Source organism: Balaenoptera acutorostrata, chromosome 3 (assembly GCF_949987535.1).
Source record: "Balaenoptera acutorostrata chromosome 3, mBalAcu1.1, whole genome shotgun sequence".
NCBI classification, from domain to species: domain Eukaryota; kingdom Metazoa; phylum Chordata; class Mammalia; order Artiodactyla; family Balaenopteridae; genus Balaenoptera; species Balaenoptera acutorostrata.
In genome coordinates, this window is record NC_080066.1 from 179782708 (window position 1) to 179926886 (window position 144179).

At 43.9% G+C, this 144179-nt stretch overlaps 1 long non-coding RNA gene and 1 other non-coding gene across 3 annotated transcripts; both read right to left on the reverse strand.

The window, feature by feature from the left end:
• Positions 1-3788: 3788 nt before the first annotated feature.
• LOC103007671 (uncharacterized) lies at positions 3789-101600 on the reverse strand. 2 transcript variants are annotated; one of them, XR_009007651.1, is made up of 6 exons: positions 101167-101600; positions 65214-65379; positions 64903-65065; positions 10923-11020; positions 6174-6314; positions 3789-4861 (listed from the first exon to the last, which is right to left on the reverse strand). It is a non-coding gene; the product is annotated as an uncharacterized LOC103007671 (long non-coding RNA). The 2 variants fall into 2 exon arrangements; XR_009007652.1 differs by lacking the exon at positions 64903-65065.
• Positions 19834-19940, reverse strand: LOC114237331 (U6 spliceosomal RNA). Its single transcript, XR_003623021.1, has one exon. It is a non-coding gene; the product is annotated as a U6 spliceosomal RNA (small nuclear RNA).
• Positions 101601-144179: the final 42579 nt, after the last annotated feature.

Genomic DNA, 144179 nt, shown 5'->3' on the forward strand with positions numbered 1-144179 from the left:
GCTTGAAATAAAGTCAGCCATTCCTCCAACTAACGTGTGGATGGTGGGATCAATCGGGTACACAGAAACAGATTACCAAGCAGGTGGCTTCGGGCTAAAGATAAATTGTGTCCTCATGTAACTTAGCAGAGTGGGATGCAGACAGCTCCTAATATGCAAAGCAAGACTGTGTAATTACTTATTGCTGCGGGAAGCCCAGGCTGTGGCTCTCTCTTGGCTGCAGAAACCCCAGAAGACCCTTCCCTGGCGGAAATGTTACTTCTGGAAGTGCCACGCTGTGCTCCAACTGAGATCGGGGCTTGGTTCTCCGGGCGGGGTGGGGGGGTGCCAGGGGGATGACACAAGCCCTTGCCTGCCCCCTCGCAGGAGAGAGCAAAGAGGCCAGGGGACACACTCACTCCGGGCTGAGAGTCACATCGTTCCCAGCAGGACAGTTCTTGGAGGCATGCCCCTTCCTCCTTGCCTGAGTTAACCTCCCCAGAAGTCTGACCTGGCAAATCGGCCTCCAAAGTTGGAACAAACCTGCTTGCCACACGTTTCTCCAACTTCTCACATCCCTGCTATACTTGGCCTTTGTCCACAATGTCAGCCCTTTGGGCATCTGTCCTCTCCCTTACTTCTTTTTTGGAAATAATTAGAGATTCACAGAAACTTGCAAAGATGGTACGGAATCTCACGCACCCTTTACCCAGCTTCCCCCAGTGATAACAACTTGCATAACTGTAGTTCAATATCAAAAGCAGGAAACTGACCTCAGTGTAACCCACAGACCTTATTCAGATTTCACCAGTTTTACATGCTGTCTTAGTCTGCTTGGGCTGCCGGAACAAAATACCACAGACTGGGTTATTTAAACAACAGACATTTATTGCTTCTCGTTCTGGAGGCTGGGAAGTCCAAGATCACGTGGCTGGCCTATTCAGTTCCTGGTAAGGACTCTCTTCTTGGTTTGCAGACAGCAGCCTTCTTGCTGTGTCCTCACATAGGGGAGAGAGATTACCTCTCTGGGTTCCCTTTTATTAGGGCACTAATCCTAACATGAGGGCTCCACCCTTATGACCTAATCACCTCTCAAAGGCCCCACCTCTAATACATCACACTGGGCGTTAGGCTTCAACATATGAATTCGGGGTGGGCACAGCAGTCCATAGCATGTGCATCATTACGTGCGTATTTAGTTCTACACAATTTTATCACACGGGTACATTCATGTAACTACCACCACAATCAAGATGCAGAACCATTCCATCACCTGGAGGATCCCCCTCGCTACATACTTACTGTTACACTCCCTCCCTCTCGCCATCTCTAGCCCCTGGCAACCACTAATCTGTTCTCTAATTTTATCATTTTGAGAATGTTATATGTAACGTTTTGAGATCAGTTTTTTTCACTCAGCCTGATGTCCCTGAGTTCCATCCTCACTGTGTGTACCCACAGCCTGCTCCTTTTTGTTCCCGGGTAGTGGTCCACAGACCAAGGTACTGTGGTTTGACTAGCTATTCATCCATTGAATGGCATTTGAGTCTCCAGTTTCTGGCTATTGAAGCTGCTATGAGCACCATGCACAGGTTTTTGTGCAAACAGAAGTTCTCATTTCCCTGGGATAAATGCCCAGGAATGTAATTTCTGGCTTCTAAGGTAAGTGTTATGTTTAGTAGTTTTTTTTGTTTGTATGTTTGTTTTAAACTGCCATACTTTCTCAGAGTGGCCATTTTACATTCCCAGTTAATGTATGAGAAATTTCATTTCTCTGCATCTTCACCAGCATTTGGTGTTATCACTATTTACTTTTCTGAGTATTTTGTAGAATGTCCTTCAGTTGGGAGACACGGATGTTTTTCTCATGGTTGTCACTATTCTTTATTTTGGCTGTTCTGATAGGCATGTAGTGATATCTCACTGTGGTTCCTGTTTTGTGCCCATTTCCTAATTGGATTGTTTGTATACTGTTGAGTTTTGAGAATTCTTTATATATTCTAGATACAAGTCCTTTGTCAAATATATGCTTTGTCAGATACAAGCTACCGAGTCTGTAGCTTGCTTTTTCTCTCTCTGAATGGAGTTCTTCATAGCTCAAAATCTCTTAATTTCAATGAAGGCCGACCTATCATTTTTCCTTCCATAGATTGTGCTTTTGATGTCGTTTCTGAAAACTCTTCACCAAGCCCTCAGATCCCAAAGTTTTTCTCCTATGTGTTTTTCTGTAAGTTTTACATTTTTACATGTTTACATTTGAATCTTTGATCCATTTTGAGTTGATTTCCATATACAATGTGAGGTTTAGATTTTATTTTTAGGCCAGTGGGTGTTCAATCACTCTGGCACCCTGTGCTGAAATATCCCCTCCTTTTAATACACGGAAGTTCTCATCTTCCACATGCCCCACTCCGGACCCATCGTGCCTCACCTGATCCCTGGAACCTCCAGACTCCTCTCCATTCCTCCTTGGGCTCCCAGCTGAGCCTCCCTTTTCACCCTCCAAGTACACCCTGCCTTCTCCCACCCCTCAGATGTCTGGGGAGACAGGCAGAGCCCCGCCCACCATCGCTCTGTTCCCGGAGGCGTCCACCAGCCTCACTGTTCTCTCCCCAAGCCATCATTCCTCACGCACTTGGCCAGCCTGGAGGGGGACAGCACTCGTTCCTTGGCTCTGCCTCCTTGACCCCTCACCACTCACAACTGAGAATGTCGTCCCAGGTCCCCACCTGCACCCCTTCATCCCTGCATGTCCTCCCCTGAGCCCACCCCCCAGACCCACCCCCAGCTTCCAGCCACAACATCCGGTCCCTCCAGCCTTGTCATCAGCCTTCCCCAAACCCCAAACCTCAGCCTTCCCAGGACCTCTCCTGGGTGAGCCTTGTGTCCTCTCCTAACTGCCTGTGGCCTCTTCACGTCTTCCTATAGACTCAGTGACCATCGTTGAAGGACGATGTGAACTCTGTCCTCTGAGCTCCAGATCCGTATTCCAGAGCCTGGTGGGCATGTCACAGGCCTGCCAACATCACCACGTCCGAATCTTAACTCATCACCTCCCTCTCGTCCCACCCCACTCATCCTCCTGTGTTCCCTGGGTGTGAACAGCAATGGCAGTGACCCTGCCACTCAGAGCGGGCACCACCCCCAGTCCCTCTTCTCCCACCCTCTGGACGTCCCATCTATCACCCCCCACCCTTGACTCGGGCCACTGTTTCCATCTCTTCTGCCCCTCCACCCCCAGCTTCTTCCTGTTCAGACAACTCCATCTCGCTGCCCTCTAATCCATTCTCCTCACTGCAGTGAGACATGCACACCTGAACGTCTCACCTGTGATGAGAACCTGCCTGGGTTAAAGCCCACACTCCTCATCCTGCTACACGATGCGTTGTGGACACGGCCCCCACTGCCTCCCCAGGATCCCCGCCCTCAGGTCCCCCCACGTTCCTGGAGACCCATTCCTCAGCCATTCCTGGTCTCTTGTTTCCAGGTGTTCGCCCATTCTGTTCCTCTGCTTGGCATGCTATTCCACCCTTTTCATTGGTCAGTTCTGATCCGGTCTTCCGGTCTCCACGGAAGCATCGTGTTTTCTGAGAAGCTTTTCCTGAGCCCTCTGCTTCGCACACCTGCCCTGACCCCAAGAGACCCTGGTCCCCATCAATAATTGCTTATCAATGTCTGTCTCATGACCTAGAGTGTAGGATACATGAGAACAGACCTCCTCCCGCTCTGGGCCGCCGTTTCCCCATCTGTAAGGGGGCAGAATTAGACTCCAAGATGTCAAAGACCTATATCCTCTTAGAGGTCCAGCTCTGAGTTTTATTTCACTCTGTCTCCCTGTGTGACAGAGAAGGGGCTTGGGGAGTGTGTGTCAAGTGGAAGAGAGAATGATGGGGAGAAAAATGCAAGAAAAGGAACAGGAGGAAGAGGAAAGCAAACACAAGACAATTCGGTTAAAACAAGTCCAGCTCAAGAACAGTGGGAACCCTGGAGTCACAGGGAGGGACCAAACCAGCCGGCAGACACCCCAGATGAGGGCAGATGAGGGTTGTCAGGGCTGGAGAGACGAGTCCTCGGTGAAATTCCGCGGGGGGACACTGGGCCAGAGGGGTGGCTGGTGCTGACACTGTCATGGCCAGTCTGGCCGTCCCCGGTAGAAGGAGCTGGGGAACCGCAGCCCCACCAGAATGACCACTACAACTTGCAGGACACCCACCTCCCCGCCCCCAAAGTCCGTCACAAAGCTTCTGCCCAAGCTCCCTCCCTGGAGCCAAAGATGCCACCTCTGGTAGCTCATGCTCCCCAGCCTGGCCTTTCCTAGCGACCGTATTACCTCGAATGCTTGCCAGAGACAGTTATGGGCCAGCTGTACCCGCAGTGCCTGTGGGCAGCAAGGGTGGTCACTTAAGAGCCAGACCCTGGCCAGCCAGGTGCACCTGGCCATGCCCTTGGCTGTGGTCTGCGGGGGGAGCCCGTCCTTCACTGCCCGGGGCTCACAGCCCAGCAGGGACCCAACGCCCAGCCGAGGCCCCTGCCATTCGGCCGTGGAGAATTTGTATGAGTTTTCACGTTTGGGCTCAGCTTGGGCGTGAACCACCCAAACGAACCTTGCGTCTCTGGTGGGGCGAGGACGACACAGAAGGGACCACTCACTGCCCACGGCTGTCACGGTCCACGAGCAGGAGGCCGTGGGGAATGTTCCCAGCCCAGGCCAGGATGCAGCGCGCCAGAGTCTGGGTCCTTCCATCAGAGAGAGATAGTGGCCTGGGCCAAGATCAGCAGCGTGTGGTTGGCACAGCTTGGGAGGCATGACCGTGGACCCCAGTTCTCCTCTGCCGTGTGGCCCCGAGCTTGGGGCAGGGCTGGCCACGTGATCTGTGAGTCCCTGTGCAAAAGGAAAATGTGGGGCTCCCTGTGAGGAGTTTCTAAGCAGTGTGGCCCTTCTGAGAATGGGTCCCCAAAGCCAGCCCAGCTTGGGAGCCCCAAACATAGATTGGCCTCCGTGCCTGAAGAGATGGATGGCAAGCTATAAGAATGGCCTCCTTTTGCTGTTTTATCCCCTCATGCATCCCCCAAATGCTCTTTCTCTACCACAGCCTCCTGCTGACTTTAAACTGTGGAGTGCCTCGCACAATGGAATCTTCCAGATTCTTCTGTGGGTTTCCACTCGGGAAATGTCATCAGCTCTGTGCCTCAGCTTTCCTATCTGTGAAGAGAGGGTGCTGGGCCCGACGGGGGCTGGTCTGGTCTACTTGGAACATGCCAGCGAGTCCCTCATGCCGCCCTGGCTCGGTTCTGAAGGCAGGGTCTTGCGGGGTCGTGGAGAGCTGGCGTCCCTGATGCTCTGGCCACACCCTGACACTGTCCGCCCGTCCCTCTGGTCCTCACCCCGAACTCTGTCTTACTTTCCTCTCCTGGTGTTTTTAACAAGGATCCCACATACTTGGACCAAACCCAGCTGTTACCCTGGAGGCCACCAATAAATTTTGTAGGCAAATAAAATTGACTGAAAATTAGCATAAGAAGCCTTAAATTAACAGGATGTAATTTTATGAGTATCTCACAAACTAGTCAAAGATGTATGTCAGCCCGGGGTGAGTCAAGCCTTTCAAGTGTCTTTCATTATATAATGCTGCTAATTTTTCTCAAATGTAAGCAATGTGTTCTCTTCCTAAACATTATGTTCTTTGTCCTGCAATTTGGAAAAATAAATTCCCCTTAAAGCCCAGCTTTGCTCAACCACAAAACAAGGCAAGGAGGCGGGATCAGAGGTGCCCCGGCCGCCCCCTGGGTCTAGGAAGCCCCCAGCCACGCGTTGGAGGCGCTTGCTTGGAGCAGCGGAGACTCCAAGTTCAGGGTCACGGAGGCTGGGAGCCAGGAGGCCTCCAAACAGAGGCTGGGAGGGAGACAGAGGTGCCGACCCCTTGCGCCGATGACGTTAATTAGGAAAGACCACCCTTCCCCTTCCTGCAGGGCACGGTGGCCTGCACCACGGGCTTGGCTGAGGGCACGGAGCAGGCAGTGAAACCCAGACCCAACATGTACCAGGGGCTGGGCACACAGACAGGGGCACCCTGGCCTGCCCCCAGGATGCTCACAGTGTAGTGTGACCAGAGCCGCCTGGGGGCACTTGTAGGAGGTGCACCCCCCGCCCAAGGGCTGAGAAGGCTGCAGGGGGAGTTTGAAGGAAGACTTACCGAGTGAGCGAGGGTGTGCTGGAGCCGGGGAAGGCGTTACAGAGGCAAGAGGGAGCAGAGGGCCTTAGAGTTCACGGTGAGAGAGCTTCAAGTTCATCATTCCAGGGAAACACAGGACCCACAAGAGTCTTGTCCTACAGGCTGTAGGTTGGGAGAATAAATGACCCAGGAAACAGGGCTGACACTGATTCAAAGCTGTGTTCTCCCTGACTGCCCCCCACGTGTCAAGAAGACGGGCGCTGGCAAAGCCAGGCTGAGGCCATCATCGGTGCCCAGGCTCCTGAGTGACACTTATGAGAGGGAGCTGGAAGTTTTCCCCTCCGTTCTGGAGTGCCCTGTCTAGTTTGCCACGGAGGCAGACCCATGCAGAAAGGTTAGAGGCAGATCTGGTCTGGATGGGGTGGGGGACCCTCAGCATTCAGAGGCTGGTGACGTTATGGGACCAGGTGAGACCAGCCAGGGGGTGCAGAGGTGCAGGTGGGAAGCTGGAAAGGTGTGGCCACCTGGCAGGGAAAGACAAGAACCCGGCCATCACACCCAGAAAATAAGAGCAGATATAAGATAACAGAAAACACATATGTTGGTCTCTTCCCCCAAACCCTCAGAATTTCCAAAGTGATGAGAGCGCCAGGAAGATCTCTTGTTCTAATATTTAGTCTCTGCCCCCAGTTCTGACACAGGGCTGCTAAATCCTTTGGAATTTCCTGGGTGATAGGAGCGTCTTTTGTTCTAATTGGGTGACTCCAGATGGGCTCCTGGATGGGGGCTGGTCACCAGAAAGACGGAGCCATGATTAGAAGCCTGGAATTTTCAGCCCCGTCCCTGCACCTCCAGAGAGAGGAGAGGGGCTGGAGATGGAGTTCATGACTGATCATTCCCCGTGAGGAAGCCTGCGTGGAATCCCAATAGCAGGGGATTCAGGGAGCCTCCAGGTGGGTGAACATCCACATATGGTGGGGGGGTGATGCACCCCCCAAGTCCCCAGGGGCAGAAGCACCTGTGCTCAGGACCCTTCCAAACCTTGCCCACGTATCTCTCCATCTGGGTGTACATCTGTGTCCTTTTTCATATCCTTTCAGACGCTGGTAAATATGTGTTTCCCTGAATTCTGTGAGCCGCTCAAGCAAATTAATTGCCAGTGGGACAGAAGTGATAGCTGCCCTCGCTCTCGTCACTGAAAAGAGCTGTCGCCCTCTCACCGTGACACTCAGGCCTGTCCCCTCCGTCCTCACTGTCACGATCAGTGCCCAGGAGGCCCTTCGGAAGGGCAGTGGGCGGAGTGGCGGACTTGACCGCAACCTTAGTGGTATTCTCTTTGCTCTGCAGAGGAGCCCAGAAGGAGAGGAAGGGTGGGCAGAACTCAAACTCAGTTTGTCCCAGACCTTCCCAGCTGCGACTTCCTTGGGCTCCTGCTGTGCACTCACGTGATTTCAGCTGCTTCCCAGCCCCCAGGACCCCTGGGACAAAGGCACAGCTGTCTGCACTTGGCAGACAGGAAGCCGCTGAGCTGTCCCACGTGCGCGGAGAGACCTGGGCGCAGAGCCTCCTGGATGTCTTGCTCCTAATCCGCCCTCTTGGCCCCTGAGCTCTGGGCATGAGGAAAGCTTCCTCCCAAGCACAGAAATAAGGACGACAGATCTGCCTTCTGAGCATGTCCTGTGAGTCCTGTGCAGGAAGGCTTGCAGGTCAGAGATGCAGGTCACGTTAGGGATGCAGTTGGCTCCCCGGGGGCCACACCTTGGCTCCAGTGGAGCTGAAGGACCATATGATCACAGCGAGCCCATCCCCACCCCAGGGGGCTCTGAGCCGATGGATTTCTGGGGTGTGAGGTCAACATGAAAGGTCTCTGGTAACTCCCATCATGCTCCGGGAACGGATGCTGTGGGACGGCCATTGGGTAAACAGTCACTTGGTCCAGCTTGCCACCTCTGCCCTGATTCTGTGCCAGCTCTACGCTTGGTCCTGACTCACCTTCCGTGGACGTCCGGCTGCAAAAAGAGAATGCCCTGGTGATGCCCACACACGTCCAGGCCACGTGGCAGGCTGTTTCTCACTGAGCGCTGGCATGTTGGCACCTGGTTTTGTGAACTTGGCTCTAGAAAATCCACCCCCAGAGCCTGAATTCAGAAAATCCTCCAAGGCCATGAGAGACAACCCGTTAGCCTCCAGGTTCACCACGGGCCCAAGAAGCACATCCCTTAGCTGTTTTACTGCAAGCCCACCCTGCTACTTCCTGTACCCTTTTCCTTCTTATTCCTATTTTGGGTAGTTCCGTCACAAGCCCCCGTCACTTTCAGCTTTCTCCTTGGAGGTGACACAGAACAAAGGGGTGTGACATGTGCAGGGAACACCTCAGGGTTGGGGGGAACACACCCCACACCCAGCACACAGGCCATCAAATGGGTGTCTTGTGCAGAGGGGGGACGGGTTGCCTCCAGGAGAAAGGAGCACCCATATTTTTTGGACCTGTGATTAGAAAACAGACAGCTCCTTGGAAAGATGCAGGATTTGAGGGTAGGGATGGGAATAGACAAAATATGCCCCCAAAGGCCAGTATGGGCAGGTTGGAGGGTGTGGAATTTACCAGAGATGCTAAATAGGGGATGGGTCAGTCTGCACCAGTTGCCATGACAAAATACCACAGACGGGGCAGCTCCGACAACAGACACTTATTTTCTCACAATTCTAGAGCCTGGCAAGTCAGGGATCAAGGTACCGGCAGGATTAGTTTCTTCTTAAGCCTCTCTCCTCGGCTTGTAGATGGCCATCTTCTTCTCTTCTCTGTGTCTTCACATCATCGTCCCTCTGTCAGGGTCTGTGTCCTAATTTCCCCTTATCTTAGAAGGACACCAGTCCGATTAGATTAAGACCCACCCTAAGCACCTCACTGTCACTTATTACATCACAAGGACCCTATCTCCAAAGACAGTCACATTTTAGGTACTGGGGGTTAGGACTTCAACATATGAACTTTGGTGGGGGGACACACTTTTGTCCATACCAGGGAATGAAGGTTGCATCTGAAGAATCTGAAAAGGAACAAGGAACATAAAGTGTGAATCTCATCAAACCCGCAGTTCCTTTGGTCTGGGGAGAAATTGACACGGCAGGATAGCCAGACCTGGCTGGTTAATTAGCAAGCTTCCGGTTAAGCTCATCAAGGGATAAGTGGGAATTAATGCACTTCTTATCAAGTGCATTCATCTGCCCTGGAATCAGCCAAGTATTCATCTTGATGATGCTGATTTTCCAGGAAAATTGAATAATTGCAGCCCAGGTGGGTGGACCTTAGTCACCACCTCATTTTCCTGTCTTTCATGCCATCCCCAAGGGCTCAGCTCTATCCGCTGGGATGATGGAGTCCAATATTACAGACACTCGAGAAGGCTCTTGTGCATGTCAAAACCGCAGGACGCCGACAGCTACTTCCTGAGAGACGGGGGCAGCCGTCACAGGTCCACACTCTCTGGACATGAGCCGTCTAAGGGCCAGTAGTAATGACCACTCCAGCAGAGTGTGGGCTGGTTGGAAAGTTGATCAGAATCTTCTTGTCTCTCCAGACCGTGGTCAAGTCTTAAAACTTTCCGGATTACAGAGAAGAAGAAAACTGGGATGGGAGCCCCTAAGGGAAGCCCTTTGTCAGGTAGGTTAGGTGAGGTTATGCTCTAGAAACAAGCAGCCCCCATGTTTCAGTGGCATCTAAGTCCGCTCACCCTTACACATCCATCTTTGGCGGCCTCGTTCTCTCCTTGTTCTCTCTGCTCTGCACCCCGGGCAGTCAGCTCAGCCCCCATCCCGGGCATTGCTGGCCTTGGGGTCACGAAGAAACAGCCTCTAGCTCTTAAATCTGTTCCTGCTGGCCTTCACGGATGGAGAAGGCAATCCTGCAGCCGAGAGGGACAAGTGGTGGGAATAGTGTAACAGTGTGACATAGCCCACCTCACCCACCTCCCCTCGACCCCCAGAAAAGTCCCTCTCCGGAGAAAGCACTAGGACAGCCGACAGGCTCCCGCATAAAAGAATGTCCAAGCAGAGGAAGACAGGGCTTTCTGGGAGTGTCACCGAGAACTTTGGAGCTGGGAGCACCTTGGAGATCAGGCTCCACATCTCACGGTGTGTATCTTTTTTAATCTGCGTCTTAGCTTCAGACAATTGAGTTCATCACAGCACACAGTTATTAACTGTTTATTATCTTTCATGTTATTAATCTTCACCTTTTGTCCCCAATTTTCATCTTTATTTCCGCCTTGCCTCTGAAGACGCTCACTGGAATTATTTCATGTACATTCTTGAATTCAGACAGACCTTGGAGATATTGCAGGTTGGGTTTCAGACCACCGCAATAAAGCCACTATCCCAGTAAACAGATCACACGAGTTTTTTGGTTTCCCAGTGCATATAAAAGTTATGTTTACATTATACTGTTAAGGAACTAACATAGTGTTATGTCAGTTATAATCCAAAAGCAAACAAACTCATGGAAAAAGAGATCAGATTTGTGGCTACCAGAAGCGGGGGTTTGGGGAGGGGGAATTGGATGAAGGCCGTCAAAAGGTACAAACTTCCAGTTATAAAATAAACAGGTGATAGGGATGTAATGTACAACATAATAAATATCAATATAATTAACACTACTGTATGTTATATATGAACGTTAAGAGGATAAATCCTAAGAGTTCTTACCACAAGGAAAAAAAGTTTTTTTCTATTTAATTTTGAATCTATAGGAGATGATGGATGTTTACTAACCTTATTGTGGTCATCATGTCATGATGTATGTAAGTCAAATCATGATGCTGTAGCCCTTCAGTTATACAGTGCTCTATGTCAGTTACATCTCAATAAAACTGGAAGAAAAAGAAAGTGCTGTTTACATCATACTGTTAAGTATATTAAGTGTGCAATAGCATTATATCTAAAACACAATGTACACACCTTAATTAAAAAATATTTATTGCTCAAAAATGCTAACCATCACCTGAGCCTTCAGCGAGTGGTAATCTTCTTGCAATAGTAACATCAAAGATCACTGATCACAGATCATCATAATAAATATAATAATAATTAAAAAGTTTGGAATGATGCGAGAATTACCAAAATGTGACACAGAGACACAAAGCGAGCAAGTGCTGTTGGAAAAATAGCACCGATCCACTTGCTTGACGCTGGGTCACCACAAACCCTTAATTTGTAAAAAGGCAGTATCTGCGAAGCGCAATAAAATGAGGTCTGCCTGTAAGTATTTAACTTTGAAAAACACGTTTCACTGTTATGTTTTTTTGGTAAGTGTTGTTTCAGTCGTAAGTACATTTTGTTGTGCTATAAAGCTCCTGTTTCTTACTTTTTTGCATTCAACAATATGCCTTAAAAATCTGTCCGTGCTGCTTGTTGCTGTGTACGCTACTCCTTCAGAGACTTAAATGATGCTACAGAATTCCGCACCCTGCGCCCTCATCTTCCCCGCTCCTTCCCCTGCGGTGGAACGTGGGCTGTCCTCTCCACATCGAGGGCTGCAACGAAGGTCCCTTTGTGTGTCCCCTGGTTCTGGCCCCGTCGTGGACTAAGGAGGGGGGTGATCGAGTTACAACCCACACAGCACAATGTGAAACGTGCTACCAGACTGTCCGCCAGCAAGGCTCAGAGCATTAGGGTCCCCAGTTCCCCTCATTTCCACCAACATTTGTACTACCCAACGCATCTTTTTTACAAAATCGGCACCTTATCATTATTTTTGCATTTCCCCCCAAATTACTAGTGAAATTGAGTGTCTCTTCACAGACTCATTCACTTTTCAGGTTTTTCCTTCTTCGAATTGTCCATTGTTCTCTGCGGGTTGCCCATCCCTTATTGATTTGTCAGAGACCCTTGCATGTTCTAGATAGTAATCCTTTATCAATTCCAATATTGTAAACACCATATTATCAATACCATCTGTCCTCTGCCTGTTAACCCTATTTCCCACGGACCAACATCTTTAATTCTGATGTAGTCAAACCCATCAGCAAGTCATCCTCTGGGTTGTGATGTGTAAAGGACCATATTTCAGAAGTCCCACCCTATCTGAAGGTTGCAAGAGTATGCTGAACACTTTCTAATAATTCTATAGTTTTACTCCTCACCCACAGTATTTAATCCATTTATATTTAACCCATCTAGATTCACCATGTGTGTGGTATGAGATCGTAGGAAATCAATCTAATGTTTTCCTCTGTATAGTCAACTTTCCTTATGGTGGAAATCAGATAATTTATCCTTTCCTGTCTGGTTTGTGATTCCATCTCTCTTATATGCTATGTTTCCATATATAAAGGGTGGGGTTTTAAGCTCTCTATTCTGTTTTTTCTATCATGGTGTGGTAGATGGAATTCTAAGGTGGCCCCAAGAGGCCACCCTGGTGCATCTGCTGTGTATAATCCCTTCCCCTAGAGTCCTATGGTGGAGGCATCACTCCTGTAATTTCAAATGTGAGCAGGATTCAGTGTAAAGGAGCTCCTCTATTGCTGGTTCTAAAGATGCCGGGCCCACCTGGTAAGGAATGCAGGTGGCCCCTAGATGATGAGAGCAGCTCCAGGCTGACAGGCAGCAAGGAAATGGGGTCCTCAGTCCTACAACCACAAGGAACTGACTTTGGCCAACACCTTGAGTGAACCTGGAAGTGTATTCTTCCTTGGGCTCCTAGAGAGGAGAGAAGTAGCTGACACCCACATTGAGAGACCCCCCCCCCCCGAGCAGAGAACCCAGCCACACTACCCCAGACTTCTGACTCACCCAACTAGAAGATAACAAATTGTTTTGAGTCATGAGTTTGTACTAATTTGTTACACAGCAGTGAAAACGAATCCATTGTCTTTGTAGGATGTCTCCATTGTACGGCCAACCACCACCACCAACTCTGAGCCCTTCTCTTTCAAACCAGACTTGGCAATTTGGGGACATTCTGGCTTCTACGTGTTTTAGAATGAGTTGAAGCCCATCCAAAACTTCAGCTGGTAGTTTCACACAATTACATGGAATTTATAGATTAATGTGTGAAGATTTGCCATTTTTACAATTTTAAGCACCCATAAAAAGAGTCTCTCTTTCCATTTTATTCATGTTTTCCTTTAAGTCTGTTATGGAATGAATGTTTGGGTCCTCCCCAAATGCTTATGTTGAAGCCCTAACCCCCAATATGATGGTGCTTGGGATGGGGTTTTGGGGAGGTAATTAGGTTTAGATGAGGTCATAAAGGTGGGTCCGTATGAGGACATTAGTCCCCTAATAAGAAGAGACACCAGAGAACTTTCTCTCTTGCTTGCTCCGTCGTGTGAAGACCCAGCAAGAAGGCAGCCGTCTGCAAGCCAGGAAGTGGGCTCTCGCCAGAGCCTGACAATGCTGGCACTCTGATCTCAGACTCTCGGCTTCCAGAACTGGGAGAAGTACATTTCTCTTATTCAAGCTCCATGTCCCCATCCCCAGTCGATGGTATTTTGTGACGGCAGCCCAAGGGGACCAATACAATGTCCTTCAAATGTTTTCAATTTTCTTTCTCCATATTTTCATGTCTTCTTTTGCGGACTTTACATTTCTTAAATTTTAATTCTTTTCCTTTATAATGGTTTTCTGCATTCGTTTCTGGCTTAATTTCTAGATACTTCATAGTTTTTGTTCTTCTTGTGAGTGTATCTCTTTTTCTATTATATTTCTAATCGGTTAATACTGGTATAGCGGAAAGCCACTAATTTTAGTAAGTTGATCTTGTATTCAGCAATCTTGCTAAACTCTATTATTAGTTCTAATCAATTTTCTGTTCTTTCTGGTGGGTTTCTAGGAAGATGTATATAATCTGTGGGTAATGACAGAGGTGCCTCTTCCCACTTCCCTTCCGATCCCTTCATTTTCTCATGTTATGGAATTAGCCAGAGCCTCCTGTAATTAGCGTGTATAGCTGTGGTGTCTCTACTTGTTCTGTTTCCAGCATTAAAAGAAATGAATCTAAAGTTTGTCTACAGAGGAGTAGGTTTTCTGGAAACTTTTAATATGCAAAACCTTTATCACATTAAGAGTGTTTATTTCTACTCAGCGTTTCCTGAGGATTTTTTAAAATCACAAAAAAATGCTGAACTTTATCAAATACTTTGCTGCATCTGTTAAGAGTCATTTTGCTCCTTTGGTCCAATAATACGGTAAATAACCTTGAGAGAATTTCTGGTGTTCTTGCAGTCCTGGAATAAACTCAACTAGATCATTTTTCAAAATACTCTGTAGGGTTAATTAGCTAGCAGCTTACTTGGAATTTTGCCTCTATTTTTATTAGTGAAATAGACCTATTGTTTTCCTTGTATTGGCCATATCTGAACTTGGGATAAATGTTATTTTCACCTCATAAGTTGGCAGATTTCCCTTATATTCTATTTCGTTTTCTGGAACGACTTCTCTAAGAGTATTTATTTGATCCTTAACTGTTTCGTAGAACTCTCATCTAGAGCTCTCTGTCGCTGAGGATTTTTTGAGGGGAACGTCTTTGATTGTTATTTCAATTTCTTAAGAGCTCAAGTTTATTATGTTATTCCAATCTTCTGTCTCTTTATTTTATGTTTTTGACTGCTTGATCTATCAGTTTCTAAGAGGGGGATTTTAAATGACAGTTTTAATTGTTGATTTATCTAGTTTAATCCACAGTTTCATTGCCTGTGGCTTCGTGTATTCCAACATTATCTTTTTAGGAGAACATATGTTCGTGACTGCTATATTTTTTTTCCACAATACTTTTTTCATTGAGGCCTAATTTACACATAGTTAAATGCACAGATTAGAAGTATACAGTTTGATGATTTTGACAAATGTGTACACCGTGTACCCAACTCCCAAATCAAGATGTGGAACATTTCTTCACCCCAGATAAATTACCACATGGCCCATTCCACTCACTGTTCTTACTTTCCAACAATAACTAGTTTGCCTGTTGCAGGACTTCACGTAAATGGAATTGTACGGTAGGCATTCATTTGTTTTCAAGACTTATTCATGCCACATAATGCTTTGGATGTTCATTCACGGTCTTGCATGTATCAATCACACATTCCTTTTTTCTGCCAAGTAGTAAACCACAATTTATCCATTCTCCTGTTGTTGGTCATTTGGGCTATTTCTAGTTTTTAGTTATCATGAATAAAATTTCTATGAATAATTTTATACAAGTATTTTATGTTTTCATATCTCTTAGGTAAGTAGCTAAGAATAGAACTGCTTAATTATGAACTAAGTATATATTACTTGTATAAGTAATCATTAAAGGATTTTCCAAAGTGGTTGTAGCACTTGACATTTTCACAGTAAATTATGAGAAGCCTGATTGTTCTATATTCTCAGCCGCCCTTGATATTGTCAGTTTTTAATTTTAGTCATTCTGTGGGGATGAAATGGGCTAAATTCATTGTGGTGTTAAATTGCATTTCTCTGGTCACTAATAATGCTGAGTACCTTTGCACAAACATATTGGCCATTTGTATATCTTTTTTGGTGAAGTATCTGTGGTGTGCTCCAAGGACAAAGAACAAGATAAACTCAAAGGGCCAATATTGTTGGAACAAAGAGTTACAGGACTCCTATCACTCTGTCACAATGTGACCATTGCAATGTCCCAGAGCCCTCCCAAGCAGCATGCCCTGTCCCTTTCCCATCCCATATAAGGAAAGACATTTGCCCCATTTTTCTCCCGCTCAGCACACTGAAAGTATACATACTCTGCCCAGTCAGCAGATGACTTAACAGGTTCCCTGGCTATAAAAACAGGCAAGCAACCCATGCTCTTTGTCGGCTCTCCCCGGCTCCCAGGAAGTCGGCCAGCTGTTCTTGCAGCGACCCTTCTCTTTAATAAACGCTATCTTCCTTACATTCTGCCTTGTGTCTGGAAATTCTTTTCCAACCCGCGTGCGGACCACAACAGTATCTATGCAAATATTTTGCTCATATTTTATAGGGCTATCTTTTTCATTTTGATTTATAGTAGTTATGTATATATTTGGGCTATAAGTCCTTTTTCAAATATATGTACTGTAAATATTTTCTCCCAATCTGTTGCTTGCATTTTCACTTTACTAAAAGGAGTCTTTTAACGAGCAGAGCTGAAATCTTTAATTTTTATAAAATCCAGTTTATCATTCTTTTCCTTTATAGTTAGCATTTTTGGACCCTCTCTAAGAATCCATGCTCACACCAAGGTCTCATAGATATTTTCCAGTGATTTATCTTTTAAATTTAGGTCAATGATCCACATCAAAACAACTTTGTATGGTGTGACGATAGAGTCAAGATTCATTTTTTTCCCATATGGTTATCAAGTTGTTCCAGTATCATTTGTTGGAAAGAGCTTCCTTTCCCCATGGAATTACACTGGAGCTTTCATCACATTTCAATTGGCCATATATGTGTGAATCTATTTCTAGACTCTATATTCTGTTACATTATCTGTTTGTCTAACCACACGCCAATACCATGCTGAAATAATTACTGTAGCATTATGGCCATTCTTGAAATCAAGTGGTGCAGGTCCATCAACATTGTTTATCTACTACATTCTTGTGTTGGCTATTCTAGTTTCTTTATATCTCCATATAAATTTTTGAACAGCTTTACTGAGATATAATAACTGACATACAATTAACTGCATATATTTTAAGTGTACAATTTGATAGGATTTGAAATATATGTATATACCTGTGAAACCATCACCACTATCAGGAAAATGAATATATCCATCATCCCCTGAAGTTTCCTTTGGTCCCTTTGTAATCGTTATATTCCCTCCTCCCCCTCCCTCCAGACAACCACTTATATGCTTTCTGCACTCAGATTAGTATGAGTTTACTTATATGGAATCTACTATATGTACATTGTTTTTATCTGATATCTTTCACTCAATTTTTCTGAGAGCCATACATATTAAGTGTATCAATAATTCTTTTCTTTCATTGCTCAGTAGCATTTCATTGTATGAATTTACTAAAATTTATTTATCCATCTACTGATTGCTGGAGATTTGGGGTTGCTTCCCATTTGGAGGTATTAAAAACAGACCCACTATGAATATTCATGTACAAGTATTTTTGTCAACATATGCTTTCTTTTGTCTTGTGTAAATATCTGAGAGTGGAATGGCCAGAACATATGGTGGGGGTATGTTTAACTTTTTAAGGAACCGCCAAACTGTTTTTCAAAGTGGCTGTGCTGTTTTGCATCCACACCAGCAACATATGACAGTTTCAGTTGCTCCACATTTTTGTCAGCATTTGGTTTGGTCAGTCTTTTCATTTTAGCCATACTCTTTAGCATGCAGTGGTATTTCATTGTGGTTTTTTCATTTTTATTTTATATTGGAGTAGAGTTGATTTACAATGTTGTGTTAGTTTCAGGTGTACAGCAAAGTGATTCAATCATACATTTACATATATCTATTCTTTTTCAGATTCTTTTCCCATATAGGTTATTACAGAATATTGAGTAGAGTTCCCTGTGCTATACACTAGATCCTTGTTGGTTATCTATTTTATATACAGTAGTGTGTATATGTTAATCCAAAACTCCTAATTTATTCCTCCCCTGCTTTCCTCTTTGGTAACCATAAGTTTGATTTCCATGTCTGTGAGTCTGTTTCAGTTTTGTAAATAAGTTTTTTAGATTTTAGTTTTTTGTATCATTTTTTTAGATTTCACATATAAACGACATCACATGACATTTGTCTTTCTCTCACTTACTTCACTTAGTATGATCATCTCTAGGTCCATCGATGTTGCTGCAAATGGCATTATTTCATTCTTTTTTATGGCTGAGTAATATTCCATTTATATATATATATATATATATATACCACATCTTCTTTATCCAGTCAACTGTCAATGGACATTTAAGTTGCTTCCATGCCTTGGCTATTGTAAATAGTGCTACTATGAACATTGGGGTTTATGTATCTTTTCAAATTATGGTTTTCTCTGGACATAAGCTCAAGAGTGGGATTGCTGGATCATATGATAGCTCTATTTTTTGTTTTTTTAAGAAAACTTCATGCTGTGGTTTTAATCTGTAGTTCATATATGATACTAACGTTGAGCCTATTTTTCTGTTTATTTGCCATCTATATGTCTTCCTTGGTGAAGTGTATATTTAAGTATTTTGTGCACTTTAAAAATTCGGGTTTTTTTTTAACATCTTTATTGGAGTATAATTGCTTTACAATGGTGTGTTAGTTTCTGCTTTATAACAAAGTGAATCAGCTATACATATACATACATCCCCATATATCCTCCCTCGTGTGTCTCCCTCCCACCCTCCCTATCCCACCCCTCTAGGTGGTCACAAAGCACCGAGCTGATCTCCCTGTGCTATATGGCTGCTTCCCACTAGTGTTTTACATTTGGTAGTGTATATATAAGTCCATGCCAATCTCTCACTTCATCCCAGCTTACCCTTCCCCCTCCCTGTGTCCTCAAGTCCATTCTTTATGTCTGCATCTTTATTCCTGTCCTGTCCCTAGGTTCTTCAGAACCTTTTTTTTTTTTTTTTTTAGATTCCATATGTGTGTGTTAGCATACGGTATTTGTTTTTCTCTTTCTGGCTTACTTTACTCTGTATGACAGACTCTAACTCCATCCACCTCACTACAAATAACTCAATTTCGTTTCTCTTTATGGCTGAGTAATATTCCATTGTATATATGTGCCACATCTTCTTTATCCATTCATCTGTCGATGGACACTTAGGTTGCCTCCACGTCCTGGCCATTGTAAATAGAGCTGCAGTGGACATTGTGGTACATGACTCTTTTTGAATTATGGTTTTCTCAGGGTATATGCCCCATAGTGGGATTGCTGGGTCATATGGTAGTTCTATTTTTATTTTAAGGAACCTCTATACTGTTCTCCATAGTGGCTGTATCAATTTACGTTCCCACCAATAGTGCAAGAGGGTTCCCTTTTCTCCACACCCTCTCCAGCATTTATTGTTTGTGGATTTTTTGATGATGGCCATTCTGACTGGTGTGAGGTGATACCTCATTGTAGTTTTGATTTGCATTTCTCTAATGATTAGTGATGTTGAGCATTCTTTCATGTGTTTGTTAGCAATCTGTATATCTTCTTTGGAGAAATGTCTATTTAGGTCTTCTGCCCATTTTTGGATGGGGTTGTTTGTTCTTTTGCTATTGAGCTGCATGAGCTGTTTGTAAATTTTGGAGATTAATCCTTTGTCAGTTGCTTCATTTGCAAATATTTTCTCCCATTCTGAAGGTTGCCTTTTCGTCTTGTTTATGTATTCCTTTGCTGTGCAAAAGCTTTTAAGTTTCATTAGGTCCCATTTGTTTATTTTTGTTTTTATTTCCATTTCTCTAGGAGGTGGGTCAAAAAGGATCTTGCTGTGATTCATGTCATAGAGTGTTCTGCCTATGTTTTCCTCTAAGAGTTTTAAAATGTCTGGAGGCGGGTCAAAAAAGATCTTGCTGTGATTTATTTCATAGAGTGTTCTGCCTATGTTTTCCTCTAAGAGTTTTATAGTGTCTGGCCTTACATTTAGGTCTTTAATCCATTTTGAGTTTATTTTTGTGTATGGTGTTAGGGAGTGTTCTAATTTCATTCTTTTACATGTAGCTGTCCAGTTTTCCCAGCACCACTTATTGAAGAGGCTGTCTAAAAATATTGAACGCTTCACGAATTTGCATGTCATCCTTTCGCAAGGGCCATGCTAATCTTCTCTGTATCATTCCAATTTTAGTATATGTGCTGCCGAAGCAAGCACAGGTTTTGTTTTTTCACTATTGAGTTTTGAACATTTTTATATATTCTAGATACAAGTCCTTTATCAGATATATGCTGTGAAAATATTTTCTCCTAATCTGTAATTTGTCCTTTCATTCTCTTAAGAGTGTCTTTTGAAGAGCAGTTTTCAATTTGGTGAAGCATAATTTATCAATTTGTTCTTTCGTGAATCACACTGTTAATATCATATCCAAGAAATCTTTGCCTAACTCAAGGTCACAAAAATTTTCTCTTATATTTTCCTTTAGAAGATTTAAGGTTTTAGGTTTTGCATTTAGGTCTAAAACCTGTTTTGAGTTAATTTTTGTATATGGTGCAAGTTACAGATCAAAGTTCAACTTATGGGCTACTGGTACCCAATCGACCAAGCACCATTTGTTGAAAAGACCTCCATTTCCCCATTTTTGTACTCTTGTAAAAAATCAGTTTTGCGGTCCAATTTTAAACTCACTGTTCTGTTCCATTAAACTATTCGTCCATCTTTGGTCCATATCATACTATAGCTTTTTTTTTTTTTTTACATAGTTACAAAACATTATTTCTTGTGATGGGGACTTTGAATATCTACTATCTTAGCAGCTTTCCAATACGCAACACAGTATTATTAATTATAGTTACCATGCTCTACATTACATCCCATTGACTTATTAATTTTATAACTGAAGATTGTACCTTTTGACCCCTTCACCCACTTTACCCACTCCTCCACCCCCACCTCTGGCAACCACCAGTCTATTCTCTGTATCTGTGAGTTTGGTTTTTGCTGATGTTTGTGTCATTTGTTTGTTTTTAATTCCACATGTAAGGGAGATCATACAGTGTTTATATTTCTCTGTCTGATTTAATTCACTTAGCATAATGCCCTCAAGGTCCATCCATGTTGTTGTAAATGGCAAGATTTCATTCTTTTTTTATGGTTGAATAGTACTTCATTGTATATATACACCACATTTTTTCATCCATTCATCCAGCAATGGACACTTAGGTTGTTTCCACGTCTGGGCTATTGCAAATAATGCTGCAATGAACATGGGGTGGTGTATATATCTTTTCAAGTTAGTGTTTTTACATGATAGTTTTTTAATAAGTCTGGAAATCATAGTTAACTTCCTAACTTTACTTTTATTTTTTCAAAGTTATTTTGGCCATGTTAGGTCCTATGCATTTTTATGTAAATTTTAGAATCGGCTTTTCCATTTCTACCCAAAAAAAGGCTGTTGGGTTTTTTATTGTGATTACATTAAATCTATAGGTCAATTTGGGTCGATTTGCAATTTTAACAATACTTAGTTTTCTGATTCATGAACAAGAGACTTCTTCTTTTTCAGGTGCTCCAAGGGCATGTGTATTAGACTTGAAGGTGTCCTATAGCACACTGATGCTTTTTCTACTCAGTTTTTTCTCTGTATGTTTCATATTGGGTATGTTGTATTGCTACATCTGAAAATTCACTCTTCTTTTCTTTTGCAATGTCTGATATGCTGTTAATTCCATCCAGTAGATTTTTCATCACATTCATTGCAGTTTTCATGTCTAGATATTCAATTTGCATCTTTTTTATATTCTCCATGGCTCTACTTAACTTTTGAACATATGGTATACAGTTATCATAACTGCTTCGATGTCCTTGTCTGTTAGTTCAAACACAGTTTTGGGGTGGTTTTGATTGACTGATTATTCTCCTCATTACGGGACTTATGTTTCTGCTAATTTGCAGCCTGATAACCTTTGTTTGGATTCTAGACATTGTGATTTTTACCTTGTTGGGTGCTGGAAGAATAAACATAAATATTCTTGAGCTGTGTTCTGAGATGCAGTTAAATTGCTTGCAAACTGTTTGATCCTTTGGCTCTTGTCTCTGTGATTTGTTAGGTGAGATCACAGTGGTGTTTAATCTGGGGCTGTGGTACTGAGACAGAGAAAAGGAGGTGCCTGGACTGCAAAATTGAAGGAGGCACTTGTCTTGAGTCATCCTAGTGCAGGGTTTCCAATACTGTGCTGCAGGGTTTCACTTGCCTCACCCTAGTCACAGCCCTGATAAAGGCTGATCATTTCCCACTGCTCAGGCCAGATCTTTCCAAGTACTTTACTCAAAGCTCCATGAATTATGAGATTTTCCAGCCTGGCTGTTGGAAGAGACAATATTCCCAGTTCTGTGTGAGCACCAAGCACTCTTACCGCTAATCTGTTCAAGCCATTCTTTCCCCAGCCTTGGGTGGTTTCCTTACATGAATGTGCTAATGGACACTCAGTGAATACTCAAGGGGACCCTCTGCAGGTCCCAAGGGTTCTTTCTTTACACTGCTTTCTCCTCTCTGGCATTCTGTCCTGTGAGCTCTAGCCATCTTGGTCTCCCTGGACCCTCATCTGAGATCCTCAAATCAGGGACTCTGCCCCACTCTACCTGGGCTCCCCCGAATGCACCATAGCCTACAAGTTGTCTCAAGGCAAGAAGCTTGGACAGTGTAGGCATCACCTCAATTGTTTCCTGTCTCTCAGGGATCACTGTTCTTCTTTGCCTGATGTTGAGGGTCTTGAAAAACATTGTTTTATATGTTTGTCTTATTACTGTTGTATCAGAGGGAAGAGTGCATTTGATCCCTGTTACTCCATCTTAGCTGGAGGTGGAAGTCCATTTCTATATAAATTTTAGAATCAGTTTATCAAATTCTATTAGAAAGCCTGCTGAGATATTGACTGAGATTATGTTGAATCCGTAGACCAACATGGGGAGAATTGACATTTTAATAACATTGAGTCTCCGACTTATGACTATGGCATGGCTCCCCATGTATTTGCGTCTTCTTTAATTTATGAACACAATACATTTAATTTTCATTTTGTTTAATTTATCCCTAAGAAGTTAATGTTTTATGTTCTTTTAAATGGTATTATGTTTCAATTTCATTTTTCAGTTGTTCTTGCTAGCATTTAGAAATAAATTTGATTTTTGTATACTCACCTTTTATCCTGAAACTTTGCTAAATTAACTTATTACTTCTAGAATAAAGTTTTTTTTTGGTAGTTTTTTTTAGAGATTTTCATATACAGAATCATGTTATCTGAGAATAAAGAAAATTTACTTCTTTCTTTCTAATTTTTATATCTTTTACACTTTCCTTGCTTTATTGCAATTGCTATGACCTCCAGAACAATGTGGAATAGAAGTAGTAAGAGTGAAAATCTTTGCCTTATTTTTCATCTTGGGGGAGAAAGTTCAGGCTTTCACTATCAAGTGTGATATTAGCTATAGGGTTTTTTTTTTTTTTTGGTACATTTCCTTTTTTGTGGAAGTTTTCTTATATTACTAGTTCACTGAGAGTTTTTTTTTAATTTTTAAATCATAGGTAAACATTGAACATTATAAATGCTTTTTATGCATCTATCAGATAGGTGATCATATAATTTTTCTCCTTAATTTGTTAATGGGATGACTTACCCTGAACTATTTTTTAAATTGTTAACTGAAATTTGCATTCCAGACATAAATTTAACTTGGCCATTATGTATTATCATTTTATATACTGTTGGATTTGATTTGCTAATATTTTGAAAATTTTTGCCTCCAGTCCCTGAACAATATTGATCTGTAATTTTCTGTTTCTTATAATATGCTTTTCAGATTTTGGTATCAGATGGTCCTCATAAAATGCATTGGGAAATGTTCATTCCTATTTTCTGAAAAACTTTGCCTAACATTGGTATTATTTCTTCCTTAAAAGTCTGATAGAAATAAAAAATGAAGCCATCTGGGCCTGAAGTTTCGTGGGCCTTTAATTATAAATTCAAGTTCCATAATAAATAAATATAGGAATTTTCAGATTTTCTGTTTTTTCTTATCTTAGTTTTAGTAAGTTGAGTTTTTCAAGGGAATTTTCCATTTCATATAAGTTGTTGAATAAATTTGCATACATTTGCTCATGATATTCCCTTATTATCTTAGTAGTGTCTGTAAAATAGCAGTGATGGTCTCTCTTTCATTCCTGATATTGAAGGTTTGCTTTTCTCTATTTTAAAAAATCAGTCTTGCTAGATTTTTATCCATTTTATTAATGTTTTTAAAGAAGTGACTTTTGGGTTCCTTGATTTTTTGTATTGCTTGGCCATATTCTATGTAATCTACTTCCATGCTACCTTAACATAGAAGATATGTCATTGATTTCAAATTTGTATTCTTTTTTAATATAAACATTTTAACCTACAATGTTCCTTCAAAATTGATTTAGCTGAGTCCCACATATCTTTTAAAATATTAATTTTAAGAATACTTTTAGATTTATAAAAATTTTACAAAGACAGTACAAAGAGTTCCTGTATACTACATACCTAGCTTCCCTATTGTTAATATCTCACAGGTATGATGTAAGTATGCATACAGATATAAGACAGATTTGTCACAACTAATGAACAAATACCGATACATCATTATTAACTAAAGTCCATACTTTATGTGGATTTCCTAAGTTTTTGCCAAATGCCCTTTTTTTGTCCCAGGATCCCATCCAGGGCACACACAACATTTCATCATCATGTCTCTTAAGGTTCCTCTGTGACCATTTTTCAGACTTCCCTTGTTTTTGATGATCTTGACAGTTTTGAGGACTACTGGTTAGGTATTTTGTAAATGTGTGTACCCCACATATTTTGATATGCTGCATTTTCATCAAGTTTGAGAGTTTTTCTAATTTCTCTTGTCTTTTTTTCCCACCCATTGGTTATTTAGAAGTGCATTGCTTCATATCCCCAAATTCAAAAATTTCTAGTAATCTTTTCTGCATTGATTTCTACTTTAATTCCATTGCAGTCAGAGAACTTACTCTTCATTAATTCTTCTGAAATACTATACTAAAATTTGCTTTATAACACAACATATGTTCTGTCTTGATGAAGTTTCATGGGCAAGAGGAAAGAATGTGTATTCTGCATTTGTTGGCTGTAATAGTCTATAAATGTCAGTTACATCAATATGGTGGAGAGTGTTATTCAAATGTCCTATATCTTACAGATTTTTGGTCTACTTGTTCCACAAATTTATGAAAGAAGAACATTATAGTCTCCAACTATAATTTTGGACATGTTATCCCTCCCTTTATTTTGTCAATTTTTGCTTCGTGTATTTTGAAGCTCTGTTTTAAGGTGCAAATGCATTTAGGATTAGTAAGTCTCCTTAATGAATTGATACTTCTAGTATGAAATGTCCCTCTTTAACACCAGGAGAATACGTTTACACCTAATGTAACTATGGATATGGTCAGGTTTAAATAAACTATTTAGCTATTTGTTTTCTATTTGTCCCTTTTGTCCTTTTTTTTTGTTTCTCCTTTCCTGCCTTAATCAAGTATATTTAACAATCCATTCTATCTCCTATTTTGGATATTTAAGCATATTTCTTTGCATTATTCTTTTCATGGTTACTATAAGGATCACAACATGTAAGCACGTTTACCTTGAATGAATAATATACCCCTGAATATATAAGAATCTTATAACAGTATGTTATTTACCCCTCTCCCATTTTTTGTGCAATTGTATATATTTCATTTCTACATGTAAGAAACTCCACATTACATTGCTGTATTGTTATAACAGCAATCACTTGTTTTAAAGAAATTAAGAAAAAATAGTCTCTTTATTTACTACATATTTACTATTTTCATTGATCTTCATGTTCTCTCCTATAGTCTATCTAGTAATATATCCCTTCATCATAAGAATTTCCTTTAGCATTTCTTTTTCTTTCCTTCTTTTTTTTAACAATTTCTTATTTCAGCACTTCTTCATACTTTTTGTTTTTAAATAGCTTTATTGAAGTATAATTGATAGACAATAAGCTTCATACATTGATTATATAATGTGATGAGTTTATACACATGAATACACCTGTGAAACAATCACTATGACCAAGGTAATAGATCCATCACCTCGAAAAGTTTCCTTGTGCCCCTTTGTGTCCCTGTGTGTGTATGTGTGTGTGTGTTAAGAAATCTTAACCTGAGATTTTACAAAATTAAAATTTTAACAAACTTTAAAATTAAAAAATTTTAAGAGCATAGTAAATTATTGTCCACTATAGGCATTATTCTGTACAGGAGATCTCTTGAACTAATTCATCTTGCATAACTGAAACTTTACACCAATTGAGTAACAACTGCGCTTTCCCCACTCCTCCAAGCCTGAATTCTGAAAACAGAAAGAGAAAAGTGACTCATCACATACAAGGGTGCTCCCATGAGACTATTAGTATATTTCTCAGCAGAAGCCTTGCAGGCCAGAAATGAGTGAGGTGATATATTCCCATATGAAAGAAAAAACTGCCAACCAAGAATACTGTATTTGGCAAAATTATCCTTCAGAAATGAAGGAAAAAATAAAGACTTCCCCAGACAAACAAAAGCTGAGGTAGTTCATCTCCTAGACCTACCTTACAAGAAAACCCAAAGGGAATTCTTCAAGTTGAAATGAAAGGATGTTAATTAGTTACATGAAAACACATGAAAGTATAAAACTCAACTAGAAAGGTAAGTATATAGACAAGCATAGTTGAAATAAATGAAAAGTAGAAAGTTTTAGCAAATAAATAGAAAATATTAAAAAATTCCAAATGAAAATTATAGAATGGGAAAATACAATAACCAAAATAAAAATATCAGTGGATGTGCTCAACAGCAGAATGGGAAGGACAGAAAAAAGAATCACTGAACTTGAGAAGAGAAAATAGACTTTAAAAATGAAGAGAGTTTCAGGGACCTGTGTGACTATAACATGAATGTAACATTCATGTCACTGGAGTCCCAGAAGGAGAGGGGAAATAGGGTGAGGCTGGCTGAAAAATCCCCAAATTTGGCAAAAAAACCATAAACCTAAATATTTAAGAAACTAAATGAACTCCAAAGAGATATAAACCCAAATAAATCCATGGCAAGACATGTCATAGTAAAACTCCTGAACGATAAAGACTATATATATATATATACATATATATATATATATATATATATATAGGGTTTTTTTTCTAAACTTCCCTTGAAATAGTAAAATGATGGCATCAGTCGACTGTGATAAGTTATGTGTATAAACTAGATCAACCACTAAGAAAAGCTATACAAAGATATACTCAAAAAGAAGTGAGGAAATGGAGCAAAGGTTGCAGTAAGATTGCTATATTTTCTCAGAATTAAATTGTTATTAATCTGAAGTACATTGTGATAAATTAAAGATACATATTGTAATCCATAGAATGATTAAGAAAAAAATATATAGCTAAAAATATCAGAGGAATAAAAATTGCACCTTGAAAATTGCTTTAAACAATATAGGAGACAGGAAAAGAGGAAAAGAATAACAAAAACACATGAGTCATATAGAATACAAATTGCAAAATGGTGGACATAAACCCAACCACGTTGATAATTATATTAAATGTGAATGGATTAAATGCACCAATTGAAAGTTGGAGCTTGTAAAACTGCATGAAAAGCAAAATCCAACTAATTGGTGACTATGAAAGACACACTTTAGATTCAAAGATACAAATAGATTGAAAGTGAAAGGATGGGAAAAGGTAGTAATTTTAAAAGACCTGGAATAGCTATAATAATATGAGGCAAAATAGACTTTAAGACAAGAGACATTACTAGAGCCAAAGAGGAACATTTCATAATGATAAAGAATCGATACATCAGGGAGAAAGAATAGTTATGAATGTATATGCACCTAAAAACAGAGCCCTAAAATAATGAAACGAAGACTGACAGAATGGAGAAGAGTAATAGGTACTTCAACAATTTTATACTTATATTTAATATAGTTGATTTAAATAATCTTCTTTTGGTAAATGATAGAACAAATAGACAGAAAATCTATAAGAATATATAAGACTTAAAAACCACTAGCAAACATTTCCTAACTAATACATATAGAACAATCCACCCAACAGCAGAAAAACACACATTTTTTTTCAAGTACACCTGCAACATTCCCCAGGATAAATCATATACTAGGCATAAAAAGTAGTCAACAAATTTAAAATAATTGAAATAACATAAAGTATCTTTTCTGACCACAACAAGTTAAATTAGAAATCAACAACAGAAAGAAATCAGGGAAATACTCATATACCTGGAAATCAAACATCACACTTCTAAATAATGCATGAATCAAAGAAGAAATAAAAAGGAATTGTAAAAATATATCAAACAAAAGGAAAACATGACATTAAAATTTATGATGTAATCAAAGCCATGTTTAGAGGCAAATTTTATATTTAAAATATTATATTAGAAAAGAAGAAAGATTTAATAAAATCAAGATTGAAAGAGGAGACAACAATACAGAATTCTGGGAAGTAAAAGGATTTTAAGGAAAGGTTATGAACAATTTTTGTCAAAAACTTTAACAGTTTAGATAAGGAAAAGTTCCTGGAAAATCATAAAATATCAAACCTTAGTAAAGAAGAAAAAGAAAGGGCTTCCCTGGTGGCGCAGTGGTTGAGAATCTGCCTGCCAATGCAGGGGACACGGGTTCGAGCCCTGGTCTGGGAAGATCCCACGTGCCGCGGAGCGGCTGGGCCCGTGAGCCACAATTACTGAGCCTGTGCGACTGGAGCCTGTGCTCCGCAACAAGAGAGGCCGCGATGGTGAGAGGCCCGCGCACCGCGATGAAGAGTGGTCCCCACTTGCCGCAACTAGAGAAAGCCCTCGCACAGAAACGAAGACCCAACACAGTCATAAATAAATAAATAAATAAATAAATAAATAAATAAAAGAACGTGAATTTCAAAAAAAAAAAAAAAAAGAAGAAGAAAAAGAAAAAGGAAAATCTCTAAGCAAAGAAATGAGAATTAGTAATTTAAAACCTTCCCCAAAATAAAGCCCAGGCCAGGATGACTTCACTGGTGAGTTCTACCAAACATTTAAGGAAAAAATAACAGCAACCCTTCACTAAACTTTTCAAAATACAGAGGAGTATAAAATACTTCCCAGGAAGTATTTCAATTTATGAAGCCATATTCTCCTGATATCAAAGATTAACAAAGACATCACAAGAAAACAAAACTACGGACCAAGCTCCCTCATGAAAATTGATGCCACGATCTTAGCAAATTGATCCAAGTGATAAATGAGGATGATTTTACATGATAAGCAGGAAGGTTTATCCCAGAAATAGAAGGTTGGTTGACATCCAAAAGTCAAATGATGTAGTACACCATATTAAGAGAATAAAGGCAGGAAACAACCATATCAATAGATGCAATAAAATCACATGACAGAATCTAATACCCATTCATGATAAAAGTTCTCAAGAAACTAGGAATAGAAGGGATCTTTCTCAACCTGGTGAAGTGCATCTACAAAAAACCTATAGCTACCATCATACTTAATCGTGGAAAAAATAAATGTTTTCTCTGTAAGGTTGAGGAGAAGACAAGAATATCTGCTCTTACCACTTCCCTTCAATATGTGCTGGAGGTTCTAGTCAGTGCAATAAGGCAATAAAAGAAAATTAAAGGCATACAATTTGGACAAGAAGAAGCAAAATTGTCATTATTCTCAGATGACATGATCTTACAAATAGAAAATACTAAGGTATCTGTAAAGTTACTACCAGAACTAATAAGAAAGTTTAGCAAGGTCACAAGATATGAGCACAATATACAAAAAATCAATTCTATCTGTATATACTATCAACGAACAATCTGAAGAAAAAAATAAGAAAATAATCCCACTAATAAAAGCATCAAACATATTTAGGAATACATTTAACAAGAGAAAGGCAAAAATTTTATATTAAAAACTGTAAGAGAAATTAAAGCAGACAAATTAATCGAGAGATATACCATTTTCATGGATTGGAAGACTTAATATTTGTAAGAGTCCATTCCTTTCAGCTTTTCGCTGTTCAGTGTGATGCTATCTATGGGCTTGTCATATAAAGCCTTTATTATGCTGAGGTATCAATAATTTCCTGTACCTAATTTCTTGAGCGTTTTCATCATGAAAGGATGTTGAATTTTGTCAAATGCCTGTAATTGGCCTGTAATTTTCATTTCTTCTAGTGTCCTTATCTGGCTTTGGTATGAGAGTAATGTCGGCCTTGTAAAATTAGTTTGAAAGTGTTTGCTTTAACTTTTTTGGAAGAGTTTGAAAAGGATTGGCATTCATTCTTCTTTAAATGTTTGGTAGAATTTACCTATGAAGACTGGGCTTTTCTTTTGGGGGAGGTTTTTGATTACTATTTCAATCTCCTTACTCATTATTTGCCTGTTCAGATTTTCTATTTCTGGGTATATATCCAAAGGAAACAAAATCAGGATCTCAAAGAGATATCTGCACTATTATTCACAGTAACCAAAATATGGAAACAACCTATGCATCTGTCAATGTATGAATGGATTAAAACATGTGGTACATATATACAACAAAATATCATTCATCCATAAAAAAATAAGAAAAACCTGCCATTTGGGACAACATTGATGAACCCAGAGGACATTATGCTAAATGAAATAAGCTAGACACAGAAAGACAAATACCATATGATCTCAATTATATGTGAAATCTAAAAAAATAGAACTCATAACCAGAGAGTAGACTGGTTGTCACAAGGGGTTAGGGAGTGGGAGAAACAAGGAGATGTTGGTCAAAGGCTACAAACTTCCAGTTATAAGATGCATAAGTTCTGGGGATCTAATGTACAGCATGGTGACTATAGTTAATAATAATATATTGTAAACTTGACATTTGCTAAGAGAGAAGATCTTAAGTATTCTCACCACACCCCCCCCCCCAAAAAATAGTGAGGTGATGGATTAACTTGATTGTGGAAATCACTTCACAATGCATACATATATTGAATAATCACATTGCACACTTTAAATATATACAATTTTTACTTGTCAATTCTACGTCAATGAAGCTGGAAAAAAATAAAAGTCAAAAAAGCCCAAATAGGGACTTCCCTGGTGGCACAGTGGTTAAGAATCTGCCTGCCAATGCAGGGGACAGGGGTTCGAGCCCTGGTCCAGGAAGATGCCACATGCCACAGAGCAACTAAGCCCGTGTGCCAAAACTACTGAGCCTGTGTGCCACAACTACTGAAGCCCATGCACCTAGAGCCTGTGCTCTGCAACAAGAGAAGCCACCACAATGAGAAGTCCATGCACCTCAACGCAAAGCAGCCCTTGCTCGCCACAACTAGAGAAAGCCCGCGCACAGCAGCGAAGACCAAACGCAGCCAAAAAAAATTTTTTTTAATTTGTTTTTTTAAAAACTTATTTAAAAAGCCCCAATAATACAACCCAAAAAAGACAATAATAATAGAATGTGACAGAATTGTTGTGGAGGTGAAGTCAAGGGCAGGAGACAGTCAGCTGACACAGAGAGTGGGAGACACTCAGCGTAAGGTGAGAGGTGGTAGCTCAGCCGAGTCTTAAAGGATGAAGAGTGACCCAAGGGAGAGAAGAGGGGGCATTCTGGGCAGAGATGGACAATCTGCTAAAGGTGTGGAAGGTTATGTTATGTGATGACCAGAACTACCATTCTGCCAAAGTAGGAAGAGTAATAAAGGGCAGAGGAACATCCTCAAAAGGTCTACAAATAAAAAATACTGGAGGGCTTCCCTGGTGGCGCAGTGGTTGAGAGTCTGCCTGCCAATGCAGGGGACGCGGGTTCGAGCCCTGGTCTGGGAGGATCCCACATGCCGCGGAGCAACTGGGCCCGTGAGCCACAACTGCTGAGCCTGCGCGTCTGGAGCCTGTGCTCCGCAACAAGAGAGGCCGCGATAGTGAGAGGCCCGCGCACGGGGATGAAGAGTGGCCCCCGCTCGCCGCAACTAAAGAAAGCCCTCGCACATAAACGAGGACCCAACGCAGCCAAAATTAAATAAATAAGTAAATAAATAAATAAATTAAAAAAAAAATGCTGGAGAGGGTGTGAAGAAAAGGGAACCATCCCACTGTTGGTGGGAATGTAAATTGGTAAAGCCACTATGAGAGCAGTATGGAGGTTCCTCAGAAAACTAAAAATAGAGTTACCATATGATCCAGCAATCCCATTCCTGGGCATGTATCCAGAAAACTATAATTCAGAAAGATACATGCACCCCTACGTTTATAGCAGCACTATTTACAATAGCCAAGACATGTAAACAAAGTAAATGTCCGTTAACAGATGAATGGATAGAGATGCAGTACATATACACAATGGAATACTTCTCAGCCATAAAAAAGTGAAGTAAGTCAGACAGAGAAAGACAAATATTATATGATATCACTTATAAGTGGAATCTAAAAAAAATGATACAAATGAAGTTATTTACAAAACAGAGATAGACTCACAGACATAGAAAACAAACTTATGGTTACCAAAGGGGAAAGGGGGTGGGGAGGGATAAATTAGGAGTTTGGGATTAAAATACACTCACTGGTATATATAAAATAGAACCAACAAGGACCTCCTGTATAGCACAGGGAACCATACTCAATATCCTGTGATAACCTACAATGGAAAAGAATCTAAATATATATATACACACATATAAATAATGGAACCACTTTGCTGTACACCTGAAACTAACACAACACTGTAAATCAACTATATTTCAATAAAAATTTTAAAAAAATAAAGTGCAGAGGGAGATGAGCCTGGACAGCTCAGGGAGCAGGCAGGGGTGGGGCTTTAACTTGTAGGCGGTTGGGAGCCAAGGTGCAGTTCTGGGGAGAGAAGCGCTCAGATCTGCGGGGTGTTTCTGAAAGCCATCTCTTGCACGTGAGTGGGTAGGAGGCCCATGGGGGGCCATGGTTTTGAGCTCTGCCATTTTGGTGTAGAGGGAGCACCGATGCTTTTCTAATGGAATGAAGAGTGATGCACTGTTTGTCTGAGTCCCAGTCTCCCATCTGTAAAAGGAGGGGGTTGAATGACTTCTGGTCAGTCCAAGGTGGTAGCACAGTGGTGAATGAATGTGGGTTGTCAGCTCTGCGCCCTGAACCAAGCCCTGGAGATGCCACATGGGAGATGGAGGTCAATGAGCCTGTCAAGCTTGGAGAGAAGCCGGGCTGAGCCCTGGGTTGTGACCCCACGGTCCTGCACCTGGGAGGAGCCCAGCCGGGCCTGGACCCCAGGCCTCCTGCCCCGCATTCTGGGGTCCTCCACACACCTCCCTGCCTCCTGGGCTTGGTGCCAATAGGGATGCTGGTTATTCAGCTGCTGAAGGCCTGGGACAGGGCACGGCAGGGTGGTGGCAGGGCCGGAGGAGACAGACACATGTTCTCCCGTAGAATTCGCTCTGGTGTGGAAGTCAAAAGAAGAGCGTTGACATGGCGGTGGTTCAACTCAACAAGGGAAGTGAAAATGGACAAGGAAGTGAGGCACCAGAAAGCACAAGCTATAAAAATACTATCTCCCTGCCCAGCTGATTAAGTGGGACTTTGGGGATGGGAAGCATCCCATGAGTAAACAAATAGAAGGTCTCCTACCCGTGTAACCAGATAAGATGGAAAACACATTAAATGATGAAACCCTATTTAAAAGGCGCAAGTCAAAACAAATAGATTAACTGAGAATGTTATGAAACAATGAGAGCGGTACCGACTGCCCTGGTTCCACCCCCCCACCCCACCTCTAACTAGAGGTCTTCCTTCTGGCTCGAACCCTGGGGTTCTGGCAATATTTTAAATGGCTTCAGAGAACAGTGTGTGCCTTTGGACCCGACCCGGCTGGCTTTACTGTGTGCACGGACTCCATTAGCGAGGACGTCTGGCGGGCTCCCCCAGCCCAGCCTCCCTGCTCGCTCCCAGTTACAGCACAGGGACGGCCCTGACCGCTCCTGCCGGCCGCTGCCCACCAGCCTGCCTGGGGCCGTGCCCTCTGGAAACGGGGGCTTGTGGGTCTTGCTGGGTGGGGTCGCTGTGCTGCCCCCGGCTGACCTCTGCCAGGACTTCCTTTTCAAAAACTGCCCCATTTCTCACCTCTTCTCCCCTCCCCTCAGCCTTTCCCTACCTTCCAAGGAAACCCCATAGGAGATCTGTCCTTTTAGGGTAGGGAACCCTAATGTCACCACCCCAGTCCCCAGGGAGCTCTGCTCACTCCAAGAACCATCTTAAATGCCACCCTCTCTGGGAAACCATGTGGGCAGAGTAATGTCACCCCACAAAGAGGCCTACTTCCTAATCCCAGGAAACCTGTGGATATGTTACTTACATGTCAAAGGGATGGTCTAAGGTTACAGGTGGGATTAAGGTTGCTAATCAGCTGACCTTAAAATAGGGAGATGATCCTAGATTCTCCAAGTGGGACTCCGTGTAATCACAGGGGTCCTTGAAACGTGAACAAGACACAGGACTTCCCTGGCGGTCCAGTGGTTAGGGCTCAGAGCTTCCACTGCAGGAGGCCCGGGCTCAATCCCTGGTTGGGGAACTAAGATCCCACATGCCGTGCAGCGAGGCCAAAAAAAAAAAAAAATGTGAACAAGGCAAGCAGGAGAGGAGGTATGGGCAGGACCCAGCCGCTGTTGCTGGCTTTGAAGATGGAGGGAAGGGTCACAAGCTGAGAAATGCATGTGGCTTCCAGAAGCTGGAAGCGGAAAGGAAACAGGTTCTTCCTTGAAGCCTCCAGAAGGGACACAGCCCTCCTGACAGCTTGACTTTACCCATCGACACCCATCTCAGAATCCCTCCAGAACCATAAGAGAATACATTTGTGTTGTCTCAAGGCTCCAAGTGGATGGTGATTTGTGAACAGCAGCCATAGGAAACTCGTGCGAAAGCCTTCCCACCCGCTCCTCTGGAGGAGGTGGACAATCCCTCTGTGGGTCCCACGCAATTTAGGGCAGGTTTCTTGATGCTACTATGTTGACTTGGTATGTTATAAGCACAGCTTTTAAATCATGTCTGAGTAGAGTAAGATCAGTCCCCACCTTTGCCCTTGTGACCTCCTTCTGTCCTTGACCCCTACACACTTCAGGGTTCATGTTAACGGAACGGGCCCAGCTCTCTCCCTGCAGTTTGAAACTGATTTTGAAGACAGATATTACGGAGCCAAAGAGGGCCGAGGCTGCCAAGCCCTGCTGGCGGAAAGCCACGTGGACTTGGGCTGCAGTGGGGGTCCCACAGGGGACCACTTGCCCCTCAGGGTGACGGAACAGCTGTGGCCAGAGCATCCTGCTTGGAACACGGCCTTCTTGTGGCACCTGTGGCACCACCTAGACCTGTGTTTGTTCCACCGTCTCCCTGAGGACAGGGTGGGCGGCTGGTGGAGCCCTGCATCCCCAGAGCTGGAGCAGACACAAGGCAGGGGCTCTGTGCTGAGTAACGAATAAAGACACGAAGCTGTAAAAAGTTAGCAAAAACCAAAAGATGGTTTCAGAAGACATTCTTGCGGTTCATAGCATCACATTTTCCTTATGGAGGACCACTTCCAAGCTGGCCTCTCTTCCATCTCCGGGCTCTCCAAAAGGCATTGCCGTTTCATACTTGCTTCCCCTCTCCCGGGCTGGCTCCTGCAACTCCCAGCCGGGGCTCAGTGCCCCCCACACCTGCTCCCTAGCGCTCCGGGCACGTCCACAGAACATTGGCTCCCAGGGCTTTCCGCCCCTCGTCCCAATCTTCCAGGTCCCTGAATCCAGCTCTGGAGGAGGGGCCCCATGAAGCTTTGCCAAGTGGGGTTCCCCAAGGCTGGGAGGGTGCCAGGTGCAGGCAAGTGTTGGGCCGATGAGCTCTGGAAATGTGACAATTTTGATGCTACTGTATGTGCATTATCTGTCCTCATTTCTTCTGAGCTTTCCCGGAGTTTGGTCGCTGCTGCATTAATGAAAAGAGCATGTGCCCTCTGCTTATTTCTCTCATGGTGCTCGCTGCCATGTCATGAGATTTTATTAACGTGGCTCTCTCCTTGGAGCCAAGCTGGAGCTTGGAGGGGACACCATGTTCCCGGGAGTCAGTGGTGGGGACAGGAAACAGAACCCAGGGGCCCTCGGTGCTGCCCTGCGGAGGGTCCCTGACCTGCTGGGTCTCTACATGGGGATAGGTGGCCCACCGGGAGGGGGTAGTAGGTGGAGGTCTCAGTGCATGCAGGAATCATCCTTCTTCCCTTGTGTCTTAATGGAAGAATCAGCACCACTCTCTCACACCGCCAGATGAGTCACTTTGTGTCCAGGGAGGGAGGTGGCAAAACAGACTCCCGAATTGAGCATGATAAGCGCCTTGAAGACCCCGTTGCTTGAGATCCAAGTCAGGTCAATAATTACAAAAACGGAAGCATGGCTTGTTCCCAGCCCCTCCCCTGGGCCTCACCATCTGTCACAGAGTCACCAGCAGCAGCTCTCAAGCTGGTGGCCACTCCCGGTAGCAGGGAGAATTGGCAGTGATTACCCAACTCTGACTGCAAGTCCAGCTTCCAATTAATTCATGCTGAAGCTGCAGGCGGCCTCCCCCCCTTTCCCCCTCCCCCACGGGAGTCAGGCTAGACTGGGACCATTCGCTTCCACACCCAGGCAGCACAGCGGAAATCAGACAGTACTGTCACTCCCCTCCAGGCCGTCCCTGCCCCCAGCCCCTGAAATGGACAGATCCTCAAAGGAATCTCCAGGGAGGTTAGACGGTCTAGGCAGGTGAAGGGTGGGATGCAGGAATTCCTCCCAAGGAGCAAAGGAACTTTCTGGCAATGGTGATTCTCAAAGACCAACCAAACTGGGCAGCCAGCTGGATGACTTGACACGTCTCTAACAAAGGGACATGGTCTGTCCGTGAGGACTCAGGACATCTTCTTTAAGGAGGAAAGGCACTGCCAGAGAGAGGTGAAAGTGTTCCCTAAATGCTGCATGAATGACTGCCAGCTTTTGTCCAGAAACTTCTACAGGAAGCAGCACACAGCGGGGCTGACGGTGAAGATGAGGAGAAGGCCAACTGCAGGCAAAATAAAACCCAAACCCACATCGTCTTGCTGTTTAAAAAAAAAAAAATTATTGAATTATAGTTGACTTACAATGTTATATTTGTTTCAGGTAAACAACATAGTCATTTGATATTTTTATAGATTACACTTCATATAAGGTTATTATAAAATATTGGCTGTATTCCCTGTACTGTACTATATATCCTTGTACCTTATTTATTTTATACCAAGTAGTCTCTACCTCTTAATCCCCTTCCTCTATCTTGCCCCTCCCCCTCCCCTCTCCCTACTGGTAACCACTAGTTTGTTCTGTGAGTTTGTTTCAGTTTCGTTATATTTGTTCATTTGTTTTATTTTTTAGATAACACATATAAGTGAAAACATACAGTATTTGTCTTTCTCTGTCTGATTTATTTATTTCAGGTCCATCCATGCTGTTGTAAATGGCAAAATTCAATTCGTTTTTATGGCTGAGTAATATTTTATTGTCATATATATAAACATATATATATTGAAATATGACACATTTTCTTTATCCATTCATCTGTTGATGGATACTTAGGTTGCTTCCGTATCTTGGCTATTGCAAACGATGATGTTATGAACATTGGGGTGCATATGTCTTTTCAAATTAGTGTTTTTGTTTAGTTCAGATATATCCAGAAGTGGAATTGCTGGATCCTATGGTAGTTCTATCTTTAATTTTTTGAGGAACCTCCCTACTGTTTTCCTTAGTGGGTGTACCAAATTGCATTCCCACCAACAACATACTAGGGTTCCCTTTTTTCCACATCTTCATCAACACTTGTCGTTTGTTATCTTTTTGATGATAGCCATTCTGACAGGTGTGAGGTGATATCTCACTGTGGTTTTGATTTGCATTTCCTTGATGATTAGTGATGTTGAGCATCTTTTCATGTGCCTGTTGGCCATCTGTATGTCTTCTTTGGAAAATGTCTATTCAGGTCCTCTGCCCATTTTTTAATTGGGTTGTTTGGGTTTTTTTGATATTGCGTTGTATGAGCTGTTTGTATATTTTAGAAATTAAGCCCTTGTCAGTTGCATCATTTGCAAATATTTTCTCCCAGTCCGTAGGTTGTCTTTTCATTTTGTTTATGGTTTCTTTTGCTATGCAAAATCTTTTAAGTTTTATTAGGTCCCATTTGTTTATTTTTGTTTTTGTTTCCCTTGTCTGAGGAGACTGATCTAAAAAAAGAATATTGCTAAGACCTGTGTCAAAGAGTGTGTACTGTCTATGTTTTCTTCTAGGTGTTTTATGGTTTACAGTTTTACATTTAGGTTTTTAATCCATTTTGAGTTTATTTTTGTATATGATATGAGAAAATGTTCTAATTTCATTCTTTTACATGTAGCTGTCCAGTTTTCCCAATGCCACTTATTGAAGAGACTGTCTTTTCCCCCATTTTGTATGCTTGCCTCCATCATCATAGATTAATTGACCATATGTGCATGGGTTTATTTGGGGGCTCTCAATTTGTTGCATTGACTTATGTGTCTGTTTCTGTGCAGTTCCATACTGTTTTCATTACTATAGCTTTGTAGTATAGTCTGAGGTCAGGAACCATGATACCTCTGGCTTAGTTCTTTCTTCACAAGATTGCTTTGGCTATTTGGGGTCTTTCATGTTTCCACGCAAATTCAAGGGTAATTTGTTCTAGTTTTGCAAAAAATGTCCAGGTATTGTGATAGGGATTGTATTAAATCTATAGATTGCTTTGGGTAGTATGGACATTTTAATAATATTAATTCTTCCAATCCATAAACATGGGTATCTTTCCATTTATTTGTATCATCTTCATTTTCCTTCATTAATGCCTTGCAGTTTTTAAAGGTCTTTCATCTCCTTGGTTAAATTTATTCCTAGGTATTTTGTTCTTCTTGATGTGACTATAAATGGGATTATTTTCTTACTTTCTCTTTTTGATAGTTCATTATTAGTGTATAGAAAAGCAACAGATTTCTGTATATTAATCTTGTATCCTGAAACTTTACTAATTTCAATTATTAGTTCTAATAGTTTCTTTTGTGGTGACTTTGGGGTTTTCTATATATCATGCATCATGTCATTTGCAAATAGTGGCAGTTTTACTACTTTCCTTCCAATTTGTATGCCTTCTATTTCTTTTTTTCCCCTGACTTCTGTGGCCAGGATCTTTAATGCTACGTTAAATAGAAATGGGCATTTTTGTCTTGCTCCTGATATTAGAGTAAAAGCTTTCAGCTTTTCACCATTGAGTATGATGTTAGTTGTGGGTTTGTCATAAATGATCTTTATCATGTTGAGATATGTTCCCTCCATAGCAACTTTGTTGAGAGGTTTTTTAATCATGAATGGATATTGAATCTTATCAATACTCCTTCTGCATCCATTGACATAATCATGTCATTTTTATCATTCATTTTGTTAATGTGGTGTATCCCATTGATTGATTTGCAGATATTGGTTCACCCTTGCATCCCTGGGATAAATCCCACTTGATCATGGTGTATGATCCTTCTTATGTATGTTGAATTTGGTTTGCTAACACCTTGTTTAGGATTTTTGCATCTATATTCATCAGAGATATTAGCCTGTAATTTTCTCTTTTTTGTCATGTCTTTGTTCAGTTTTGGTATCAAGGTAATGCAGGCCTCATAAAATGAGTTTGGGAGTGTTCCCTCCTCTTCAATTTTTTTGGAATAGTTTGAGAAGGATTGGTACTAACACTTCATTATATGTTTGGTAGCATTCCCCTGGGAAACCTTGCAGTCCTGGACTTTTGTTTGTTAGGAGTTTTTAAAATTACTGATTCAATTTCCATACTAGTAATCAATCTGTTCAGATTATATATTTCTTCTTGATTCAGTCTCAGAAGATTGTATGTTTCTAAGAATTTATCCATTTCTTCTAGGTTGTCCAATTTGTTGGCATATAGCTGTTTGTAGTATTCTCTTATGATTGTATTACTGTGATATCAGTGATATCTGATACTGTGATATCTCCTCTTTCAACTCTAATTTTGTTTATTTGGATCCTCTCTCTTTTTTTCTTAATGAGCCCTGCTAAAGTCTTAAATTTTTTTTTAATCTTTTCAAAAACAGCTCTTGGTCTCAGTGAACTTTTGTATTTTTTTATCTCTATTTTATCTATTTCCACTGTAACTTTTATTATTTCCTCCTTTCTGATGACTTTGGGCTTTGTTTTTCTTTTTCTAATTCCTTTAGATAGTAGATTAGGTCATTCATTTGAGATTTTTCTTGTTTCTTGAGGTAGGCCTGTATCACTAAAAACTTCCCCTTAGAACTGCTTTTGCTGCATCCCATAGATTTTGGAAAGTTGTGTTTTTATTTTCCTTTGTCTCAAGGTATTTTCTGATTTTCTCTTTGATTTCTTCAGTGACCTATTGGTTTTATTCAATAACATGTTGTTTAGTCTCCACATGTTTGTGTTTTTTCCATTTTTCTTCCTGGAATTGATTTTTAGTTTCATATCATTGTGTTCAGAAAAGATGCTTGATATCACTTCTATCTTCTTAAATTTGTTGAGACTTGTTTTGTGGCTTAGCATGTGATCTATCCCTAGAGAATATTCCATGTGCACTTGGAAAGAATGTGTATTCTGCAGTTGTTGGATGGAAAATCCTGTGGATATCTTTTAAGTCCAAGTGGTCTAATGTGTTATTTATGGCCACTGTTTCCTTATTGATTTTCTATCTGGATGATCTATCCATTGATATAAGTGGGGTGTTAACAACCCCTACTATTGTATTACTGTCAACTTCTTACTTTATGTCTATTAATATTTTCTTTATATATTTAGGTGCTCCTATATTAGGTGAATATTTGTTTATGAATGTTATATCTTCTTCTTATACTAACCCCTTTATAATGCCTTTATTTGCCCTTTACTACAGACTTTGTTTTAAAGTCTACTTTGTTTGATACGAGTATTGCTACCCAGCTTTCTTTTCATTTCTATTTGCATGGAATATCTTTTTTCATTTTTCACTTTCAGTCTGTGTGTGTGTTTAGCTCTGAAGTGAGTCTCTTGTAGGTAGCATATAGATGGATCTTATTTTTTTATCCTGTCAGCCACCCTATGTCTTTTGATTGGAGCATTTAGTCCATTGACATTGAAAGTGATCATTGATAGGTATGTACTTATTGTCATTTTGTTACTTGTTTTCTGCTTGTTTTTGTAGTTCTTCTCTGTTATTTTCTTCTTCTTTTAGTCTTTCCTTGCGGTTTCATGATTTTCTTTAGTGTTATATTTGTATTCCTTTCTCTCAAGTATTTGTGTATCTGTAGTAGATTTTGATTTGTGGTTACCATAGAGTTCATATATGTTGACCTATAACTATATACACTTGTCTTAAGCTGATAGTCATTTAAGTTATAAAAGATGTACATTTTCTACTCTCCCCTCCATGTTTAGTGTTTTGGATGTCATATTTTAAATCTCCATGCCTATCTCTCAACTGCTTATTGTAGTTATAGTTGAGTTTTACAATTTTGTTTTATTTAAGAGGTTGATCCACTGCTTTTGCTATATATTTGCCCTTACCAGTGGGATTTTCCCCTTCTTATATTTTCTTATTTCTTGTCGTAGCCTTTTCTTTTTCACTTAAAGAAGACCCTTTAACATTTCTTTTAAGTTGCTTTAGTATTGATGAACTCTCTTTTAGTTTTTGCTTGTCTGGGAAACTCTTTATCTCTCCTTCAACTCCAAATGATAACTTTGCTGGGTAGAGTATCCTAGGCTGTAGGTTTCTTCCTTGCAGCACTTTTTAAATATATCATGCCACTCCCTTCTGGCCTGCAAATTTTCTACTGAAAAATCAGCTGATACCCTTATGGGGGTTCCCTTCTATGTGACTCTTTGTTTTTCTCTTGCTACCTTTTAAATTCTCTATTTAACTTTTGTCATTTTACTTATGATACGACTTGTGGGTCTCTTTGACTTCATCTCCTTTGAAACTCTCTGTGCTTCTTGTACCTGGATGTCTGTTTCCTTCTTCAGGTTAGGGAATTTTTCAGCCATCATTTCATCAAATACATTTTCTACCCATTTCTGTCTCTCTTCTGTTCTGGGACTGCTATAATGTGAATATTAGTATGCTTGATGTTGTTCCAGAGGTCCCTTAAACTAGCCTCATCTTTATTTTTTCTTTTTGCTGTTCTGATTGGATGATTTCCACTATTCTATCTTCCAGATGGTATATGCGTTCTTCTGTGTCACCTAATCTGCTATTAAGTCCTTCTAGTGTATTTTTCATTTCCATTGTTGTATCCTTCATCTTTGACTGATACTCTTTTTATATTTCCTATTTCTTCATTGAAGTCCTCACTGTTTCATCTATTCTTTTTCCAAGTTCAGTTATCATTCTTATTACTATTGCTTTGACCTCTTTAACAGGTAAATTGGGTTTTATTTCAGGACTTTTATCTTGTTCTTTCATTTGAAACATATTCCTCTGCTTTCTCATTTTATTTAACTTTCTATGTTTGTCTCCATGAAATTAGGTGTAACAGTTACTTATACTGATCTTGAAGGGGTGTCCTTGTGTGGAAGTATCCCTATGCAGTTTGCATGCGCCCAGTGGCTTTGATGGGAGAACTGGATCTGAAGTGAGCATGGGCACTGTCTTCCCCTGGGGTGTGCTGTCAGCCTCTGCCTTGGTGGGAGGTAGGGCTGGATTTGAAGGGACTAGAGCCAGAGCCAGGTGCAAACCAGGGCTTCTTCTATGTTCAATGGCAGTCGAAGACCTATCAGGGGAGGGGTGGTGGCCCAAGAGGCTGGAGCAGGAGCCCTGAAGGAGTTGGGCTTCTCCCACATGTGACAGCAGCCTCTGCCTTGGTTGGGGATGTGGCCAGGGCCCAAGGGCTTGGGTTGCACTTCTGAGCTGGTTCCACTTTTTCCCTGGTGTGCAAGCCTTGGCTAGTGGCTGGATCGGGGCCAGAGGGGTTGGAATAGCACTACTGAACTGGTTCTTCTTCTTCCCAGTGCATACATGCACCTCCCCACAGGCAATGGTGGTCTCTGCTCTGGCCAGAGGCAGGGCTGGGGCCAAGCTGGCTCCATTCCCTCTCAGTGCACACACGCTCACTGATGATGGCAGCTCCTCCTTATCAGGGAGCAGTGCTGGAGCAGGGGGTGCCCTGGGGCCATCCCGGCAGGGCAGCCAGAGCATCGGGCAGCTTTCAGTATGCTGCTTCCAAGCTGTGATTGGGAGCAAGCAAGTCTGTGCAAGGATTCTTCAAGAGTGGAGCCTCAGTTTCTTACAGCCCTCCAGAAAGTTCCACTGGTTTCCAAACCAGCTAAGAGGGTTCATCTTCCTGGTGCCAGACTCCAGGGCTGGGTGCCTAATATGTGGCTCAAACCCCTCCACCCCCAGGGAGGATCTCTGAGCCTGTGATTTTTCCCTCCTCTTTTGGGCCGCCTGTTAGGGGTGTGGGTCTTTACTAGATTGCTTCTCTTCCCCTCCTCCCCGACTCTGTATGGGTCTTTCTTCACAGCTTTGGTCGTAGAAGAGCCGCACTGCTAGTCTTCAGGTGGTTCTCAGCAAGGTTGCTCTATATGTAGTTGTAGCTTTGATGGGTTCATGAGAGGAGGTGAGCTCAGGGTCCGCCTACTCCACCATCTTGATCTTGCCCCCCTCCCCCACACAAATATTGCTTTTTATTTACCTGCATGATTCCCAGGCTGAAAACTGCACAACCAAATTCCATCAATATACAATGAAAACAGATTCCCTGACCGAAATGTTGGTTGTAAACATGTTTGCACTTTGCTCTCCCAATTACGCCTAAGTTCATCAGTTGTGTCACAGAGGAAAGTTAACCTTGGCCTGCCACAGTTAATTTTTACCAAGCCCCTTTTGGTAAACAGGGGATTTAGCAGAGTTGTATTCTTCTTTCTAGACCAGAAGCCTCAATATGTTTGTAGTATAAGAAATAAAAGCGTTTTTGGGGAACCTCCAGGAAATGAATGGCTCATTTCTCGTGGCCGATGGACGTGAGGGTACTCAATTACCTTACACTGATTACAGACAAGCACTGCTGCCTCTAGGTAAACAGAAAAAGAAAAGAAAAAACGAAGCCCATTAGCAAAAGGGGGCAGTAATGTAAGTGATGATGAAAAAGGTGGGTCTGTTTTTCTACTTGAGTGTGGTTTCCAGATGCCACAAAATGGGATCTGATGGACCTGAGACCACATTTTGTGAGGAGACTGCCTTCTGAGAGTTCGCCTAAGGACATAAAAAGCGACAGTTAATTTCTAAGGACCTACTGTGCATTTGACCCTTGCACCTAATTTCCCAGCTAATTACTCAGCCATAAAAAGAAATGAAATTGAGTTATTTGTAGTGAGGTGGATGGACCTAGAGTCTGTCATACAGAGTGAAGTAAGTCAGAAAGAGAAAAACAAATACCGTATGCTAACACATATATATGGAATCTAAAAAAAAAAAAAAAGGTCATGAAGAACCTAGGGACAAGACGGGAATAAAGACACAGACCTACTAGAGAATGGACTTGAAGATATGGGGAGGGGGAGGGGTGCGATGTGACAGGGTGAGAGAGTGTCATGGACATATATACACTACCAAACGTAAAACAGATAGCTAGTGGGAAGCAGCCGCATAGCACAGGGAGATCAGCTCGGTGCTTTGTGACCACCTAGAGGGGTGGGATGGGGAGGGTGGGAGGGAGGGAGATGCAAGAGGGAAGAGATATGGGGACATATGTATATGTATAACTGATTCACTTTGTTATAAAGCAGAAACTAACACACCAAATTAGTAAAAAAAAAAAAAAAAAAAAGAAGGAAAAAAAAATGCCCTGCGAGGTAGGTTGTGTTGTCATCAACTTGCAGCTCCAGGAACAGACGTGGAGAGCCAGTTTCCTCCCTGCATGGAGAGGTGGGACAAAAATGTGCGCCCCTGGGACTGCTGGAGTGTGAACCACAGCTTTCAGGAAACTTTGTGCCTGGTGGGGAGCTCAGCACCGCCTGGGTGTGGGTGGATTTATTAGGTCACTGGAAGTCTCTGGAATTAGGGGTAGATTCAAGGGGTGAGGGTGTCCAGACCCGTCATTTCCCCATTATTTCCTGCCCATACCACTGGCAAACATGCACACACACACACACACACACACACACACACACACACCATGCACACAGGTGGAAATATCCTGGATAAGCCCCCCCACCCCAAGAAAGGAGGAAGGAGGCTGAATGGTATCAGTGGAAAGAAGGCCAGTCTCAGGAATCGAGGGCTGACTTCTAAGTCCCGCTCTGGCTCTCAACAGCTTTGCCACATGGAATAAATCTCTCTGTCCCCCCTTCCTCTCCCCGTAAAATGAAGGGCTGCCCAGGGTAATTTCCAAGGTCTTTTCAGTGTTACATTCTATGATTCTATTAATACTGAGAGTGGATTTTAGATGCTAAATGGAGTCCATGAAGGCTGAATAGTTCTCGAGATTTAAAATGTCTCTCTGCTAATTGAAACTAATTCTCCGAACCACACATTAAAAGCCCCAGGCTGATTTTTCTATCTGATGGGCCCTGACAAAGTGGTGCGTGGAGACGGAGTGGCCCCGGGTGGGCACTCTCACGCGGGCCCTCTGCTGTTCCTCCCCAGCGAGGCTTCTGCTAATTTGTATTAATGCATCTCTGCTTCCCTCCCACCACCACCCCCCGCCCCCCGGCAAGCCCTCACCCCGGCTAGCCCCACAGCCTGTGTCACTTAAATCTCATAATGCACCGCCGCTTCTCTCCCCTTCCTCTCACCTTTTCCCCCTCCTCTATCTCTCGACTTAGAGCTTGGCAGACTAATGGCCATAATCATGATGATGAGCATTAACAATGACGGGCAATGCTCTCAACAGAATGCAGCTCTTCCTCAAGAGAAGGGACATTAAAATCCCAACTAGGTAAGTGGGCTCCACAGTGGTGTCAGCCCCGGAGCTGGGAGTCTGCAGGAGAGGCTACTGGGAGCCAGACATGGCAGCAGGTGCATCCAGGAAAACAGCGGTGAAACAAGACAGAGAAGCAGGGCAAAGATTTGAGGTTCTGTGTTCACCTTCTCCGGCCCTCAGTACCAGAGAGTCTCCGAAAGTGGTACCTTCCACCTTGGAGGCGGTTGAGTTTGGAGCTGTTTAGATTCATGAAGAACCAAAGTTCATAAAGCAGTGTTTGCCTTTGATTTATGTGCTGCACTCTTTTTAAAATTGTGCTGAAATAAACATAACATAAAATTTACCGTCTTAACCATTTTTCAGCATACAATTCAATGGCACTAAGGACGTCCACGTTGTTGTACCAACATCACCACCATCCATCCCCAGAAGGTTCTCATCATCCCCAACAGAAGCTCTGTACCCACAAAACAGTAACTCTGCATTCTGCCCTCCCCACAGCCCTGGAATGTGATGGACTCTTAACGTTTTGTGATTATTCTGGTCTCTTCCATTGAACAAATGCTGGTCAGGACTCAGTAGCAACCTACATTTTGAAACATTGTACACCCCTCTTTCCAGCTGCGGAAACTGAGACACGGAGAGGGGAAGCAGCCTACCCCAACTAAGCAGAGAGCCAGGGGCCATGAAAGCAGCAAGACAAGTTGCCAACTCTAAACCTAACCCTAGTCTCAATGGTCTTTTGACTTTCACGGCACTTTTGATATGGCCAACACGGGTTTGTCCATTCCTTTCTTTCACAGGAAATTAAGAAGATATACAAGAGTGAAGAGAATGACATGAGAAATACTTGGGTGGCCACCATCTAGAATTGAGGAGTGTTAATATTTTCTCACAGTTGCTTGACGTTTTTCTAAAAGAAATGGAATATTAGCGAATGCTGCCTCCTGGTCCCCCCTCCCGGGGCATCCTCTCCCCGTAGGTAACCTGAATTTCACCCTTCTGAATTTGGTGTGTGTTTTTTCAGTCCACCATTTCCATGTTTACACCTACAGAGAAAGAGATTCATGAATAATTCATTGTGTTGTTTGCAGTGTGCTTTTAAACATTTTCATAAACGATATTAAACAGGAAGCTTGCTTTTCCACTCAACATTATGTTTTGAGATGTAATCACGTTGCTATGAGAGAAGGAGTGTGTGTGTGTGTGTACTTAGGTTGTTTCCAATTTATTTTCTTATTACAAGCAATGCTGCAATTATGCACGAGTCTCTCTAGGTAATAGATCTAGCAGTGCAATTGCTGAGTCTTTGCGAACATGCATTTCCAATTCCAATTTTGCTTTGGATATTGACAAATTGCTTTCCAAAGTGGTTGAATTAATTTACACTCCTACCAGCAGCGTGGGAGAATTCCTATTTCCCCTTATCTTCACTAACTCTTGATATTGTCGGTCTTCTAAAATTTTATCCATCTGATTAGTGTGAAATGTTCTCTTGTTTGTTTTAAATCACATTTATCTGATTATTAGGAAGGCTAAGCATATGTACATTAATAATTTTCTTTTTTTTCTGTGAATTGTTTATTCTATTATTTTATTGCAAGGATTGTCAAACCACAGGCTGTAGACCAGCCCATGGGCTTTTCATACTGCCTGTGAGCTAAGAATGGTTTTTACATTTTAAAAGGGTCATAAAAGAAAAAGGAGTGACAGAGGTTATATGTGTCCTGTGAAGCCTAAAATATTCACTATCTGGTTCTTTAAAGAAAAAGTTCACTGACTCTTGTTCTGCTGGATTGTTTTGTCTTTTTACTGATATATATTTTGGATATTAACAATTTATTTGAACTAGCCCCTCCCTCCGCCTCTCCCTCATCAGCTACCCTGAGCATGCCAAGTTTCTACTTCCCTGGGACCACGGTCTATGTTTTGTTAGAAGCAAAATGTTTTTTCAACATCTTGTCAAGTTTCAATTACATTTGGGATGTATCATCTAACTTTATCTCCCTCTCAAATACTCACAGTAAAACCTATTTAACGCTCTTTACCTTGTGAAATGCATACTGTAGAATTTTGCTTCTGGCTCTGACGGAATGACTGCTACTGAGCTTGCTTTCCTCTCATAAATAACCAGGAAAGTGGATAAAACATATGAAACAACTGTTTTCAGATATAGGAAAACAAACAGCAAAGATGGTAATCTCCAAGAGCAGGGAAAGGCATGAGATAAGCCTGATTGTTTTGACTTTCTGTCTAGAGGAACTCTAGACCATATCCCTGGGAGGAGGACCCAAGTGCAGTATGAAGGTGTCACAGAGGTAAGGAAACAGAATTTGGAATTTAGGGAAGCTGAGGCAGAGCATTGGCCATGGGCCAGAGCACCAGAGAGAAGGTAGCTACACAGAGACGGATGGTTCCAGAATCTGGATAGGGGCTCTCTTTAGACACCGATTGAATAGTAAGGTACACATGTGTAGTGTGAAATTTCTTGAGGCCAGTTAACAAACAACTATGGAAGTTAAACAATTCCCAGAGCTCATTCAGGATTGAGATAAATTTTCATTCAGACTAGTCAGAGTAGAGAGACCTCAAGGAATACCTAGGACATCCAGGAGACCTCAGAATGGCCATGGCAAAGTAGTAAGGCTAAATTAGCTCTAGAAAAGCCTTCTTTAAATACATCTTCCTAATACTTAAAAACAAACCTTAAAAAAACAAACAAACAAGCTGATGCTCAAGCAACTTAGCTGCCTGCTAAAATAAACTTCACCACTTTTTGGGAAAACAACAAAATCTAGACACAATAATGTAGCATGCACAGGTTCAGCATCCAATCAAAACTTAGTCAACATATTAACAATGAGGAAAAGGTGACCCATAACCAGGAGAGAAATCAATCAAGTGGAACAGGCCCAGAAATGATAGAGATAATAGAACTAGCAGATAATCACTTTACAAAATAGCAATTATAAATATACTATGGGATTTAAAGGGAAACATGAACATGATGAGGAAAGATATAGAAAGTATAAAGAATTAGCAGCAAATTCGATACTGAAGAAGTGATCAGTGAACTTGAAAGAACATAAATTAAACAAACTAAAACAAAGTGAAACACAGAGAAGAAAAAAACAAATGAAGGAGCCTCAGTGACCTGTGAGAAAGTATAAAAATCTGACATATGTGTATTCGGAGACCCAGAAACAGAAGAGATGCGTGGAGACAGAAAAAATATTCAGAAAAATTGGGCAAAATTTTTCTGAATTATATGTAAACCATTAACCCACAAATCTAAGAAACTCAACAAACCACAAGAATAAGCATACATATGCAAATCACATAAGACACATCATAATTGAACAGCTAAAATCCAGTAACAAAGGGGAAATCTTAAAAGGATCCAGAAAAGGGAAGAAAGAGAGAGAGAGAGGAAGGAAGGAAGGAAGGGAAAGAGGGAGGGAGAGAGGAAGAAAACATACAGGGGAACAGATATAAAATTCCTGTTGCTAATTTTGTATCAGAAATAATGCAAGCCATAAGACAATGGAAAATTTCTTCAGAATAACGTAATAAAAAGATATCCATAGAATTCTACATCAGTGAAAATATCCTTCAAAAATTGTGGTGAAACAGAAACATTTTCAAATAAACAAAATCTGAGAAAATTCACCACCAGTGAGTCTAAATTATAAGAAATATCAATAATAAAGGAAGTTCTTTAAGCTGAAAGAAAATGATACAAGTCAGAAACTCAGATCTACACAAAGGAGTGAACAGCAATAAAATGGTAAAAATGTGAATAAACATAAAAGGTACTTGCTCTCTCATTTTAATATTTCTTTAAAAGATAATTGACTCACCGTTTCTAGTCCAGAATGTAAGGAGGTAACAGCTCTTTTTAGATCTGCAATGAGGTGAGGACACAGGGCAAACCACTGCCCCCAATACTGGAGACAGACAGCAAATGCAGGTAATCACAGCTTCTCAGAGACAGACTCACAATTAGAAACCACCATGGGAACTAAGGCTGGGATAGAAAAACCAGAACCATGATTGACAAATTGCTGGAGGCTCAATGTGGACAACTCCAAGATTTAAAAACTCCAGGGGGACCCCACAATTGTGAGATTTACCTCCAAAAGGAGCTCAACCAGGTTTCCTTGTAAATATCAGAGAAAAATCCCTCTTGCTTCCTGAAGGGAGGGGGGGAAAGGAACCATTTTGAAATATGCCAGAGCATTCTGTTCTTCCTAAAAAGGCCTGCCCGTGAGAAATTAGTTAACCAGAGTGTAGCCTGCTGAGGTGTTACCAGAGCCTAACTGACCTAGGGGAGGGGAAATACCTGACTCCAATCAGCTCTAGCCTTTCACATGGGATAATGAAAACACCCAACACCAGCCCACTCTAGCCATTCTCTCCCACCTAAGGGAGTAGAAAAAAAAACCAAAACAAAACCTGAGAAAAACTTATGAAGTTCACAGTCCAGGACATAAACTCACTGAAAGACCGAGATATACTCACACAATTACAGAATGCTTCTCCCACCACACCTCACCACCACATTACTAAAGGCCTATTTACAGCAATTACTTTTACCTCGTATATCATGTCCAGCTATAAGAAAAATTACAAGGAATACCAAAAGGTAAAAAAACACACTTTGAAGAGATAAGAGAAAGCATCAGAATCAGACATGGAAGGAATGTTGGAATTATCAGACTGTGAGTTTAAAACAAATATGATTAGTATGCTACGAGCTCTAATTCATAAAGTGGACAGCAGGTGAGACAGATGGGCAATGTAAGCTGGGAGATAGAAACCCTAAGAGGGAAAAAAAGGAAATGCTAGAGATTTTTTAAAAACATGGACAGAGAAATGAAGAAAGTCTTTGATAGGCTCATTAGTACACTGGACACAGCTGAGGAAGGAATCGTTGAGATTGAGTATATTTCATTGGAAATATCCAAAACTAAAAAACACAGAGAATAAAGACAAAACACAGGGACTTCCCTGGTGGTCCAGTGGTTAAGACGCCACGCTTCCACTCCAAGCTCTTCCAGCTTCGATCCCTGCTCAGGGAACTAAGATCCCACAAGCCACACAGTGCAGACAAAAAAAAAAAAAAAAAGACTGAGAAAACAGAAAATCCAAAGACTGTGGGACAACTACAAAAAGTGTAACATACGCATAAAAGGGAATATCAGAAGGAGAAGAAAAAGAGAATGGAACAGAAAAAATATTTGAAACAACAGTGACTGAGAAGTTTCCCAAGTTAATGTCTGACACCAAACCACAAATCCAGGAAGGTCAGAGAATACCAAGCAGGATAAATGCCCCCAAATCTACACCTAGACATATCATTTTCAAAGCACAGAAAAATCAAAGATAAAGGAAGAAATCATGAAAGAAGCCAGAGGGAAAAAATACCTACCTATAGAGGACCAAAGATAAGAATTACATCTGACTGCTCTCAAAAACCATGCAAGCAAGCAAGAGTAGAATAAAATATTAAAGTATTGAGAGACAAATGCCACCAACCTAGAATTTAGCATCGTGCAAAATCATCCTTCAAAAGTGAAGAAGAAATAAAGATTTCATCAATCAAACAAAAACTGAGGGAATTTGTCGTTAGCAGACCTTCCTTGCAAAAAATATTAAAAGAAGTTCTTTAGAAAGAAGGAAAATAATATAGGTCAGAAATTTAGATCTACACAAAGATAAAGAAAGGAAAAATATCAAAAAAGGAATAAGTGAAGTTAAAATATAAACTTTATTTTTCTTAATTGATCTTACAGGTAAGTTTGTTCAAAAAATAATAGCAACAATGTATTTGATTATGCATGCTTATGTATATATAAAACATGTATATGTATATGTGTATATGTGCTTATTTATGCTAATATAAAAGTGAAATAAATGACAGCAATAATACAAGGAACAGAGGGGAGGAATTGGGATTATTTTGTTATTATAAGGTACATTACCCATGAAATGGTATAGTGTTATTTAGTAAATGGTTAAGAGACTTACTTGGATTAGTTGTAAATGCATATTGCAAAATCTAGGGCATCCACTAAAAAAATTTTTTTAAGATGTATAACTGATATGTTTTAAAAGGAGAGAAAATTAAACCCTATAAAATTCTCAGTTGAAACCACAAAAGGCAGAAGAACAGTGGAAGGCAAAAATAGGAACAAAGAACCAGGGTAACAAATAGAAAAAAGTAACAAATGTGGTAGACATTAATCCATACACATCAATAATCATTTTGAACATTAATGGTTTAAATGCACCAATTACAAGACAGAGATTGTCAGAGTGGGTCAAAAACAAGGTACAGCAATATGTTTTCTATAACAAATCCACTTTAAATATAAAGATGCATATAGATTAAAAGTAAATGAATGGAGAAAAATATACCATGCTAACACTAAATCATAAAAAAGTAGGAGTAGCTAATTAATTTCAGACAGAGCAGACTTCAAAGCAAGGAAGGTTATCAGGGATAAAGAAGGGCATTACATAACAATAAAGGAGTCAATTCTCAAAAAAACATAATAATCCTTAAAAAGTATGCACTGAACAACAGAGCATCAAACTACATGAGGCAAAACCTGCTAAAACTGCAAGGAGAAGTAGATTAATCCACAATTATAGTTGGAGACTTCAACACCCTTTTTTCAGAAATGGACAGATCCAGCAGGGAGAAAATCAGTAAGGACATAGGTAAACTAAACATCACCACCAATCAACTGGATATAATGGACACCTATAGACCACTTTATCCAACAAAAGCAGAATACACAGTCTTCTCAAGCTCACATGGAATATTTACCAAGATAACCATGTTCTGGGCCACAAAACACCCCTTAACAAATGTAAAATAACAGAAATTATACAGTCTGCTCTCATACCATAATGGAATTAAAACTAGAAATCAATAACAGAACACTGGAAAATACCAAAATACCTGGAGACTAATCAACACACTTCTAAACACACAAGGCAAAGAATTCTCAAGAGAAATTTTTAAATATTTTGAACTAAATGAAAATGAAAGCACAACTTATCAAAATTTGTGGATGAAACAAAAGCAGTGCTTAGAGGGATTTATAGCATTGAATGAATGGAGAAAGATCTAAAACTGATCATCTCAGTTTTCACCTACGAAAAAAAAGGGCAAATTAAATCCAAAGTAAACAGAAAAAAATAATAAAAACTAAATCAATAAAATTGAAAACAGGAAATCAGTAAAGAAAATGAACAAAACCAAAAGTTGCTTCTTCTTTAATAAAACTGATAAACTTCTAGCCAGGGTAATTAAGAAAAAGAAAGAAGACAAAACTTACTAACATAAGAAATGAAATAGAGGCCATCAATACTGATCCCATGTACACTAAAAGAAGAATAAAAGAATATTATGAACAACTCTATGTCCACAGATTTGATAAACTAGATGAAATGGACCAATTCCTTGAAAGACACAGCCTGCCAAAACTCACACAAGAATAGACAATCTGAATAGGCCTACAGCTATTAAAGAAATTTAATCAATAAATAGTAACCTTCCAATATAGAAAGCACAAGGCCCAGATGGGTTCCCTGGTGAATTCTCCCAAATATTTAAGGAAGAAATTATACCAATTCTCTACAATCTCTTTCAGAAGCAGAAGGAATATTTCCTAACTCATTCTATGAGAGAAGCATCACCCTAATACAAAAACCAAAGACATTACAAGAAAGGAAATCTACAGACCAATATTTCTCATGAATATCAATGCAAAAACCCTCAACAAAATACTAGCAAATCAAATCTAACAATATATTAAAAAAATTCTACACCATGACCAACTGGGGTCTATCTCATGTATGCAAGGTTCGCTATTTGAAAATCAGTTAATGTAATCCATCACATCAACAGGCTAAAGAAAAAAATCATATATTCATATCAATAAAAGCAGGAAAATCACTAGAAAAAATCTAGTACCCATTCATGATAAAAAAAAAACAAACCTCTCAGTAAACTTGGAATAGAGGGAAATTTCTTCAACTTGATAGAGAATATCTACAAAGAACCTACATCTAACACCATCCTTATTGGTGAGAAACTCAAAACTTTCCCACTGAGATCAGGTACAAGGCAACGATGTCCCCTCTCACCACTCTTTTTCAACATTGTACTGGAGTCCTAGCTAATGCAATAAGACATGAGGAAATTAAATGTGTACATATTGGGAAGGAGGAAATAAAACTATCTTTATCACATGTGTAAAAAATCCAAAGAATGAACAAAAAACTGTTTTTAATAGGTGATTATTAAAAGGTTGAAGGATACAAGGTTAATATAGAAAAGTCCATTGCTTTCCTATATATCATCAATAAACAAGTGTAAATTGAAATTAACCCAATAGCATTTACATCGGGTTACATTAACCCAATACCAAAAAAGAAAGGAAGGAAGGAAGGGAGGGAGGGAGGGAGGGAGGAGGGAAGGAGGGAAGGAAGGAAGGAAGGAAGGAAGGAAGGAAGGAAGGAAGAAGGAAGGAAGGAAGGAAGGAAGGAAGGAAGAAAGAAAGAAAGAGAAAGAAAAAGAAAGAAAGAAGGGGAAAGTAAGTCAGGTATACATCTAACAAAATATGTACAAGATCTATATGAGGAAAACTACAAAACCTAGATGAATAAAATCAAAGAAATAAATAGATATTCCACACTCATGAATAGAAAGACCCAATACTGTCAAAATGTTTCGTTCTTCCAAGTTCATGTATAGATTCAATGCAATCCCAGTCAAAATCCCAGCAACTTTTTGTGTGGATATCAACTAACTGATTCTAAAGTTTATACGAAGATGCTAAAGACCCAGAATAGCCAATAAAATTTTGAAACTTAAGAACAAAATTGGAAGAGTGACACTATTTGATTTCAAGACTTACTATAAAGCTACAGTAATCAAGACAGTAGTATTGGCAAAAAAACAAATAGATCAATGGAACAGAATAGAGAGCCCAAAATAGACCCACATAAATATTGTCAAATGATATTTGACAAAGAAGCAAAGGCAATACAATGGAACAAAGATAGTCTTTTCATCAAACTGTGCTGGAACAACTGAACATCCATATGCAAAAAAAAAAAAACAAACTCAATCTGGACATAGACTTTACACACTACACAAAAATTAAATCCAAATTGATCATAGACCTAAATGTAAGCAAAAAACTGCAAAACTCCTAAAAGATAACATAGGAGAAAACCTACATGGCCTTGAGTATGACAATGGCTTTTCAGACGCAACACCAAAGCACAATATTTGAAAGAAATAATTGATAAGCAGGCTTCATTAAAATTAGAAACTTCTGCTCTGTACAACACAATATCAAGATAATGAGGAGATAAGCCAAAAGCTAGAGAAAATATTTGCAAAACATATGTCTGAAAAAGAACTTGTATGCAAAATATACAAAGAACCCTTAAAACTCAACAACAAGAAAACAAACAGTACAATTAAAAAATGGGTCAGGGCTTCCCTGGTGGCGCAGTGGTTGAGAGTCTGCCTGCCAATGCGGGAGACACGGGTTCGAGCCCTGGTCTGGGAAGATCCCACATGCCGCGGAGCAACTAAGCCCGTGAGCCACAACTACTGAGCCTGCGCGTCTGGAGCCTGTGCTCCACAACGAGAGGCCACGATAGTGAGAGGCCCGCGCACCGCGATGAAGAGTGGCCCCCGCTTGCCACAACTGGAGAAAGCCCTCGCACAGAAACGAAGACCCAACACAGCCATAAAAAAAAAAAAAAAAAAATGGGTCAAAGATTTACTAGACACCTCATCATAGAAGATATACAGGTAGAAAATAAGCATATGAAAAGATGCTCCACATCCAATGGCATCAGAGAAATGTAAATCAAAACAACAATGAATTACCGCTACACATCTATTAGAATGGCCAAAATCTAGAACACTGACCACACTGAGTGCTGGTGAGGATGTGGGGCAATAGAAACTCTCATTCACCTGCTGATGGGAATTCAAAATGGTACAGTCACTTTGGAAGACAGCTCTCAACAAAAGTAACATACTTTTACCATGAAATCCAGCAATCATGCTTCTTGATATTTACCCAAAGGAATTGAAAACCTGTATCTACACAAAAACCTGCACACAGGGACTTCCCTGGTGGTCCAGTGGTAGAGAACCCGCCTTCCAACGCAGGGGACGCGGGTTCAATCCCTGGTCGGGGAACTAAGATTCCACATGCCGCAGGGCAACTAAACCTGCGCACCACAACTACAGAGCTCACACGTCTCAACTAGAGAGCCTGCGCACCGCAAACTATAGAGACCACGCGCACTGGAGCCGCGTGCTACAACTACAGAGCTCACGACCCCTGGAGCCGGCGAGTCACAACTAGAGAGAAGCCCACACGCCACAACGAAGAGCCTGCATGCCACAACTAAGACCCGAAGCTGCCAAAAAAATAAATTAAATAAATAAATAAATAAATAAATATTTTAAAAAAGAATTTAAAAATTCAGATCATTAATAAAGAAAAACAAACAAAACAAAACAAACAAACAAACAAACAAAAACCTACACACAGATATTTATAGCAGCTTTATTTGTAATCCCAAAACTTTGAACCAACCAAGATGTCCTTCAGTAGATGAATGGTGAACTGGGCTGATCCAGACAATGGACTATTATTCAGTGCAGAAAAGAAATGAGCTATCAAGCTGGAAAAGACACAGGGAACGTAAATGCATATTACAAGCGAAAGAAGCCAATCTGAAAAGCCTGCATATTGTATGACTCCAACTATATGATATCCTGAAAAAGGAAAAACTATGGAGACAGTAAAAAAGATCAGTGTTGAGGGGGCTGGGGTGGGAGGGTTGAATAGGAGAATCTCAGAGAATTTTTAGGGCAATAAAAATATTCTGTATGATACTATAAATGATAGATTATACATTTCATTACACATTTGTCCCAAACCATAGATTGTATACCACCAAAAGTGAACCCTATGGTATACTATGGACTTTACGATAGTGATGTGTCAATGTAGGTTCATCAATTGTAACAAATGTCCCACTCTGGTGAGGGATGTTGATAATGGTGGATTCTATGCATGTGTTAGGGCAGAGGGTGTATGAGAAATTTCTGTACTTTCCTCTTAATTTTGTTGTGAACCTAATAATGCTCTAAAAAATAAAGTTAAAGAAGATTGACTGTTTAAAGCAAAAATAATAGTAATGTTTTATTGAGTTTGTAACATTTGTAGAAATAATATATAGGACAATAATAACACAAAAGACAGGAGGGAAAATGGAAACATACAGTTTATATTTCTTACTGAACACATAAATTGATACATTCTCTTAAGATACACTGTGATCTTAAGTGTGCATATCAAAACTCCTAGGTCAACCTTTAAAAACTTAAACCGATATTGCTAATAAGCCTATAGGGGAGATACAATGAAATGCTAAATTATTCAATCCAAAAGAATGCCGGGAAAGGGTAAAAGGACCAAGGAGCATTATGGGAGGGCAACAAATAGCAAGATTATAGAATTAAATAAGAAATACAAATGGTCTAAATGCACCAATTAGAAGCAAAGATTGTCAGACTGGGTTAAAAAGCAAGACTTGAGTCTTTCAATTTCAGCTCTGAGTGTAAAGTGCTTGAAAGTAATCAATCCCATTCTTACGACCAAAAAGAAAAATTTGAACAAAGTGAAAATCAATGGCTTTTGTTGGACCCATCAGAGAACTGAGGTCACAGGGCAAACCACCACTCAGAAGTGGGAGAGACAGGAGAATACAGAGTCCCAGCTGAGATCTGCTTACTTGGAGCAAGTCACTGGAATAATGACTGGTGGAAATTCTTATATGGTCACTGTGACAAGCTGCAGAGAGTGTGGACAGCATGAGAGAGAGAAACTGCTGGGGATTGCATTCTTGAGGGGGGGGGCACAATTGAGTGGATTTTATCTCTAGTCCCACCAGACTCTCACCTTGAAGAGCCAAAAAAAAAATTCCCCTCCTGTCTCAGGAAGGAAGAGGGGAAGAAAAGACACCTGAAATACTCTCAGAGCATCTTCACAACAAAGGCCAGCTCAGCAGGGGGAAGACTCTATCAGACCTGTACTTCAGCTAGGAGGGAGAACAATTACCAAACTTCAGCACCCTCCATCCTTCCTGTCTCACTTAAGTGGGGGGAAAAGGGAGGAACTTAAGAAGCACTTGTAAAGGCCACAGCCCAGGGACACAGGTGCACTAAAAACCTAAGATTTAATCATAAGATTATAGAACGCTTCCCTCATCCACACCTTGCTACCACATCAAGAGGGCTACAATATAACACTGGTGGATTACAGCTGAAAGAGCTGCAAGGCACAGACTATATTTAGGAAGTAGTTCCTAGAGAAATCCAAAGACAAGATGAAAGATAAAAACAAGGACACTAGAGGAATTTGAAGCCTCTGGAACTTATATCGATAGCAAACACTGAACACAATTCAGCTCATAGATTAACATGAAACTTCACACTAAAGGCCTATTTCGTTCAGTGATTATCACCAGTTACATCATGTTGGGCTTTCATCATGTTGGGCAACTCAAAGGCAAGAAAAAAATAAGGCCGAACTATATGCTGGCGACAAATACCCTCGTTTAAGTATAAAGACACAAATAAGAGTAAAAGGACGGGAAAAGAGATATTATACAAACACTAATATAAGAAAACTGGGGTGACTATGTTACTAGGAGACAAAGTAGACTTCAGGACAAGGAATAATCCCAGAGAAAAGAGGGACATTTTGTAATGATAAAACTCTCAGTTCATCAATATGACATTAAAAAAAAAAAGTATGCTCCTAATAACAGAGCATCAAATTATGTGTAGGAAAAAACTGAGAAAACTGAAAGAAGAAATGAAAATTCACAATTAATTTGAGATTTTAATATTACTTTCTCAGTAATTGAGAGAACAAGTACACAGAAAATCACTAAAGAGCAAAATTAGAATTACACTGGACTTTTCTTCAGAAACTATGGAAGCAAGAAGAGACTAGAGTGAAATTTTTTAAAGTGTGGAAAGGAAAATATCGACCAACATAGAATCCTGTATCCAGTAAAGTTATCCTCCAAAAGTGAAGTAGAAATACTTTCTCAAACAAGCAAAAATTTAGGGAGTTTGTCACCAGTAGACTTGCCTTGAAAGAAATGTTAAAAATAAGTTCTTCGGAGAGAAGGAAAAGGATATAGAACAGAAACTCAAATCTACAAAAAAGAAAAAGCATAAGAAAAGGAATAGAGGAAGGTAAAATAAAATATTTTATTTTTGTTATTCTCAATTGAACTAACATATAATAGCAACAATGAATTCAGTGAGTTTATTTATGGAAAAGTGAAGTGAATGGCAGCAATATTTTAAGGGGCAGGATGGGAGAACTGAGAATACTCTGTTATAAAGTACCTGCACTCCCCATGAAACAATATCATGTTATTTGAAAATGGACTTGGATTTGTTGCAAATGTGTATTGAAAACTCTGGGGCAGCGACTAAAACATGTTTTTTTAAAAAGGAGTATAATTAATATGCTAAGAGAGGAGAGAAAATGGAATCATATAAAATGCTCAATTAAAACTATGGAATGCAGAAAAAGAGTGGAAGACAAAAAAAGAAACAAAAAAACAAGGGCAATGAATTAAAAATAGTAATGAACATGATAGATATTAACCCAACTTCTGTGTTCTGAATGTTCGTGTCCCCCCAAAATTCATAGGTTGAAATTCTTCCTAACCCCCAAGTTGACCCTTGAACAACATGGGTTTGAATTGTGCATGTTCACTTACACATGGATTTTTTTTTTCAATAAATATGTACTACAGCACTATGCAATCAGTGGTTGGTTGAATCCTCAGATGCAGAACTGCAGATACAGAGAGAGCTGATTGTAAAGTTATACTAGGATTTTCAACTGTGCAGGGGTCGATGCCCCTAACCCCCAAGTTCTGTTCTTCAAGGGTTAACTGTATTAGGACATGGGCCTTTGGGAGGTGCTTAGATCATGAGGGTTGAGCCTTTGTGAATGGGATTAGTACATTATAAAAGAGTCTCCAGAGAGCTCCCTCACTCTTTCCACCATGTGAGGGCACAGCAAGAAGGGTCTGGCTATGAACCAGGAAGAGGATCGTCACCAGAACATGACCATGCTGGAACCTTGATCTCTGACTCCCAGCCTCCAGAGCTGTGAGCCATAAACTTCTCTTGTTTTTAAGCCACCCAGCCTGTAGTATTTTGTCATAGCAGCTTGAATGGACTAAGACACGAACTATATCAATAATCACTTTAAACATCAATGGTCTAAACACACCAATTAAAAGACAGAAATTGTCAGAGTGGATAAAAACAAGACCCACTATAAGTTGTCTACAAGAAACCCACTTTAAATATAAAGACTCCGATAGATTAAAAGTAAAAGGATGGAGAAAGTTACACAATGCTGATACATCAAAGGAAAGCTGAAGTAGCTATATTAGTTTCAGACCAAGCAGACTTCAGAGCAAGGAAAATGATCAGAGATTTTAAAAAAAGGGCACTGGATAATGATAAAGGGGTCAATTCTCCAAGAAGACATAACAACACTTGACAGATTAAGGAGAAATAGATTAATCCACTGTTATAGTTGGAAACTTCAACACCATTCTATCTGTAATGGACAGACCCAGCAGGCAGAAAATCAGTAATGACAGAGTTGAAGTGAACAGAACTATCAATCAACTGGATCTTATTGATATCTATAGAATACGTCATCCAACAACAGCAGAATACTCATTCTTCTCATGGAATGTTCAGCAAGATAGATCAAATTCTAGGTCATAAAACATACCTCAACAAGTTTAAAAGAATAAAAATAATAAAATATGCTCTCAGACCACAATGGGATTAAACTAGAAATCTGTAACAGAAAGACACTGGAAAATCTCAAAATACTGGAGACTAAACAACACACTTCTGAGCAACACATGAATCAAAGAATAAATCTCAAGAGCTATTAATAAATATTTTGAACTAAATGAAAATGAAAATACAACTTATTAAATTTTGTGAAATGCAGTGAAAGCAGTGCTTAGAGGAGACTTTTTAGCATTTAATGTATATCTTAGAAAAGAAGATCTAAGATCAATAATCCCAGTTTTTACCTTAGGAAACTAGGAAAAGAAGAACAAAGTAAGCAGAAGAAACGAAATAATAAAAACTAGGCAGAAATCAATAAAATTGAAAACAGGAAATTAGTAGAGAAAATTAGCAAAACCAAAAGCAGCTTCTTTGAAAGACTAAAAAAATTGATTAACTTCTAGCCAAGGTAATTAAGAAAAAGAGAAACACAAATTACTAACATCAGAAATGAAATAGAGGCTATCACTACTGATCCCATGGACATTAAAATGACATAGTAAAGGAATATTATGAATGCCTCTATTCCCACAAATTCAATAACCTAGATGCAATAGACCAATTCTTTGAATATATATTTTACCAAAACTCACACAAGAAGAAATAGATAATCTCAATAGCCTTGTATCTATGAAAGAAATAGAATCAGTAAATAATAACCTTCTAAACAGAACGTACCAGACCCAGATGAGTTCACTAATGAATTCGACCAAACATTTAAGGAACAAATTATACCAATTCTCTACAGTCTCTTTCAGAAGACACAGCAGAGGGAATACCTCCTAACTGATTCTATGAGGCCAGCGTTACCCTAGTAAAAAAAACAGAGAAAGACATTCCAAGAAAAGAAAACTACAGAACAATCTGTATTATACAAATCTGATAATACAGATTTATAATCATGAACATAGATGGAAAATTCTCAACAAAATATTAGCAAATCAAATCCAACAATGAATAAAAAGAAGTATACACCATGACCAACTGGGATATTCCAGAATGCAATACTGTTTCAGCATTTGAAAATCAATTAAGGTAATTCATCATATTAACAGGTTAAAAAGAAAAATCTTACGATCATATTAACAGATGCAATAAAATCATTTGAAAAATAATCCAATACCCAGTCATGATAAAAACTCTCAGTAAACTAGTAATAGAGGGGAACATCCTCAACTTGATAAAGAGTAAGTACAGAAAATAAAACAGCTAACATCAGACTTAATGGTGAGAAAATAGATGCTTTCCTGCTAAGATGAGGCAAAAGGCAAAGTCCCTTCTCACTACTTCTTTTCAACACTGTACAGAAGTCCTAGCTAAGGCAATATGACAGCAAAGGAAATAAAAGTTACACAGACTAGGACTGAAGAAAGAAAACTTTGAAGATGGCATGATCACGTATACAAAAATCTGAAATAATCAATAAAAGCTTTCTGGGACTAATAAACAATTATAGCAAGTTTGCAGTATACAAAGTTAATATACAAAAGTCATTGCTTTCTCATATACCAACAATGAACAACTGGAATTTGATATTAAAAAACCAATGCCTAAAGCAGAAACTAACACACCATTGTGGAGCAATTATACTCCAATAAAGATGTCAAAAAAAATAAATAAATAAAATAAAAATTAAAAAAAAAAAAAAAAAAAAAGGAACAGCAGCGGGCAATAAGCCCAAAAGACAACTTAGGTAACTAGATTACTTAGGGCCTGGTAGACATGCGTGACAACTCTGTTCTTTGTGTGATGGAAATCTGTTGTAAAATTTGAGTGGAAAATGATGTGATCTGATAAATGTTTTCCAAAAAAAAAAAAAAAACCAATGCCATTCACATTAGCACCAAGAAAACCCCACAAAGAAATACTTAGGTATAAATCCAATAAGATATGTTCAAGATCTATATGAGGGAAACAACAAAACTCTAATGAAAGGAATAAAAGATATAAATAAATGGAAGGCTAGTGCATGTTCATGAATAGGAAGACCAGTAGTGTTAGATTGTTAGTTCTTCCCAACTTGATCTAAAGGTTCAACACAATCTCAATCAAAATCCCAGCAAGCTATTTTGTGAATATTGACAATCTTGTTCTAAAGTTTATTGGAAGAGGCAAAAGATACAGAACAGCCAACTTAATATTTAAGGAGAAGAGGAAAGTCAAAGGACTTCAATATCTACGATGGAGCTACAGTAATCAAGGCAGTATTGTACTGATGGGAGAATAAACAAACAGATAAATGAATAGAATAAAAAGCCCAGAAATACACCCCACAAATGTAGTCAACTGATCTTTGACAAAGGAGCAAAGACAATTCAATGCAGAAAAATTGTTTTGAACAAATCATGTTGGAACAACTGGGCATACACATGCAAACAAATAAATCTACATGTGTACTTACATCCTTCAAAAATTAACTCAAAATGGGTCACAGGCCTAAATGTAAACCACAAAACTAAAAAATTCCTAGAAGATAACATAGGAGGTAACATAGATGACCTTGGATATGATGATGACTTTTCAGACACAACAACAAAAGCGCAATCTATGAAAGAAAAAAATCAGCAAGTTGCAGTTCACTAAAATTAAAACTTCTGGTCTATGAGAGACACTGTGCAGTGAGAAGAAAAAACAGACTGATAGAATATATTTGCAAAATATATATCTGATAAAGGACTTGTATCCAAAACATAGAAAGAACTCCTGAAACTCAACAATTAAGAAAAAATGAAAAACGGGCAAGAGATCTGAAGAGACACCTCCGCAAAGGAGGTGTACCAATAAGATACGGAGAAGTAAGCTGTAGTACATCCTGACAATGGGACATTATTCATCAATTAAAAAGAAAGGAGCTCTCAAGCCATGAAAAGATGCAGAGGAAATGTAAATGAATGTTACCAAGTGCAAGAAGTCAATCTGAAAAGGTTACATACTGTATGATTCCAATTCCATGACATTCTGGAAAAGACAAAAACTATGGAGACAGTCAAAAGGTCAGTTGTTGGCAGGGGTTTGGAGGGAGGAAAGGAGGGACGAATAGGTGGAACATAGAGGCTTTCTAGGGCAGTGAGACTATTCTGTATGACACTGTGACGGTGGACACATGACCTTAAGCCCTTGTCAGAACCTCAGAATGCACACCACCAAGAGCAAGCCCTCATGTGAACTCTGGACTTTGGTTAATAATGATATACCAAGACAGGCAGGTCAATTGTAACTGCTGTGCAGACCACACTGATGCAAGATGGAAACCACAGGGAAACTGAGCCAGAGAGAGGGAGTGTGTGGGAACTCTGTACTTTCCGATCAATGTTTCAGGAAACTCGAAACTGCTCTAAAAATGTGAAGTCTACTAATTAAAGAGAAAAAGCCTCAAAGGTTCATCCCCAGCCCCAGGCCTGGCATTCAAGACCCCACACAACCCTGGCCCAGCCCGACACTGGCTTGTGGCCCCTCCTGCAGCCACACAGAGAACGGGCCCTGCCACAAGTGGCACTGTCTGTGACTGTCCCTGAAGGAAGGTCTGCACCCGCCCCTGGTCCTGGCGGTGTCCAAGAAGGAAGTGGTGAAGATAGCAGGAAGACGGCCTCCCCTCACCTGGTTCTCCCTGGGCTGCATTCCCTGGGGCCCCTTTCTTATCTCCTCTCCCTGAGGTGACTTTCTTTCTTATCTCCTCTCCCTGAGGTTACTTTCTCACTCCCAGTGACAGGCAGGCAGGAGGTGGGTGCTTCTCGTGTGCTACTTTCCCAAGCAACTTCTAGAAGGTGATGTTTCAATGTCCCTTTGCTATTCCTGTTAGTAACGTACCCACCTGCCCAGGTGGCTGGGGGCGCGGGAAGCCGTCCTGCAGCGACACATGGCCGTGCGTCTGGGTATTGCTCGCCAGGTCCCTGTGCGTGCGCGTGTGCCTGTATGTGAAGGCGTGTTCTCTGCACCCACAACGTGTGCCCTTTGTCTCCCTGCCCGGCTGTGCGTGGGTGCGCGTGAGGGTGGCTGTGCCCTTGAGGTGTGTCTCCTTTGACCCGGCTGTGCTGTCCCTGGTCTGCCTGTGAGTGGCCTCCCGAGCCTTGTCCCAGCTCTACTCCTGTTCGCTTTTTAAAATTTAAGAAGACAAACAAGCTAATTTTATAAATGGATAGAAGGTTTTTTACAGACCATTAACAAAAGAACATACGCACATGGCTGATGGCCGGCGGAAAGATACTCAGCATCGTGAGTCCCATGTGAAGGGCGAGTGGAGAACCCCAGGGAGACACCAGGACACGAAACCACACGCTGCCGGGGACGTGGGCAAACTGGTACCAGCCACACAAACAAAACTGAAAAACGCGCACGTGGCGGCTGTACGCGGAAAATGGTACAATCAGTTTGGAAAGCAGTTTGAGAATGTCTTAATAGTTAAGCATACACTTATCCCGTGGCCCAGAAACTCCACGTGTAAGATATTTACCCAAGAGAAATGAAAATACATGTCCATAAAATAACATACCCATGTAAGTGGTATCATATGATATTTGTCTTTCTCTTTCTGACTTCCCATAGTATGATCATCTCCAGGTCCATCCACGTTGCTGCAAATGGCAATATTTCATTCCTTTTTATGGCTGAGGAGTATTCCATTGTGTGTATATACCACATTTTCTTTATTTATCTGTCTAAAAAAATGACACAAATGAACATATTTACAAAACAGAAACAGACTCACAGACATAGAAAACAACCTCGTGGTTACCAAAGAGAAAAGTGGGGCAGGGCTAAATTAGGAGCTTGGGATTAACAGGTACACACTACTATATACAAAATAAACAACAAGGACCTACTGTATAATACAGGAAACCATATTCAATATCTTGTAATAACCTATAATGGAAAAGAATCTGAAAAATAATATGTCTGTATAATGAATCACTTTGCTATACATCTGAAACATTGTAAATCAACTATACTTCAATAAGATATTTTTAAAGTGAAAAAAATAACACACCCAAATACTCAAAGCACAACTATTCATAATAGCCCCAAACTGGAAATAACCTGAATGTCCACTAACAGGTGAATGGATAAACAAATGATGGCATCTCCATCATTTTATTGCTACACTTAGCAATAAATTTAAAAAACTACTTATACACGCAGTGACATGGACGCATATCAAAAATATTATGCTGAATGTAATAAACCAGACCTGAAAGCCTGCACTGTGTAGGATTCCATCTTTTCTGTGAAAAGATGGAATCCTACACAATGTAGAGGCGGAGGAGGAGATGGGCAACAAGGAGGAGAACTTTGGGGGGAAAACGTTCTATCTTGATTGTGGCAGTAGCTACCACAGGTCACATTTGTCACACCTTATGGAACTGTCCCTTAATAAAATTAAGGAACAAAAATTTTTTATGTACATAAAATAGGTTGTTTACTTTGAGAAGGGATAGGGTGTCTCCAAAGTAAGCAAATAAACTCTGTCCCTTACTGTTTACATATAAACATGCTTGCAATTACACCCTTCCCTACGGAGTGTACTGCAATAAAGCCAAACTAGATGAGCAACCAAAAGCATAGAAATTAAATAGAAAAGCTTCAAGTCGATCATGAAATGGAATCAACGAATGACAAATGCCTGTCTAAGAGAACGAGAACCTGGACTGATGTTTGTATAGTTTGCAGCTGTGCCACAGGCCAACTCACATCACCCGAAATCAGCATCCCTGGATGAATGAGCCCCCCACCTCTCTCAGTCACCAACCAGATGTGGAGTCTCAGGCAAGCAAGTTAATGCTGGCTCAAAAGACGCATCAGTTTCAGGGTCTGAAAGCTGTAATGCTATTTTGAAGGACAAGGATGAGACCAACGACTTCCATGATATGGTCATCACTGATTTTATTTGAGGATTCATGGGAGACTTAAGAATCAAATAAGCAAGCAAGTCTGCTGGTGAGAATTTCCCCTAGCTTTCCTCTGAGAATGTCTTTATTTCACCTTCATTCCTGAAGCATATTTCCAGTGGATGTAGAATTCTATGTTGGCAGCTCCTTTTTTTTTTTTTTTTTTCAGCAGTTTACAAATGTTCCACTGCCCTTGACCCTCATGGTTTCTGTGGGAGAACTCTGCAGTCATGGAGTTGCTGTCTCCGCACAGGGGCAAGAAAGAACAAGAAACACACAGCAGAGGAGGGGGTTCCCTCACTCTCTCTGACTGTGGTCCCCAGACCAGAAATAGACAGCTTCCCTTGGGACTCTTTCTGTTCACACTCGGTATGTAGCTCTAAGCTTTCAGCTGCCTTGAGTTCAAACCAGGAGATGCTGGAAAACAAGGGAAAATGTATGGGTGGGGGGCACTCACCACCTGGGGAGGGCTTCCTCCACCAGCCTGTTACCGCTCACATGTAGGGGTCCCCAGAGAGCTACTGCATGAGCCCTGTCCCAGGGTTAGTTTCATTCAGTGGGAGACACAGTGGAACGTGCTCACTCCATCTCCATCCCAATTACGTTTTCTTATCTTTCTTCCCTGACACATTTCAAGTTCTACCAGGGCAGAGACTGAGTCCAGCTGATTAATCAGTGCATCCTCTGACTTTGGCTGCGTGTTTTTCACAGAGTAGATCCTCCTCTAAAATTCACCGACTAAATCAATAAGCAGTGCAGACTGAATTAGATGATGCTGGTAAAGCAACTGGCACGATGTCTGCCATGAAGATGTTCGATATCAATAAATGATTGCGTCTATTTTACCCGCAGAGACTTGAAGTCTGCCACTTCTAGCTCCTTTAGTTAATTCAGACACATGCTAAACAGAGCTAGAAGTTCCTACAGGTCACGAACCTATTTGAGTCAATGAGGCACCTCTCCGAAAATGTTATCCATAAGCCTCCCCCCAAATCTGAGTTTATTGTACCAAATGTTTTACAGAAAAATAATGGGACTGTTTTGCATGCATGCACACACACACACACACACACACACACACACAGATGCAAACAGTGTCTACATTACAATTCTTTGAAAGAGGACTTTCTCCATTTCTTGCATTGCTTCAAGTGACAGAAGGGAGATTCTATCTTTGGGGGGAGCTCTCGGTACCCAATACTTTGAACAGATGCGTGCCCACTATCCTCCATGAAGTGATGCTGCAGACTGTTCCAGAAGTGCATTTACATCGCAGCCTCTCATGTGAAAGGTGGCCCCGGGGCCAGGCAGTCTAGTGCCTGCTCAGCTACTAAACAATCCTGCCCCACATGTGCTGTCCAGTCTTCTCCTTCTTCTGTTCACCAAAGAATGAGTGCCTCTCATCGGTGGAAATTAAACAGGGACCCTGTGGCAAGGAAGTCTGGGAAATGTAGTTTCCAGACTTCCAGCCCTCACACTATAGGGATGAGTCAGGTAGCAAGTCGGGTAGAGAGATGGTCGTATCATTTTTCTGTTTTAACTGTTATTATAGGGAATTACACTAATAGATATCCTACAGTTGAACCAACTTTTCATTCCTAGGATAAACGTGGTCTTCTAATGCAGCGGTCCCCAACCTTTTGGGCACCAGAGAGCCATTTTGTGGAAGACAATTTTTCCACGTTGGTCGGGGGGATGGTCCAGGCGGTAATGCGAGCGATGGGGCGCGATGGAGACCGGCAGATGAAGCTTCGCTTGCTCTCTTGCTGCTCACCTCCTGCTATGCAGCCCTGTTCCTAACAGGCCACGGACAGGTACCGGTCTGTGGCCCGGGGGTTGGGGACCCCTGTTCTAATGTATTGCTGTATTTTCTTTGTTAAGGTTCTAGTTGGAACTTTCTGCACCATTTTTATAAGTGGGTGGCCTATATATATTCTGTGCTAGCCTTGTCCGGATTTAGTGTCAGAGATACCACTGAATGAACTGGAAACCATCTTTTTCTGTTCTATGGAATAGTTTATGGAAGTATAATATAGGTACCACCTATTCCTTAAAAATTTCAAGCATGCCTGCTAAAGTCGTGTGGGCCTGTTTTTTTGGTGTGTTTTGTGTTGTTTTGTTTTGATTCTCTGTGTAGCCCTCCTATTACCTCTTGCATTTTTTTCGATGGGTTGTTTTTCTTTTTAGAAGTTTCCTCTCTGGGAGGTACACTTTAGTTCATCCGTTCTCAATTATTTCTAAATGGCTTTTAATTTTGTTTTTAATTTTCTTTTAAACTCAAGTTATCTAGAAAATTGTTTTTTAATTTGCAAGCGGATGGATGGATTCTTTCTTAATGTGGCAGAAATATTATTCATCGATGCTGACTGCAATTTCCTACTTCTTCTTTGCTGTAGGAATCCGCATTCTGTTCAGGGTGGCAATATGCCCAGCTCTAAGGCATGAATCACGATTTGTCTAAAGTGATCCTGGAACTCTTGCTTCCCACTGCCAGTTACTTTCCCAGCCCCCTTTGGGACCAGGGTAGCCACGTGACCCCTCTGGCCCCTCTCGTTCTGCTTTGGCTGGGAAAAAGCAACATCTGGACACACAGTACAATTTAGAAAGGTAATCACGGACTACGGGCTGTGTCTCGCTCCAGCTCCTGGCTCCATCAACTAGGAATGATTGCACTTGGGACAAGTTACTGAATCCCTCTTGGCCTCAGTTTCCCCATCTTTAAATGAGAAATAATGGTACCTACCTTATGGATTGACGTGAATATTTAACGAGTGGAAATATGGGAGGGGCTTAGAACGATGGTTGGCACAAAGTAATTCAGACCAAGTATCTTTACCATTATAATAATAATTATTATTATTAATGCTATCATCATCATCATCATCATCTTGGGACCATGAGGACAAATAGCGAACATAATGAGAATTCAGAACAGAGGGCTTGGAAAGAAAAGAAAGGTCTTGGATAGAAAAGAAAGGGCTTGGATCCTTGATGAATACATTGAACTGGAAACCCCACCTTCAGACATTCGGAGAATGGTGAACATCCTGTCTTAGGTCCCCTGCTGATTTCCATGGAATGCATTCTAACTGATATGCCTGATTATATTTTTCATTAATTCAAAGACTGGTACCACGATCTCTTCCAGGCTCTGATAAAACAACTGTGAACAACAACAAAAAAAACACCCCTCTGCCTCTTGGAGCTGTTATTCATTTTATACTAATTTCCAACTGTATTTCCACTGAAGTCAGAGAAAGTAGCCTAGTGAGTTCACTGAAGCACAGGACACGACATGCCCTTCATGAGCTTAAAATCTTGCTGAAAGACGAGGACCCCCCACTGCCATCATATCCTCCACAGCTGAACAGTACAAGGGACCAAGTAATTGCATCCACGTGGTAAGCCTCAGCTCAGTCAGGCACAGTAATGCTGCCTAAAATCCCATGTCATTTCCTGCCTAAAGCACTCTCACCAGGAGTTGGTCTGTGCCACAAGCACGCAGCTCTTTTTGAAACCGTCATCTTGGAGGGCACGGCTAATGCAGCGTGTCGCTGAGGCAGGCTGTGGACCCCAGAGTGGCTGTTAGGGAACCAGCTAAGAAGTACTGAATGTATATGCCTGTCTACAGTATTGACAGAGCACCACAGAGCCCCTGCGAGCTCCTGTCGGGAGCGGGAAGTCTTCTTTCTTTTCTATGAGAGTGGAAAATTGCTCCATTCTCTCAGGGGAAAGCCACAGGGATTAACACCCTCAAAGGCACAGAAATATCCTGTGGTCAGAGCTTTTTCTGCCTCTTCTCTCTGTCTCTGTCCCTCTCTCTCCCTGAGCTTTTGGGGCTTAGAGAGGGGATGCTGGAAAGCCAGGCCCACATCTTTCAATATTATTAGCAGAGATTAGAGAGAGAAAACTCTCACTCCCAACCCCTAGGCCCCCACCTATGGCCCAGGAACGTTTTTCCTTCAGTTGCGAAGAGCATGAATTATATGGCAGTGTGAGATTGGGGGCTAATGGGCCGAAGTCATCAAGAAGTAGTAAACTGTCGAAATAATCTAGATATAAACTTTCTTTAAAAGTTGTTCCATACAGCTGTCACTTATGAATCACCATGTTCAATAATATTTAGTTGTTTTAATAAAGATTCCCATTTTTCCTACAATGGAAAATATCTAATATCACCACTAGGTAAACACCACAGATATAACACAGACCCACCATTCACGATAAAGGACAGAGGTTCAGGCCTCTGAACCTTTTACCATCTCGTGGCATTTTGCCTTATCTGCAATGAACAGTTCCACTGAGTTGAGTTAAATACCGAAATCTCCAAATTAAGCTCACAAAACATTGATAGAGTCCTGGCATCCCAGCATCATAAACAACCTGAGCGCATGACCATCATACTCATCCATGGTTCTAAGGGGCTCAGGGGCGTATACACACACACACACGCACAGGAGCTGGTGTCTCCTTCCAGGGCGGCTGTTATCCCCACGAGGGACCTGACTTCCTAGATCCAGACGCCCCTCCAGCGCACATCTATAATTTCCCAGAGAACCCACTGAAGCTGGAAGGGACCTCAGGTGTCATTATATGGGGGAGGTGGGGAATAGGGATCCAAGGGAAACGGTTTGTCCAAGACACAGAGACTCAACGGGGCACAGATGGGACCAGCACCTGCCTCCAAGTCCAGAGGTCACCTGGGGAGACAAAGGGGGGGAGTTATAACATTCGCAGTAAGGTCCTGGCCTGAGCTTTCCACCTAAGCCCTTGGGGACCCTGAGACGGGCGCCGTTAGCCTCCACTCAAGAGTGGGGTGGCTCTGAGGTGTGAAGGGGTTTCCGGAGGTCAGAGACAGGTAAGAGACTGGCGAGGGTCCGACGTTTAGCCAACGTTGCGGCAATCACCCCTGCCTATGCCAACCCTCTCCTTAGAAAATCAGCTCCTTTCCTGAACCCAAGTCCATCTTTGAGGAGCTCTGCATGGATCTAGATGGCTCCGGATCCACCGTGGCCCACAGGGCCACGCCCAGGAGGACCACTACCAGGCAGCCCTGCGGGATCGCCGGCCGCTATCAGACCTTCTGCCTCGCATCCCTCCTGCTCCACCTTTGTCCACCACCCCCAGCCCCCAGACCCCCCAGGAGTCCAGAGTCCAAGGCTAGCTGTTGTTGACTTGGTTCCAATGAGAGATACATTTCCAGGAAAGAAAAAAATACCCATTATCAAAAAATAAACATTTTCCCTGAGAAAACCATAATTCAAAAAGACACACGCACCCCAATGTTCATAACAGCACTATTCACGATAGCCAAGGCATGGAAACAACCCAAGTATCCATCAACAGAGGAATGGATAAAAAAGATGTGGTACGTATATACAATGGAATATTACTCAGCCATGAAAAAGAATAAAATAATGCCATTTGCAGCAACATGGATGGACCTAGAGATGATCCTACTAAGTGCAGTAAGTCAAATATCATATGATATTGCTTACATGTGGAATCTAAAAATAAGGGTACAAATGAACTTATTTACAAAACAGAAGTAGAGTCACGGAGGTAGAAAACAAACTTATGGTTACCAGGGGATAAGGAGGGGGAGTGATAAATTGGGAGATTGGGGTTGACATATACACCCGACTATATATAAAATAGATAACAATAAGGACCTACTGTATAGCACAGGGAACTCTACTCAATACTCTGCAATGACCTATATGGGAAAAGAATCTACAAATGAGTGGATACATGTATATGTATAACTGATTCACTTTGCCGTACACCTAAAACTAACACAACGTTGTAAATCAACTATATTCCAATAAAAAATTTTTTAAATAAATAAATAAAAGAAGCACAAGAAATTGCAAAAAAAAAAAAACCATTTTCAAGGGCCCCACAAGTGGGTTGTGCTTAAACCACTTCTGCGGGGCTTTCCCCTCCTCACAGCCGCTGTGCAGTCATAGACAGAGCCCCCAGGGAGCTCTCTTCAAGAACCTCAGCCCAAGTGCAAGTGCAGGCGCGGGAGGGTGGATGGCGCCCGGGCAGAGGAGGAGGGAGGGCGGCTCAGGTGGCCAAACAAGAATGCAGCTGCGGGACCCCAGACAGCAAGCCTCCTCCCTTCCTACCCTTGCTCCCGGAGAGGTGCGAAGGTTTCCCCCGAAGTCTTCTTAACACTCAGCTGTGTTTCACAGGGAAACACAGTGGAAAAGGCACGGATCTGATGTCTGTGTCAGAATGCCAGGGCCACCGTAGCAAAGTACCACAGACAGGGCGGCTTAAGCAGCAGAACTCTATGCTCAGGGTTCTGGCAGCTGGAAGTCTGAGATCAGGGTGTCGGCAGGGCTGGTTCCTTCGGAGGGCTGGGGGGGAGAATCTGTTCTGGTCCTCACCCCCCCACCCCCTGCTTCTGCTGTCAGTCTTCCGCATTCCTTGGTTTGTAGCAACCTCCCCCTGACCTCAGCCTTCATCTTCACATGGTGTTCTGTGTGTGTGTGTGTGTGTTGTGTGTGTGTCCAAATTTCTCCTTTCTATAAGGACGTCAGTCATATTGGATTTGGGGCACACCTTATCCAGTAGGACCTCATCTTAACTAACTACATCTTTGGCAACCCTATTCTGGGTAACGTCACATTCTGAGGAAGCCGGGATTCAACATATGGGTTTTGGGAGATGCAGTTCAACCCATAATCATGCTGAACCGAAGTCCAGCTCTGCCACTTGCCTCGCTTGGGCACAAACTGTGATTGCATCAGCCCACAAAACACTCCCTTCCTCTGCAAGATGGGAAGGCTACACCTGCCGCTCAGGGTGGGAAGGGACCAGTGAGACCTCAAGCACCTCTTATGTGTGTCACAGGCGTGAGGCTTCACACGTGCTCAGGGGACATAAATGGTGTGACCCTCCTCCTCGGGTGGCCCTTCCCAGCTCTCCAAGGCTGGGAGGCAGCACCCTGCCCCAACAGGTGCAAACCTGCCCTTGGCCATGGAGAGGCAAGCTAAGCGTTCAAGAGCCATTTCAAGGGGCTCGTCTGACTGCTCTTTCAAAGCCTTCTCCCTGAGCCTGCATTTCTCTCTTTAACACATTTGTAGTGGAGCCGGGCTCCGGGTGCTTGGAAGAAAGAAGTCCTTTGCAGTGATGTCCGTATTCCTCTGTACGTGTTGAAAATGGATTTACTTGATTTATTCTTATATCCCGCCTTGCTCCAGAAAGGATTTGAGGGGGATATGTGTAGAATAAAATCCATTCCAGCTTGGAAGATCTACCCTTCACAGTTAGTAGGACGGACCTGAATAATTGGAAAATACAAATAATCCCTAACTCCCATTTGACCCCAAACCTGGCATCTTAGACTGGATGCACCTCTCTTAAAGGCGTGTTGTTTGTAAACTGTTGGTGCTCAGAGTTGTAAGGTGTGTGCACGTGATGATCGTGGGGAGATAGATGATGAAGGTGATACCCGGCGCATAAAAGCGCCTCTTACAGACTTCTTTGTGTTTTAAAGGAGGAAGGAAGAAGGAAGGGAGAAAACCAGCGCTGAGAACAGAAAGCAGGGGTGGGATGGGAAAGGAGGTGAAAGAGAAGAAACGGGCTGTGTCAGAGACCCACAGCGCCAAAAGCAGTGCCTTTGCTAAACTCTAACCAAATTAAATCCCCGAGAGCACTTTCCTCTGTCTCTTCCAAACTGTGAATTCTTTCGGGGAGCTCTCCGGGGGTCAGAGGTTGATCCTGACGAGGCGTTCACCTCTGTAGAGCCAAGTTTGAGGCTGGCTCTTGCCTCCTGGCGCCGGTGACTTATAATTTTGGTCACTGGCAGCTCCTTTGCCACCTTAAACGCAGTCTCACCCGCAGGGAGCAAGCTGGCGGGCTCGGCTCCAGCGCCATCCCCCAGGGACGCCCCCGCTGGCCCAGGCCACAGTCAGTGCCCGGAAAAACGCTTCAGGAGAGACTGAGGGGCAGCTGCTCGCCTGCTCCCCATGGGCCCCCAGCCCCCCGTCCACGCCTGCCCCCAGCTCCTACGTGGCTGCAGTATCACGAGGGGCACTAGTTATCCTTGAGCTTCCTGGCGACCCAGAGAAAAGGGGAGGAAAGTGTGAGCTGACCTTGGGTTTCGGTGAAGCTGATGAGGGCGCTGTGCCCATTGCCGGGGCGCTGGGGTGGGGACGCTGGGAGATGCCCTGCCCGGTCCGGTGGGCACAGGCTCGCAGCCACAAAGACGCCTCGTGGGGCGCCTCACAACTCCGCTCCCCGACTGGGTTCCAACAGCATTGTTCCTGCTGAGCGCCCCCCGGACAGCACACGCTGCCCCCGAGTTCTCTCGTAAGGACGGGAAGAGGGCCCCATCGTGACCCCTTTTACATCAAGGAGGCTCCTCTGCAAATGCACCCACGTCCTCCCAGAACTTTCTCTGCAAACCCGTGTGGAAAGGGGAGGGTGGCCTTTGAAATGCCAAGGGGGCCCCGAGTCCCTTCCCGCAAGGCAGTGAGGGCCTGGCTAATAAGCTTGTACAATTAAGAAGGGCTTGGCAAGAGTGACAGGTAAGGACCAAGGAGCTCCCAGGTGACCTCTGGTGTATAAAAGGACACGGACGCAGTCGGTGGCTTTCCTCCGTCACAGTCTTAGGCTCTGCCTGGCTCTCAGGCCCTCCAGGAGATATACACTGTGCCTGGGCTGTACACTCCCATCCCATCCTGTCCTCCCGCTGGGGAAACCGAGGCACGGTGAATGGCAAGGCCTTGTCGCCTCGTACATGGGGAAGGTGGGATGCAACCAGGTCCAGGGATACCTGAGACCTCTCTTCCCTTTGACCTTTGGCAGAAAGGAAGAGCACGACCCACGAGAGAGGAAGCAGTCTGCAAAGGTCTGGTGGCAAAGCTGGGGCCCCGATCACACTCCCACGGCAATGGCTATCTGCCGTAGAGTCTCCCAGGCACCTCACACTGGGCGGAAAAGGAGCACAGAAAATCAGGAGGCCCGTCCCCCAAGGCTGCAAACCAGGATGAATTGAGGCTACTTAATACATCCGTCCTAGTAATGCCTCATAATTAAGATTCCCAGGAATAAAGTAACGCCAGGGAGTTTCATGGAAGATCTGCCTCAGGTCAGCCTTAGGCACAGGCAGCGGATTAATGAACGGCTCCCTTCGGGTCCAAAAGAAAAGATGTAATCGGCGCACACAGAGCACGCCCTGTGCGATTACAAGAATCCACATGGATGGGCTGACCTGTGACCTATAAACCAAAATGAAGATTTTCAAGTATCACCAGGAGGTAGGGAGAGCAATGGCCGGCCAGCTGCTCCAGACTTCCAACTCCCCAGGTTGTAGAAAAAGAACAAGCACTGGAAAGAGAAGTGGCGGACTTTGAAGAGTCATGGTGCCACTTTTCAGCGGTAGTTGTTTTTTGGGGGGACAGGTGGCTAATGCTCACTTTTTTTCCACCCGACACCCAGATGCATATCACAAAATCACATCTCTTTGAAGAAGTTACTTGTTTCTAAAGAAACCAGACTCTCCAATAGCCAGAAGATGTGCTAATTACATTTTGCCAGAGTATTAAAGAGGGCATATTGGGGGCGGGGGGATGTGGGAAGATGTTTGGTGTCATGGTGGGAAGCACAGTCATACTTGCTCTTTGCGGAATCGGAACTCCTGACCATGGGGCTGATCCCCAGGTTCTAGGGCAGAATCAATTGAGGACAACTAAAGCTGTTTCTCCAGACTTGGGGAGCTGTGTCTCAGGAACCGGCTGGACACATCACGCCTCAGTGATTCATCTATCAGGGACCCCCACGCCCAGAGCCGGAAGGTCAAGGAGAGGTCACAGTTCCTCCTGGAAAGTCTGCAGAAATGGGCCTTTGCCTCCACGCCACCGACCGGGAGAACCTGCAGCCAGCAACGAGCTGCTCTCTCCTTCTCTTTTAAAATCAACACCCATTCCCAGATTTGCTTTTGGCAAACATTGCTTAACTACTGCTGTTTTCCCTGAAGTCTCTGAAGACAGAGAGTTGGATAATGAGCTGGCATGCTCTTTTGAAATGTTTACTGTGTTCCTTAAAGCAAGGGACATGCTGGTTCCTAAACTAATTTGGGGTTGCTAGATCTTTTCTACTCTTTTTTGGAGATCTCCGAAGTAAACACATAGACTTAAGGGTAATTATGCTGTATCAGAGAGTCAAATAAACAGTCACGGGGCTTCCTAAGGGATAAACCATTGCAGATCTGTCGATAGGTAGAGATGTTTTTCTTAATTCTCCCGGAAGAGAAAGAAAGAGAAATTAATGCACGAGCATTAAGATGATACATGATAGCACACCCCCAAGATCAGAGGATAAAAGGCTAGGGGGTCTTGACCGTGGCATATAGAATGGACCCAGGTGTTCATGGACAACCCTCCTAAATGCAAATTGGTTTTCGTAATGGAGCTTATATTCGAAAATTTTCTGAGCCTTGACCCGGCATATTTCACAGTCTTGTTGAAAAATAAATAAATAAAGCTCAGGGCATCCAGTCGTGGGTAATTTCTGTGAGAACTATAATAAATGCGTCCATGTAAGCCCTAAATTCCCACTTTCGAAATGGACATCTGGGGTTAGGATGACATTTATATAAATCTCACTTGGTATTTTGCTTGCGTGTTTTTCGCAAGGAGTTCAAAGGCATTTATAGACATTCTGATTAGCGCTTGTGATATCCTGCTGGGGTGGCGAATTCTATTAGCTCAGTTTTACAGTTGAGGATAGAAAATCTTAGAGCAGCCAAATGGTTTGGCAAAAACCATATGGCATGTCACTGATAACGCTTTGAGAAGAAAACAGGGTTTTTTTTTCAGCATCTCTCCCCGCATCAGTCCTCTGTCCAATTTGCTTGTAGGACTTTTTTTTTAATATTAGATAATGTAGGGTGATTCCTAGGGTCTAAAATGTCACCTGCATCTTCAGCCTGCTGGGGCTGTGTTCACCTGGGAAGAGGGAGGGACACTGAGCCCCTCTCCTCCATTTGCTGGAAAGGACCCACTTCCCTGCGTCACTCCAGCCATCTGAAGAGCCCTGCGTCTGGAAAGCAAAGATGGGCATCCTGGCAAGTGATGCCCAGAAGAGGAGATGTGAGAACCCGGAGCAGAGGATAATTGCCAAAGCCCCCTTTTCCCTGCACGACCCTCTCAGGATCGCTGCGCCTGAGCTAGGATGACTTTCTCCACTGCCGTAGTCCAAGCAAGAAGTGGAGAAGGGAGAACAAGAAGAAAGACGTGGGCTTGCTGTCTAGGGCAGATGGTGTGTTGGGAACAGATGCCAGGGACAAAGAAGACACTCGACTCCTCGGCGGCTGCCATCGCCTCTTCAAGGAGAAGGAGAAGGACCTCTGTCTGCAGAGAACAGAGCAAGTCGTGACCAGAGTGGAGGGGGTGCTGCCCGGGGCCGCAGCTCGTGGGAGGAGGGTCTCCTGCTCCTCGGCCACCAGAGTCCATTCCCAGGTGTTTCAAGACCTTGCAGATGAAATTATCCAACTGGTCCAGGAATAACATTTGAGGAGTTGTGATGGGGCAGCGGCCAGAGGAAGGTGCCAAAACATTGTTGCCATGAGGCAAGGTTTGTTGAGGGTCCAGGAGCACCCACCCCTCCTCCGCCCCCACAGTCTGGCTCCGTGCACAGCCCTCCTCCCCCCTGGTCCTGGCCGCCGCCTTCTCCACAACCTGCCCCTTCGTGCATCGGGATCCCCAGGGGCCACGCCATCTGCTGGGAACACCCCTCCCCACCTCGGACACGTGCACACATCCTGTTCAAACCCAAATTCCTCATGGAAGGCATCCTCCCCCAGCCTTCAATCTGGGGTCAGCTCTGCTCCTTGCAGCCTTCTCGCCCTCTCCTGCAGGTGACCCACAACAACTGAGATGAAACCATTCATTGTGACCTGGTAGTGCGTTGGGTGTTTCCCCCACTGAGAGGTGAGCCCCACTGAGAGGCAGGTTCACTTTCCCCTGATCACCACTGTCTGCCCAGTGCCAACACAGCACCCACGAAAACTCAGTAAATTGGTAAAATAAATAGTTCATCAGTTAAGTACAAAGAAACAACCACACAAATGGGGGGGAGTGGGTGGCAGTGGGGGGAGTGATGGATTTAACAGCCCCCTCATGAAAACATTTAACATGACATCATGAGGTTTTCCCTCCTCTCCCTTCCGTGGCCTGAAGTTTCCATTTCTGGAACCTTGCCCTTCCAACTCCCATGCCACACTACTATCCCTCTCGTTTGCCCACACCCACTACCTAAGAGGAAAAGGGCAGGAAGGGAGATGTCAAGGCTCAGCCCGTGTTTTCTACGTGGGAATGAGTGGCGTGCTCCCTCTTGACGTCGGCCTTGGAAATCCACAAAGGTCTCCTCCCTAAAGGGATGTTCCCTCTTCTGCCAGAGAATAGTGAATTCAGTTGTATTTTCTGATATTCAAATTCTGTTCACAGTACATTTTTTCCAAGGAACTTTGTAGTCTGTGCTTGTTTGGGAGGAATCAATTAAGTTTGTTATATCATAGCCATGCTTCAAAATACACAGGAGATTCCAAATCTAATGGCTGTATTTTATAAAATTAGGATCGTTCATTCAATTATGAATAAAGGCTCCATCAGCATTAATGGCGTTGTTGGAAGCTTAGTTTTTATTTTTGTTTTTTATTTTCCCAAACAGAATTCAGCATCTCTCCCTGGGAACTTCATAAAAATATCATTAGAAATGGGAAGGAATTAGCCTCTCTTCACAGCTCCCCCAGTTGCTTTTTTTCCCAAATAACCAGAGGCCCTTTTTCAAAAGCAGAGAAGTCCTCCAAGCAAGAAACTGCGTGGAGATCTGTCATTGCTGCTAGAACATGACCACCAATCTTCACAAGTGGTAAAAAATAAATCTAGAGTAAGTTAAGCAAGAGGTAAATGGACTCTTAAAAGAGAGCGAGGGGGCTTCCCTGGTGGTCCAGTGGGTAAAGACTCCACGCTCCCAATGCAGGGGGCGTGGGTTCGATCCCTGGTTGGGGAACCAGATCCCACGTGCCGTAACTAAGAAGCCCGCACGCCACAACTAAGACCCAGCGAAGCCAAATAAATAAATGAGAAAGAGAAAAAGGGGAAAGGAGGAGGGAAGGGTAGGAGGTAGGGGGTCGAAGGGAAAGAGAACAAATAGAAAGAGAGGACAGGGCTGTGGACGTGTGGCCGATTCAGCCCCCAGGGCCGGGAAGCCGGTCAGAGTTGAGAGAAGTCAGTCCTGGGTGTAGTGGAAGTTACAGATTGTCACAGAGCTCCTTTCTAATGATGTAAAATGTCCTGAAACTTGGAGACCAATGGAGTAGGGGCAGCAAACTTTCCCACTGATGCAATCATAAAGTCCGCAAACCTAAAACTGCGTGCATTATGCATTGCTCGATGTATCCAAAATTATCAGTTCGTAAAACGTGAAGGTTTATTTTATTTCGGTAATAAGTACACACTTAGAATTCACATTCACTTCAAATGTTTTTAATGACAAATAGCACATCCCTCTTTGCCAATTACCCAGAAGCAGACCCAAATCTGAGAACAGAAGAAGCCATTAGCACCATAGTGAAAAACAAATACAAGTCCTCTGTTTGCTCGACTTCCTATTTGCTGCAGGGTCAAGTTGTCATTTCCATAACAGGAAGGCAAGGGGAAAAGGACAGAGGGAAACCCGAAACTCAATGAACACATTTTTAGCAGGAGGGAACTTGATCTCATCCTTCTTGTTTGCTGAGCTACGAAGATGAGCAACTTCTGCTTCTTCAGAAATTCCTTTTATCACCTTCGCAGATTCTAGAAACCGAAGATTTCCACCCAGATTGAGACTGGCTCCTCTCCCCTTTCACATGTTAGTCTATTTTCATATAATCTGTGAGTTTCCCAACATGCACCGAATCCCCCACACCTGTTGTACATGAGAATGCATGTCCCCCTGGGCCGGGGCCCGGCCAGTGCGGGCGAGGGACGCCGTTAACAGACTCTCACCATCCAGCTCAGTGCCTGCATGACCCCTAAGCCTAACCCTAACCCTAACCCTAGTCCGATCCTCCGCTCCTGTGTCCCCTCTGGTCTCCTAGTCCCTTCTTCTCAAATGTCAGCATGATTTCTGAACCACAGATTGCCCCCTACTTAAAATCTTCCCGTAGCTTCTGGGAGGAAGGTCCAATTCCTGAGTTTCAGGCTGAAGGCCCAGGAAAGTGTGGCCCCAGGGGACGTTCCAGCCCCATCTGCCACCCCTTCCCCAGCCGTGACCTTTGCTACAGCCACACACTGACTCACGTAATCCCCGAAGCTGCCTGCTGGTCACCCAGCCACGTCTCCCAACCAAGCAACAGTCAGGGCTTGTCAGGCACTGTGATGGGTGCCAGATGTGGAGATGGCCATGGAGAGTTTGCAGTGCAGTGAGCTATGTGCAATGTTGTGGGGTGCTGGACTCAGCTCCTGGAGAGCACCCGGACCACCATTGCCCTGCTTGACTGAGAGGCTGTTCTTTCACAACTGCAGAAAAGTTTAAAGATTGCATATGTGATGCACCTCACACCCATTATGATAGCTACTATCCAAACACATAAAATAGCAAGGGTTGGTGAGGACGTGGAGAAATCGGAATCTTTGTGCATTGCTGGTGGACATGAAAAATGGTGCAGCTGCTGTAGAAGAATCTTGTGGTGCCTCAAAAAATTAAACATAGAAATACCATATAATCCAGCAATTCCACTTCTGGGTGTGCACCTGAAAGAATTGAAAGCAGGACTTGAAAAGATATTTGCTCACCATATTTATAGCAGCATTATTCACAATAGCCAAAAGATGGGAACCATCCAAATGTCCATCAACTGATGAATGGATAAACAAGCTGTGGTATATTCGTACAGTGGAATATTATTCAGCTTAAACTTAAAAAGGAAGGAAATTTTGACACATGCTAAAATATGGATAAACCTTGAAGACATTACGTTAGTGAAATAAGCCAGATACAAACGGACAAACATTTTACGATTCCACTTATATGAGGTATCTGGAGCAGTCAAATTCATAGAGACGGAAAGTAGAAGGGTGGGTGCCAGGAGCTGGGGGAGGAGGGAATGGGGAGTTAGTATTTAATGGGGGCAGAGTTTCAGTTTGGGAAGATGAAAATGGTTCTGGAGACGGATGGTGATGACAGTTGCATAACAGTGCAAATGTACTTCATGTCACTGAACTATTCTCTTAAAATTATTAAAATGGTAAACTTTATGTTATGTATATTTTACCACAATAAAAAAAAATAGCATATGTAGAATTTCTGCTTCTGACCATGATGTAGTCACGGGGACTAGATTTACCCTTCCACATTAACAACCAGATAAAACAACTTAAAAAAGAAAAAAGCAATCATCTTCAGATATAAGACTGCAGGCAGCGCAGGGCAGTGATCCTTGGGAAACAGGAACAAATAAAGCGAGCCTGATGGTTGCCTTCACTGGCTACCCGGAAAATGTTCCCAGGTCACACTGCAGGGAGAGGCAACCCAATCAGAGCCTGGGGTTCTCCCTCAAGTGAGGACACTGAGTTGAAAATCCTGGAAGCTGTGGAGGCTGGAACCGCAGGGCAGCATTCCGGAGAGGAGGGGCTGCAGAAGAGGAGCAGGTTGCTTGGAGAGAGAGCTCTGTAGTCCTGCAGAGGGCTTCCCTGGAGACTTCAGCTGAGTACCTGTCAGCACGTGCGTATGAGACCAGGAAAGGCCCACCAGCAAGGAACACAGAGAACCATCTTGAAGTTCACAGAGGGCCATGAATAGTTAGTGTTCTCACCAAAGCAGAGAAACCTTGTAATACACAGGGCGTCAGGAAGAGTACTCAGAAGGATATTGTCTTAAGAGTGGGGCAAAATTAGCCCTCTGCTAATGGCCATTCTGATTTTGCCTAACAAAGCTGAAAAGTTAGCCTCAAAAGGACCGAGCTGCTTCCAAGTAACATAATGGCTCCCAAAAACAAAGCTCAAGAATATATAAGGGGGGCTTCCCTGGTGGCGCAGTGGTTGAGAATCTGCCTGCTAATGCAGGGGACACGGGTTCGAGCCCTGGTCTGGGAAGATCCCACATGCCACGGAGCAGCTGGGCCCGTGAGCCACAATTGCTGAGCCTGCGCGTCTGGAGCCTGTGCCCCGCGACGGGAGGGGCCGCGATAGAGAAAGGCCCGCGCACCGCGATGAAGGGCGGTCCCCGCACCGCGATGAAGAGTGGCCCCCGCTTGCCGCAACTGGAGAAAGCCCTCGCACGAACCGAAGACCCAACACAGCCAAAAATAAATAAATAAATAAATAAGAAAATCCTTTAAAAAAAAAAAAAAAAAAAAAAGAATATATAAGGGAATATAAAATATCCAGCACCCAAAACAAAATAAAATTTACAATTCCGACAACCAATCAAAAATATTAAGAATACAAAGTAACAGGAAAACATGACTCATATCAAGGGGAAAAAGTCAACAGAAACAGGGCCAGAAATGATACAGATGATGGAGTTAGTAGAAAAGGGGCTAAACAGTTATTATAAGTAGATTTTGTATGCTAGGAGCATAGAGGAAAATGTAAGAATTTTGAAAAGATATGTAAAGATTTTTAAAGACACAAATTGAATTGTTAGAGATTTTTAAAAAATATGTCTATACATGATGGCCAAAAAGCACATGAAAAGATGCTCAACATCACTAATTATCAGAGAAGTGCAAATCAAAACTACAATGAGGTATCACCTCACACTGGTCAGAATGGCTATCATCAAAAAGTCTACAAGCAATGAATATCGGAAAGGGTGTGGAGAAAAGGGAACCCCTACACTGTTGGTGGGAAGGTAAATGGGTAAAACCACTATGGAGAACAGTATGGAGGCTCCTTAAAAAACTAAAAATAAAACTACCATATGATCCAGCAATCCCACTCCTGGGCATATATCCAGAGAAAACCATAATTGAAAAAGGTACATGTACCCCAATATTCATTGCAGCACTATTTACAATAGCCAAGACATGGAAGAAACCTAAATGTCCATCGACAGAGGAGTAAAGAAGATGTGGTACATATATACAATGGATATAACTCAGCCATAAAAAAGAATGAAATAATGCCATTGTCAGCAACATGGATGGACCTAGAGATTATCATACTAAGTGAAGTAAGTTAGACAGAGAAAGACAAATATCATATGATATCACTCATAGATGGAATCTAACTAAAAAATGATACAAATGAACTTATTTACAAAACAGAAACAGACTTACAGATATTGAAAACAAACTTATGGTTACCAAAGGGGAAACACTGAGGGGAGGGATAAATCAGGAGCTTGGGATCAACATACACACACTACTACATATAAGATAGATAACCAACAAGGACCTACTCTGTAGCACAGGGAACCGACTCAATATTCTGTGATAACCTATATGGGAAAACAATCTGAAAAAGAATGAATATATGTATATGTATAACTGAGTCACTTTGCTGTATACCTGAAACTAGCACAACTTCGTAAATCAATTATATTCTGATAAAAAATTTTAAAATTAAGAAGAGGGGGCTTCCCTGGTGGCGCAGTGGTTGAGAATCTGCCTGCTAATGCAGGAGACATGGGTTCGAGCCCTGGTCTGGGAAGATCCCACATGCCACGGAGCAGCTGGGCCCGTGAGCCACAACTACTGAGCCTGCGCGTCTGGAGCCTGTGCCCCGCAACGGGAGGGGCCGCGATAGTGAGAGGCCCGTGCACCGCGATGAAGAGCGGTCCCCGCACCGCGATGAAGAGTGGCCCCCGCTTGCCACAACTAGAGAAAGCCCTAGCACGAACCGAAGACCCAACACAGCCAAAAATAAATAATAAATAATGGGTACAGGGTTGTATTTAAAAAAAAAAAAAAAAAGAAGAGATGTCTAGGATTGACAGCAGATTACACAGTACAGAACAAAAATTTAGTGCCCTTGGAGACTAAATGGAAATAGATGCCACCCAAAATAAAACAGCAGGAGTAAAATGCTGGGGAAAAAAATGAACAGAGCTTTAGTGGAATAAATTCAAACAGCCTAATGTAGATGTGATTGAAGTCCCTAAAGGAGAGGCAGGTGGGGAGAAAAATATTTGAAGATACAATGGTTGAAATTTTTCCAAATTTGGTGAAAACAATAAATGCATGAATACAAGAAGCTCAATGAACCCCAATCACAAGAAATATGAAGAAAGGTACACCAAGGCACTTTATCATAAAATTGCCCAAAACCAGTGATAAAGAGAAAACTTTAAAAGCAGCTGGAGTGAAGGAGGGAGGTGTGCATTATGTGCAGAGGAACAAACAAACATAAGAGTGACAGCCAATGTCTCATCAGAAATAATGCATGCCAGAAGACAATACAGCAACATCTGAAAGTTTAGGAACTGGGAATCTAGAATTATTTATCCAGAGGGGGGAAATGTGAAAAAAAGGACTTTTTCAGGTGTACGAAAGCTGAAGAAATTTATCACCAGCAGAACTTCACTCAAGCAATGATAAAGGAAGTCCTTTGAGCAGAAAGCAAATGATTAAAAATATTTTTGATTATACATAAAGGAATGATGAGCATCAGAAATGGTGAATATTGGGTAAACATAAAAGAAATATTCTCTTATTTTTAAAAATCTTTTTAAAAGATAATTGATTGGGGCTTCCCTGGTGGCGCAGTGGTTGAGAATCTGCCTGCTAATGCAGGGGACACGGGTTCGAGCCCTGGTCTGGGAAGATCCCACATGCCGCGGAGCAGCTGGGCCCGTGAGCCACAATTGCTGAGCCTGCGCGTCTGGAGCCTGTGCTCCGCAACAAGAGAGGCCGCGATAGTGAGAGGCCCGCGCATCGCGATGAAGAGTGGCCCCCGCTCGCCGCAGCTGGAGAGAGCCCTCGCACGAACCGAAGACCCAATACAGACAAAAATAAATAAATTAATTAATTAAAAAAAAAAAAAAAAAAAAAGATAATGGATTAATTCAAGCAAACATAATAATAATATATTGTGAGGTATAAAACTCAGGTAGAAATAAAAGATGTGACAGCATGGAGGCTGGGAAGGGAGAAATGGAAGTACAGCCTTGTAAGATTATTATGCTATATGTGAAGTGCTCTGATATTACTTGAAGATATACTGTGAGAACTTTAAGATGTATACTATAAGCCCTAAAGCAAATTCTATTTAAAAAAAAAAAAAAAGAGGTATAGTGAGTAAGCTAACAAAGGACATAAACTGAGATAATAAAAATCACTCAGTTAATCTAGAGGAAGTCAGGAGAAAGACAGCAAATAACATATGAGACAAATAGAAAACAAATAGCAGTATAGTAGCTATAAACTCAATTATATCAATATTTTATTAAATGTTAATGCTCTAAACACCTCAAATAAAAGGCAAAGATTGTCAGATTGAATTTTAAAAAGTGAGAACAATCTACATACTGCCTAAAATAAACCCACTTTATTAAAAGATATAGATAAATTAAAAGAATAGAAATAGAATACACCATGCTGAAAATAATCAGAAGAAAGATGGCATGGCTACATTAATATCAGACAAAGTAGACTTCAGAGCAAAGAGTATTAACCAAGATTAAGAGAATCACTTACTGATGATAAAGGAGTCCATTCACCTCGAAGACATAACAACCCTAAATGTTTATGCCCCTAATAAGAGAGCTTCAAAATACCTGGAACAAAAACTGGTAGGAGTTAAAAGGAGAAATAGACAAGTCCACAGTTATAGCTGGGGACTTCAGAAACCCTCCTAATTGGTAGAAAAAGTATACAGAAAATCAGTAAGGATATAGATGTCTTTAACAATACTATAAGTCAATTTGACCTGATATGAGATTTATAGAATATGCTACCAAACTACAGAATACACATTCTTTTGAAGAACACACAAACATTTACCAAGATAGGAACCAAAAACTGAATAAATTTACAAGAATTCAAATAATACAAGTTATGTTGTCTGGCCACAATGAAATTAAATTAGAAATCAATACCTGAAAGATACCTGAAAATCCCCAAATACTTGGAAACTAAATAATATGCTTCTAAATAACTCATGGGTCAAAGAAGAAATCACAAGGAATATTACAATGTACTTTGAAATGAATGGAAATAAAAACATGACATGTTGAAATGTGTAAGATGCAGCTAAAACAGTGCTTAAAGTGAAATTTATAGCACTAAGCATCTAACTTTAAAAAAAGAAAATTCTTGAAACAATGATTTGAGCTTCCACCTTAAGAAATGAGAAAAAGAAGAGAAAATTGATCTCAAATTAATCAAAAGACAAGAAATAATTAAGATAATAGAAATCTATGAAATGGGAAAAGAAAAATCATATAAAAGAACAATGAAACCAAAAGCTAAGTATTTGAAAAGATAAATCAAATTGAAAAACTTCTGGCCAAATGGATCTGGAAAAAGAGAGAGAGGAAAGAAATTACCAATATCAGAAATAAGAGAGAGGAGAGACATCACTACAAATCCTACAGGCCAAAAATAATAATGAGAGAATATTATGAACCACTTTATATAAATTCAGTAACTTAATGAAATGGGGAAATTACTTGGAAGACACAAACTCCCAGAGTTCACTCAAGAAAAAATAGATAATGTGAATAGTTCAGCTTTAGTAAAGACGTTGAATTTGTAGTTAAAAACCTTCTCACAGAGAAAAATCCCAGGCCCACGTGGCTTAAGTGGAGAGTTCCAACCAGCATTTAAGAAAGAAACATAATCAATTCTACACAAATCCTTCCAAATAACTGAAGAGGAGGGAGCATTTTCCAACGTATATGAGGCCAGCATTACCCTGATACCAAAACCAGAAAATGATATTACATAAAAACTATAGAATAATACCCCTCATGAACACAGATACAAATATTCTTAACAAAATTTGAGCATATCTAATCCAACAATAGGCAAAAAGATACTACACTGTGGCCAAATGGAGTTTATGAAAGAATGCAAGGTTGACTTAACATTTGAAAATCAAATAATGTAATTCACCATATTGTCAGAGTAAAGGAGTAAAAACAGGTGATCACACCAATAAATGCAGGAGACTCATTTCACAAAATCTAATATCTCATCCCTTATAAATACTGTCAGCATATTAATATTAGAGGAAATTCCTCAATCTGAGGAAGGGCATCTACAAGAAAGCTACAACTGACATCACTAATGGTAGAAAACTAAATGTTTCCCCCTAAGTTCAGGAACAAGATAAGGATGTCTGTTCTCACCACTTTTATTCAATGTTGTATTGGAGATTCTAGCTAATGCAAAATGGCAGAGAGAAGAAATAAAAGGCATACACACTTCAAAGGTACAAGTAAAACTGTCATATTTGCTGATGATGTGACCATCAACATAGAAAACCCTAAGGAATCTACAAAAAACAAAAGCCACCAGAACTAATAAGTGAGTTTACCAAGTTTGCAAGATACAGGTCAATAGAAACGATTGTATTTCTATATATTTACAAGTGAACAAAAAACTGAAATTTAAAAAATAAAATCATTTACAATATAATCAAAACAGATAAAATGCTTGAGGTTAAATTTGACAAAAGATGTGCAAACAACACAAAAAACAACAAAATAATTAGAGAGGAAAAGAAGACCTCTGTAAATGGAGAGATACACTGCATTCATGGATTAGAAGATTCAGTGCTGTTAAGCTTTCAATTCTCCCCAAACAAATGTACAGATTCGATATCATCTCAGTCAAAATCTCAGCAGATTTACTGTAGAAACTGATTGGCTAATTTTAAAATTTATATTAAAATACAAGCACCTAGGGCTTCCCTGGTGGCGCAGTGGTTGAGAATCTGCCTGCTAATGCAGGGGACACGGGTTCGAGCCCTGGTCTGGGAAGATCCCACATGCCGCGGGGCAGCTGGGCCCGTGAGCCACAATTGCTGAGCCTGCGCGTCTGGAGCCTGTGCCCCGCGACGGGAGGGGCCGCGATAGAGAAAGGCCCGCGCACCGCGATGAAGAGCGGTCCCCGCACCGCGATGAAGAGTGGCCCCCGCTTGCCGCAACTGGAGAAAGCCCTCGCACGAACTGAAGACCCAACACAGCCAAAAATAAATAAATAAATAAATAAATAAATAAATAAGAAAATCCTTTAAAAAAAAAAAAAAAAAAAAATACAAGCACCTAGAAAAACTCCACACACACAAACTTTGAAAAAAAGAAGGACAAAATCAGAGGGCTTAAACTAAATTAATAAATTTCATGATTTGTTACAAAACTACACTAATCAAGGGAGTATCATATTAACAAATAGATAGACATGTTTATATAGACAGTATCATAAAAACGTATATATAGGTCGATGCAGCAGAATAAAGAGGCCAGTAAATAGCGGTTTTCTGAGGATGGGGAGGATGGAGGGATGGACTACAGGGGAGCTCAGGGAAGCTTTAGGAAGTGATGATTACGTTCCATCATTTGACTGTGGTTATAGTTTCATGAACATATGTTAAAACGCATCAAATTGTACACTTTAAATATGTACAGTGTATTGAAACAATTTTATTTCAATAAAGCCGAAAATCACAATTTAAAAAGTACATCTAACCTCTGTTAACTATTAGGTGAAGCTATATGCCCATTTTGAAGATTAAGAAATAGTCTTTAAGCAGGATACCAGGGTTTTAGGGGCTGTTCCTGGGTCCAGCTTGGCATCTGGTGGCTCCTAGAAGACCCAGCCTTGCCTGCTCTGCAGGACTCAGACTAGTACACGCTTCCCCTCCCTCTGCCCCAGCCACCCCTGTCTGCCCAGCTAATTGCTATTGGTTTGAGGAAACTCAGCTCAAAAGTTAGCTCCTCCTGGACCTCTTCCATGGACCGAGGCCGGATTTGGGACTTTGACTGTCATTCATGATCAGCCTGGTGTGAGTGCCACCATCTGGGGGTCAACCCTAGGACACTGTGGACAATTTGATCCCATAGCCCCAGGTCACAGCACAATGCCTGGCCCTAGAAATGTGCTTGGTGAATAAATGACAAGCACAGGGGTAGGCCTAGGTCTCAAACAAGGGCAGGAACAAGGCTTCCTTTTGGATGATGCAGAAACAGCTGATGTTGAAGGTCCAGGAGCCAGGAAGCTTGACCTGCATCTACCCCAGATGCCACCCCTCCTGCTGCTCAGAAAATGGGGACAGAGAAGTGACCCACTCAAGCCTCCAGATAAGCACTGGTATGTCTTCCTCCTTCTGGCTCAGGAGGGCCCTCTCAGGTGGCCAGGGTCATCTTTGGCCTGCCCAGGACCCACAGGAGAGGCTGCAGAAAGGGCTGGGCCAGCGTCAACCCTCACAGTAAGGAAGGTCTACAAGGAGAGGCAGATGCAACTGTACCAAACCCTTGTTTGTTCCCTGAGATGCCAAAAAGGAGATAAATGTCCACGTCAATGGGCTCGAGCTTTTGACCAGAACTAAGCTGAGTCATGCAGCATCTCCCCTTTTGGACAGGGTCCCTCAGTGGGTTCCGGAAAGACTGAGTGCAGCACTGCCTGACCCTGCCCCCAGTAACCACAATTCATTCCTAAACGAGCATTCCTTTCTCTCCCCCACATTCCCATCAGTCCCCAGATCACCATCGCCAAAAGAGCCCTCGTGGGAATCTGGCTTACACCACCTGCCAACGCCCTCCTGGATGCCAGGAACTCGGGCTTCCTGGGCCGGGCAAGTTCCGGAATGCATGCCTCTCTGGCTTCAGTGCTTTGTTTTTGTAGGCGGTTATTTCATAAATGCCAAAAAGTGTCTTAGATGGGCAAACTGAAAAGCGACTGGAGGCCATCTGGATACCCCAATTCACTCATCCCAACAGAAAGCCGTGCACCTGCCCTTTCTTGGGTGTTGTGCTACGTGGAGAAGAAGATGAGGGAGGAGAGGTAGGCCAGCCCAGCCCCAGGAGCTCACGGGTGGTGGAGGAGGCAGAGTAGGAAAGAGAGGAGAGACAGTTACGGGGGCAATGAGGCGAAGAGGGGAGGGGCCAGGAAGAGCTTCCAGAGGAGGCGAGCTCACCCAAGGTTTTAAGAAGTGAGTGCCCTAGGCAAGGCAGTACCAGAAAAGGCCCATCCTGGGAAAAGGCATCGGGGGCAAGGCAGGTCTGTAAACAGTGTGGTGTGATGGGTGGGGAGGGGCTGTGGGTACCAATACCCAACATGACCTGCTCAGAGCAGGGGCCCAAATGTATGACTTAGTGCTCTGTTTGCATGCTAATGCATACAACAGCTCTAATCGACCTTTTTGAATCACTTATTTTATTTGTGTACCCTGGTAGGTAATAAATAGCTATGGTACAAATTTCAAAGGGCATAAAGTGAAAACTAAGTTTCCTCTTTCACTTTTGTGAGACTTGGGGGAACACTATGAAATAACCAGATCCTGCACCTACACAAAGGAAAAAAGGAGGGAACCCCTTCTGGTGCATTGCTGGACTCACAGGAAGTAGTGAAATCTCTAAAGACCAGCCCCCCCGCCCCCCACCCCACACACACCAGTAAAAGAAGAGCCAGAATGAGGGGGAACAGGAAGAAACCTGGAGCTAAAGCAAGTGGGGGCTGAGGGAGGCCCCCTCCCTCAAGGCACCAACAGCAGCGCTGTCTCAGGACAGGGAGCTCTGCAGCAGTGGGCCAGCCTGGAGCCCCCCGCCAAGTCCAGGCCCCTTGAGGATGGTGACCTGGCTGCAAGAACTCTTAGAGGGAAAACCCTCCCCGTCCGGGCCATCAGAACTCCCCCAAAGCAAAAAGCTTGTATGGGTTTACAAAGATCACCAAGCACAGAGGAGGTGGACCCACGTGTGTGAGTCAGTAGAAACGACGAAAAGATTCAGACCCTGAGGACTCCAGACACTAGAATTAGCAGAAACGGAATATAGGATAAGTATGCAGAATATGCTTTTTGAACAAAAGGATGAACTTCTAAAGATAAGTCAATAAGGGTCCGTATAAGGAATGACCGTGCAGATCTTAAAATGAACCAAAAGGAACTTCTAGAATTGAAAGGTATCATTTTGGAAATAATTAATTCAATGGATGAATCGAACCATATATATTAGACCCCACGACCCAAATGACTGTTTCGTGTCTCCTCCTTTCTCCTCAAATCCCAGCCCCTCTTCTTTCATCCTCTCTCTGCACTGACGCTTCATCGAGAAGTGGCCAGAGTCAAAAGAGCTCTCCCACAACCCTCCACGCGCATGGCCACCTGCGTGCTGGCACCTGCAACCACACGCTCAACCTTCATCCCTATTTCTAGTGACGGACTTCGAGAAATGCCCCAACCTGAATACCATTCCATCTGTGTTCCAGAACCATCTCTCCACATCCCCCAAGGGCACTGCTCCAGACACTCTCTTCTCTCTCCCACACTATTCACTTTCTCTCTCCACCAGAATATTTTCATCACCTTCTTATGACTTAACCCTAAAGTTAAACACTCAGAGCCAATTCTCTTCTTTCATCCCTGATTAGCTAAAATTCTACCTCTAGCAGCTTCTTCAAGAAAGGCTCAAATAAACCACACATCTCCAGTTCTTACATATTCACCAGGGTCTGTTGCCTTTATATTTGCGTGACACTTTGGTTGGGTATGAAATGACTTTCTGGTATGTCATAGGTGTTGCTCCTCTCTGTTCTGGCTGGAAGACAACTAAAGCCAGATTGATGTGTTTCCCCTCCTAGGTGACCTGATTGTTTTCCTTGATTCCCTCTTTATCGTTGAAATTTAATAAGTTTAATCAGGAATGCCTTAGTGGTGATCTTTGTACTCATTTCCCTGGGACACAATATTTCCTTTCGATGTGCAGCTTCAAGTCTCCTTTTTATTTCCAGAAACATTTCTTAAATTATAATTTTTATTTTTATTTTTTTTCTTTCATGATCTTAGTTCTTTTATGCTTCAGACTCGTTGGGTACAAATATTTGGGATCCTTTTTACTGCCTCCCATCCTCAAATCCTCTTAAATGGCTTGTTTACTTCCATTTTATCTTGTGTACTTCCTTCTCAGTCCTGTCCTCCACATACCCTGTTATGTTTTTGGCAGTGTCTGTTGTTTGTGCTGCTACCAACATGCCTTTTACATCTGTGAATGGTTGCATTTTTCTCTTGCACATTTCCCTGAGTTCTGCAAATGCATATCTCATTCCCTCTTCTCTTTTGCCATGTCTTCCCTGCTTTAAGCTTTTGTTTTATAGAGGTCTCTGCTTTAAGCTCTTGTTTTATAGAGGTAATTAGTCCCTGTTTGCTTCTTTAATTCAGGACAATATGTTTGGTCATAAATTCTATCTGTTCCATGACAGCATTTTTTGATTAAAAAAAGGGGGGAAGGAGAGGTTAAAAACATGCATGTACATTACCTATTTTCAAAGAAACCCAGTGGGCCTACATTCAGTGAGTACACTGATGGTTCAACAAAGCAGTGAGCCCCTCCTTGGGAAGGGGGTCTCTCTGGGTCTTCCTTCCATACCTTCTGCCATCCCCTCATTAAGGGTCTCTCCCCACTTCCATCCCTAAGATCCTCTCCATTCCTTGGCGCTCTGTGAACTGCTGTGTCTCTGCAGAGAGCTCTGGCTATTTCCTATAATATGAAGCAGGAGGTTAAGGACTGTCCCCCACCCCCAACCTCTACAACCATGTATATATCCTTCAGCCAGATGGCCTACCAGGACAGCTGATCTGTCACTGGAACCATGATCCGGTTGCCCTGGATACCCTCCAGCCTTTCTAGCTGGTGGTATAGAGGAGAAAGCTCAGTGCCAAGGGAAAAAGGCTAGGGAAACACCTTGACCATCCTGTGAGTGGACAGTCTTCTCTCTGCTTTGGGTGCTAAGAACTCAGCTGCATGTAGGAAGAATCAGGTAGCACTTCCTGTGCACTGATTTTCCTCTGACTTATTACCATGCACCCTTGCCTACAAAGCACAGCGTCTTGCTTTCTTTATCTATTCGTGCTTTAGTGTGTGCCTATATAATATAAATAAATCCATAGCAACCAGAGGGGCTCGTCAAGGAAAGCATGGGGCTAGAAGTGGGGATGTCGTTTCAAAACCACTGACAATAAAACAGTGACAAGGTGCTGATGTCCTTGAACATCAAGCACAGTAGAGCTAATGTTGGGGAGATCACGAGTGGGAAGTGATATTTGACCTATTTTTCAACTTCTCGTGAGCAATGAAGAACAGACCAATCCTTATGCAGCCTTTTGCCCAGGCCAGTCGGGGCAGTAAGGGGCTTTCTTGGTTTATCCAAGGCGGACACTGCAAAGCTGCAAGTGGAGCATCAGGAAACTGGGTGCTGTGACATTGCAGAGGGCGTCTTACCGCTGCCCCTCATCTATGTACTGCAGTTGAAAACACCTGCCTCAGAGAGAGGCTGGGAAGACTTCATGAGATATTACTTGTAAAAGCATCAAGTCCCTGGCACTCAGAAGCTTGAACATACCATCAGGCTCAACTGTCCTCTTTTTAAGACCTGCAGAAGTTGGAGGACAGGCCTGCTGGTACCGTCTTCCTTTCTCTGATTCAGACCATCACACGCGCAACTCTTACCAGGCTGTTTTGATGCCAGGGAGTTTTTGCATCTATGTCAAAATGACCTTGTCAATTACTTAAAATTGGATGTCAATTACTTCAAATGTCCATAAACAAATCTCCCACACACTTACTCCATCCAACATCCTTCTCCAAGTATGTCATGATAGACTTTCCCTTCCATTCTCTACATTTCTTTCCTTTTCCAATTCTACTTCCTATGTCTTCATTTCTTTTTTTTTTTTTAATCAGTGGCTCTCATTTTCTTTACGTTTGCTTTGTCCAAATTCTTATAAGTAGGTATTATTTTTATAATCAGAAAAAATCCCAAACATCCTAAAACGAATAACACAATCGTGTTGCTGCGCATGCTTGACGGACCACTGGAAGTTTAACAGAGAGTTTCCTGTGTAGTGCACCGCTGAGAAGGAGAGCATTCAGTCACCCAACCTCCGCCACTACCCGGAAACCGCCGAGAAGCACAGCCCTGGGGCAAGAGTGCAGTTCTCTCCATTAGCATCTTTGAGTGCCTTTCGGCCACTGTGTGACTTTGGTTGAGCACTTCACCTCTTTGTTGCTCAGTTCCTCACCTGCCAAATGCAGATAAGAACAGCTCTGAGCTCAACAGGTAACCATTGAGTAAAGGATATAAGACACTCAGAACAGTCCTTAGCACATCAGAGCCATAAAACTATGCGCACAAATAAGGGCAACAGAGCCAAACAGGTTGGGTCCTTCAGCCATAAAAAGGAATAAAGAGTGGTTCAGACTACAACGTAGATGAATCTTGAAAACATTGTGTTAAATCAATTACCACAGACTGCATGTTGAACGATTTCGTTTATATGAAATGTCCAGACAAATCGATGAGACGCAAAGTAGATAATTAGTTACCCAGGGATGGGGGGAGGGGAGCGGAGAGAATAGGAGTAACGGGCGTGGCTGCTGAATGAGTGTGGGGTTTCGTGGGGGATGAGGAAAAAGTGCCGGAACTAAGAGTGGTGACGCCAAGTGTACATTTTAAAACAGTTAAAATGGCAAATTTTATGTTATTTGTACTTTACCGTCCAAAAAAAAAAAAAATACAAGGGTCCAGCCTATGAATTTTCAAATGGAAACCAGAATAAGCTGCATGATGAAGCAGCCAATTCTATATCTTAATTGAAAATCAATGAGCAAGACCCATGGAGTGCCGAGGGAGGGATCGGACTCTTCACAAACCATGTCATGAGCACAGACTTGGCTTTGGATGATCCATGGCTGCTGTGTCAACAGCTTTGCTGCTTAGCAAACAACTTCAGCGTTTCGTGGCTTGAAACAACGTCCATTTTTATTAAGCTCACGAGCGTGTGCATCGATGGACTGCTGTGGTCCGGGCCGGCTTGGCTGATCTCCGCTGGGTTCTCTTGCGGGGCCGTGGTCAGGTGGCAGGTCAGCTGGTGGATCTAACAGGGCCTCGCTCTCACGCTTCGGCGTTGGGGGCTGGTTGGCCAGGAGGCCTCCAGCGGGAGGGCTGGGCTCTGCTCTGCATGGTCTCTCATGCCCCAGGGGGCTACGCCGCCTCCACAGGGCAGCCGGAGGGAGAAGCCGCAAGTCTCCGGAGGCCTCACGTCCCCCACGTGCTACTGTTCAGAGCAAGTCACCAGCCTAGAATCAAGTGACAGGGGAATGGACCCTAGTTCATAATGGGGGGGCTGCTGAGAGGCTGTGGCTCTTCGCCCCCTAACACCGCACCCCTGAAATGAAGTGAGAAAGACCCCAGACACTTCGTTTCTGTGGTTTCCTAGAAGGTGCCTCACGCCCACTTCATCTCTTTGTCCACCATCCTTCCCACCTCCAGGTGGGCTTGAAAAGGGTGAGGCTCAGGCATGAGGTCTGGGAGTCTGTTTTGCACATCACTTAGCAAAATAATACAGCTGCAGATGTAACAGCTTGCATTGCAAGGATGCCAAAACAGCTGCATAAGAGGGCTAACATCAAAACTTCTTCCTTGGTTTTTCTTAAGACCCTACATTTCTCTTTGTTTCAGAACTAAAGAGGCTTTTCACCCCCTTTCTTCTCTCTCTGTCCTGAGCCACCTCTCCTCTTCTCAGCAGCTGACGAGGCCTCTGAACATTCCCCGCGATCCCAGAGGGGTTCCCTCCAGGTGGGAGAAACAGAGTGAGCAAAGACGGGGAGAGGGGTGCATGAGCCTCTGTCCAGCGTGGCCGGAATCCAGGGTATACAAAGCAGAGTTCGTGTGGCAATAGGGAGCCATTGAGGAGTGCGGAGGGCCACAGTCAGGGCCAAGTTTAGGAAAAGTCATCAGCAGCAGGTGGAGACAGATGAAGTTTAGAGAGCTCGGAGGCAGAATGGGCCGCCAGGAGGCTGTGGACACAGTCCGGGCGATGGGGACTTGAGCAAGGGCGTCACAGAGGTAGAATTGACGTGATTGCGCAACTGCTTCCATGTGGGAGGAGAGGACAGTGTGATGGGAGGGGGTGGGTGACAGGGAAGGCAAGGGCAAAACATGAGGCCAGGAAAGACGCAGTGCACTTCCAGAGAGAGAGGGAAAAAAAGACGGTGAATTTGCTGCAACTTCTAAGAGGTCCAGAGCTTGGGATGTTACTGCCATGGGTTGGAGCTCCCGGGGCGGCCCACCAGGCAGTGGGGGGGGGGGGGGGGGGGCCCTGCGCGCCGCCTCCTCTTCCTTCTCGCCTGAGGCCAGCCCTGTAGTCTGATCTGCCGCCGGGGCCTAAAACTCAACTTTCAAGATTGGGCAATAACATTTTCTCCTCCCAGACGGAAACCTGTCCAAAAACTGGACCCAGATTTCTCCCCTGCTCTCTCCAACACTTGGAGTGCTCTGCGGTTGGCCGCAGCTGTATCACTCACAACAGATTTTACAAGGTTGTCCTGGTGCCAGGGTCCTTTTAGAAGTAAAAATAGCTGAAATCAGCCTGCTCTCCCGGAACCATGAAAACATTTCACCATACCTCAAGCTTTCACCTACTGCCGTGTCATCCTAACCCCCAACACGCTGCTTATGAGACCGGTTCCTGGAGCCTCGAGAGGCTGTCCTGAGGACACATTTTTGCACACGCTTGGACTCAGGGCTCAGCTCTGAACTGGGGCATCCAGCTGGAGACAGAGCAACTCCCGCCTTGGTGACCGCAAGGTGCACCTAATCACGCAAGACACACCGTTCGTGTTCATGACAAAGAAATGCTTCTGATTCTTGATGGCACCCTGCTGGGGGTGGTTATTAACCCCTGGCTCGTTATTACACCCCAGCACGGTCAACCTCCCCGGTGTCAGGGTCCTGGACTTTGGTAACCTGCTGTCAGGTCAGCCAGAAAAATACCTCTAAGATTTTTCAGCCAACGGTGCGTTCGCGAGGTCATTCAAGGCTAAGACCAGGAGGATTAAAAGATCTGATTCCTTCCTGAGGCCCTTAGCTGTAAAGGAGCAAAGAAGCCATAAAACAAAGATTTATTCAGTTTCAGCCGGACAGCTCAATGGCGCAACCCCGTAAGAACCAGGAAAAAAGAAACATCTGGCCAGAAAAGCACACTTGTTTACAAAAAAAAAAAAAAAAAGGGTTTAAGAGTCTTCTCCAGCTTCACCAAGTTCTTGGACTAACATTAGGCTGAAAACTAAAAACAATGTAGAATTTTGAGAGCACAGAGGCGGCACGGGCAGGAGAAAGAACATGTTGTTTCTTCCCTATCCAGCTGCCTCTGGCGGCGGGTCCTGCCCCCCGAGCGCCCCCAGGGAGAGGCTTTGCCCTGGTAGGTAGTGCTCCTGGGACAGCACAGCTGCGGCAAGTCCCACACAGGTGGCCAGGGCTGCCTCTGCTCGAACCCTCCTGTGTGGGAGAGTGTTGGGGGAGCTCAGAGAAAGGAGAGGGTCTCGTCTGGCTGCACCCCCATGATCAAACTTCTCTCTTCGGAGCTCAATGCAAACGGCCCTTGTGCCTCTGGCACTTAGATATTGACAACTGCCTCGACTGCGGGTGGGTGCATCTCTGGAGGTGGGACAATGGGGGGAAGGGGGGTAGTGGGATGAATTGGGAGACAATGGCCGTTTTGTAAGGAAGGAAGCCTGCACTGGCAAAGCGGCCCTTGGCCTCAGTCGGGAAACTCTGCTTCTTTTCCAGGCTTGCTGTTGACTCAGCGAGGATTCTCAGGCCAAACCCTCTCTGCTCAAGTCTGCCCGGCCCCTCCCGACATGCACGGAGGCCGGGCGGGCGCATAGGAGTCACAGGACTGGGCGGGTGCCTTCCGCTCTCCCTGGGATGCTAATGGGATTAATGGGTTAAGGTTGGAAGATGCTTTGAATTTCTGAGCACAAAGCTGTCTCAAGCGCCGGTAATTAATAAATCTTATCAAAGAGGTGGATTAAGGTCAGAAGTCACTTGGGGGCCTGGGGAACAGAGTTGGCTCTGCTTTGTGGCCGGGTCTCCAGAGCCGATGGGGAGAGACAGGGCGTCTGCCACGTGCAGCCCTGTGCACAGCGCAGGAATGATGCGAGCAGGTGGGCCTGGGTCCCTGGGCCCCGCACATGAGCAGCGCAGACTCACGGTACTGGAGGAACAGAAAGGCACATTCTCACCATGAAAGCAAAGGCCAGAGGAGAAAGGAGAGCATGCTGCCGAAGGAGAATGGAGTTCACCAGCCTGACCGCCACTGGGTTAGGAGCGAAGTGCAACATTGTGGGAATCGCAGAGAAAGCTTCCAACAGCAGCCAGTAAGGAAGATCCTGAGCAGACTTCGAACCACACAGAAGGTCGTGCCATGACCGTCTTCAAAGAGAGCCTGGAAATCCTTGACAAATGTTGAGCAATCAGGACCTAAGTGTTCCCACATCCCACCAGAAAGACGATGTTGCTAGGAGCCTCGTACCGCCGGATGCCAAGTGGAGAAGACTTGAACTCAGCTGGCCTTCGTTACCGCGGCCGGTTCCCTTTCTCTGTAAAATGGGAGGGTCCACCAGCCACGGCCTCCATGCTCCGAATCACCCAGGCTTCCAGGCCTTTCTGCCCTGAGCCGCCCCCTCTATGGACGGTCACGCTTCGGCTGCCCTCCAGGGCCTTGGCGAGACGCTTGGGAACTTGTGAGTCCCGACACCCCGCTACCCCTGCAGGGGCCGGACCTGGGCCTCTAGGAGGAGGTCAACAGAGTGCTCCACCCATTCAGCTCTTGCAAGTGTTCCCGTGGCATCTCCTAATTCCTTTCTTGTGCCACGAATCACTGGCACGGGGACGGAAGGCAATGTTCCCTGCCCCTGAGCTCCCTGCCGTGAGCTGGAGTCCACGCCAGCCCGGCGAGCGGTGCAGGTTGCCACGTCCTCTGCACACTGGCTTCGCACTGAGTGTTCTCCTCCCCAGCGAACCTCCAGGGACCTGCGTTCCCTGGGAAGTCTCCCTAGGTCACCCTCAGGCAGCCCTCCCATCAGTGAATCACTCCTAAAACCTCTTGAGCATTCGGAGACACGCTGCCGATCGAGGGGTCTGGCCTTTGGGCTGACAAAGTCCATTCCCGCCCGTAGGGCACCGGTCCCCTCCCGATGGCCCTGAGAGTCCCTGCCCCAATGGGAATGTGTTTGCAGGCATAGGATGGATTCAGCCGAAGCCTAGAATTTGTTCTTCTCATTTGTCCCACCCCTTCTGATGTTATAGACAGCAGCTGTTCGCCATCGGCCCCCCCTGGGGGGAGCTGAAATTGCCAAGGTTTGAGGAGCCCTGCGTGCTCTACAGCCCTTCGGCACCGCGCCTGGCGGGCTCATTAATTGTCCCTAAACCCCAAGAGGTGGGCAGCATCCCCCACTAAGGGACGAGGACCCTAAAGGTCAACGATGTTACCCAACGTTGCACAGCCTAGGTGGCAGAGTCTGGATGTGAACCCGTCTTGTAACTCTGGGGTACACCCTTCCCACCAGACCAGCGAGGCTCTCCATCCCACGGCTACATCCCCCAACGGCGGCAAGCTCTGGCTACACACGATCATCACAGCCTGTGAAGTCCACCTCTCAAGGCTTCCTCCGTGGCCACGAGCTTGTTCCATCTCGAGCCCAGGCCACTCACCTGGCAGGACGCAGCAAGATGGCCTCGGAGTGCTGGTCACTTCCTTGCCTGGGCCCAACCTCTCCAAGCCCTGGCCCCTGATCACGGCCGCCTCTCTGCTCTGCACACTTACACGCTCAACCCGGCCGACCCTGCCACCCCTCGGCCACCGTCACTTCGGTCCTGGCCCCTTCTCCTGAGACACACATATTAGACTCTGTACGAGATGGCTCCTGTGCGCTCCCTGGGACCTGAGGTTTCACACATCCAAGCCTAGAACTTTCGCCATCCCCTTTAGTCGCCATCTCTGGTCCCTGAAACTGGTTACTCCCAAGTGATCCTTGCCCCTCCCTCTTCCCCCCACCTCTGTCCCGTCCACCACGGCCACATCCACGGGTCGCCACGCCTGCTCTCTTCTATCTCCCACAATCTCCAGCCCACCTTCGCCTTCCCATCACCACACCCCCACCCCCGCCCCCAGCGCCAGCACAGTCTTTCCCAAACGCTTTCTCAGCGTCCCCAGCGCAGCGCCTGACCGAGGGGGTCCACAAGGAGCGCACGAGCCCAGCTGTCGACTGGACCATAGCGTCCTCTCTTCTTAAAAAGCCAAGGGCTCCTCTGGTGCCTTGAGGACTAGACCTGGAACCTTCAGTGCGGCTTCAGAAGCTCTTGCAAGCTGACACCCGTCGCCTTACCTCTCCTCGACAGGCCATGTCTCATCCAGAGCCACCCCAGGCCATTCGCCTTGCATGTCACACTCTGTTTCCAAGCTTTGCACGTACAGCTGCTTCTGCCCATGGCAGCCACCCCCGCCGCCCCCGTCACGGTCCTATCATCCTCACCCCTCAACCCCCCTTTCTCTGCAGCAGCTCTGCTGACCTCCCCAGAGGGACTGTCCCCCAGCTCCCAGCAGGGGCTGCACCAACCTCGGCCAGGCCACATTCACACCCGCGGGGGCTGAGGGTCCGCAGCCCGGAAGCCCTTCCGGGTCGTGTCGGCATCTCCTTGGTGGGGTGTGTCTCCTCCCACGAGGACACAAGGCAGAGTCCTGCGTGCAGAACGCGTCAGTGACCGCGGCCGGCAGCGTCCTCTTCAGCCGAGGGGAGCCTCTCCTTTGAAACTGCTCTGTTTATGTGCGCGGAAGGCCAGCGCACTCCGGCCGTCTCAACGTGGTTTCCATCTCACCAGAGAGTTACTACTAAAATGGAAAGGCCGGAGGGTGCCAGTGGGGCCCGCACACGAGCCAGATCGCTCTGCCCTCTGAACCGCTGGTTTCAGAGCCGGCCTCAGCAGCCTCCTTCACCAGGCCTGGGTGTTCCAAAGTTCATCACTAATAACACAGTGTTCTGGAAAATCGCAGAAAGAGAATCAGCCCAGCTCCTACCCCAGGCTCCGAGGACGGGCTTGGCCTGGCCCTCCGATTCAGGCCAGTGGGACCGGGGCTCGTGGCTGGAGCTCTTCTCCCCTGTCTGTGTGGTCTCCCGTCCTCTCCAGACGGAGGGAAGAGATAGTGTAAATCATCTGTCCCCACCGTCCCTATGAAAATAGTAAAAATGCTCAGAATAGGTGTGGTTTTAGCCCAGAAAAGAGCAGGGCCAGGCTGAGGTCCTGTGGAATTGCCAGCAGGAGTTTGAAAGCGCTGTATCAATGGGATTGCCGAGGGCTCTGCCCTCCATAAATCACCCGGAGCCTTGGCCTCCTTACCGGGCGCTTCCCGCTCTGGTTCACACGAGGGTGAGGGGGCTGCCGGCCGAGGACCCCACCGGATGCTGCAGGCCTGGGGCTCGGCTTCACCCGGCCTGACCCCCGCAGAGGCCCACACACTCAGCGTCCCACACACCGCACGCGGCCACGGGATTACACAACTCCGTTTTGATGCTGCAGAGAACACCATGTCCAGGCAAGCCCAACCCCTCGGGCACGGCAGGGAGGAAGGAACCTGGGTGCTGCCGGCAGGTGGGTCTCCCTCCAGCCTCAGCCCCGTCGCTCGCCGCCAGGCCACCGTGGGCACGAGACGCCGCCTCTCCCACCGGCTGCTGCTTCCATAGGATGAGAATGAGCAGGACCTGGCACGTGGGGTGCACGGCACGAGCTCAGTGGACCCCTAAACTTCCCGAGGGGAGCATCAGACTTTGTCAGGATGAGGCAGATGGGGGAGGGGTACAGGATGAGAAGGAAGGACGTGGGGTGGGGATTTTTGCTGGATTCCCACTTAATCGGGATAAGCTGCCCGGAGAGAAGGGGCTGTTATAATCTCCCCTTTCATGTCTGGCCAGGAATATTGCTACTCAGAGCAGAAAGCTGCGTCCAGGCTCCTAAGCCATCTCAGGAGAGCCCAAGGTCAGCTGTCCTGGGACAGCTCTGGCCACGGCCGGGGAGAGTCTCTGCCAGAAGAAATGGTAAAAGCAGAAAAAACAAGGAGGCTTCCTGCAGACAGAGCCTCAGAGCCACAGGAGCCTTTGTCCCCATCCCCAGAGCCACGGGAACCTGGAGGAGCTCTGACCTCAACCCCAGAGTCATGGGAGCCTGGAGGAGCTCTTTACCTGACCTCGGAGTCTGAAACCACTGGGAAGGAGGACCCGGACTTCAGGTCAACACAGCCTGTTCTTCTCAGGGAGGGCACAGGCACTGGAGTCACACGTGCCCAGCAGGACAGAGCTGCCGCTTGTGACACATCCAGCAAGCCATGCGTCTCCGTAAGATGGGGCGCTCCTGAACGGCCTCTTGTCTCTGAAGTCCCAGCACCTGTTCAGACCAAGATAAGGGCAGTGATGGAGACTCAGAGGATTTTTGGAGCCAGAACAACACACCTTTGACCCCCCAGCACCGCAGCCCTAGTCACTAGGTGACATGGGGCCCGTGACTAATGTCCCATCCCACGCAGGAGGGAGCACAGGGAGAGGACAGAGGACAGATGCTGTACAACCCCCCTTACGTGAGGAGCCAGAAGGGTCTAACTGGGAAGTTGGAGAGAACGGCGGGGGCGTCAGGGGGCCTGGGGAGCTAGCCTTTAGTGGGGACAGAGTCTCAGTTTGGGGGGCTAAAACAGTCCTTGAGAGGGCTGGTGGTGATGGCTGCATGGCATGATGAATATACTTCATACCAGTGAAATGTACACTTACAAGTGGTTAAGATGCTACGTTTTAAGTTCTATGTATTTTACCACAATTTAAAAATTTGAAAAACATGCTCGGGGCCTTCTCCCTCAGTGGAATTTCTAGGGGTTCAGTGGCGTGGGGCACATGGAGATGACAATTCTGGAGTGAAGAGTCAATGGCTGCATCCTATCCCCAAAAGCATCCAAAAAAGAGGCACAGAGCCCAGGACACCTCCTTGGATCCTGCAGGCGACCACCATCCTCGTCTGGGTGTGCTACTCCGGCCCGTGGGCAAGTCACCCGAAAAGCTGCTGGCTTTGAAGGGGGCTCAGGACCAGCGGAGCAGCGGGGGTGAGTGTTTAATGGGGACAGAGCTTCAGTCTGGGGAGATGAAAAAATGCAGGAGGTGGATGGTGGTGATGGCCTCACCACAGTGTAAACACACTCAATGCCACTGCACCGTGTGCTTAAAAATAGTTAAAATGATCAATCTTATGTTTGTCTATTTTGCAATTTTAAAAACCTAGGAAAAAGAGGTGGGCTACACTTTAAAGTATTTACAAAAAGATGACATCGCCTGGATAATTTAATTCAGGATGTTTATAAACTGTGTAGAACCTGCATAAACCTATTTAAAATGTTGAAAGTAACAAAAGCAATCATGAATAAAGGTGGGGAGGGGGAGGGGTGGCGTGAGTGAGACTGAACCGAGTCTCATCTTTTCTGGTGGGGAGCGGAGGTAGCAGATGAGTTAAAAGATCAACATCTGGGAGAAGTATTATCGTTACAGCTATGGAGTAATTAAGGAAAAGAATCCGAAGCAGAAGTGGCACGCTGGGGGTGGAGGTACGCTGACTTTTCCTTCTCGTACCTTTCTGAAGCATTTAATCATCACTGAAGCATGTATATACATTACCCTTAAAAATACTTTAAAACAGCTGTGACTCAGCCATCCGTGAAGCCCGCTAAAACTTTCACCTCCTGCGTGTGCGTGGCCCACTACTCCTCATCACCCAGGACACAGCTTTGGGGGAAGGAGGGCTGGAACTAAGGATCTAGGGATCCCCCCACCTCGGGCAGGGGAGGGGCTGAGAAAAGCAGTGAAGCCCTGGGGGGTCCAGATGAACAGGGGCTTGAACACACACTTCGGTGGGAGAACAGGGGCTCGGGAGGACGAAGCAGATGTGTAGGGATGCTGGCGTCCAGGAGAGGACAGAAGGGGGACCTGGCCCCTGACTGCTCCGAGGCCCCTCCCCAGCCCCTGGCCTCCCCTCCCCCACGCACTCTTGGGCACCGCAGGCATGTGATAAACATACTGGCACCTCAGGGTGGTAGCTGCCACCACGTCTACCTCTGTGACGGGACATCTAATGGCCCCGACGTCGGAAGAGGTGCCGGCTCTCACTCCCGTGGGGCAGGGGCAAGTGTTCACGTAAAGTCAGGGCCCCAGGCCCCAGGTGCCACGTCTGGCACTGGTGGGTCTCCCAAAGGTTGCTCACGAAATGAGTTTTATGCGCTGACCTCCGTCGGGCAGTTTAACTCCAACAGCTGCTGGTGCCCTGCGGTGGCCCTGCCTCCAGCAAGGGCTCTGAACTCTTCATGCAAGGAGCTCAGACACCGAACGAGGTGCTACGATGGGCCAGCTGGGCTTCCTGCCACCGGGAGCTCCTGGGCATGGGAGGTAGACCCAGAGGCTGGAGCCGGTGCGGGGCGGGAAGCGCTGGCTGCCTGCACGCGGCACGTGGCGTGCGTGGGACACACAGCGGGCACAGGACACTCAGGCACAGGGCAGAGCGGGACTCCGCAGAGGAGCCCCCAAGATGCCTCTTTAAAGACACTCTTGTAGTATTAAATTTCCCTCTCCTGCACCTCAAGTCAAATAACTGATGACGTGGGGATGAGGAATGTAGATTTGTAAAGCGGGACAGGGCCAGGGGACCCATGCAGTCCCATCCTTCCTTCACAGATAAGCTGAACACAGAGGCCCCGAGGGCTTCAGTGCCCTGGCTCGGGTCCACGCGGGTGCGGGCCGGAACCATCAAGGCGCATTGGCACGCGAACTACTGCGTGGACGGCCAGGGATGGTCTCTTTTCATCTTCCGGTGAGCCCCACAAGGGGGACGCTGGGGTCCTGACTCAGAGATAAGACGGCTCCCCAGGGTCCTCTGCTCCCGAGGGCCAGAGCCAGGGTCGGAGCCCACATCCAGGGCCCCCAGCCCATGTCCTGCCCCCGGGGCCCTGCCCACCCCACCCTGCCTGCCTGCCTGCCTGGCTCGCCGGCTGTCGGCACAGTGTGACATTTCCTCTCAATGGGCGTCGCACGTGAACCCTTGCCAAGCGGCCAGCTGGCCAAGGAGCTAGCCATGAAGGTCCAGGAACAGCCCCGCGTGGGATCCCCAAGGGCAGAGCAGTGGATGCAAGACTTCCTCCGCCGCCCGCCCGCTGCACTCCGTCGGCCTCACCTTCTAGTCTCATGCTGTTCCTTGGCTGCTGTTCCTTTGTTGCATTTTTCCTCCTCAGCACTTAATGATGAATTAAATTCTTTTCATTTTTGTTCCTGATGCAAAATAACAACTGAGAAAGAAAGCAAGCAAGCAAGAAAAAAAAAAAAAAAAGCAGGCTAATGAAAACTCCTCATGTGTCTGGTAAATCATTTCAAAGCGCATCAGAGGTCAGCAAAAACAAGAGGGTCAGCCGTGCTGTGGGGGGAAGCAGAACAAGGTGGGGGGAGCTGGACCCATACAGCCCAATTCTGCCGCTCAGCTCTGCGAGGCCTGCAGCGTGTCCTTTTGGTTGGGGACCCTGGTGTCCTCACCTGGGACATGGATGCAACCACACCCGCCTCCAGGCTGTCGTGAGAAGGAAAGGCAACCGCTGGCACATGGTAGGGGCTCTGTGATAATAACTACCTTTGCTAAGGATTAAGTCCACGTTAGTCCTTCGAAGAGGCCACGAAGGCGTTTCCAGAGCAGGACGTCCCAGCCCGGAAGTCAGAGTAAGACAGTAAACCGTGCAGTATGTGTGCTTCGCAATGTTTAACATTAAAACAGCAATTAAAAAAGGATGTGTCAGAATCTCCCCAGCTCACTCTGTCTCCATTCCAGCCTTATCATTAGCTCCTCCGACACATTCTGGGTTCGGGTTTTCTTCAATGATTCTCTTTGGAGCCAAGTCCACACCCCTGAAGGCCGAGGGCCAACGGCAGCAGTAATGCCACGATTTGTGCTGCACCTGCCGCACTGCCTAAGCCTCGTGACAGCCCTGCGGTGCAGGTATCAAAATCCCTGATTCACAGAGAAGCCGGCTGAGCCTCGAAGAGGTGAAGTCACAGCCCAAGGCCACGAAATCAGTGAGGGTCTGAGGCCAGGTCCTCCAGCTTGAAAGCCAGGGGTCTCTCCATCCCAAACCCAACTCAGCCAGCCAGGCTGGGATAAGCGCCCAGCGGGGGTGATGCGCGCTCAGTAAACAGAAGAGTCAATAGCAGCGTTACTTTCGTCTCACACCCGCCGTCTGATCTGTGCCAGCCCCGTGAAAAAGGCCCCCGTTTCCTCGTGTGTAAGGAGGGTGACATACACACTCTGCCACTTCACAGAGTTGTTATGGTCACGGCATTAAATAAGCCATGTGAAAGTTCTTTCAAATTCAATTATTCTTTGGTCCATCCATCAGACATTCGCCGAGAGCCTATTACGTACCTGACACCGTGCGGGACACGGGGGACACCCAGGAAATGGAGGCCTGGGTCCTGGCCTCAGGATGGCCGTAGTCTGGCCGCGGAGGATGGGGGAGCTTCATCCAGGATGTGAAGCAGATGCTCGCCCAGGAAGAGTGATGCTCTCCGGGCTGGTACACGGTCTCCCGAGGTGCAGGGCCCCCGGAGCTCCCGGGCCAGGTCCACGCCCCTGTGGACAGCTAGCGAGGGAGTCCAGGACTTTCTGAATGGGCCAGCGAGCCGCCACCAGCAGCACGCCCTCTGCACAGCTAGCCTTGCCCACCCTCTGAAGGAGAGCAAGAGGGACCCAGACAAGGAAGCAATGGGGGCCCAGAGCTGGGGTCTCCCCCAGTGGAAACCCAGGCCAATGGACCTTCCGTGCACTGGGACCAGGGACGCCCCCTGGGACCTGGGTGGAAGCCCCATCACTTAAACAGTCGTCTGATGGAGAGAACACAGCTTCGTCTGCTTGAGTCTCTATTCCCTCGGCTGTAACTGGAGTTAATGCCGGCTACCTCAACTGTTGTTGTTTTCAAGATTTGAGATGGATATAAAGTGCCTGGCAAAGCACTTGGCTCTGTGAAACTACTTGATAAATGCCCACGTTAATTAGTCATAATATCCATAATAAGAACACAAACAGAGCAGGTCACAAAGGAGAGTTTTCTGAATTCAGATTAACCAGGAAACAACACCCAGGTTTCCTGGGGGCCCAGCCATCTGTGTTCAAGTGCAAGTGTGAATTATCCAACAATTTTAGCTAGCCACACCATGTCCCTGGCAAATGTTTGCGGCTTCTCTCTGCCCTCTCAGACCCGGGGGCAAGTAGAATCAGAGATTCCCCTGCAGGAACTGTTTCGTTTCAGTTCCAGAAACCACCGGTTATCAGGCCGCTGTGGTGCACGGACACACCAGTGCAGGAAAGAAAAGAAAGTCACCAACTGTTTCTTGCACTGTGAGGGGCTTTTGTCAACCTGTAAGCCCGGCCAGGTCCCCGCAGATACACCTCACACACCTGCCCTGGGGAGCCCTTCCAGAAGACAATCTCCTTATGAAGCTTCCATCCCAATTCAGCAGGTTGTGTCATCCTAGCAACCTTTAGTCTAATGACCAAAGTCACAGAAATCAAACTACTCGAAAAACTAAAAGTCACCCAAACTTTTCCCCAAACCTCTCCGATCAGAGGTCGGCAAACCAGAGCCCGAGGGCCAAATCCAACCCACCATTGGATTTCGTAAATAAAGTTTTACTGACACACAGCCATGCCCACTTACTGACATGTGGTCTATGGCTGCTTTTGTCAGTAGAGTTGAGTTGTCGGTTGTGTACTTTGGTCTGAATGTTTGTGTCCCTCCCCAGAATCTGTAGGTTGAGATCCTAACCCCCAGAGTGAGGGTGTTTGGCGGTGGGACCTCTGGGAGGAGGTAAGGACATAGGGGCAGAGCCTAATGAGTGAGATTAGTGCCCTTATAGAAGAGGCCCCAGGGAGCTCCCTCGCCCCTTCTGCCGCGTGAGGACACAGCGAGAAGACGGTCATCGATGAACCTGAAAGCAGGCCCTCACCAGACACCAAAAGGGCCAGTACCTTGATCTTGGATTTCTAGGCTCCAGAACTGTGAGAAATTTCTGTTGTTTATGTGCCACCCCACCTCTGGTAATCTGTTACAGCAGCCCAAACAGACTGAGACAGAGGCCCACAGAGCCTAAGACATTTACCACCCACCTGGGCCCTACAGAAAGAGTGTGCCCGCCTTGCTCTGTGTGAACACGGGGACACATGTGGTCTCCCCCAGCCCGCACCTCATGGCCCCTGCCGTGGTGTCAGATGGCCTTCTGATCCCGGATGCAGACAACATCCACCCCCTTGGCTGGCCCACCTGAGCTGCAGGTAGGATCCAGACTGGATTTCCGGGCTCGCTTGCAGGAGCTGAGCTGGTTGGGGCAGGGTGGGGGGGGCGGTGGGCACGGAGTGCCAGGGGGGCAACAGAAACTCTTCAACTGAAGGCCCTAGCTGGTGTCTAGTGAACAATTTGCACGTGGGGGTTAGAAATATTGGACTGTAGTCTTACACATTTAACCTATATTTTTCAGCTCCTTCCAATTATAGCGATAAAACCTTCCAATTATTGATTGCTTTTACATTTATAAAGGGGTTCCACATGCCTTGCCTCATTTAGTTTTCACACCAATCTCATGAAAATGCCTTGCTGCCTAACTCCCGACTGAAGAAACAAGCTTGAAGGCATGGTAGGACGTGCATGGGCCACCTACAGAGTCAGTGTCGATAGGGGGTCAATAATCTAATCAGTTGATCACCTGGGTCTCAACCCTTTGTTCCCTGAGCCTGAGCATCTCTGCAGGTCTTCGTTATGGTCTGTGTGCAGAAGGGTGGTTCTAACCGACGGCTGGTGTTCAAAGCTGAACTTCCCAGCAACCCTACCTAAGTGACCGTGAGCGGAGTAGTGGTCATGGGTCCCATCTTGGAACTCAGAACAGCAAGCAAGCACTCCCTGGCAACCTCCAACTACACATGGGGTGAGCCGGGGAAGAGGGCGTGAGGATAGAAGCGCCTGGTGGTGAAGAGGCGGTGACGGGAGCAGAACGAGAGAGAGAGAGAGAGAGCCAGCAGGGACAGCGGAGTTGTCTGGTCCACCTCTGCCCTCCCCTCGGCTGCCCATTTTGCTGACAGTCCCAACTGAGTCACCAGAAGACAAGTGAGGCCACGATTTAAAATTCACACTGGGATTGCTGTCATTTTCACAACTAGATAATTTTGTGGATTGGTTTCCTGTGGCTGCTATGACAAAGTACCACACATGTGGTGGCTTAAAGCAGTAGAAACTCTTTCTCTCACGGCTCTGGAGGCCCCAAGTTCACAGCCAAGGTGTCGCAGGGCCACGCTCCTTCCCAGGGCTCTAAGGGAGGCTCCTTGCTGCCTCTTCCAGCCTCTGGGGGCTCCAGGCGCTGCACGCCCGTGGCAGCACCCCTCCAGCCTCCGCCTCCATCTTCCCATGGCTCCTCCTCTGTGTCTCTTTGCATCCTTTTCTGTCTTTTGTAAGGACATCGGTCACTGGACTTAGGGCTCACCCCACCCCGGTACAATCTCATCTCCAGCCAAAACTTAAGTACATCTGCAAGGATCTTATTTCCAAATAAGCTCACATTCTGAGGTTCTGGATGAACATGAATTTTTGGAAGACCCTCATATGCACTACATATTGTTTCAGATTTCCTCTTTGTTATTCCAAAATAGGTTTAATCCTACAGAGCTGCGTCTGTGCGATGCAGCAGGAAACCCTCTGGAGCTTCTGGCGAGGGGTCTGGTTTTATGATTGCCCTGGCCCCTGCCCACTGCATCAGAGAATCCTGGGACTCTGAAAGGAAGGAGAAGCGTCCTACTCCCACCCCAGGCATGGTGTACGGTGCATGGCAGCATGGCAGGTATCGTTTTGCAGTCTCGTGACTGGTTCACGCGTGTTTATCTGATGTCCTCTGTTAGACTGTGGGCTCCCCAGGGTCAAGGACCAAAGCCTCAATCAGCTCTGTGTCCTGCCTTCAGCACAGTGCTGGGAAGAGAACCTCCTTGTTAAATGCTTGTCAACCTGGTGTAGACACCTGCCCCAAACATGCACCTGTTCAGTCCAACCACCCACTTGGACTCACCTGTGACAGACCCTGACATCTCCCCAAGTGACTTTTCGGGGTGGACCTCACCCAGAGGAGGGAAGGCTCACAAGCTTTCTTCCTAGAACACACTTTTGGAGACATCATGCCGCCTTATGTATATGCAAAGAGAGAATTCCGACAGTGTGTTTCCAGTTAGCTAAAAGTAGAGAAGAAAAATTATAATTTTTTGGATGATTCTGGAGTTACCCAGAATCAAATGGGCAAACTGCACATTTATAAACAGACTAGCTGCTTAAGCCCACTGAATCACAGAGGCAGAAAGGTCAGAGAGGGTGCGGCCCAGATAAGAGACGGCTGACCTCTCCTCTTCGCCTTCTCCTCCCTCAACCCCAAAATGCACATGGGGTAACAGCTTTCCCAGCTGGGCAGGAATTCAGCTACAGAATTGCTCATGTTTTCCCGAATATCTAGTGATTAGCTGGAGAATGGTGTGAGCCCAGCTATTTTGGGCAAAATCTGCTAACACTCTTTAAAGGAGGCACCAGAAGAAAGATCCATTTACCCCTGTCCCATCCTGTCTAGGACCCTCCACTGACTTCAGCGCAAGCCCTCAGCACGGCCTGCAGGCCTTGCAACCTGCCCTTTGCTGACAGCCTCCCCTGCCTCCCCTGCCCCCTCCGGGCCCCACTGACAGCTCTAGGAATAGACCCTGCTTTTCCCACCTCTGTGCCTTTGCCCCACTCTGCAGCCTCCCTCCCTTGGCGAACCCTGAGCAACCCTGAAAACGCAGCTCCAGTATCTCCTCCATGCAGCGCTGTCTGTCCCTTCCCCAGCCTCCTCCTTGCTGGTCACCCAGAGCCCACCCAGTTCTCTCTGCCCCCACTGAGCCCCTCTGCACCCACAGGCTTGCCTGACTCTCTTCCCCACCTAATGACAAATTCCCCTGAAACCCCCTGCGTCTCATTGCTTCCTAAGCCCCCACTGCCTGGTACATTTTTCCTGCCTTTATAGCTTTGTGTTGATAGTTTGTTCCTAGATTCCTTCCACTCATCTAGTGTTTGGTCTATGGTAACAGAGGCGAGATGAGAGCTAGAGCTCTCAGCTACTGATTTGTACCACCCCCGTTCCACCAGTGAGCCCTGACCAGCAGGGCCAAGCATGTCCATCTTTGTGTGCCAATGCCACGTTGGCAGTCGGAGGGATCAGGGCACTAATGTCCTTGTCCCCCCAAATCTACTGTACCCAGAGATCCCCCCTTTTACTCTTGCAAACCTGCATCTCAGACACTCATTCAATCATCTGTGCAACAAACATTTGTGACCCCTTCAGGTAAGGATGGAGGTGACTAACACCCCACTCCTGCCTTGAAGGAGCTCTCAGTCTAATGGGGAGATGAGATGAACCCAGGTGCCAGGATGAACTGTAAAATGTGGGCATCCTTCCTGGCACCTACAATAGCCTTGTCACAACGGGCGAGAATTCCTGGATCACCTCTTCTCCCTCAGTGGCAGAGAATGCATGGTAGGCACTGAGGCACTAAGTATTCGAAAGAATAAACAATTAAAGGGAGCACTTCCGGGTGAAGATGGCAGAATGAAGAAGAATCACAGACTCACTGTCCTCCGATACCCAACAAAGAGAAAAAATTTCATAAAAACGAAATTTACCAGCACCAACCACCTCGTGCCAGAAGCATTGGAAAGCGCAGCCAAGAGAAAGGGGCAGGAGATTTCCAGTTTGGCACAAAGACGTGTGATTCCTGACCCCACCCTTAACCCCTGGAAGCTTTTCTGAGGAAAGACATTAATGCTGAGAATTCTCACACAGCTCCTGCAACGGGCAGCTTGTAGGGGTGGTGGGCACAGGCAGCCTGGCAAAAGTGAAGGTAAAACCCTCAAGAGGAGAAGTCCCTGCTTATTAGAAGGAGCTCAGCAGAGGGGAAAAGACTTTGCCATTTTCCAGGGCATGGAGTTGCCAGATTTAAAACATAGAAATGTGCCAAAATGTCCCATGTGGGATACACTTACACCAAACAATTACTCATTGTTTTAAGTTAAATTCAAATCTCACGGGGCAGCCTACATTGTATCTGGCAACCCGACCAGGGCACTGTGTTGAGCTAGAGTCACAGTCTGGTGCCCCTGGCAGGAGGAATGTGCCCTGGCTGGGTCAGTGGGCCCTGGGACAGGACACTCAAGGAAGACATCAGAACTGGGGCTCTTGGCGCCAACTGCACTCAGCCTTGGCAGAGGGCTGTTTGCTACCCCTCACCGCCCCCAAACGGTGACCACAGGAAATCTGAGAGGGACATGGAGTTTCAAATTATGGTCCGTCCTCCCTATCTGCAGGTCTCACATCCACGGGGTTCACATCCAAGGGTTTCACATCCACGGATTCAACCAACGCGAAATTTCGATGCATAGTTGGTTGAATCTGAGGATGCAGAAATCCACGGATTCAGCGGGCAAACTGTGTTCATCAGCTATGCCATGTTATGTAAGGGACTTGAGCATCCGTGGATTTTGGTATCCGAGGGGCTCCTGGAACCAATTCCCCCTAGATGCTGAGGGGATGACTGCATAGCTCAGAGAGGGAAAGACAAATTAGTCCCATGTAAGATGGAAGAACGTATCACACAAATAGGAAGGCTAGACTGAGCAGCCCCGTCACATGATGAAAAGGCTGAAGGAACAGTAAGGCAACAAATGAAGATATCCTGCCAAAAGGAGGGTGGCACAGAAGGAAAGAAGGAGGGGGAGGAGGGAGGAAGGAAACATGAGACAGTGGAAGAATAAAGTCTAGAAGAAAACATGACCTAAGACACAGAATCAGAGTCCCTGTGAGTTTTGCACACTAAATATATATTTTAAAATGAGTGCAATTTCACAAAAACCAAAAAGTGAGATTATAAAGTAAACGAACAATATTGCCCAGCAAAGGAACCAAATTTAGAGACAATTTATAGATTTTATAGATCTAATAAAGAAATGACAATCAAGAAGAAACTAGACATTGATGAAAATCAAATAAATGACATGGAGTTAATATCTGAGGCAGTCACAGAATATGAGAGGAAAAAAAAAAAATAACGAAGAGATAAAACTAAATCAAAGAGAAGATAATGAATATAGAGGGCAAGCAGCGTATTCCAATAAAAGGAAAACACTTCCCCTAAAGTAGATAACAAATGGAATAGCAGAAATTAGTCCAAGATACAATGCAAGAATTTTTTCACCAAAATGAAGGAAAAAGTGGATGTACCAACTGAAAGAACACACATATACCAGGGAAAAGATTATTTCTTGATACAAAAAGATTATGAGATACCCTCTGGTTGTTATTAAACATCAAGTTAAAGAATTAATTCTTTAAGCATACAACCAGAAAAAAAAGTGCATAACTTACAACAGGAAAAAAAAATCCATTAACTTCACACTCATCCAAAGAGCAATGTCTACAACAACTCAGAGGGGAAAAAGTGTTTGATTTAACCAAGCGGTCCGTCAGGAAGAAAGCAAAAGTCAGACATTCTCGAATATAAAAGGGTTCAGGAATATAGAACACGTGAATCCTTCTTGAAAGAAATATTGGACAAGAAATCCAAACAAACAAAAGACGAGGCAAAATTAAGAACCCTAGCATAGCCATGGCATGTAAAAGTGCTGCTGGTTAGTGATGCAAATACAACTATGACTAGAATGAAACAATGAAGGATTATGCTATGGTGATGGTAAATATTATAAACCCTGGTGTGGCAGACAGGGAGATGCTCCTCTCAGAGCTCCCTGCAGATGCAGCTGTGAGGAGTTAGCTCCAGCTGTTCCTTCTTTCTGCTTCTGAGCAGAGGTCATGTTCTTCTCGGGGTGGTCACAGCCAATGACTGAGCAGGGTGGGGATGGAAGGGTCTGGCCAGTTCTGCCCAGCGTGGGATCCCTCTAAGGGGCAACCTTTGCCCTGGAACTCCTCATTGGATGGGCAGAGGTCTGCCCACAGACTGACGGCTCCCCCGCCCTTTTCTTTTGCAGGTGTCACCCCTCAGTCAACCTTCTGTACTTCCAGCTATTCTCAAAGAACCCATGCCAGCACACCAAGCAAAACAAAAATAATATATGCAACAAAAACAGGTAGATGGGAAATGGAGGAGTGGAGTAGTGTGAGAGAGCTACTCACCCTATTTTTATAGTGGGGAGTCAAGAGCGGCTGCAAAAAACCAAAACATGTGCTTGAAAAACAACCTAATGACTCATCAACTTAATGGTTTTTTAAAACTTTTTTCTTAAGTAGGATCTTTAATGATTGATATGTCTTGTGGTGAGGAAATTAAAGTTCAGCTATGCCATCAGATTTTTTTAAAAAATCAAATCAAATTAAAATTTAATATTTTTAATCATGCAAAACATGATACTACTTTTATAAAAATTATTTCATCTTGTCTATATATTCACCTATTTTTCTATCTATTCATAGAGAGAAACCTGGCATGACGTTCACCAAATGTTATCCTATTTGTTTCTGGGTGACGGGTGATTTGTTGGTTTTCTATTTGCACTTCTCTACATTGCTTTAGTTTTTATAATGCACATGTAAAACCTTTATAAAAAAACAATAAAGCCATTACTTTAAACTAATAATAATGGGAACAATATGTATAGCTCACAATTCTAAGCACTTTACATGTATTACTTCTATAACTTATAAGCAGGTGAATTATTATTATTATTATTACTATATCTATTTTTAAATAAAGAAAATGTGACAACTGTCTACATGGAGTCTCAGAAGAATCTAAATAAAATATCATTAGGGTAATAAGTTTAGCAAGGGGCTGGCTATATACAAATATAAATTGCATTACTATAGACCATCAGCAAACACTTGGAGTCAATTGGTAAAAAGAAAGACACCTTTTATAATAGTGACCAAAGTCAAAAGGTATCCAGAAATGAATCTAATTAGAAATGGGTAAGATCTGTATGCTTTAAACTCTATTGAACTCTAGAGTTTTTTAACTCTACTGAAAGTCACGAAAGAGTGCCTACATAAGTGAGTGGTAGTCTCTGTTCATGGATAGGAACACTCAATATCATGGAGATGTGAGTCTTTCCTGAAAGGAGGGCTACAATCCCAATCAAACTTTAACTGGGCTTTTCGTGAGATTGACAAGCTGATTCTAAAATGTCTATGGAAAAGCAAAGGGTCAAGACTAGATAAGGCACTTTTGAAGAATGTGTTAGAGACTTGTCCTAATACAAAGGGTTCATTCATAAAGTTAGAGCAAATAAAATAGTGTGATGTCGGTGCAGATATCAACAAAATGGCCATTGGAACAGGACACGGAGCCTCTAAATAGACCCAACATACACGGAACTCTGAGATATAACAGAGGTTGCTCTGCAGGTCAGTGGAGAGAGCAGGAACTGTTTAAAATGATGCTGGTACCAACAGCTGCTCAGATGGGGTGACACTAGACCGTCACCTCAATCCACTAACAATGTCAGCTCTAAATGGGTTAAAGTCTGCAATGTGGCAAACAAAACGAAAACTGTTAGAAGAAAATATTTATTTATTTATTTATTTATTTGTTTTTGGCTGCATTGGGTCTTTGTTGCTGTGCACAGGCTTTCTCTAGTTGCGGTGAGCGGGGGCTACTCTTTTTTGCGGTGCATGGGCTTCTCATTGCAGTGGCTTCTCTTGTTGCGGAGCATGGGCTCTAGGTGCACGGGCTTCAGTAGTTGTGGCATGTGGGCTCAGTAGTTGTGGCTCGCAGGCTCTAGAGCACAGGCTCAGTAGTTGTGGCGCACGGGCTTAGTTGCTCCGTGGCATGTGGGATCTTCCCGGACCAGGGCTCAAACCCATGTCCCCTGCATTGGCAGGCGGGTCCTTAACCACTGTGCCACCAGGGAAGCCCCAGAAAATATATTTTTTTAATCTTGGTATAAGAAAGTATTTATTAAGACACAAAAAGTATTAAACATAAAATATTAATAAATTTTAAGTTATTACAATTAATAACTTATGTTCATCAAAAGTTACCATAAAACAGTAAAAAGAAAAGCCACAAACTGGGATATAATGTTTGAAACACATTGTCCTATAAAGGACAAAGAACTAGCATCCAAAACATATAGGGAACTCCTTCAAAACAAAAGAAAATAAAGCCAAAAATCCAAGTGAAAAATAAGTAAAACATGTTAATAGGCATTTTACAGAAGAAGCACAAATTCCAATACATTTGTGAAAAGGGGCTCAATCTCATTAATAATCAGAAAAATACAAATCAAGGTCATTGATAAGCTATCACTTTACACCTTGTTGGTAAAAATTAAGAAGTCAGACTACACCATGTTGGAGAGGGTATAGATAAACAGATACTCTTAAACATTGTTAGTAGTTGTAAAGTTGGCCATTCACATACTTAGTGACCTGACAGTCCCACTGCTAGGTGTATCCATAAGAGAAACCAACCCAAACACCCCTCACAATAGAATATTGTGTATCAATGATGATAGATAAACTACAGTTACATGCAGCAACAGAACATTTTTTTTTTTAAATTATTTATTTATTTATTTATGGCTGTGCTGGGTCTTCGTTTCTCTGCGAGGGCTTTCTCCAGTTGTGGCAAGCGGGGGCCACTCCTCATCGCGGTGCGCGGGCCTCTCACTATCGCGGCCCCTCCCGTTGCGGAGCACAGGCTCCAGACGCGCAGGCTCAGCAATTGTGGCTCACGGGCCCAGTTGCTCCGCGGCACGCGGGATCCTCCCAGACCAGGGCTCGAACCCGCGTCCCCCGCATTGGCAGGCAGACTCTCAACCACTGCGCCACCAGGGAAGCCCCAGAACATTTTTTTAGAGCCCAGAAGCAAATAAAAATTAAACACATACTTAGGCATAAATACACAAGCGAGTTCTTTTTTTTTTTAAGTAAAAGTATAAGAAACCGATTTAGTTTATTTCTGGGACAGGCAGATAGCATATAGGAGGCCCCAAGTTAACTGGTTCATGGGCTGTTTATCATTTTGCTTTACCACCTAAATACATGTAACATAGAAGCTTTCTTATGAGTCACGTATCTTAAATAGTCATGAAGAACGAGATTAATTAAAAAAAAACCAAGGCATAGAGAGGTTAGGTGATGGCTCAAGGTCATGGAGGTAAGAGGTGGAGGAGGGGTGCCTCCTTCTCTTCTGTCCCCTCCACAAAACCTCACTTTCTTGACGAGCTCGCTAAAGAAGGAGGTGCCGCTCGGTGAAAAGAAGGATTAAATTATATCAGTGCCAAATATCTTCTAATTTAATGGTAATAGGCCAAACTAGCAGAAGTGAAAGTGGAAAATGAACAGAGAAAATTAAAGTCACTGTGGCGACGGCCCCTGGAAAACATTTGGACACCCAGCATTCTGAGACTTCCCCCAGCAGTTTGATAGGTGAAAATGCAAACCCATGTGTAAGCCCTCAGTTTTGTAAGGAAAGTCTTAATTTCTCTAAATATTTAGTCTCGGATTCCTGAGTCCTTCCAGAGAAACACTGTGAATGTTGGCAGCCATAAACAAGATAACACATCCCGAACCCCAGCAGAAGTGTTCCACACGGGGACGGCTGACCAAAACTCTGGTAAGAGTGTCTCAGACCCAGACCACTCCTCATCCCTGTGTTCTGAGAGAGTCTTCATTTCACTTAAGCCCCCATATCTAGGGCTGGAATCCTGTCTCCACAGCACTTAATTCCTTCATTTCAAAAGCACGTTTGATTTCCCTAAAAATCAGTGCTTTTCTGATTATACAAGCAACATATGCTTACTAGAGAAAATATGAAAAACACCAATAAACATAAAGAAAAAAGGAGTATAAAGCACACACAATCCCAGCTCATAAAAATAATAGCTTTATTGGTGGGTGCATTTCTCTTCGGCCCTTTTTTCTGGGTACGTGTAGCTATGGATTTATGTGTGGGTTTGTACTCAGATTTTTCTGCTTAACTGCTATCTTAGTGTTTATACAGTCCTAAATACTTTGGGACCGATCAAAGAAAACACTGATGCTCCCCTCATTTTATTTTTTTAATTAATTTTTATTGGAGTACAGTTGCTTTACAATGTTGTGTTAGTTTCTACTGTACAGCAAAATGAATCAGCGATACTTATATATATATCCCCTCTTTTTTGGATTTCCTTTTTCACCGCAGTGCATTAAGTAGAGCTCCCTGTGCTATACAGTATGTTCCCATTCATTGTCTATTTTACTCCCCTCATTTTAAAGATAACACTTTGCCTTTCTTTTCTGAGCCTATGACCACATCTGCCACACCCTCAGTTTGGACTGGGGTGATAATGGCTTCATGAAAGTCTCTGTGACTGTCCCTGTTGCTTTAATGTATCAATCCTTCAGATGAGATACGTCCTGAGCCAAGTACAAACCAGATGAACTTTCCCAGGACATGGTCACTGGCGCTTTGGGGAAGAATTACAACAATTTTAATAGCATTTATGTTTTTTTTTTCCTATTTCCTTTTTTAAAATTTTATTCGAGTATAGTTGACTTACAATGTTGTGTTAGTTTCAGGTGTACAGCAAACTGATTCAATTATACATATACATGTATCTATTCTTTTTTAGATTCTTTTCTCATATAGGTTATCACAGAATATTGAGTAGAGTTCCCTGTGCTACACAGTAGACGCTTGTTGGTTATCTACCTTATATATAGTTGTGTGCATATGTTCATCCCAAGCTCCTGATTTATGTTTGTATAGTGCTTTGAGCTCTATGACCCAATTTCATGTAGAAATATAACTGTCATTCCTATGGAGAGAGAAAGCAAAGTGGTAGAGATATCAGTCTGGCCTCTTGAGTTGGATGGCCAGAAGTTAAGTCTCCGTCTCAAAATTCTGAAAGCCTGAGTTTCCTCATCACTAAATTGGGGGTAATGAAAGTACATGACTCATATGGTTATGAAATGGCAATTAAAAGACCCAACACACATAAAGCACTTAACAGTTCCTGGCGTATGACAACTATTGATAAATGTTGCTACTGTTATTGTTGTGGTATTGTTGGTGGCGGTCATGATGGTGATGGTGATGATGACACTGATAACATAAGTAATTTTAATCCACTTTGGGGATTAAGGGAATCATTTATATACAATAAAATGGACTCATTCTAAGTCTCCACATGAGTTTGGGCAAATGTATACACTCAAGTAACCAGGTACAGAATATTTTTATCATCCCCCAAAGTTCCCTGAGACCTGTTTTCAGTCTATACTGAATTATACCACCGCACGTATAAGAAACTTACTTCCATTTCTCCCGACCCAATCTTTACGCTGTTCATTCGTTTAACGTACACATATGTCATAAAGCATAAAATACATTGTGACAATTTTTGTTCCAACAGCCAGCTCTCCTTTAAAGAGCTGGAAATAATAAGAAAATGTCTTCCTCGTTTGCCATCATAGTTACCATTTCTGGTACTCCTCTTTCCTTTGTGCTGAGCTCTGTTTCATCTGGTATCATTTTCTTTTTGCTTAACCGACTTGCATTCACACTTCCTGCAGTGCCCGTCTGCTGGTGATAAATTCTTTTGGGTTCTGTATGTCTGAAACCCCCTTCACTTTTTTTTTTTTTTTTTTTTTTTTTTTCCCCTTCACTTTTGAAAACTGTTTTCTCTGGATACAGAATGCTAAATTGAGAATATATACTTGCAGTGCTTTAAAGATTCCAAGGAGAAATCTGCTGTCATCCTTATCTTTGTTGCTCCACATATAATGTGTCTTTTTCCTCTGGTGCCTTATAATACTATCTCCTTATTGGTTTTGACCAACTTGATTATGATGTACCTCAATGTGGTTTTTATCTTATTTCTTGTCCTTGGGGTTCATGGAGCTTCTCAGCTCTATAGGTTGATAGTTTTCATAGAATTTGGAAACCAAATTCTATGAAATTGAGGGGCCATTATTTCTCAATATGTCTTTCCTATCTCCCATCCTTCCCTGTTTTCAGGACCTCCTGTTCCACTTATATTAGGCCACTTGAAGTTTTCCCACAGATCACTGACGCTCTGTTCTTTTTTTCTGTGTGTTTCATTTTGGATAGTTTATTGCTATGTCTTCGAGTTCCTTAATCTTTTCTTCTGCAATGGCTAATCTCCTATTAATCCAATCCAGTGTACTTTTCTTCTCACACATTGTAGCATTCATCTCTGCAAGTTTCATTCAGGTCATTTTTATATGTTCCAGGTCTCTACTTAACTTTTTAACATACAGAATACAGTTATAATAACATTTTAATGTCCTTATCTGCTAAATCTAACATATGTGTTGGTTCTGGGTCAGTTTTGATTTATTGGTTGGTTGATTGATTATTCTCATGACGGGTCATATCTTCATGCTTCTTTGCATATCTGGTAATCTGGAACTAGATGCCAGACGTGAATTTTACCTTGTTGGGTGTTGGACTTTTTTATTTCTATAAATATTCTTGCACTTTCTTGGCATAACTTGAGGATGACATTAAGTTACTTAGGAAAAGTTGATTCCTTCAGGTCTTTTTTCATGATTTATTAGGTGGGTCTGGAACACAGCTCAGTCTAAGTCTAATTATTCCCCACTAGGAAGGCAAGACTGTCCTGAGAATTCTACCAATGCCCATGAGTTATGAGTTTTTCCAGTCCAGCTGATGGGAGCAGGCACTATTCCTGGTCCTGTATGCGTGCCTTTTGGATGTATTTTTCCCAGCTTCAGGTAATTTCCTCACATACACGTGTTGATCATGCTCTGCTGAACTCCTGCAGTTCTCCCGACTTCACCACGTGTAGTTTTCTGCTCTCCAGTGCTCTGCCCTGCAAACTACAGCTACCTCAGTCTCCCTAGACTATCTGCTCCTTGTCCTCAACTCGGCAAGTCAGCCAGGCCCTGTCTGGGTTCCACATCCTTGTGCAGCAGCCCAGAAACGCTGTCAAAGCAGTAAGTAAGCTAGGGCAACCCTAGGGCTTACTCAATCACTTAGCATTTCTCAGGGATCCATGCCCTTTGTTGTGTGATTACCCAGTGCCTTGAAAACTGTTGTTTTATATCTCTTGTCTGGTTTTTATTTTTTAGTTTTTTAGTTGTCTCAGGCATGAGGATAAATCCAGTCCCTGGGACTCTACCTTGTGGGGAAGTAGAAGTACCAAAAGAAATATCTGTATCAGCTTTGGGGAATTAAAGCTATAATTTACATCCAACAAAATAAGCCCATTTTAAGTTGCCAGATAAATTCTCCCAATGTTAAAGGGATTTGTCTCCATATTACTGTTTTTAAAGTTCTCTCTATATGCTACATACAGGATTTTGTAAGATATGTATGATGAATATTTTCTCCCATTCTTTTTTCTTTTTTTTTTTTTTTTTTTTGGTTGCACCAGGTCTTAGTTGCAGCTTGCCAGGTCCTTAATTGTGGCATGTGAACTCTTAGTTGCGGCATGCATGTGGGATCTAGGTCCCTGACCAGGGATCAAACCTGGGTCCCCTGCATTGGGAGCGTGGAGTTTTAACCACTGCACCACCAGGGAAGTCTCTTTTCTCCCATTCTTTGCCTTACCTTTTAATTTTAACAGTGTAGTCTGAAAAGCAAGTTTATGCTTTTGATAAATTCCAAATTAATTTTTATAATTTTTGATTTGTGTATGTGTCCAAAGAAAACTTTGCCTACTCCAGGATCACAAGATTTTTCTAACGTTTTCTTCCAGAAGTTTCATTCTTTCAGATTTTAGGTATAGGTCAATGCCCCACTTGGCGATAACTTTTTGCATATGTCATGAAACAAGAGTCCAGTTTCATATCTTCCCACGGATATCCTGTTGCTTCAGCACCAATTGTTGAAAAACTTTTCCTTTCCCCATTGAAATTTGGTTCTTTTATCAAAACTCAATTGACCACATGTCAGTAGATCATGCTTGATCTATTTCCGGACTCTCTATACTGTTCCATTGATCTATATGTCTGTCCTCACGCTAATACTACACTATCTCGATTCCTGTAGCTTGATAGTAGGTCTTAAAATTGGGCAGCCCAAGCCCTCCAGCATTGCTATTCTTATTCAAAATGCTCTAGCTATTCTAAGTCCTTTGACTCTCCATGGAAGTTTTAGAATCACTTGTCAATTTCAACCAAAACACATCCTAGGGGTTTTACTGTGATTGCACCGAATCTATAAATTAATCTGGTGATAATGGACATCTTAACATTACAAAGTCTTCCAGTCCAGAAGCAGGGACATCCCTTCACTTACTTAGCTCTCCTTTAATTTTGCTTAAAAATATATCATAATTTTTAGCATTCAGGTCTTTGTATATTTTGTTGAATTTATCCCTGATTATTCCAAGCTTTTCTTAAGCTGCTATAAATTAGCTACCAGTATACAGTGATACTATAGGTATCCTAAAATCCTGCTAAGCTCATTTATTAATTCTAGTAAATTTTTAAAATAGGTTCCTTAGGATTTTCTTCTTACACAATCAGTCACCTGTGAATGAAGATGGTTTTATTTCATCTTTTTCTTTCTGAATGCCTTTCATTTCTTTGTATTGCCCGCTGGGGCACGCAATAAAATGTTCAATAAAAAAGTAGTGAGAGTGGACATCTTTGCCTTGTTCCTCATTTAAGGAGGAAAGCATCCAGTCTTTTTTTTTTTTTTTTTAATAATTCTACAGCATTTCTATTGATTGATTGATTGATTGATTGGCTGTGTTGGGTCTTCGTTGCTGCACGCGGGCTTTCTCTAGTTGGGGCGAGCGGGGGCCACTCTTCATCGCGGTGCGCGGGCCTTTCATTATTGGCGGCCTCTCTTGTTGGCGGAGCACAGGCTCCAGACGCGCCGGCTCAGCAGTTGTGGCTCACGGGCTTAGTTGCTCCGCGGCATGTGGGATCTTCCCAGACCGGGGCTCGAACTCGTGTCCCCTGCACCGGCAGGCAGGCTCTCAACCACTGCGCCACCAGGGAAGCCCCGAGCATCCAGTCTTTTACCATTAAGTATGATGCTAGCTGTAGGCTTTTCAAAAATGCTCTTTATCAGATTGAGGAAAATCCCTTCTATTCCTAGTTTAATGAGAGTTTTTATCATGAATGAGTACTGAATTTTGTCAAATACTTTTTCTGAAACTACTGATATGATCATATGGTTTTTCTCTTTTGTTCTGTGGATATGGTAAATGGCATTAATTTTTTTAATGTTAAGCCAACCTTACATTTCTGGGATAATCACACTTGATCATAGTTCATTATCGATTTATTATATTATCAGATTTGCTTTGATAATAAGCAAAGATTAAGGATTTTTGCTTCTAAGCGTATGAGGGATACTGGTCTGTAGTTTTCCTAAAAAGACACCATCTGCGTTCCGTACTGGGCTAATACAGGCCTTATAAAATGAGTTTAAAAGTTTTTCCATCTTCCTCTACTTTTCTGAAAGAAATTGTGTAGGATTAATATCATTACTTAAATATTTTCTATAATTCACCTGTGAGGCCATCTGAATTGGAATTTTTGTGGGAAAGTGTGTTATTACAAATTCAGTTAAAATAATAGCTATGGAGTTATTCCATTGTTTTATTTCTTCTTAAATCAATGTTGGTTATTTTTGTCTTTCAGGAAATACGTCAAACAAAAAAAAGAAATACATCCATTTCTACATATATACAATGGAATACTACTCAGCCATAAAAAAGAATGAAATAATGCCATTCACAGCAACATGGATGGAACTAGAGATTATCATACTAAGTGAAGTAAGTCAGAAGAGAAAGATAAATACCATATGATATCACTTACATGTGGAATCTAAAATAATACACAAATGAACCTACTACAAAAGAGAAACAGACGCACAGACATAGAGAACAGACCTGTGGCTGCCAAGGGGGTCGGGGGGTAGGGGAAGAATGGATTGGGAATTTGGAGTTAGCAGATGCAAACTATTATATAGAGAGAATGGATAAACAACAAGGTCCTACTGTATAGCACAGGGAACTATATTCAATATCCTGTGATAAACCATAATGGAAAAGAATATTAAAGAATGTATGTATACGTATAACTGAATCACTTTGCTGTACAGCAGAAATTAACATTGTAAATCAACTATACTTCAATTTAAAAAAATCTAATGTAAGGAATATGTCTATTTCATCTAAGTTGTAGATGTATGGCCTAAAGTTGTTCATTGTATTGCCTTGTTATCTTTTTAATTTCTGTAGGATTTTCAGTGATTTCCCCTCTTTCACTCCTAATACTAGTAATTTGTACTTTGACTCCTCTTTTTCAGTCTTACTAAACATTTATTAATTGCACTGATCTTTTCAAAGAAGCAGCTTTTGGTTACATGGATTTTCTCTATTTTTTTTCTCATTCTTCTTTCATTTATTTCTGCTTCTACCTATCTTATTTTCTTTTTTCTACTTATTTTGATTTCAATTTGCTCTTTTTTCCTCTAGCTTAAAGTGGTAGTTGATTTAGGATCTTTCTTCTCTTCTAATATAAATATTTAAAGTGATATGTGTTCCCCCTAATCATTTCACACATTAGAATACACTGTGGTCAGATTTGTACTCAGCTCAAAAAATTTTTTCAATTGTCCCTGAGATATCTTTTTTGTCCCATGGGTTATTTAGAAGTGTGGGTTGTGTTTAAAATTCTGACATTTCAGAGATTTTGAAGATTTCTTTCTGTTACTAATTTATAATTTAATCTCCAAACCCCTTAGTTCAGCATTCAAGGCCTAACACCACCAAGCCCCATCTGATCTGCTGCCACGTCTTCATGACCCAACATAGGTCCATCTTGTTCCCCTAAACAAACCGTGTCCTCTCACACTGCTACATTCTGCTGAGGCCCCTTATAACTTCTCCGCTTTCTAGAGAACTCAGGAGCTCATCCCACGCCTCTAAGATGGACCGCAAGCAATCAGTGCACACCTCCAGCTCAGCCCCTGCCACACTGACTCGTGAGGATTCGTTTACCATCTATCTCTACGGAGTGTGTGTTGCAGGAGGCAGGAGCCAGGTCTTCTCAACGTGTGGTGCCTCAGCCTGCAGCCGGGCAGGAAAAAGGTACTCGGTGAATGTGGGAGGAGAAGGGGATGAAGAGGAAATGCCATGGACTGAATGTTTGCATCCCCCCCAAAACCCGAATGTTCAAGCCCGAACCCCAATGTGATGGTATCTGGAGGTGGGGTCTTTGGGAAGGAATTAGGTTTAGATGACGTCATGAGGGTGGAGCTTCCACGATAGGAGTGGTGCCCTAATAAGGGGATGAAAAGACCGGAGCTCTCTCTCCATCATGTAAGGACAGAGGAAGAAGGTGGCCGTCTGCAAACCAGGAAGTGGGTCCTCACCAGACATCGGGTCTGCTCGCAATGTGATCTCGGACTTCCAGCCTCCAGAACTGTGAAACATACATGTTTGTTTTTAAGCCACACAGTCTATGCTATTTTGTTATGTCAACCCGAAGTGATGAAGACAGGAAGAAAATGCCATTCAGTATGCGGGGCTGCCACCAAAACCCATGAGGAGACGGGGGTGGGGTGCATCTAAGTATACAATTCCAAGACTCTCAGGAACAACATAACAGCCCATTGGCTCGCCTTTTCTCATGCTCAAGGCCCTCAGATGTTGACTGGAGTCCTTCAGTTACAAGACTGGGCTCACGGAGACAATTTGTCTCCAGTCCCCACAGGCTCAGCTCTCATTCTCCACCACCTGGGTAGGAATCCTCAGCCCAGGCAGCTCAGCAACTTGAAATGGATCCAAGAGCAGAACAAGCAACCGTTGGCAGGTTCAGAGACCACGCTCCGAATCGAGACATGGCATTAAAAAAGCACATCCAGAAAAAAAATTATATAATACATGGAAATTAGTCCAAGAAACAGGCTATGGTCTTTGCACCACCGGAGCTGAGGTACAGCACAAGCCTGGGAACTAGTAAATCCATCCATTGCAGGCATTGAAACGTAGCTAAAGAGTAAACCAGTATTTGTAAGAGGCTTCAGTTGTCACTTGAAACAAACAGCTCCTAGTAAAAAATGATACTCCTCTCCCGTTTCACACTATCTTTCTAGAAGTTCGAGGGTCTAGCCTTATCTTTTTTGTTTGTTTGTTTGTTATTTTTTATTATTTTTATATTTGGCTGTGTTGGGTCTTCGTTTCTGTTCAAGGGCTTTCTCTAGTTGCGGCGAGCGGGGGCCACTCTTCATCGCGGTGCGTGGGCCTCCCACTATCGCAGCCTCTCTTGTTGTGGAGCACAGGCTCCAGACGCGCAGGCTCAGCAGTTATGGCTCACGGACCTAGTTGCTCCGCGGCATGTGGGATCCTCCCAGACCAGGGCTCGAACCCGTGTCCCCTGCATTGGCAGGCAGATTCTCAACCACTGCGCCACCAGGGAAGCCCCCTAGCCTTATCTTTAAATAATGAAAATTGTAAATACTGAAATGATTTAAATGCTGGTGTGATAAGACTAATAAAATAATCGAACTCCTGAGGGAGACAGAGTCTTCCTTCAGGGCCCCTTTAGCATGCAATCAACTCCCGACCAGCCTTTGTATACAGACACCTGGTTTGGTGGGAGGAAATGGGGAGGATTTTCTAAATGTTGGAGGATCCACAAACACAGAGCTCCTGAACTAGAAGGAAACTTGGAAAGAAAAGCATCCCAACCTTTCATTTTAAAGTCTGAGGACTCAGAGATGGAGAGATGCATAATAAATATGTGATGACAAGGAGGGCATTCCTGGACATGGATACCAATGAAAATAGGAAATAACGTACCACTCTCTAATACTCTCTGTCCCTGAGCTCACTGGGACCCTGCTGAACTGTCCCCATCTTAACAGCGCCCCTTAAAGGGGGGAGAATCTGCAAATCCCATTTGGTCAAAATGTGTGGCGTGGGATGACTTGTCATCAGACAGCCCCAGACACAGGACAGACCTTTCTAAAATGAGGTATGTAGCCAAAGACCTTGGCCCATCAAGGATATGTTATATGTGGAAAGAAGAGCTTCTGCCTGCTTTCTCAGCTCTCATGTGGTTTCAGTAGACATTCTGTATTGTTTTAACATGCTTTTAAAATGTGTGTAAGAGAGAAAACTTACATAAGCCTTTGGATCAGTTCCCTAAGGAAAGAAGAAACCTTAAATGTCAACTTGCAGTTAATAAGGAGCAGATACTTCTTCAACAGGGCTGCCCTGCACCAGCTGGACATGGGATGGTGACGGCCGAGCGGCAGGCTGCTTATTCGCTATACGAGGTGCTTGTCTCCCCAGTAAACTATGGGAACATTTTGAGAACCAGCTTTCAACCGTTTTGACTTTAAGCACATCCATCGATTACCAGGAAGAGTTATGCCTCAGGTGAACCAAGCCAGGATTTTCCACAAACTATGTTTAATGCTCTTTACTTATTGTCTCAGCCTACACTGCGCTATTTTTGCAACTTCTTGTGAGTCTTAAACTACTTCAAAATTTTTTAATTGTATTCAAGAAGATTGGTTATGCTATCCCCATCTTTTCAAATACGGATGCCAAGTTCATGGAAGGTAGGGGGCTTGCCCAAGGTACACTGACACAGTGTATCAGTCAGGATGGGCTTGCTTATGCTGTGGAAAAGCAAACCCCAATCTCAGGGACTTAATACTCCACCTATTTATTTGCCTTCACACTACGTGGCCATTGCAGGTGGGCTGGGAGCTCTGAGTCAGGGTCATCCTTAATCCAGAGGACAGATCCAGGACTGAGAGGGCAGCCCCTATCTGGAGCACTGGGGGCACCATGGCAGAGAGGGGGCATGGCCAGTGGTGCCCTGGCTCTTCATGCTGCCACCTGGAAATGACTGATGTCACCCTCACTCATAGTCCATTGGGCACAGCCAGCTAACTGGCAGTGGGCAGAGAAAGTCCATCCTACCATGTGCTGAGAGAGAGACAGAGAGAACAGAAAGAGAAACAGAGCCAGGACCTCATATTAGATAGCGGGTGTCTTTGAGCCAAAATGGGACCCATGTCTCTTTGATCACACAGCCTGTGTCCTTTCCTCTATACTCTGCAGTTGCACTGTTGTTTTTAATAAAAAAGTTTAAGTATTATGTATTTCAGCCTCTCCTTTAAAAGTTAAAAGATGGAGGCATAAAACCTAAGCATCTCTTAAACTACCCCTGACTTTAAATCGTGTGCCCTGAGTGACTCAGAGAAGAGTTGGCAGAAAATATACCAGATACTCAGTTAAATTTGAATATCAGATAAACAACCAAAAATTTTGTGTGAGTATGTCCCAAATATTGCACATGGACTACCTGTACTAAAAAATTATTTATTGCTTACCTGAAATTCAAATTTAACTGGGCATCCTCCAGGAGCAGTGGGGGTGGGGGAGGTGTTATTTTTATTTTGTTTGTTTTGTTTTGTTGCTAAATCTGTCAACCCTACCTCAAAAGTGGGTCCATCATCCTACCAAACAGTACATAAAAGGATGAGTTTTGGAAAATTAAAATAATGGAAAAATATGTAAGATCAAGGGAGTGCTAAATACCTGCAGGGGAGCCAGAAATGGTTCCTCAGATAATACCATAAACTCAGAGGAAGGCCGTTGGGACAACGTCTGTGTTCCCTACAGCTCCTTTGTCACCATTAACCCTCAAAGAACACTTGTATGCTGGATCTATTGAGTCTGTGTCCAGATAAAACTCCAGCTTTGATGGATCCCCCATTCTGCCTAACATGGCCTTTCAGAACCCAGAGTTGGGCTTAGTTTTGACTCTGTTTCCTAACCACCAGCACATGACCTGGTACTGTTACCAAACCAAACCTGGGTCTGCTCACCCATGTGCACTAAAGCCAATTTACTGACACCAGGTTGTGGTGAAGGAAAGTGCAGTGTTTATTGCAGGTGCCAAGCAAGGAGTCCAGGCAGCTAATGCTCAAAAAGCCCGAACTCCCTGACAGCTTTCAGGGAAAGGTTTTTAAAGACAGGGTGAGGGAGAGGGTTGTGGGGTGCCTGATCAGCTCATGGACATTCTTCTGATTGGTTGTTGGTGAGGTAATCAGGAGTCAACATCATCAGCCTTCTGGCTCCAACTGGTCTGGGGTCTACAGGCTTGGGGGCAACACACAGTCAACTCCTTCCACCTGGTGGGAGTTTCAGTATCTGCAACACAGCTCAAGGACATGGCTCAGAATATTATTATCTATCACCCTTGAGGAGGAATTAAAGGTCCTTGACCTTGTGTAATAGCTAAACTATTATTATTTTGTCTTGCTTCACTGTTTTTCTTTGTTTCTGCATTTTCTCACATCTGATTAAATTTATTCTTTGGAACTCAGGGAAGGCCTAGGAGGCTAAAGTTTTTCTACAAATAAGAAGCAGGTGAAGGACATGGGAGGGGTGGGTCCTGTCCCAGGAAGGCCGCATAGGGTCCTGCTCTGTTACAGCACAATGAGGACCTTAATAAATGTTCATTGTACAGAATGGAATTGGAAGGAAAGAAGAAGGAAGGAAGGAAAGAAGGAAGGAAGGAAGGAAGGAAGGAAGGAAGGGAGGGAGGGAGGGAGGGAGGAAGGGAGGGAGGGAGGGAGGAAGGAGGCAGGGAGCGAGGGGCGGAAGGGAGGGAAGGGAGGAAGGAAACACACACACAGTGTATTGGCTGGGTGTGAACTCTAAGCTAACAATTCTACTACAGTGGTGCCTGAGAGGAGCTAATCCAATTAAATATTTTCCAGATGGAGCTAAGGGAATATACATTCTTCTCACTTATTTTCACTTTTTCACTGTCTTCTTGGTGTTTCTGGTGCTGCTTAAAAATGATTTGATGAAACCAAAAAATAAAAAGAAATTACAGGGTTGAGTATAACGAAATGAGGAGGATTGCAACTGAGGCTGACACTTATTCTTTAGTTAATTCAATTGTGCCTAATTATCTTGTTGCTTTGCAATCCAGTCTTCTCCCAACCAACACCAGCCCCGGGAACACTCCTCATAATTGCAGAGCAGCGCAAGACGATATCTCAAAGATAAGATGAGTAATCCTCTGCACCCTAATTTCTCTGCCATGTCCCTGAATGCCTCTGAGCGTGTGGAAGAGAAAACTTCAGAGCCCAGCTTTTTCCTTGAGACGTGCAAGAAATCTGTGACTGCGTTTCCCATCATGCATCACCCTAAATACCAGTGACACATTTTGTCCACTTGGAAAACGATGGCCTGTTTTAGAGAAATCCCTGAAAACCGGGCTGAGACGAGATGAACCATCTCAAAATGAATTAACTCCAAAATCTCCACATAAGATAAACTATACCAAGATATGTATCAGCATTGAGCAACTCTCGGCTTTGAGGCTGTGACTTGATTGCTCGATTCCTATAGCCAGTTAGTCCAGGTTTTTACAAATTTTCCTCTGTGCCTATGCTGTTTTCTGTAATTAGAAAAATTTCTCAAATACTCCCAAACTCCTCTAAACTTCAAAATTATACCCTACAGTCAAGTTTGCAACAAAAGTGGGTCTTCTCTGGTTTACCTTCATTGTAATTTGGTTTGGGAAAATGTGGTTTTCAGCCATAGCAAAGAAAAACTGTCTTCAGAACTCAAGCTGTCTTCGGTGAAATGTTATTTTTCACCGAATATGAGCTTCCACAAAATGTTCTCTAGCAGCTGGGAGGGTCGGCCAGCTGAGCTCTGCGTTTCAACACACCCAAGCCTAGAGTAAATTCTTGAGACACTCACCTCCAGGTCCTAAGAATGATCTGGTCTTTCTCTTATAAGGACCAGTAGAAATGACCTGAGTAGCAAATAAAGGAAAGAGTGAAGTCTTTTTTCCAAGGCACTAGGGTATAAGTAGAGGAATAAAATGGTAAAGGGTGAGAGCTCTCTATTCCAGGCACATGTGGTACCAAGGAAAGAGAAGGGAAAAAAGGTACTTAACCTAAGAGATTAAAAATCAGATTGGGTAAAGCCAAAAGCAGAGGTGGGATATTCTGAAGTAGTAACAAGATGTATGTACCCCACCTTTCTCTGACATCTCTCAATCCAGAACTTTCTAACATTGGATGGAAAAGTGGTTCAAAACTGAGAGGAATTATGGGAAAAATGGCGGTATCAGCCTTTTTGCAAAGCCGACGTAAAGCTTGGTGATGCAAATCCACTGTGGCTGACACACTTGGGTGAAGAGTTCAGCTTCCAAGCCAGATGGCCTGTGTTTGGATTCTGGCTCTGCCGCTTAAATGCTGTGTGACACTGAGCCACTACTTAACTTCTCTGTGCCTCAGTTTCCTCATCTATAAAATGGAGCTGATAATGACATCCTACTCACTCGTGGTTTTGAGAACCAAAGCAGTTAGTCCATGTAGAGTGCTGGGAACAACAGCTGGTATGCAGAAAACACGCATTTATGGTCAAGAGTCCTGACAACTTCAGGTGAAGTCCCAATGAGAATCACCCTTTGGGAGGACCTCAGTTCTTTCGTTGACCTAGAATCGTGCAATGGTAGGGTAAACGGGATGGGAAGTCTTTCAGCCAGGGATAAATGCCCCCCGGGAGTGGGCGTGTCTCTGCTCCACAGCTCACCTCTGGGAACATTTATTGAGAGCTTTCCCCACTCCAAGGAAGCGGGGTTATGATTCCCATGTCACCGGCAAGCAAATGGAGGCATCAAGATGTTAAGTAACTTGCCTACAGCCCCGAGAGCAACAGAGCAGAGACTCAAGCGCCCACCTGCCAGAGCCCACCCTCCTCCACCGGGCTGGCCCCATTGCACAGCACACATCCCTGAGTGGGCGCCGAGTGAGCTGGAAAGGGGTGGTTCATCAGAGAAGACGTGTTTGCAGGGCTTTTGAAACACGGAAGGTCCATGGACGAGAGCAGGGATTCGCACAGATAATTTAGCCAAGTGCATCTGAATGTTCCTCCCATGGATGCCACAGCTGGTAAAACCAAGCAACAAGACCGCCTCTGCCCTGCTGGAGGGAGGGCTCGGGTCCTGCCACTCACCCTGCAGGCTCACAGGATCACAGCCTCTCGGGCAGCGAATCTGCCCGGGCACCTGGGACTCAGAGCCAGACTTCTCATTCTGGGGATGACACACTGGGGCCCAGAGAGAGCAGACGGTAAGCTTCCCAAGGGCGCCCAGCTAGCTGATGCCGGAGCCGGTTAGAACTCGGCCTCCCTGAAGAAGGGAAGAAAAGCCAAGTCTCTGAGCCGGGACCCCGGAGAGGTCTGTGTCACCAGAGAAGAAGGGCTGTGATGGGAGCGGGAAGGATGGAGACTGGGAAATTCTTGCAATGGTCCATCCAGGCACGAGACAGGGAACATCCAGTGATGTCCCAAGTCACCAGGAAAGGGGAGCAGAAAGCAAGCATGTGCTCTCTGCTCTTCTCCGCTTCCAACATATTGTACTTAAACTATCAAGTGCTTTAGCCAATCTGCAGAAAACAAATTCTTTTCACAGGGGGTAAATCTGGCTCTCTCTCCTAGCAGAAGGCCCATGGCTCCCACAGAAAACGCAGGCTTTCTGCAACTTCCCGGCCCTTCACCCTCTCTCTGGAATTTACATAATCGCTGGCAAATAAAATGATAAAAGCATCCTCTTTCATAACGGGCATATTGTTACTATTATTATTCTTAAGGCAAATTATCTTCTGATTATAGAGATTAGTCAAAACCACGATTCTGTTGATTGTGAGGTGGTGACTGATTTTTTTTTTTTCAACCGGGAGGAGAGCTGTTGTTTCCATGTTAGAAAATTACATAAAATACACTTGGAGGGAAATAAAGTTTCTGAGACTCATTTAATTATCATTTCTCTCGGAAGAGTTCCAGCCTTTCACTTGTCTGTCTAGTCAAATATTGTTCCCTAAAATTGATTCACTTCTTTTACTGCAGATCAACTTCTTCCTTTTAAAAGTATCTCCAATTTTTCAAAACTCTCATTTCTTTTAGGCGGGGGGAGGGATAAATTGGGAGATTGGGGCTGACATATACATACTACTAGGTATAAAATAGATGACTAATAAGGACCTACTGTATAGCACAGGGAAGTCGTCTCAATTCTCCATAATGACCTCTATGGGAAAAGAATCTACAAAAGAGTGGACATGTGTACATGTATAACTGATTCACTTTGCTGTACAGCAGAAACTAACACAACACTGTAGATCAACTCTACTCCAATAAAAATTTTTAAAAAATAAAAACGATTTTTTAGATATCGGTGTATGGTTATTGGGGTTTCTCCATCATATAAGGAATGCACGCTTCAAAAGAAAGAATACTTGAGCACAGTGGCTTTGAAATGAAGAGATGCTCGTCTTTCCCAGAGCTCTGGGTGGGGAGGCAACCAAGAGGAACTGTCTCCTGCCCTGGCAGAGAGACGGGCTGGGGTGCAGGGCTGGCAAGGGCCCCATCAAGACCTCACCACTCACACGACTCCAAGTCCAGAGCAGAGCAGTGATGAGAGCTTCTGCCTCCTCCCGGCAACACCAATCCTCAGGGGCACGTGCAAACCCTCACCTGGAGAGGACCATCCACCTGGCTTCTCCCTGGACTAATCCTGCGGTTCCCACCTCGGGGTTGGGTTGGGGGGACGTTTGGCAACGTGCACAGACAGTTTGGGCTGCCATGACTGGGAGAGGTGGGGAAGGCAGTGCTCACTACTGGCATCTAATGGGTGGAGGTCAGGGCTCCTGTAAACATCCTGCACGGTACAGGACACCCCTCCCCTAGAGAATCCTCTGACCCCCATGGCAACAGTGCCGAAGCTAAGAAACCCTGGTCCAGTTGATCAGAAATCGTGTGAGACTTTTTAATAGAAAACCACGGGGATTGGAGGGGCTATATTTGAACCCTCTCTGCTCCTGAAGGTCCAATAGGAGTGGTGCTCCAGATTCATGATGTCATTTTGGGTAGAATTACACAAGAACAAGGCCAAAACTGTATAATTTATTATACCTCGATGTCTGAATTGAGGAAGAATTTCAAACAAAAAGATCCCTCTCCCAAAATAGATACATATAAACTTTTAGGGATGCAGATAAAATCGCCAAAGCTCTGTCAATACGATTAGTCCACATACTGGTCTATATTCCAACTGTTAGGTCAGGAGAAATTTGATGGACTACTTCACTGTCTTCCTTTTAGATCCTCTCTTAGGTTTCGCTAATATGCTGATTGATACTCATTAAAATACTAGGCATTTCGAGACAATATTTCATGACTACTACAGAGCAAGTCATAGTAAATAAGTTTTCCTTCTTTTAGCTTGTTGGAACTAAGAAACACTAATTATGTGCCCCAGTCCTCAAAGAATTAAACATTTCAGCATCTCTTACAACAGAATGCTGGCAACGTTTTCTGCAAAAGGTCAGATAGTAAATATTTTTGGCTTTGCAGGTCACATGGTCTCTGTCACAAGGACCGGACTCTGCCTTGGAAGCCTGGGGCAGCCACAAGCGATATGGAAATGAATGGGTTTGGCGGGCTGCCAATAAAACTTTATTTACAAGAACAGGCTGAGGGAGGGACTTGGCCCCAGGACCGTAATTGCAGAGTCCTGTCTTACAACATAGATTTCCTGAAAATAATGCATTTAGGCAAAAAGGATAGGGGAAAGTTCAGAGTCAGCCATTGTAAAATATCGGCAATAGTTCTCACCATCTTACGAAAGCAGCCTGTGTACAACTTATGGCCAATCCAAGGGGACCAAGAGGCAGGCGGGAACAGGATTTAAAGATTATACAGAAATCTGGAGGGAAAGAGGCACTGCAATTACACTGGTCAATAATCCAGTTTACTTTCATTTCTCCACTAAGTTTCTCTTTCAGTTTAAAGCCTTGCTTTTAACTCAGAAACTGCCCTTCCCTCCTCCTGGGAAGGGAGGAGGTCAGCTGGCGTGGAGGGGCTGAGAGGCCTGGGTGACACCCTGTGACGGGGCCTGGTCTGCAGGCAGGGAGCCTGCTGTGATCTGGGGAGATGCACTTGGGAATCGTTAGCACAGAGAGGGGAGGGCATCAGGTCCCTGCCAGGGACAGACACACCCTCTGCAAAACTTAGGTGCCACTCCCTAGACGAGCTGCTTCACGGTAACCAGGAATCTTCTCTTGACTGCAACTCCACGAGGTAGGGACTGGGAAAGGTGTCTCTCATGGGTGAGGAAACCCCAGGAGGTGGTTTGCAAAGGATCAGGAAGCCAGGACTTGCACTCAGGCTGTGGGCTCTGGGGCTATGCTCCTACCTTCCTCCAGGAGGGTATTGCCCTCTTCCCTCTGCCTCACCCCCCTCGCCTAGTCATTAAGTCTTTTTGTGTTTTTTGTTTGTTTATTTTTAGTAACAGTAATAGCACTGATTTTAGTGGGCACTTAAAACTTTTTTTTCTTTTTCTTTTTTTTAATTTAATTTTTATTATATTGGAGTAGAGTTGATTTGCAATGTTGTGTAAGTTTCAGGAGTACAGCAAAGTGACTCACTTATACATATACATATATCCATTCTTTTTCAGATTCTTTTCCCATATCGGTTATTACAGAATATTGAGTAGAGTTCCCTGTGCTATACAGTAGGTCCATGTTATCTATTTTATATATAGTAGTGTGTCTTTTTGTTTTATTATGGTAACATACCAAACATCAAATTTACCATTTTAACTATTTTGTCCAATTGACTCCCAACCTTCCGTGACGAAAGGTCCCTCCTGGAGTGTTAACGTCCATGGCCAAAAGAAGCTGTCAGGTAGAAAGACCCAGGAGGCTGTCACTGTGCCCAGCGGGTGACCACTGGGGTAGACAGGGGGATTGAGACAAGGTGCCCACAGCTCCCGCTGTGACTGTCAAGGGACCAGCCACGAAGGTGGCTTTGTGGCTCATGGTTTGTGGCGTCTGCCTCTCTCACAGGGCTCTGAACTTGGAGGAGGCAGAGCCCACCACCAATTTATCTCCGTACCCCCAGTCCCTGGTGGGTGGGAGGGGTCCAGAAAATGTGGCAAAATGAGTGCCCAAATGTCTCTGTGGGAAGGAGGCACAGGCTACTTCTTTGGGGGAGAGAAGGCCCGAGGGCACTTGGGAAAGGCAGCAGAAGACAGTGGCAGGGACAGATGAAAAGGGCAGGCAAGGTCCTGCCCTGTCCTTCACCGTGGCCTCTGCAACTTCCCCTTCCAACGGCCGCCTGGTCCTCTGCCAGCAGCCCGCCCCATCCTCTCCCACGCCGGTCTCTGTGGGGAATCATGCCCTTACCTAGCAACAGCTGCTACGGAGAGCCAACTCTCCTGAGAGTCCCACGATAAAGCACAGGGCTGACTACAAGTCCCAGATGCTACTGAAAGGAAAGGCAGATTTATTTCAAGGCCAGGCTGAGAGAAGATCTGGTTTTCAAAACTGGAGTCGTGGCGCGTTCGAAGGCTAGCCCGACGAGGCTCATGTGAGGGCACCGTCCAGAGAAGGAGCGAATTCATCCGCCCTGGTCGGCGATGGTGCTCGTTCCTAAGATTCCCGTTGCTCCCTGTTCCCATTCAGCTGGGTCAACATGTGCCTGTAAATTCCTCCCAAAAGGGGAATCATAACAGCATCAGCAGCCCCAGAAATGACAAACAACTCAAGTATGGAAAGACAGCAGCCAAGTATTCAACAGGACTCATATTGCACCAGAAAAAAAAAAAAAAAAATCAGATAAGAAAAATAAACCGAGTTGTGTGCATATTTCCTTAAATATGTATCCCACGTTGTGGTTCCCTCCAGTCTTCAGCGTAATGAATACGTCCATTTGTCAGGGGTCACGGAGCGGCAGTCCTACAAAGCTGTCTTGCATTGGTGAACCCGGCCGTCCGGTTCTCTCCCCTCTCCGTAGCACAGAGTGGTGCAAAAAGTTCAAAACAAGAGAGCCACTGGCATTAATTCTACTGGCCTACTGGCTCAATGACTGTCCAGCTGTGGCCAGCCCGTGTGCCTGGGCCTCAGGCTCTATTGCGTTAAATCGATTTGGCAATCCGTATTTGCAAAATGCTTTGTCATCGTCGAGTGGCAGATCTCGGGGTCACTTCTGCACAGCACATAGTCTGGGAGGTGGTGGATGTCACAGTCACCCATCCCCCTTTGTTGACACAGCTCGACGTCACGATTAAACACCAGAGCCATCCGAAGACGGGGTCAGCCGGGGAAGCCGTGAGCCGAGATCCGGGGAATGGGTGAGGTGTGGAGGACTCACGTGAGGCTGGAGAGGCTACACGTTGCCCAACAACATGGAGCTGGCCAGGACACCAGGGCGTCTGCCAGCCTCCGGAGGCCATGCTTGGCATGGCTGTGAAAGCCGCAGCCACAAACACTGACAAGGCAAGGGAAGAGTGTGGTGAGAAACCAGCTTGCCTTTGCTTCTCAGACTCCTCAGAAGATTCTGGAAGGGTATTTTCTCATCCTCTGGCGGAAGAGCCCAGATTCCTCTAGTGTTCAGTGAGGAAACATGACCAAGCATCTATCAGGGCCAGGGCGTGTGCCTGACACCTGGCCCCTGCCTTCAAGGTGCTCACATTCGCAGGACTTAGACCAAAAATGATGATGCAGGGTGGCCGGCACGTGACCCTCTGGAGTCAAGGTGGTCTAGTCACGGGCAAGGGGACCCAGAGGAGAGGGGCTGAATCCAACCAAGAATAAACACCAAGGACAACAGGGCCTCACCAAAGAGAAAGCCATCTGCCATCTACCTACCACGTCTTTCCTTTTTCCTACAACGTGTGCTTCCCAGGAGAACAGAGCCACGATGCTTAGATGGTAATCGGCTATGGCAGGTACTCACGTTTGTAACGGGCCGTGGACCATCAGGAGTCAAAACGATACCCCTGTCCCTGAGAACAGCATCCACACACCCTTTCTGCTTAAAAAGGAACAAACTTCCCATTGACGAATCCTGCTCACAGGGCATGAAAAAAGCCTCCTCGTGGCCTGCCACCTCTTCAGAGCTGCAAAGACAGGGTCTGGCCCTGGCCCACTTGGGCCACCAGAGGCAGTATCTTCTGCTCAGAGACAGAACCAACATTTCCGTGGAACGGCAGCTTTAAGTTTCCCAGCAGGAAGGTTGTGAGCTGTGAGAACCCAGTGAGTCAATGGCAAGGTCAGAATAACTGCGGGTGGGGCTCCTCTGTCTCCCCCTTGCAAAAGTATTCATGAAATGGGTGAACTTCTCCATCATCTTCGCTTCTCAGGCCCCTTTATTAACTGCGCCTTCTGGCCTCATTTATTTCTAATTGTTTTCCTAAGCCTCTAAAAGGAAATTCTGTTTTCTTTTTAGTCCTGCTTACATTTAAATCCACTTAACTTTTTGTCTGCGGCCTCCCCCTCTTCCCAAAAGGGCCCTGTGCTCCCTGCGGAGCGGGCATGCTTGTTATAAAGTCGGAGGGGATCAGGCGATCTCGGAAGGCTGCTACTTTGTCGTTCCGGCAGACGGTTTGTGGGGATTTTTGTGGGTCTGTTTCTTCTTTGTTCAGCTGGATGCATTCTTATCCAACTGGTTGAGTATATGAGAGAATATTTTCAGAATCTGAAATTTTGTGCAGGGTATTTTGTACTAAATAAGGACAGGCATTCAGGGCGGTTGCTAGTTTGCTGGTAACAAAGGTCAAAAAGGTCACCTTGTGTGAAGTACGTGCCTGGAACCCCATGTGTCTGCCCACTTCATTCAAACCTCCTCCAGACACTGACAGGCATGCATTATCAGCCCCACTTCATAGATTAGAAAACTGAGGCACAGAGACATACAGTAACTGGCCCAAGTCACAAGCAATGATAGAACTAAGGTTCAAACTTAGGTCTGAGCCCCTGGTCGTCCCACGATTTCAAGCTGCCCCAGGGAAAGCATCGTGCAAGGAACGTGCCTCCCGTCTCACCTTGCTAATCCCCATAGCCATCCCAACACTGTTCATGTGATTTTAGGACATGCATCCTTCTTCCAAAATGCAAATATTTCATAAATAAATTAAAATGAATTTTGCAAGCCCCTTGGATTTGACTAAAGACGTCACTAAAACCAAGGAAGGTCGGAAGGCCAGTTCTAGCAAAGTGATGGGGCCACCTCTTGGGGACAGTTTTCCTGGGAAAGGAGTCTGCCATCCACAGCTCACAGTCAGATACTGTGGGCAGGGCCGGTACCAAAATGAGCCCACAAGCTGTCCTGCCATGGGGCGTGTGACAAACCAGCACAAGTGCCAGCCATGGCCCTGCCCCGGTTCTGTGAGTTGCAGAGAAAACAAATTGAAGAAGCGTTCCTTTCTTTTTCTTTCTTCCTTTCTTTCTTTCTTTCTTTCTTTTTTTTCTTTCTTTCTTTCTTTCTTTTCTTTCTTTCTTTTCTTTCTTCCTTCCTTCCTCTTTCTTTCTCTCTTTCTCTCTTTCCTTCTTTCCTTCCTTCCTTCTTTCCTTGTTTCCTTCTTTCCTTCTTTCTTTCTTTTTTAACTTTTCATTTTATATAGGAGTACAGTTGATTAACAATGGTGTGTTAGTTTCAGGTGTACAGCAAAGTGATTCAGTTATACATATACATGTATCTATTCTTCTTCAAATTCTTTTCCCATTTAGGTTGTTACATAATATTGAGCAGAGTTCCCTGTGCTGTACAGTAGGTCCTTGTTGGTTATCCATTTCAAATATTACTCAGCCATTAAAAAGAATGAAATAATGTCATTTACAGCAACATGGATGGACCTAGAGGTCGTCATACTGAGTGAAGCAAGTCAGACAGAGAAAGTGAAATATCATATGATATCACTTATATGTGGAATCTAAAAAAAAAAAAAAGATATAAATGAGCTTATTTACAAAACAGAAACAGACTCACAGACTTAGAGAAGGAACTTACGGCTACCTAAGGGAAGGGTGGGAGGAAGGGATAGTTAGGGAGTTTGGGATTGACATGTACACGCTGCTATATTTAAAAAGAAGTGTTTCTTGAAACTGTCACCGAGCAAGGGCACAGAGGAAGCCAGTCCGCCTACAAGTGAACGCCCTCCAGCCGCAGCGCTTCCTGCAGCCCCACCAGCCTGCTGCACATCTTACTGCAATTCACCTCCAAAGGCACGATTTTTTAAAGCCATCGCTGGGCTTATCTGTCACAGTTTCTCTGTGGCGCTCATCCCCCATAGGATGCCATTGTTCACGGCCGGTGGGGGAGAGCCAGGCTCTCAGGACAGTGGGCGTCTTCGGGGCCGGCCTCTGTGCGCTCAAAGCGGGCGCAACGCACAGTCCCCCGGGGTCAGGCCCGGGACAGCCACCGGCTCCAGCTGCTTCCCACTGTCACCTGTCTGCGTGCTCTGCAGGTGTCTAACTCAGAATAGAAAGGAGTTTTATCTGAGCCAAACTGAGGACTCAATGTTGTGAGTCCTCAGAGAAGCGAGACAGTCGTCTGACAGCCTCTCAGGTGACTCTGAGGCACTGCTCCGGGGAAGCACTGTTTGCAGCACAGTTCGATCCTGGTCGGAACAAAGGACATCAAACAAGTCAGGGAGACATTCCTTCAAGGTTTCAGAAAACAAAAATAGATCAGCACGCACACAGCGGGTCAGGATGGCCTCGGCACCTGGGAAGAGTCTTCGCACTGAAGGAGCACGAGCATTGGCGTCTTTACTTTTAACACGGATATTCTTTACTCCTGGTCAAGGCACCCTTTTCTTCAATGCTTAAAGCAGATGTACAATGAACGTGTGTTAGGCCGCAAATGGGCTGTTTTAGCTAGCATAAAACTCAAGTTAAATCACGGATAAGCCAGAATGACTTCCCCAGATGTGTCAAAGTGTCTTTCATGGACTTTGAGTTGGTTGGAATCAGCCAAATTCAAATCCACTCGCGTCCACGTGTGTTTTCTAACCACTCTGTGTGTGTGTCTACATGTGTGTGCACACACGTGTGCGACGAACTCAACACTCTGTTGACCCCCCAAAGAATCGAGAAGTCATATTTTAGACACATAAAGTTGTTTCATTTCTCCAGTCAAGTAACATAAGTGTCTAAGAAGTCACTGAACGAAAAGCTACACAAATACCTTTGTCTGCATTGTTCTATTACATAGTACATTGGCTAATTCTTTCTCTATGGAGTGAACGTGTGTTTGTTCCATGACTTTTGGGGGGCACAGAAAAAGAACTCTTTACAGCCCTGGCATGACGTCATTCTTAAATGGGTAGGCAATGTGAAACTCCACAATAAGTCGTGGCATATTAGGTATTTATGGTTACTCTTAATAATGCACATTAAATAGAGAGCTGGACAGTATCACGAAGAGGCATGTGTCCCATGACAACAGCATCTCCATCCTCCCAATGCAAATAGCCATCAAATGCCTTGTCGGGTACCAGAACTCATAACCAATCCTCACATTTTCCTAGTATCACACATCTAGTAGACGACTTAATAATATCATCTGGTAAGTCTTTGAGGATTTGATTCTGTGGCCCTTACTGAAGAATAAATTGTTGAATATTTGCCTAAGGACTCGGCCAAATACAAGTTAGATCTAACTGTAACCTTTTTAAGGAAGGTTAAATTGAGACAGAAAGACCAGGATTTTTCTCCAAGTGGAAATGAAGATTTATTATTTACGAGATTGCCTAAATGTTGCTATTGAGGTTTTATAAAGACTCACAGAGTTTTTTTTAAAAAAAAAGCTAGTCCAATAATTGGATTCTGTACCACTTATTATGTTTATCCTGGGTAAATTACCCATCTATGAGTCAGATCTGTCTACATTACCCCGCCCAGGGTTAAGAGAAGCATCACAAATAAAAGGGATCTGGAAAAAGCTTTTGATGGTGCTCATGAAGGGGGGCGGGGGCAGGGAGCGGGTTTCAGTGACAACCTCAGAGGGGAATTCGCCACTTCTTATAAGCAAATCCTTTCTCCCGTTACTAAAACGAAAATTATGATTTTGTCAAAATGTTATATAGCCTGACTAGCAAAATCAACTGAAGATGGAAATACAGTCATCTCTCGGTATCTGGAGTAGGGGGGCAGGGGTTGGTTCCAGTACCACCGACCCCCGCCCCATATACCACAGTCCTCAGATGCTCAAGTCCTTTTTAGAAAATGGCTTAGTACACTCGGCCTCCATATCCGGAGGTTCGGCATCCACGGATTCAAACAATTGTGGATTGGGCTTCCCTGGTGGCGCAGTGGTTGAGAATCTGCCTGCTAATGCAGGGGACACGGGTTCGAGCCCTGGTCTGGGAAGATCCCACATGCCGCGGAGCAACTGGGCCCGTGAGCCACAACTACTGAGCCTGCGCATCTGGAGCCTGTGCTCCGCAATAAGAGAGGCCACGATAGTGAGAGGCCCGCGCACTGCGACGAAGAGTGGCCCCCGCTTGCCGCAACTAGAGAAAGCCCTCGCACAGAAACGAAGACCCAACACAGCCAAAAATAAAAAATAAATTAATTAATTAAAAAAAAAAGTCTGCTGGCCCCTGAATCAAGTCCCTCGCACTAAGATATTACAGTTTTAAAAAAAAACCAAAAAACAATTGTGGATGAAAAATTCGACCTGCAGTTAGTTGAACCCACAGATGCAGAAACCCAGGAATACAGAGGGCTATGTATTTATCGAAGAAAATCTGCATATAAGTGAACCCTTGACGTTTGAACCCGTTATTCAAGGGTCAACTGTAATTGGTAGCCAGTCTTCTCGACAGAAAGCGAGAGTATAAGGAAACAATGGTGTCACTGGTAGTAGGTATTTATTTCCAAGTTGGGTGGGGGGGTGGAATATGCAATTTTGACCTTTAAATGTCCTTTTAGGAATCAGATTGTCAGATTTTCAAGGACTGTACTTTACTGCACTTTCAAACTGTCATCAGGTCTCATTATAGAAAAAGAAACAAAATGTTTGAATAAAATAATAACCTCAAAACGCAACTCCAAATTTTGGTTGCTTCAATGCATAACGTCTCATGAACCGTATTTGGAAAGAAGGCAAATAGCTCTTTGATGCCTTAAAAGGTGCTGTAAATTTCTTTTGTCAGTTTACAGTAGAATGCAGATCAGAACTGGTTTTTCTTCAAAAATCCCCCATTGGGAACAGCCTACCTTTTCCACAGACTTCTGTGCACACTTACACACACCTTGGACACACAAGCTGAGCCTTCTGGGCTCCCTGTCTTCCTGTACATGCCAAAGGGACCCACACACAGAAAGGGATCTTTCTATATTTTAGTTATACACCTATTAGGACTGGATGCTTTTTTCTTTGGTGGGGGAGGGTATATTTAAGAAATTTTAAAATATCTTTAAAAAAAATCAGGCAGATCCAAAAAACCATAGAATTTCATTTTTGCCATTCCTAGAGATTCATGCATTCTTAAGAATATAATGTTACTTAATTTTGTTTGTATTGGGTTTAATAGTGTCCCGCCCAAATTCATGTTTATCTGGAACCTCAAAACGTGACCTTATTTGGAAGTAGGGTCTACGCATATATGATTAGTTATGATGAGGTCATATTGGGGTAGATTGGGTTCTTATACATCGAGGGTGAATAGAA